This window comes from Ylistrum balloti, unplaced genomic scaffold, assembly GCF_031769215.1.
Source record: "Ylistrum balloti isolate Yb309-2 unplaced genomic scaffold, AGI_CSIRO_Ybal_v1 Utg370056, whole genome shotgun sequence".
Lineage (NCBI taxonomy): Eukaryota > Metazoa > Mollusca > Bivalvia > Pectinida > Pectinidae > Ylistrum > Ylistrum balloti.
The window spans coordinates 796,432-940,610 of NW_026782106.1; the positions used below are offsets into that span (position 1 = coordinate 796,432).

Sequence of the window (144,179 nt, forward strand, 5' to 3'; positions counted from 1 at the left end):
CATATCACCTCTCCCAGTGTGACTAATAAAGGTCACGTCCCTCCTCTCTGTACCGTGACTACCTCAAATCACCTCTCCCAGTGTGGCTACTAAAGGTAACGTCCCTCCTCTATGTATCGTGACTACCTCATATCACCTCTCCCATTGTGACAAATAAAAGTCACGTCCCCCTCTATGTACCGTGACTACCTCAAATCACCTCTCCCAGTGTGACTAATAAATGTCACGTCCCTCCTCTATGTATTGTGACTACCTCATATCACCTCTCCCAGTGTGACTAATAAAAGTCACGTCCCTCCTCTCTGTACCGTGACTACCTCAAATCACCTCTCCCAGTGTGACTAATAAATGTCACGTCCCTCCTCTATGTATCTTGACTACCTTATATCAGCTCTCCCACTGTGCCTATACTTACATTGTCCCATCACGTATACGGTACTCACAAAAGGCAGTTCCTTGTAATACTGCACATGTCTGAACACCATGTACAACTAATACTCAAATTATGAAAGGTGTATCCTTTAGCTTTATTCATGACCAACGGGAACATGAAAAATGTTTGACCAAATATTGAATTCTTGCCAACTGTGTAAATAACTAGCTGAAGAATCAAGATGGAAAACTTTTAAGAGTATTAAAGAACATGAAATTAATGGTATTTGATGGCAACACGATCATGTAGATATTTTATTGACGTACAACGTATGACACAAACTGTTAAATTCCTGAAGTAATCCGATAATTTAATAACTTCTACAGTATATATCTGAAAAAAAGACTTAAACCACAAAGCTACACCTCTGATTACGGAAAAGACCACTTAAACTGATTTACGGGTATAGTTCGTTAAAGTGATACTATTAAAACTTACTGGTATTTAATATTCTGACATAATTTTAATTGGGATATACAATTAAGACACTTTATACTATCAACAAAACGTGTCGGTTTAATGATACAGAATGTCACACATTTAAAACGGATATAAAGGAAAAGATCATTTTCTTTTTCATCCCCTGATTGAAGTTAGTCTCCGCTTAAACTGCCTTTCAGAGGTATTTGAACTCGCGAAAATATTATTATATTATCAAAAAATCACACACAACTGTAGTATTTGCTGTCTTATTTCTTAAATTCTTTAATTGGTTGCTTTATGTTGGTATATGGTGGAGCAGATGTTGCTATAACGACGTAGATATAGATTATGATATTTGGTGGCGTGCTACCCCGAAATGAAAGTGATGATGATTTGTTATGAGTAATCTCCCTTGTAACTTTCTAACCATGCGGTACGTATACAACTCGGCTGTTGCAATTAACCGTTGAAAACATTATAAACGTCATATTCTTTGAGCTGAAATCGAGCACAACTTTGATACAGGAAATTTCTTTTCCCCTCCGTGTCACTAACTTGGCGTGACACGTTTTCTTTTTTCTTCTGGCTGCGTAGTTTAATGGAGCACATGGTCTCCGCAATCCGCCATGATGTGTTGTTTACGTTTTCAGTATCAGAATCTAGCGCAATTACTAGCAAAACACAAGCCACCAAATTCTCTGTGAAACACAACACATTTATTTTTCACAATTTTCTAACAGTTTCATCTTAGTTGTCTTTTTTCAGTAAGTAATTCTGTCTTTGTCCTAAATCGACACGCTCTGCATCATCAGCAACATAATTAGTTTTATATGGGGTTTTTATCTCTTAAGTTTGAAGGTAATTAACTAGGTTGAAAGTGCTGAAATAGATTTAGAAGGTACAATTGGACATATCAGACACTCTCCTCTCAAAAATTCTACCTACTTTTACTTGTTTTCATGGGGTGTAACATTCTTGTACCAGCTAGGGTCATACGAGGACAAGTGTCAGTAGGTACAAAGATAGAAAAAAAGAAAGAAAATTTAGATCTCGAGTGTTGTATGGTTGACAGTAACTTTGGTCTCTTTTATGGCCGCTTGGTTGAGTGTAGACTTACCATTACACACTAATTCACTTCTAGTGCATGGGGAAAACACTTCTAGTTCACAAGAAAAAGACTACAGGTAAACTAGAATGCACTAGGGTCCACACAGGTAATATAAAAAAAATCCCTGATATGTAATGGGTAGAACCTTTGACCTCCCAAGTGAGGATTGTCCACTTCTGCATGCTGAAGATCCCCTTGTGACTTTCCATAAAAAGAGTAGGCATGATAATGCTGCTGCAGTGATAGACTGTACAATCATTTTTAAGACATTACACGGACTTCAAATATTACCCTACTGCAAACCAAAACTAGATAGGCCCTGGACTCTTCCTTTCAGCTTCTGGACACATTTTAATTGCTAGAGTTAGGATAAGGCACTATTAGGCCCTGGAGCTGTCTTCTAAAGCTAGTGTAGTCAAACGATCACCGCAACAGATGGTTCCATCCAACTGAGGGGGATGCAGGTCACCCCCTCAAATTGCCAGAACACTTGTTAGTGAGACGATACCCGGACACAGGAGGGGTTGCAGAGACAAAACACCTGTCCACCAACCTGTGGCCTCCTGGTATTTCAGCCCCGAGAAAATCCAACCCAAGGCTGCCTGTGGTTTTACCATTACAGCTTTAGAGAGATACATTTATTGTGCCTTATGTTGCAGTACCACCAGTTTGGTACCATATCATTACATAAAATGTAGTAAAGCAATCTGGTTATTTCTGGTGATTTATTAAGAGATATAGAATGATAATGTTTGATATGGAATCTTGTTTGCATTTAATGCTACTGGATGAGTTCCTCTGATTAAATAAAAGAAAAAAAAGATGGGATGATAGCTGATAAAAGTTCACGATAGATAACGTTTAGTTTAAAACATGTTTGAAGTTTTCTTTTCTTTAAATCAGCTTTTAAAAAGTTTCTTTAGTATGCTAGATTTTATGACATAAGACTACATGCATGAAATATACATGATTTAATCTTAATGTTTTTCTCTTATTTCATCTTGTCATGTATCAGAATTCATTCATACAATATATTACTATATGTATAGTCACTTCCTAGGTTAAATGTTTTGATATGGCCTTGCAGAGTGACAGGAACAACAGATCGTGTGAGAGGCTCCCTCTGCCTCAGCGATGGAAGTAAATTTGATGGAGAGTTATTTGGGGAGCCGTGTGACATTGCAGGAGAAGTCGGTAAGTAAATTTTGATGCAGAATTATTCGGGAGCTTTGTGACATGGCAGGAGAAGTCGGTAAGTGAAATTTGATGCAGAATTATTCGGGAGCTTTGTGACATGGCAGGAGAAGTCGGTAAGTGAAATTTGATGCAGAATTATTCGGGAGCTTTGTGACATTGCAAGAGAAGTCGGTAAGTGAAATTTGATGCAGAATTATTCGGGAGCTTTGTGACATTGCAAGAGAAGTCGGTAAGTGAAATTTGATGCAGAATTATTCGGGAGCTTTGTGACATTGCAAGAGAAGTCGGTAAGTGAAATTTGATGCAGAATTATTCGGGAGCTTTGTGACATTGCAGGAGAAGTCGGTAAATAAAATTTGATGGGGAATTATTCGGAGAGCCGTGTGACATTGCAGGAGAAGTCGGTAAATAAAATTTGATGGGGAATTATTCGGAGAGCCGTGTGACATGGAAGGAGAAGTCGGTAAATAAAATTTTATGGAGGATTATTCGGGTAGCCTTGTGACATTGCAGGAGAAGTCGGTAAATAAAATTTGACGGAGAATTATTTGAGGAGCCTGAAGCATGAATGCCATATGGTAATAAGAAATATGAATAAAACTGAAATTTCAGAAAAAGCAAAAAAAATCTTCCATATGAGCACAGATGGATGAAGAAGTCAGATTATATAGTCCTTGAAAATTCAATACAAAAGAATTAAACGACCTGTCAAGTAGGAATTTCCTATCAGATCTAAATTAAAGCTGACACATTCATTACAATAAGTAGCATGCTTCCCAAAGTTGAAACTCTGGTAGAAAGAATGTTTCATAATTAAATCAATTTTTTTCAACTGATAAAAATAAGACGATACCTGTTGAGCTCATAGTCATATTCATTTTTGTGCAAAGTCTAAATATTGAATCAATATTTCAGTATTTCAGACTGGGATGGTTGGATACCCAGAATCTCTCACAGACCCCTCATACAGGAAGCAGATACTTATCTTAACATACCCACTGATTGGGAACTATGGTGTACCATCAGATGAAGAGGATGAGTTTGGACTCCGAAAGTGGTTTGAGTCTGCCAGGATCCATGTTGCAGCTCTGATAGTGGCTGATCTTTCCCAGGATTACAGCCATTGGGGAGCTACTAAATCCCTGTCTGACTGGCTTAGAGAGTACAAAGTACCTGCCTTATATGGTAATTTTTTTATCACTTTGTATAAATCCTTCACTAACAATACAAATGTACATGTACATTATCTGGATTAAAGAACAAACTGATGAAATGGAAATTGAAATAATGACTATCTTAAATATCTTATCTTTGGTAACTTATGATGAAGGATTTTGTTTCTTGGTTAATCAAGTTGAAAGCTAGTTTTAGAGGAGAGCTTGTTACTGGGTTGATCATGGCTGTAGGCTAGCGTAAGGTGAAAGAGCTTGTTGCCGGGTTGATCATGGCTGTACGCTAGCTTAAGGTGATAGAGCTTGTTACTGGGTTGATCATGGCTGTAGGCTAGCGTAAGGTGATAGAGCTTGTTACTGGGTTGATCATGGCTGTAGGCTAGCGTAAGGTGATAGAGCTTGTTACTGGGTTGATCATGGCTGTAGGCTAGTGTAAGGTGATAGAGCTTGTTGCCGGGTTGATCATGACTGTAGGCTAGCGTAAGGTGATAGAGCTTGTTACTGGGTTGATCATGGCTGTAGGCTAGCGTAAGGTGATAGAGCTTGTTACTGGGTTGATCATGGCTGTAGGCTAGCGTAAGGTGATAGAGCTTGTTACTGGGTTGATCATGGCTGTAGGTTAGTGTAAGGTGATAGAGCTTGTTGCCGGGTTGATCATGACTGTAGGCTAGCTTAAGGTGATAGAGCTTGTTACTGGGTTGATCATGGCTGTAGGCTAGCGTAAAGTGATAGAGCTTGTTACTGGGTTGATCATGGCTGTAGGCTAGCGTAAGGTGATAGAGCTTGTTACCGGGTTGATCATGGCTGTAGGCTAGCGGAAAGTGATAGAGCTTGTTACTGGGTTGATCATGGCTGTAGGCTAGCATAAGGTGATAGAGCTTGTTACCGGGTTGATCATGGCTGTAGGCTAGTGTAAGGTGAAAGAGCTTGTTGCCGGGTTGATCATGGCTGTAGGCTAGTGTAAGGTGAAAGACCTTGTTGCCGGGTTGATCTTGTATGAAAATCAGGCATTAGGGAAGGAATGGATTACTTGATTTGTGTGGAAAAGTATAATCATGACAGGAAAGTGTTTATAAATGACACTGAATGTTGTATTTATTGGCTTGGATAAGGGAAACTTGATCTGGTTTTTTCTTGCAGGGTTAGACACCAGGGAGCTCACAAAAAAAATCCGGGAAAATGGATCTATGTTGGGCAAGGTTAGTTAAACTTGACACTGCACATCATAATCTAGGTCTTTTTTGTATTCATCAATTCACAAGACCTGGTTATAATCCTGTTCACTTACTGTAAATTACTCAAGTGTTATGAATGCATGATTTTACAAATGCTGATCTAAAAACAATTTTAAATTTGCAAGTAATGTGCTGTTAGAGACATGGACTATGCATGGCTCCAATATCATTCATCAATAGCTTCATATTGGTCACCATTTTGTTTATAAGAATCATGTTACTATACCTGAAAATGTCTGCACATGTAACATGTATCTAGCTGTTTGGTTTGTGATTTTGTTTTGTGGAGTTCATTGTGGAATTAACATGGATACCATTAATTATTTCTGAGCCAAAACATTGTGAGGGATTGGAATTAGCGATTGACTTACCTCGCATTTTAAAGTGAAAATAAATCCAGTCTGATTTATAGTATTTGCAGTTTTAGTGGAAACGCTACACATCTTTATCAGTGTATTGCCATAAGCCTATGAGTTTGATTGAGAGGTAATGTTTTACAGTGTTACAATAAGCCTGTGATTTTGATTCAGAGGTTGTGTATTACAATAAGCATTTGAGTTTGATTCAGAGGTTGTGTGTTACAATAAGTCTGTGAGTTTGATTCAGAGGTTATATGTTACAGTAAGCCTGTGAGTTTGATTCAGAGGTTATGTGTTACAGTAAGCCTGTGAGTTTGATTCAGAGGTTGTGTGTTACAGTAAGCCTGTGATTTTGATTCAGAGGTTATGTGTTACAGTAAGCCTGTGAGTTTGATTCAGAGGTTGTGTGTTGCAATAAGCCTGTGAGTTTGATTCGAGGTTGTGTGTTACAATAAGTCTGTGAGTTTGATTCAGAGGTTGTATGTTACAATAAGCCTGTGAGTTTGATTCAGAGGTTATGTGTTACAGTAAGCCTGTGAGTTTGATTCAGAGGTTGTGTGTTGCAATAAGCCTGTGAGTTTGATTCGAGGTTATATGTTACAGTAAGCCTGTGAGTTTGATTCAGAGGTTGTGTGTTACAATATGCCTGTGAGTTTGATTCAGAGGTTGTGTGTTACAATATGCCTGTGAGTTTGATTCAGAGGTTATATGTTACAATAAGTCTGTGAGTTTGATTCAGAGGTTGTGTGTTACAATATGCCTGTGAGTTTGATTCAGAGGTTGTGTGTTACAATAAGCCTGTGAGTTTGATTCAGAGGTTATGTGTTACAGTAAGCCTGTGAGTTTGATTCAGAGGTTGTGTGTTACAGTAAGCCTGTGAGTTTGATTCAGAGGTTGTGTGTTACAGTAAGCCTGTGAGTTTGATTCAGAGGTTGTGTGTTACAGTAAGCCTGTGATTTTGATTCAGAGGTTGTGTGTTACAGTAAGCCTGTGAGTTTGATTCAGAGGTTGTGTGTTACAGTAAGCCTGTGAGTTTGATTCAGAGGTTATGTGTTACAGTAAGCCTGTGAGTTTGATTCAGAGGTTGTGTGTTGCAATAAGCCTGTGAGTTTGATTCGAGGTTATATGTTACAGTAAGCCTGTGAGTTTGATTCAGAGGTTGTCTGTTACAATAAGCCTGTGAGTTTGATTCAGAGGTTGTATGTTACAATAAGCCTGTGAGTTTGATTCAGAGGTTGTGTGTTACAGTAAGCCTGTGAGTTTGATTCAGAGGTTGTGTGTTACGGTAAGCCTGTGAGTTTGATTCAGAGGTTGTGTGTTACAGTAAGCCTGTGAGTTTGATTCAGAGGTTATGTGTTACGGTAAGCCTGTGAGTTTGATTCAGAGGTTGTGTGTTGCAATAAGCCTGTGAGTTTGATTCGAGGTTATATGTTACAGTAAGCCTGTGAGTTTGATTCAGAGGTTGTCTGTTACAATAAGCCTGTGAGTTTGATTCAGAGGTTGTGTGTTACAGTAAGCCTGTGAGTTTGATTCAGAGGTTGTGTGTTACAGTAAGCCTGTGAGTTTGATTCAGAGGTTATGTGTTACAGTAAGCCTGTGAGTTTGATTCAGAGGTTGTGTGTTGCAATAAGCCTGTGAGTTTGATTCGAGGTTATATGTTACAGTAAGCCTGTGAGTTTGATTCAGAGGTTGTATGTTACAATAAGCCTGTGAGTTTGATTCAGAGGTTATGTGTTACAGTAAGCCTGTGAGTTTGATTCAGAGGTTGTGTGTTGCAATAAGCCTGTGAGTTTGATTCGAGGTTATATGTTACAGTAAGCCTGTGAGTTTGATTCAGAGGTTGTGTGTTACAATATGCCTGTGAGTTTGATTCAGAGGTTGTGTGTTACAATATGCCTGTGAGTTTGATTCAGAGGTTATATGTTACAATAAGTCTGTGAGTTTGATTCAGAGGTTGTGTGTTACAATATGCCTGTGAGTTTGATTCAGAGGTTGTGTGTTACAATAAGCCTGTGAGTTTGATTCAGAGGTTATGTGTTACAGTAAGCCTGTGAGTTTGATTCAGAGGTTGTGTGTTACAGTAAGCCTGTGAGTTTGATTCAGAGGTTGTGTGTTACAGTAAGCCTGTGAGTTTGATTCAGAGGTTGTGTGTTACAGTAAGCCTGTGATTTTGATTCAGAGGTTGTGTGTTACAGTAAGCCTGTGAGTTTGATTCAGAGGTTGTGTGTTACAGTAAGCCTGTGAGTTTGATTCAGAGGTTATGTGTTACAGTAAGCCTGTGAGTTTGATTCAGAGGTTGTGTGTTGCAATAAGCCTGTGAGTTTGATTCGAGGTTATATGTTACAGTAAGCCTGTGAGTTTGATTCAGAGGTTGTCTGTTACAATAAGCCTGTGAGTTTGATTCAGAGGTTATGTGTTACAATAAGCCTGTGAGTTTGATTCAGAGGTTGTATGTTACAATAAGCCTGTGAGTTTGATTCAGAGGTTGTGTGTTACAGTAAGCCTGTGAGTTTGATTCAGAGGTTGTGTGTTACAATAAGTCTGTGAGTTTGATTCAGAGGTTGTGTGTTGCAATAAGCCTGTGAGTTTGATTCAGAGGTTATGTGTTACAGTAAGCCTGTGAGTTTGATTCAGAGGTTGTGTGTTACAGTAAGCCTGTGAGTTTGATTCAGAGGTTGTGTGTTACAGTAAGCCTGTGAGTTTGATTCAGAGGTTGTGTGTTGCAATAAGCCTGTGAGTTTGATTCGAGGTTATATGTTACAATAAGCCTGTGAGTTTGATTCAGAGGTTGTATGTTACAATAAGCCTGTGAGTTTGATTCAGAGGTTGTGTGTTACAGTAAGCCTGTGAGTTTGATTCAGAGGTTGTGTGTTACAATAAGTCTGTGAGTTTGATTCAGAGGTTGTGTGTTGCAATAAACCTGTGAGTTTGATTCAGAGGTTATGTGTTACAATAAGTCTGTGAGTTTGATTCAGAGGTCAGAGGTTATGTGTTGGCACTCTGTTCTTATTACAATAGGTTTCTTATATATATTTTCCGATTTCTTGCCATAGTTTAAAAATTGATCAAGTCGTTTTGTAGAAGTTGAAAGTATTGAATCCCCTACAGAACTTTTGCATAGTCCCATGATGTGACTATCAGATGTCAAAGATTTATTCTTCAGTTCATAATTAAGACAAACTCTTAATTTTCTTGAAAGTAGTCAATGTTTATTCCTCTCAACTTTAGATTAAATTACAAAAATACAAAAAGTGGTTAAAAATATTTAAAAAAAAACAACAAAAATATTTAGTTTTTTGAGCATGTACATACTTAATGTTAAAATATGAAAACAATGAGCATTCCTGAAACGGGAGGTAATTTTATCACAGCTACTGGTAATGTGCTGAAAATTCAGAAAAAAATGAAATTTATCCATAAATGACACCAATTAATTAAAAAATTACAAAGATGATAAAATTTGAGATTTTAGGAATGACTTGGAGATCTCTAAAATTCACAGATCAAGCGTAATTTCTGATGTAAAGTTGTTCATTTATAGGTGACTTATAGTGGTGTGAAATTTTACTACAATTGGTTTCTGAAAACTGATTATCAATTATGATTGATTCTTTGGCTGGGCAAGTCTATACTTTCTAAAGATGTGAATGTAATACAGAATGATTTGAATATTCTCCAGCACTAGAATGAAAAACTTCTACCATTATGTATGTTCAAAGCTCAGCACCAAGATCTTTCCTGGGTTTTTAATGACAAACTACGATACACACAATTAAACAAAAAGATCAATACAGATCTGTGTTAGGAATACAATTAAAGGTCAATTTTCACTCGTATAAAATCACTGTAGAAAAAAGTCCATACGTAAAAATAGATTTTTTTATCTATAGCTGAAAATATTATTGATTAATTAATATCAAAAGCATTTCCAACTAATCAGTTATTTCATGTAGGCAGTACACTACTTGTGAAATACCATTGGTAGCCTTTGGAGTATTTTATCAATGTTATTCAGTAAGTAGAAAATAGGAATATAGTAACAGATATGAAGTTTCTGTAAAGTCATGGTTTCAATTTATTTTCAATTGTAAAAACAAGCAAGTTAACACATGAAACTGACTTTAATGAGTAATGTGTATTGAATCATTGATTATGAAACTGGAATAATTTTCTACCAATAACAACTACCTTGTTACTGTTATTACTTGATATGAATTAGGTTATGACCACAGGGATAATACAATGTAACCACTTGTGGAACTGAACATTTCCTGTTTTCTATCAAAGATCTCAGCATATCAGTGTTTTGGTTATCTACCTCCAAAACCTTGTTTTAGAAACGAGATTCATCATTTTTGGTATAGATTATTGAAGATGTTTATCTTCAACACAAACAACAATAAAAAACTAGTTAATTTTCAAAATGATCATTTTCCCTTATCAAGAAAGGAGTGCTAATGACTTGAGTTCTTATGATAGAGTAAAGCCATTAGCTGTTAAGTTTTCAATCTAATAAACATTTATGCAACAAATCCAATATGTTAGAAACTATATATATACTGTGAAGAATTGGTGAAAGTAAAATATTGTCTTTTAATGGTTACCATTGTCAGAATTTTTACTTATTTAGGATATAAAATATTTTTTATGCCAGGTTGTTCAAGAGGGCACAAATCCAGATTCATTGCCGTTTATGGATCCTAATGATCTCCATCTGGTGGGAGAGGTGTCAGCAAAGGTAGATAACTCCTTTTTAAGTCCAGTATTCAAACTGGTCAGCAGTAAATAACACCTGTTTAGTTTTATTTTGCTCATAGTTCTATTCTGTATTCCTGACACAATTTCTGGAATTAACACTTATTTTGTCTATTGATTTTTCCTTTTGCTGAATAATTATTCAAAATATTTGATAGAAAATAACACAGAAAATTTGTTTTCATATTTTCTGTGATACGGTTTTGATGAGACAATGTAATTGTTTTTTTTGCCATTTCCCAATATAGATACAACCAGTATTTGTGAATTTGATGAGTATAAATAGTTTTGTTTGTTCAGCTTTGTGATAAAAAAATATTCTCTTCATCAAATTTCATAATGAATAACCTTTAATTGACCTTCCTCCAGGCTCCAGTTGTGTATAACAGTTCTGGTGATGTTACGATTTATGCCATTGACTGTGGTATAAAAAACAACCAGATACGTTGTCTTTGTGAAAGAGGTGCAAAGGTCAAGGTTGTGCCGTGGGATTACCCAATAAACAGCAAAGGTAAGAGTAGAAGCCGAGAAATAGTGTCAGCTTTCTCCACTGAATGATTAAACTCTTATTTCAAACTTTGCATCTGTTACATAGTGGGAGTAAGATATACAAGAGCAGTCAACAGGTATTCTATAAATAGGCTGTTTTCATTAGTTAGCATTAGTGTACTTTCATACTTATATGAGCTACATGTAGTCTTAATTTTGTTGGTGTGAGATTTTAAGAAATTTTTGAAGAAATTCAAATGAGAAGAAAATTAAAACAAAAAATAAGTGTATCGATGAGCATTTGTAGGGCAACACAAATCTTGCTATTCTGGTCCAACCAAAGCAAAATGTTAATTCAGCTAAAGTCATCTTGATATAGGTATCATAGCTTCTAGTTTTACAACTCACTGACATTACAAGCTGCCAAAGTGAGTTTGATCGTACAACAGTACAACTAAGTTAACCATTGTTGGCAATCAAACTCGCCCATATTCACTCTTTCATGAAAAAGCTTCATGTAATACATGTACACACAATTTTATGCCAAGTAAAAAAGAACAGATAGGAATATAGTCAAGTTTTACATTGACAGAGACCATAATCATGTTCATCTGTATATTATCAATTGTTAAACACACATGTTAATTAATTGAGATATTTTGGGTTACATACAAATGTATTCCCAAAGAGTATAAGGTAAAAAGAATTCTATAAAGAATGTAAGATGGCCATCCTTCTATTCCATATATAGATACAAATTTGTATTTCATACTTGTACTCTTCTGTGCAGAAGGATTCCATGAGCATAATAGAATAATATTATAAAAGGGATTACTAACGTTTGATTATGTATAAGACACATTTTTTTCAGACTATGACGGCCTATTTATCAGTAATGGACCTGGAGATCCCCAGATGTGTGCCAAGACAATATCAAATTTGCGACAGGTACTTAACGAGGATGAATCCACCTGTAAACCTGTGTTTGGGATATGTCTGGGCCATCAACTCATGTCCCTGGCCATTGGGGCTAAAACCTTCAAAATGAAGTAAGTCTCTGTGTATGTTACAGCATTTCAATTCTAGCTTGTGCTAAAATTATGTCAGTTAAAGTCAGGCTTGTGCTAAATTCTGTCAGTTAAAAACTCTGGCCTGTGCTAAATTCTGTCAGTTAAAGTCTGGCCTACGCTAAATTCTGTCAGATAAAAGTCTGACCTGTGCTAAATTATGTCAGATAAAGTCTGACCTGTGCTAAATCCTGACACTTAAAGTCTAGCTTCTGCTAAATTCAGTCAGTTTAATACTGGCCTATGCTAATCTTGAGTCCCTTGCTTATGAGATTTTCAGGTTAATGTACCATAATGCTGAATCATTTACTGGTGTAGTACATATAAAATATAGACTCTTTTTACCATCCTCTATACTGTTATACTGTCTGTTTCATCTGGTTCGCTTCTGATACAGAAAATCTTACAGACAGAATTGTTCCTTTGAACTTATTGTTGATAATGAAATGTCAAGATAACAGCTGTTTTCTCCAGCAGAACATTAGCCATTAGGATAAATTTGCATACAGCAATGGAACTCAAGTTTTGAAATCTAGATTTTCTTGGGACGATCAATAGGACAATAAACTGATTATATGGTGGGACAAAATCCTGGCTAATTCATCCAGGCATATAACAAGTTATAGTAGACATCTTATGATATCAAATGTTATCATAGACCTTAGGAGATATTCCAGTTCAAAAGGTTAACAAAGGTTAACAAAGCTTAACAAAGGGTACATGTAAAATCAGTTGTCGGCATTTAATCAGTTACTCTGACACTATGGTAATAAATTGTCAACCTGTCTATAAAGATCACTTCTTAGAGATTAGCAGCCTTTCTGTAAGTGTTCAATTACTGTAAATTGTCAAACATTGAGTCCCAAAACCAGGTATTTGTTATAGCCATGTGTCCTTTATAGACAGATATTTGTTATGCAGAGGTGGTCTTTATAGACAGGTATTTGTTATATAGAGGTTGTCTTTATAGACAGGTATTTGTTATATAGAGGTGGTCTTTATAGACAGGTATTTGTTATAACCAGGTTATCTTAAAGGAAATTTTGACAGACTGACTTGTACAACTAGAAAAATAAATTAAAAGCTTTTGTTTATATTCATTTGAAAACAATAAATAGTAGATATTTGGAATAAATAAATAATTTCTGTTCATCATGGATTAAATAAATAGTAGATATTTGTACTAAATACATTATCACAACTGGTCATGGAAACAATAAATAGTAGATATTTGGAATAAATAAATAATTTCTGTTGGTCATGGATTAAATAAATAGTAGATATTTGTACTAAATAAATTATTTCTTTAGGTCATGGATTAAATAAATAGTAGATATTTGTACTAAATAAATTATCACAACTGGTCATGGAAACAATAAATAGTAGATATTTGTACTAGATAAATTCTTTTTTTAGGTCATGCTTGAAATAAATTGTAGATATTGGTACTAGATAAATTATTATAACTGGTCATTGAAAATAAGAAATAGTAGATATTTGTACTAAAAAAATGATTTCTTTAGGTCAAGAATGAAATAAATAGATATTTGTACTAGATAAATTCTGTTTATAGGTCATTGTTAAAATAAGTTGAAGATATTTGTACAAGATGAATTATTTCTTTAGGTCACAGATGAAATAAATAGATATTTGTACTAGAAAAATTATTTCAACTTGTCATAGAAACAATAAATAGTAGATTTTTGTACTAAACAAATTATTTCAACGGGTCATGAAAACAATATGTGTGCAGAATTAAAAAGAAAGTTACTAATAAAAATATTTGAATATATTTCAAAATCAGTTATTTCAACAGGTCATGAAAACAATAAAAAACGGATATGTGTGCAGAATTAAAAAGAAAGTTACTAATAAAAATATTTGAATATATTTCAAAATCAATTATTTCAACAGGTCATTAAAAGCAATAAATAATAGGTATTTGTACAAAAGAAATGAATAGTAGATATACAAAATATATTATTTCAATAAGTCTTTGAAAACAATAAATTAAAGATATATAATTATTGGAAGTACAGATGCCTTATATTAATTACTCTGTCCATCTGTCCGGCCTCACTCAAGTCTACTTTATAGTATATTTATATAAAATAAGTGATTTCATGAGATCATTGAAAACATTTACATGCACTATGTTTATCCTGCAGATAGTTAATGGACAAATACATAACCATTTTATCAGTGTATGGAGGTTGACATATTACACGACAATGACGTAGCCAATGTTTATCATATTATTGATATGGTTGAGTTAAACATTTGGTTTATTATCAGATGTACATCACTCTTATGAAAACTAAATCATTATTTAATTAACACTATGAAATACCTGAGCATATCATCACAGACAGTGCCTGGCTAGAAACATATACTGTATTTATCCTAAAATATGGCCTGATGGGAGTCAGCATACAATATCTGGCCTTGTCTATACTAGACAACAATAGATATAGGTGGACTAATACAGGACATGGCCTTATTGTTGGAAGCCAATCAATGTATGTACATATACAATACAGGGCATGGCCTTATTGTTGGAAGCCAATCAATATATGTACATAGATATACAATACAGGGCATGGCCTTATTGTTGGAAGCAAATCAATGTATGTACATATACAATACAGGGCATGGCATTATTGTTGGAAGCCAATCAATATATGTACATAGATATACAATACAGGGCATGGCCTTATTGTTGGAAGCCAATCAATGTATGTACATATACAATACAGGGCATGGCCTTATTGTTGGAAGCAAATCAATGTATGTACATATACAATACAGGGCATGGCCTTATTGTTGGAAGCAAATCAATGTATGTACATATACAATACAGGGCATGGCCTTATTGTTGGAAGCAAATCAATGTATGTACATATACAATACAGGGCATGGCCTTATTGTTGGAAGCAAATCAATGTATGTACATATACAATACAGGGCATGGCCTTATTGTTGGAAGCAAATCAATGTATGTACATATACAATACAGGGCATGGCCTTATTGTTGGAAGCAAATCAATGTATGTACATATACAATACAGGGCATGGCCTTATTGTTGGAAGCAAATCAATGTATGTACATATACAATACAGGGCATGGCCTTATTGTTGGAAGCAAATCAATGTATGTACATATACAATACAGGGCATGGCCTTATTGTTGGAAGCAAATCAATGTATGTACATATACAATACAGGGCATGGCCTTATTGTTGGAAGCCAATCAATATATGTACATAGATATACAATACAGGGCATGGCCTTATTGTTGGAAGCAAATCAATGTATGTACATATACAATACAGGGCATGGCCTTATTGTTGGAAGCCAATCAATGTATGTACATATACAATACAGGGCATGGCCTTATTGTTGGAAGCCAATCAATATATGTACATAGATATACAATACAGGGCATGGCCTTATTGTTGGAAGCAAATCAATATATGTACATAGATATACAATACAGGGCATGGCCTTATTGTTGGAAGCAAATCAATGTATGTACATATACAATACAGGGCATGGCATTATTGTTGGAAGCCAATCAATATATGTACATAGATATACAATACAGGGCATGGCCTTATTGTTGGAAGCCAATCAATGTATGTACATATACAATACAGGGCATGGCCTTATTGTTGGAAGCAAATCAATATATGTACATAGATATACAATACAGGGCATGGCCTTATTGTTGGAAGCAAATCAATGTATGTACATATACAATACAGGGCATGGCCTTATTGTTGGAAGCAAATCAATGTATGTACATATACAATACAGGGCATGGCCTTATTGTTGGAAGCCAATCAATGTATGTACATATACAATGCAGGGCATGGCCTTATTGTTGGAAGCCAATCAATGTATGTACATATACAATACAGGGCATGGCCTTATTGTTGGAAGCAAATCAATGTATGTACATATACAATACAGGGCATGGCCTTATTGTTGGAAGCAAATCAATGTATGTACATATACAATACAGGGCATGGCCTTATTGTTGGAAGCCAATCAATGTATGTACATATACAATGCAGGGCATGGCCTTATTGTTGGAAGCCAATCAATGTATGTACATATACAATACAGGGCATGGCCTTATTGTTGGAAGCAAATCAATGTATGTACATATACAATACAGGGCATGGCCTTATTGTTGGAAGCAAATCAATGTATGTACATATACAATACAGGGCATGGCCTTATTGTTGGAAGCCAATCAATGTATGTACATATACAATGCAGGGCATGGCCTTATTGTTGGAAGCCAATCAATGTATGTACATATACAATACAGGGCATGGCCTTATTGTTGGAAGCAAATCAATGTATGTACATATACAATACAGGGCATGGCCTTATTGTTGGAAGCCAATCAATGTATGTACATATACAATACAGGGCATGGCCTTATTGTTGGAAGCCAATCAATATATGTACATAGATATACAATACAGGGCATGGCCTTATTGTTGGAAGCAAATCAATATATGTACATAGATATACAATACAGGGCATGGCCTTATTGTTGGAAGCCAATCAATGTATGTACATATACAATACAGGGCATGGCCTTATTGTTGGAAGCAAATCAATATATGTACATAGATATACAATACAGGGCATGGCCTTATTGTTGGAAGCAAATCAATGTATGTACATATACAATACAGGGCATGGCCTTATTGTTGGAAGCAAATCAATGTATGTACATATACAATACAGGGCATGGCCTTATTGTTGGAAGCCAATCAATGTATGTACATATACAATGCAGGGCATGGCCTTATTGTTGGAAGCCAATCAATGTATGTACATATACAATACAGGGCATGGCCTTATTGTTGGAAGCAAATCAATGTATGTACATATACAATACAGGGCATGGCCTTATTGTTGGAAGCAAATCAATGTATGTACATATACAATACAGGGCATGGCCTTATTGTTGGAAGCCAATCAATGTATGTACATATACAATGCAGGGCATGGCCTTATTGTTGGAAGCCAATCAATGTATGTACATATACAATACAGGGCATGGCCTTATTGTTGGAAGCAAATCAATGTATGTACATATACAATACAGGGCATGGCCTTATTGTTGGAAGCAAATCAATGTATGTACATATACAATACAGGGCATGGCCTTATTGTTGGAAGCCAATCAATGTATGTACATATACAATGCAGGGCATGGCCTTATTGTTGGAAGCCAATCAATGTATGTACATATACAATACAGGGCATGGCCTTATTGTTGGAAGCAAATCAATGTATGTACATATACAATACAGGGCATGGCCTTATTGTTGGAAGCCAATCAATGTATGTACATATACAATACAGGGCATGGCCTTATTGTTGGAAGCCAATCAATATATGTACATAGATATACAATACAGGGCATGGCCTTATTGTTGGAAGCAAATCAATATATGTACATAGATATACAATACAGGGCATGGCCTTATTGTTGGAAGCAAATCAATGTATGTACATATACAATACAGGGCATGGCATTATTGTTGGAAGCCAATCAATATATGTACATAGATATACAATACAGGGCATGGCCTTATTGTTGGAAGCAAATCAATATATGTACATAGATATACAATACAGGGCATGGCCTTATTGTTGGAAGCCAATCAATGTATGTACATATACAATACAGGGCATGGCCTTATTGTTGGAAGCCAATCAATGTATGTACATATACAATACAGGGCATGGCCTTATTGTTGGAAGCCAATCAATGTATGTACATATACAATACAGGGCATGGCCTTATTGTTGGAAGCAAATCAATGTATGTACATATACAATACAGGGCATGGCCTTATTGTTGGAAGCAAATCAATGTATGTACATATACAATTAATAAAATCCAGATAATGAAATCAATACAATGCACCAGTCAACTCTACAGGAGCTGCCTATTGGAAATTAAATTCATTGGAGTTGTTTCCCTTTACCTCAGGATAGGAATATCTCTGTTAATTTACCTCAGGATTTCTGTCAGGTTACCTCAGGATGTAGGTGTCTCTGTTGGGTTTTCTCAAGATAGGGGTGTGTCTGTCAGGTAATCTGAGGATGTTGGTGTTTCTGTTGGGTTTTTGCAAGATAGGTGTGTGTCTGGCAGGTTATCTGAGGATGTTGGTGTCTCTGTTGAGTTTTCTCAAGATAGGGGCGTGTCTGTCAGGTTATCTAAGGATGTGGTTGTGTCTTAAATTATCTCAGGATGTTGATGCGCCTGCTTGGTTAATCATCTGTTACATCCATTTGTACAGGGTACACTTCCTCTAGACTTTGTTTGATGTTGTCTCTGCCTTTCTTCAAGTTTACCTGAAATTTATAGATACAAAATAGGATTGATAAAACATTGGAATTAATTTTGATATATTCTAGTGCTTACATAAAGCTGTTAATTACCTACACTTGACTGTACATTTGGGAGTTAATGGGATCTCATAGTACTGGAATTAACATATATCTCTGTATGATTGAGGTATTGTTATCAAAGTGTCTCATGCAGCTACTGTTATTTCAAGTGAATCGGTAAACTATTGGACTGTTATGAATGCCTTTCATGATGTCCATGTCTTAATCTAACTTGAAGCTTTTGCCAAACCTCTTAATCTTGAATCATGGAAAAAGCAATCTTTGGAATACCCAACTATTTATTACATATCAAGTATAACCAGTGTAAAAAATATGTACAGAGCCTGGAAATATCAATTCATCATCAAATATCTCGAGTGGGGGTCAGCTGTCTTATTACAATTACAAAGGATGATTTTATAGTAAAAAAATTAGTTGCAGTTGGGTAATGTAATCACCTTTTGTCTGTCCTTAGTCCATAATCTTATCTCTTGTCCTTATATCATTGTTAATACACTCTTTCTGGAGTAGCATTGGATTAACCATTTTCAAATTTTATATGAAAGTTCTTATTGGTCCCTTGTTGTGTACAGTCTACTTTTTGACAATCAGAAAAATAAGATGGCCAACAGGGAACCATCTTGGTTCATACAGTCATAGTTTGTTATTGTTGTTTTTGGTGAGAAGTGTTTGATGGATTATTCTCAAGTTTCATATGAATGTTTCCCTTGGCCCCTAGTTGTACCCTAGTTTGATTTATCACATTTTCTAAGTTTTATACAATTATGAGAAAAAAAAACAAGAAAGAAGAAAAAAGAAGAGAAAAGAAGAGACTTTTAAAGAACAAATAATGACCTGGGATCTCTTGTCATTTATTTAAGTAATTTGTGAGCTCTGCTTCTCTGCAAACATTTAACATACTGAAATTGATTCTGATGTGTAATACTACTGATTAGAAACAAAACAGCAAGCATATTTACTAATGCATTGTTGCTTACCTTTGTGCACCAGAAATTGCAAGGCAGTACATGGTGAATTTACCTGTGTGCACTGTTGGTGAAGGGCAATACAAAAGGTGAATTTACCTGTGTGCACTGTTGGTGAGGGGCAATACTACATTGTGAATTTACCTGTGTGCACTGTTGGTGAAGAGCAATACCACATTGTGAATTTACCTGTGTGCACTGTTGGTGAGGGGCAATACCACATTGAATTGACCTGTTTACACCATTGGTGAGAGGCAGTACAAGGTTAACATTTACCTGTTTACACCGTTGGTGAGAGGCAATACAACGTGCATATTCCAGTATGTACACTCCACAATCAAAGGTGTTCTTCTGAGTGGGAAATGTCTGATTATCAAAGTAGAAATTAACAATGGTTATGGAAATCTCAAAATTGAGTTTATATGGTACTATAATGCTGACACAGTTTACTTTAAGTCTTTCATCAAAATTGAGAATATATGGTATTATAATGCTGACTCGGTTTACTTAAAGTCTCTCATCAAAATTGAGTATATATGGTATTATAATGCTGACTCGGTTTACTTAAAGTCTCTCATCAAAATTGAGTATATATGGTATTATAATGCTGACTTGGTTTACTTAAAGTCTCTCATCAAAATTGAGTTTATATGGTACTATAATGCTGACTCGGTTTACTTAGTCTCTCGACAAAATCGAGTCTATTTGTTGCTGTCAGGGTTGAAGACACAAGCTGTCAAGGATAACTTTTAATGCTGTCATTGTTGAGTTTAAAACTCCTTATCAAACTTGAACATACATGGCTATAAAAGTGAGTCGTACAAGTTGTTAAGGAAAACTTCAAATGATATCAAACTTGAGTATATAAGGCTGTCATGCGTATTTATCAGGCTGTCAGGTTAACAGTATATAAGGCTATCATGTGTATTTATCAGGCTGTCAGGTCAACAGTATATAAGGCTGTCATGTGTATTTATCAGGCTGTCAGGTCAACAGTATATAAGGCTGTCATGTGTATTTATCAGGCTGTCAGGTCAACAGTATATAAGGCTATCATGTGTATTTATCAGGCTGTCAGGTCAACAGTATATAAGGCTGTCATGTGTATTTATCAGGCTGTCAGGTCAACTGTATATAAGACTGTCATGTGTATTTATCAGGCTGTCAGGTCAACTGTATATAAGGCTATCATGTGTATTTATCAGGCTGTCAGGTCAACTGTATATAAGACTGTCTTGTGTATTTATCAGGCTGTCAGGTCAACTGTATATAAGGCTGTCATGTGTATTTATCAGGCTGTCAGGTTAACAGTATATAAGGCTATCATGTGTATTTATCAGGCTGTCAGGTCAACAGTATATAAGGCTGTCATGTGTATTTATCAGGCTGTCAGGTCAACTGTATATAAGGCTATTATGTGTATTTATCAGGCTGTCAGGTCAACTGTATATAAGGCTGTTATGTGTATTTATCAGGCTGTCAGGTCAACTGTATATAAGGCTGTTATGTGTATTTATCAGGCTGTCAGGTCAACAGTATATAAGGTTATCATGTGTATTTATCAGGCTGTCAGGTCAACTGTATATAAGGCTGTTATGTGTATTTATCAGGCTGTCAGGTCAACTGTATATAAGGCTGTTATGTGTATTTATCAGGCTGTCAGGTCAACTGTATATAAGGCTGTCATGTGTATTTATCAGGCTGTCAGGTCAACTGTGTATAAAGGCTGTTATGTGTATTTATCAGGCTGTCAGGTCTGTATATAACTGTATATAAGGCTGTTATGTGTATTTATCAGGCTGTCAGGTGTATATAACTGTATATAAGGCTGTATGTATATATATGTGTATTTATCAGGCTGTCAGGTCAACTGCATGTGTATTTATCAGGCTGTCAGGTCAACTGTATATAAGGCTGTTATGTGTATTTATCAGGCTGTCAGGTCAACTGTATATAAGGCTGTTATGTGTATTTATCAGGCTGTCAGGTCAACTGTATATAAGGCTGTTATGTGTATTTATCAGGCTGTCAGGTCAACAGTATATAAGGCTGTTATGTGTATTTATCAGGCTGTCAGGTCAAGAGTATATAAGACTGTTATGTGTATTTATCAGGCTGTCAGGTCAACTGTATATAAGGCTGTTATGTGTATTTATCAGGCTGTCAGGTCAACTGTATATAAGGCTGTCATGTGTATTTATCAGGCTGTCAGGTCAACTGTATATAAGGCTATCATGTGTATTTATCAGGCTGTCAGGTCAACTGTATATAAGGCTGTAATGTGTATTTATCAGGCTGTAAGGTCAACTGTATATAAGGCTGTAATGTGTATTTATCAGGCTTAAAGGTCAACTTAATATAATGATGTAATGTGTATTTATCAGGCTGTCAGGTCAACTGTATATAAGACTGTCTTGTGTATTTATCAGGCTGTCAGGTCAACTGTGTATAAGGCTGTTATGTGTATTTATCAGGCTGTCAGGTCAACTGTATATAAGGCTGGTATGTGTATTTATCAGGCTGTCAGGTCAACTGTATATAAGGCTGTTATGTGTATTTATCAGGCTGTCAGGTCAACTGTATATAAGGCTGTTATGTGTATTTATCAGGCTGTCAGGTCAACTGTATATAAGGCTGTTATGTGTATTTATCAGGCTGTCAGGTCAACTGTATATAAGGTTATCATGTGTATTTATCAGGCTGTCAGGTCAACTGTATATAAGGCTGTTATGTGTATTTATAGGCTGTCAGGTCAACAGTATATAGGCTGTTTGGTCAACAACAGTATATAAGGTTATCATGTGTATTTATCAGGCTGTCAGATCAACTGTGTATAAGGCTGTTATGTGTATTTATCAGGCTGTCAGGTCAACTGTATATAAGGCTGTTATGTGTATTTATCAGGCTGTTTGGTCAACAGTATATAAGGCTGTTATGTGTATTTATCAGGCTGTCAGGTCAACTGTGTATAAGGCTGTTATGTGTATTTATCAGGCTGTTAGGTCAAGAGTATATAAGACTGTTATGTGTATTTATCAGGCTGTCAGGTCAACTGTATATAAGGCTGTCTTGTGTATTTATCAGGCTGTAAGGTCAACTGTATATAAGGCTGTAATGTGTATTTATCAGGCTGTCAGGTCAACTGTATATAAGGTTATCATGTGTATTTATCAGGCTGTCAGGTCAACTGTGTATAAGGCTGTTATGTGTATTTATCAGGCTGTCAGGTCAACAGTATATAAGGCTATCATGTGTATTTATCAGGCTGTTGAGTCAACTGTATATAAGGCTGTCATGTGTATTTATCAGGCTGTCAGGTCAACTGTGTATAAGGCTGTTATGTGTATTTATCAGGCTGTCAGGTCAACTGTATATAAGGCTGTCATGTGTATTTATCAGGCTGTCAGGTCAACTGTGTATAAAGGCTGTTATGTGTATTTATCAGGCTGTCAGGTCAACAGTATATAAGACTGTCATGTGTATTTATCAGGCTGTCAGGTCAACTGTGTATAAGGCTGTTATGTGTATTTATCAGGCTGTCAGGTCAACTGTATATAAGGCTGGTATGTGTATTTATCAGGCTGTCAGGTTAACTGTGTATAAAGGCTGTTATGTGTATTTATCAGGCTGTCAGGTTAACTGTGTATAAAGGCTGTTATGTGTATTTATCAGGCTGTCAGGTCAACTGTGTATAAGGCTGTTATGTGTATTTATCAGGCTGTCAGGTCAACAGTATATAAGGCTATCATGTGTATTTATCAGGCTGTCAGGTCAACAGTATATAAGGCTGTTATGTGTATTTATCAGGCTGTCAGGTCAACTGTGTATAAGGCTGTTATGTGTATTTATCAGGCTGTCAGGTCAACAGTATATAAGGCTATCATGTGTATTTATCAGGCTGTCAGGTCAACAGTATATAAGGCTGTTATGTGTATTTATCAGGCTGTCAGGTCAACTGTGTATAAGGCTGTTATGTGTATTTATCAGGCTGTCAGGTCAACAGTATATAAGGTTATCATGTGTATTTATCAGGCTGTCAGGTCAACTGTATATAAGGTTATCATGTGTATTTATCAGGCTGTCAGGTCAACTGTATATAAGGCTATCATGTGTATTTATCAGGCTGTCAGGTCAACAGTATATAAGGCTATCATGTGTATTTATCAGGCTGTCAGGTCAACTGTGTATAAGGCTGTTATGTGTATTTATCAGGCTGTCAGGTCAACTGTATATAAGGCTATCATGTGTATTTATCAGGCTGTCAGGTCAACTGTATATAAGGCTGTAATGTGTATTTATCAGGCTGTCAGGTCAACTGTATATAAGGCTGTCTTGTGTATTTATCAGGCTGTTGAGTCAACTGTATAGAAGGCTGTTGTGTGTATTTATCAGGCTGTTGAGTTAACTGTATATAAGGCTATCAGAGTTACTAAATATGACTGGTTACCTTGCAGTTTTCCAGGTGTTTGTCCCTCTTTAGTTTTAGACCATTCTGCTTCAGGTAGTCACTGGAAAGATATTTTTGTACTGTAGTTATAATGTTTGGTTTTAGTCTGCTTAGAAATTGTACAAAAAGAGGTCTAATAAAATAATTTAAAATCTTTTTTGATGAAAGAAAACAGAATTGCAGACTTTGATGCTGTAACTCTGGTGAGTACTATCCACAATATACTGCTCGGCTTAAGAGAACTCTTTGAAAGAGTAAATGTAAGACTAGTAAGCCAGAGGTCCTGGGTTTGAATCCTAATGGAGGCAATAAAACAAATTATGACCTCTGTTGCATTTGCACTGAAATAAGAATGTTATATAAACCCTATAAGCATTCGAGGAAATCTCAGGATTTTACGATGTCACTGTTAGCTTCAGTGGAAAAGACATTAACATGTACTAGCGGCAAAAAGAAACGCAAGTTTAACTTTGATAATTATTATTTTACATGATTCATTTATGATTAGTACCATTGTGTAGGTTTTTTTATTCCTTCATCATTACTGATAACTGATTTAATGATTTTTGTTATGTTTATGTTTTTTTTTACTCCATGTTGACATGCTTCCTAACCCTCCTGTCCAGCTTGTCCCACAAATGCTCGATTGGGGACAAATCTGAACTGTATGGAGGACAATCCAGAACTGGGACGTTGTTTTGAGCAAGAAAGTCCTGTTACTGCTGTAAGATTGCCATGGATAATCACGAGACATGTTTTCACGCTTTGAGATATCCCTGTCGTTACTATAACAGACCCTCTCTCAAATCTGTCACTTTCTGTTATGCTTGCGGCAGAATATTACTCAATATGATGTTGATAGACACATTGTCATCCATCTGACCTGTAAAGCTTGAAGTGAGACTAGTCAGTGAACAAAACGTGTCTCCAATGAGTGAAACAAAACTGATTAGGTGCATATGCAAGCAGCAACTGCATTTGACCTTGATGTCGCCTCTACGTTAGTGGCGGCACAGCATAGGGACATTGTGTCCTTAAATGAAACTCCTGCAACTGATTCCTAACCGTTCTTGGCCACACTGACCGACGACGAGTGCCGACAACTTGGCGTGCTGTTGCTGTCGCCATCTGAAATTGGTTCAGAGGTGCGAGAGAGGTATGCGTCTATCTAGAAATCGCAAAGTAACATGTGGGTGTCTTCTACTGGGATGGTCACCCAATATCCCTGTGGCTCTACGGAGCCCAACTACATGGGAACTTGTTGTCTCATGTACACCTTATAGCTGGGCTACATGTTGTTGTGAATGTCCCTGCATCATCAGAGCAATGGCATTACCCCTATCGACTTCACTCTGCATTTTGCTCTACCATTGCTTCAAAAAGAAATGTTGTATATTTGATCTGTACTGTTCCAATGTTTGATTTGTAATGATTTACCAGCACATGGTGCAGGAGTACCTTGAAAGCACGCTTTCTTGAAAAACCTGCTGAAAGCATGCAGCGTCGAGCGGGGTCATGGTCGGCTGAATTTTAACTTAAGAATATTTTCACAGTGCACAGAGGTCGCTCAGTGTCAAATTTAATTCAATTTCCTCCACGTGTCTTAAAAAGTTACATAACAAAAAGCAAACTTGCATTTCTTTTTTTCCACAAGTATACATAATGGTTTTATTCAACACAGAAAAAATATAAATATAATTGCAGAGATAACACACTGTTGTAGAGATATCTAACACTATAAATACATTCATTATTTGATTTTATTTGGGATAACCCATCAAAATCTATTTTTAATGCTTTAACACTAAATACTACAGTTCAGTAAAATTATATTGTCCACTGCAATACCATAAGGCTGAAAGAGTGGACATGAAACCTGTTAAAAAAAAAGAAGATTATAAGCCAGTCCTACTGTCCTGTGATAAGCCCACCCCCTGAATATGAATTAGGAGTAAAGTGTTGGTTCTTGGACTTATTTAAATATGGTATGCCAAGACAGTGTTAAATGATAATAAGTCTCTTCATAATATCAAATGATATATAATGAAAGGAAACTCACGATACAGTTTCGACGGTTGTTTCATTGACAATACCTAGAGGATCCAGGTAAGATAGAGTTGCTTTCTTGACATCCACAACCTGTTCCAAATACAAGTATTTGATATATATATTTAGGAAATCAATGGAAAGTTCACATAACTGAATCCTCGTCACCCTTTGATTGGTTGAGTGTCAGACTATTTAGTCCTTGGTGTAACCCTTAGCAGAGTCATTGGAATATTGTTATATTAGTGCCTGCGCAGAGACTCGGGAATTACTGACAAAATATTTTGCATTTTATTTTCACAAACACTTCGGTAACATTTGGGAAACTGATATAATGACTGCTGTTACTTATAGATGTATCTTCTATCATTTCAGCAGATATACTCAACAGTTTTTAGGCTTGATTTAACAAAAACAAAATTTCAGCAGCTTGGTCATCTGAATGTTTCATACCTATAGGATTAGCAGTCTTAGACTAAAAGATACTATGTTTGATGCTTAATTAAAGTGTTTTATTCAAGCTTTATGGAGTGATACACCTAGCTAATCAATAGTACAACATTGACCTGTATCAGTAAAAATTATTATCAGTATTTAGTTATTAGGTTGACCTGAATGGTAAGGATGACCTGTAGCTATTGTGTTTCATCTGTTGTCATCGGTTAGGTCATCTGTTGTCGTATGCCGTCCACCACCTAGAGTAAAATTCCTTGCAAATGATTTATTCTCATTAACCAAAAGGCCCAAGGTTCTTGTATTGGGTCTGTAGCATGCTGGAAGGGCTACAATTGTGTTTAAATGAATGTCCTTGACCCACTTTCAAGGTGACAGGGGCAAATGTGTTAAAGTCTTCAAAAAGCTTTTCTCAATAACTAACAAGCCCAGGATGCTGATATTTTGCCTAAAGCATGCCTGAAATGAAGGCTACAAAGTCTGCTAAAATGAATGACCTTGACCGTATTTCAAGGTCACAGGGGTCAAATGGATAAAGTCTTCAGAGAACTCTTCTCAGTATGTGAAAAGCCCATGGCCCTGATATTGGACATGTAGCCTGCTGGGATAGAATGCTATAAAGTTTGTACAGATGAATAACCTTGACCCATGTTCAAGGTCAAAGTGGTTAAATGTGTTGAAATCTTCAAATGACTTCTGTTCAATAGCCAATAGACCCAGAATGCCGATATTGGTGATGTAGTATGCTAAGATGAAATGCTTCTAACTTTGTCCAAATGAATGACTTTTACCCACTTTCAAGGTCACAGGGCTAACATGTTAAAACTTCAAATGGCTTCTTATTCATAACTAAAATGTCTGTAACATAATTGGAAAAACGGTTACGGAATTCAATTAAATGATTGACTTTGACCCACATTCATAGTAACTAGTGTCAAATGTGTTGAGAACTGAAAATTCTTCTTTCAACAAGCACTAGATCTTGTGTCGTATTTGTGTAGTAGCATGCTTGAAGAATTGGATTTCAAGCTTACATATTTTGACTGTATGAACTAACAAATATTCTGTGTAGTTTGTTGAACTGGTGACCATTGAGCCTCTACTATATGGCCATGTTGTCAGGTGACCGTTAAGACCAATGGGTCTCTTGTATTTGGCAATAAGACCAGCTAGCTATACTTACGATGAGAGACCAGTGTGTCTGTTGGTGTATAGGAATGAAGAGAAACTCCACTTCAGTAGTGTTGATATCCTGTGTCATATTCCTGACTCCTGAACGTTTTATTTCCTCCAGAAAGAACGAGTCAAAACAATGTACAGGGTATTTTTCCTCCAAGATGGTCATGTATGCATTCACAATCTGCAGAGAAATATTCAGTAGCACTGATATTGAGCCTGCAGCAAGCTGGGATAAAGGGCTACCATGTTTGCTCAAATGAATGACGTTTTGGTTCAATAAGTAAAATCAGTTTTGTCAGCCCCACCTAGCTTATCATGTTGACTTCTAATTTAAATTCTATTCTTTTGTATACTTGTCGATACTGAGGCAGCCATCTTGAATTTTTACATTTGCATATTGTTCTTGCTAGTTTTGTGAAAGAACAAAGATGGATCTGTCCCAAATTCCATATAGAGAATTCTTTCTTCGAACTTTGTTACCATACCAAAGTTGTAAGATTAATTATCCTGTCAATACAACACCTGATTACCCTACTAAAAGGATAGAGAAAAAAGACAAGGAAAGACAAGGAAAGAGGAGAAATGATCAACCTCATATTTACTATAACTTACTACACAGTAGTGGGTAACAGAATCTGTTAGGGATATTCTAGTTTTAGTGAAAAAATTCTTTATTTTCAAATTAAAAGAAGATCAAAATGATGAGGGATGAGTAATTGATTATGGACTGTCCCTTCCAACATCAACAATTTTTTTTACAGTCACCGTAATTTTTTTCCAATTTTGTTGATGATAACCAGATTCAAACATACAGAAATTGCAAAGAATGAACACTTCACAACTAAGTGATGTGGTTTTTTTTTTGTGTTTTGTTTGATAGAACATAGGACTTGGCAACCACAAGTGAAAAGTGTGGTTTGGAAGCAGAGATTACATACCATCCTGTGCTGTTGTGTTTTAGGGTGAAATTCTTTACCCCAATTATAGTGAAAGAACTGACAAGTCTTATAGATTGTTGTGGAACTTTATCCTGTATTGATGTGGTGATACCTTGTCGTTTAGCCATGTTCGTGGCTCCAGAGTCCTCATGTCTTCTAGTCGCAGCAGTTGTCGTCGTTTAGCTGTGCTACTCTCACTGTGTTCCAGGTTCTGAAATAAGGCATCAATTTAGTTTTATAGGAGGTTTTGGTTAATACACAGTAAAATTTGTGAAAAGTTTAATTTTGGGGCATATGTTGTTTAAATCTTTATCTTCTTGAAGTGTGATAGAATTTGATGATACTAATCAAGAATATGGGCTGAAATTGGTTTAGCCATTTGTCTTCAGTCATTTTAAAGTTAATACTTGTGCTTTTGTGAATTTGTAAAGTACTATCGACCAAGTCATATACATTGCATAAACATTTAATATTTTAAAAATGGAAAAAATAGAAACTTTCAAGGACAACAGCGCATCAACAGAATTTATTTTAATAAAGAAATTTAAAAGAAAAGAAAGATTGTCTGTTGGAAAACGAAATAAAAAGTTACCTTGGAGATTTGTTTTGACTTCTTCGTCTTTTCATAAAACAGCACGTAGCAGCCTGTCTGTGATACAAAAACAGTTTCCTTCAGTTATTAAGAAAATAAACCCAGTTTGTTTTTAGAGATATGTAACTCATGTAATTAGTTGAACATATAAAGCTTGTGAAAAGAAATGACCTTGACCAGTATCCAAGGACAAAATTGTTAAGCTGCTGAATCATTTTTGGAAGGTCTAGTCAAACAAAAACCGCAACAAAAGAAAAGATAAAAATGTCGCAACATTCCATAAAGAAATTCCAAGAACAGGAAGAGGGTGGGGGAGTCTGCCATGGATGGGCAGATTTGAGTAGGGGTTTTTCCCCTGTAAGGACAAAGGGATAGTGATGTTGGGTAGGTACCGACCCCATATAAGGCGGGGAAGGGAGGGGAGATGGAGGTTGCGTCTCCCATAAAGGCATAGGGTTGAGGGTGGGGATGGAAGAGGGGGGGGGAGGGGTTTGATGTTGAATGGGGTGTGTCCCCTCCAAGGATAGAAGGTCTTAGGTTCGGTGGGGGATGTCACCCTCTGAGGACAGGGATTCGGCTGGGTTGAGGGGTGAGGGATGTCCCCACCTCCAAGGAAAGGGAGTGATGGTGTAAAAAGGGATATAAGAGGAGGTATCCCATTCCAAGGATTGGAAGGGTTGGGTGATGTTTCTGTTTTAAGGACAGGGGTTTGATGTTGAGTGAAGGATGTCCTATTCCAAGGAAAGGAGATGGTTACTGGATGGTTGATGTCCCCTACAAGGAAAGGGGATGGTGTTGGTTGGGGATATCTCCCTCTAAGGACAGTGGAATGGGTTTGGTGGGGTGAGGGGACATAAGAGAGTGAAGTAAAGGATGTCCCTCACTTATGAATAGGGTGGCTGGTAGGTCAGAGTTTCAAGTACCTATATTGAAAGTGTTTTCAAAGATTACAATTAATGTTTTAGATGCATTTGGTAGAACAGTTGTATACATATATTTTTATATTTACCTTGGTCTGTTGTGATTGAAGATAGTCCTGTCCTTCTTCTGTCACAGTTTCACCATCAAAACTGATAATTCCTTTAGGTGTTATAAGGATGGCTGTGTCTACAATGATACAGAATCAATAATTATAGCCTGTAGCTATAATTACTCACGCAGCAATCTCCATTCCTCCCATCATAATATGTCAATGTTACAAACTAAATAACATCCTACTAAAGAGCAACAAAAGTGTCACATTGTCTCAGCTGGTTAGAGTATTGGCCTATGTAACGTCATGTGACCGTTTGTGGTGCTTTGTTTGACGCCCCCTTCCTGTGGTGGTATGTGTTTCTTAGGAAACTTGAGATTGGACTGGTCTGTGTTGACATGGTTGTATTCTTGGGTATGATACTTTACCCTAGGTGTTTTAAATGACTTGTTGAGGCATTCCATATGTTGTTCAGTGATGTAGCCATCAGCTGCTACTACAGCAAGACCCTGCTTCAAAGACCCTGACTGTTTGTGGGGCAATAAACCCAGGGAACAAAGCAACAATTCCCTCTGTATACTGTATCCAGTGGAAATTTCACACTTAAGCTCTGGCTTCTATTCTAGCCTCTTCTGTCATCAGTTTTATCTTATCTTCTGCTTCTCGCATTGTTTTAGCCTCTCGCTCAACTTCTGTCTTGGCTTGTTCAATAAGTATTGCTTTCTTCTGTGTCGCCATCTTCAAAGCGAAATCAGCTTTTCTTTGTACTTGTCTATTCTGTCTCTTCTGCTCTTGATTCTCTCTCTCCTTTGCTTGTTCCTCTCGTACAAATTTCAGCAACTCTGTACCTTTATAGCCAAGTTCCTTTCCCAGGGAAAAAAGTTCCTGGAGTTTTGACATAGTGGTAAGGAATATAATCAAAATCAATATCAGTGCGCTGAAAAATAAAACTGTAACTACATAGACTGAAATGTACTTACCTTGTCTCTTCTTATCATAACACAAGTGTCCCTATATATAACTACAAACTTTGTTTATTTAACAACAATTGCGAAACAAGTTACTTCAACTTATGTAATCACTCTTGTTCCAGGAGTTAAACCCCAGACAGCGAGGTGAAAGTGTCCCTCAAAGTACACGAGACCACTTACCTGTATGTGAGATACTACATCGAAAGTCTCTTTGTGCTTAAAGAAATTACAGTAAAGATCGGTTACGGACAATGGGCGGAAAGTCAAACAATCCTATATAAATTTATCTCATGTATTCTCTTCCAAAAATACTTAACGTCAGACATCCCACTGATGCCACCAATTTGTAAAACGGGACGAGCCTTGGTTCAGCATTCGAGGGAAAAACACAGGAAAACCAGAATAATTACATATATATACAAATTTATTTAATTAAATAAACCTTAATACTGGCCAGTACACACTCGCTCTCACGCTCGCTCTCATTCAATCACTTATTTATACTAGTAATGGTAGACCCTAGAGTGCTTGACCAGTAACAGGGTAAAGCTAAATAGGGCAGAAAACAGCCAACTAAAATAACAAATTACGAGCGATAGAAAGAATACTTATCCCAGTCAGAGTTCTGGGCTCCATTCCATAACATACTATGGCTAAAAAACTGACCAGAACACGAGTTAACTGATACCATATACAATGGCAGTCGTTCTAACCTTCCCGGTCACACACCACCCGTACTCACCCACTCGTTCACACATACGCTCATGTGATCCCTTTCCTAACAAAAATATGCTACTACACACTTGTGTTAGTGACAAGATGAAACTTCAGAAATTTTAAGTTACGAAACACTCCACAAAAAAATCCACAAAAAGAGAAAAACAGAAAAAAAAAATGATTTTATAAAAATGTTCAAATAGCATTAATATAATTTTTGGTATATAAACACTTACAGTGTTCACTATGAACAGAATTCCCATGATGTAGCTGTAAAATATAAAATAGTAGAACAGAATTAGTTTGACTTTGCAAATTTAGCCTTTCAATTTTGACCAAAATCAGAACAAATTCCTTTCATTAGAACGCCTGAACTTTTAAATATGCAATATAAATTACTTGTAACAATTAAAATTAATGCAGAAATATTGCGTCATTAACTCGCATACTGCATTTGACAATCTGTTGTGGGCATTCCCAGCTAAAAATAGTTTTGTCCATAGAATAATTTTATAGAAATGGGTACAGCCATTCCAATATTTTTCAGAATTCTTAAATGTTTCATGCATGATAGAAATTGCGAAATATTAATTTTTTAGCCCATGTTGTCATACAAATTGAGCTGGCTAAATCACTTTTTTAACCATATTGGGTTTTGGTGGGATAAGTTTGTTATTGCTACTTCTCAAAAATTCTCAACTTTTAATGGTTTGTTCCCCTTGGTCCCTATTTGGTCCTAAGTGATAGTCAGCATGACCCTGTTTTCATGATCCAGTCTTCAAGATGGCTGCCATGGCATCCATCTTGTTATTGCAGTGTTTTAGATTGTACATTTTCTTACAAGCATATCTAGTACACTTTTTCATAGAAAATGATCAAATTTGCATGGTCAGTGGGTACATGCTAAGAAGTCAGGGTTTATTGTTGAAAACTAAGTTGTTTTGACATTTGACCCTGTTAACAGAAAAAGCTTCTTCTCCTTATTTGTGGTATGTATCTCCTATCCTATTTTGTGTGGAATCACCAAACCAGCTTAACGTCAGCCCTATAATTATAATGTATCGCCTGTCATTGATTATAGCCTAATATCCAATGTTTGACGCGTGAATATGTTATGAACAACACTACTAAAAGTGTTATCTGATAAATGTTGAATGAAAATAGTTGTGTTATTCGCTTGAGTTTACTATCGACAACGTGTGTTTGTTTTTGACTGCAAGGTGGGGGTCAATTCCTTTGCATTTCTGCACAATGAGTTTTTTCTTTTCCAATTGTAATTACCCCCTTTGGGGCCCCACTAGTTTAGCACCCGTGATTGACATAGATAATTCTCGCACAACAAGCCTAAACAAAACGAATTACTAAGATTGATTGTTAAAAATTATATATTATAACACTATAGAATGATTTACTGTAAATAAGAATAAGCAGAAAGGCGAATAACCAAGTGTCATACATAAGACATGTGCGTTTGTTTACGTCGTAATCCATTTTTTCTTTGAGGCGGAAGTAAATGACTTTGTCACGTGACAAGCCATGTGACCCCCTCGGCTTTCTTCATAATCAACTGAGCATAAACATGTCTATAAACAATAGTCAAGATAAACAATGTTTTGACGCCAAAGATATGTACAAAAACATCAAATTTGACGTTATAGGCACATATATTGCTTTATTATGGATATATTCAATTATTCATAAGCTGAATTCTCCATTTCCCGATGTTGAAATCTAAGGTAATAGCCGCTTTAAGCTTATTTCCTGTCCTGCTTCATATTTGGTTACCAAACTGCCTTCTTAGGAACATTATGCAGTATGACATTGTGAATTGTAATGTTACCCAATGGTTCAACATGTGTAACTGTTTTACTACAGAATGCTTTCTTCAGGTGCTGAATTTGACCTACATCTGATCCTTGACCTCATGGTTCAAAATCTGTTTAAGAATTGCACATTCTATATCTTGAAATATATTTGTGCTATATGATAATACTTGAATAACTGACACAACATTGGGTCATTCTACAGAATTGCTGTACCATTATTTCATTTGCTGTATATGTAAAAGTTCATGGTAGATTGTAATAAAGTTTGAGATCTAGTTTCCTGGGTGAGGGATAACAATGACGATGTTATTATATTGCACACACTGTCTATATCTTGAATAATGTTCGTTCTATATAGGTAACTCTTGATTTATTGGTGCTGCATGGGTCATTCTAAAGAATTACGGCACAATTACTGCATTAGTGCTGGTTTCATTTGTAACATGACCAAGTTAATATTAAGAATGGTGGTATATGAAATCAGGATTTGCATAAGATATCGCTGTATATGATATGGTCTTTAGGTCAATAAAAGTTCTAGATATCAAAATACATTGCAGAATGATTATGTTTATTGAAAAACCAGATTTAGTTGTATGTACCTGCATAGATCTGAGATTGTAATCACAGTTGATGTCTGTCTCTGAATTCAGGCTGATTTTTCTACAACATACAAAATAATCTAATGTTTTCAAACGGACAAGTATGTCAAGTATAATAATAAAAACAAGGGAACAATGATTAGTCAGGGACACATCAATGATCTGGTGATTAGACAGGGACACATCAATGATCAGGTGATTAGTCAGGGACACATCAATGATCTGGTGATTAGACAGGGACACATCAATGTTCTGGTGATTAGACAGGGACACATCAATGATCTGGTGATTAGTCAGGGACACATCAATGATCAGGTGATTAGTCAGGGACACATCAATGTTCAGGTGATTAGTCAGGGACACATCAATGATCAGGTGATTAGTCAGGGACACATCAATGATCTGGTGATTAATCAAGGGACACATCTGTGATAGGGTGATTAGTCAGGGACACATCAATGATCAGGTGATTAGTCAGGGACACATCAATGATCTGGTGATTAGTCAGGGACACATCAATGATCTGGTGATTAGTCAGGGACACATCAGTGATCAGGTGATTAGTCAGGGACACATCAATGATCTGGTGATTAGTCAGGGACACATCAATGATCTGGTGATTAGTCAGGGACACATCAATGATCTGGTGATTAGTCAGGGACACATCAATGATCAGGTGATTAGTCAGGGACACATCAATGATCAGGTGATTAGTCAGGGACACATCAATGTTCAGGTGATTAGACAGGGACACATCAATGATCAGGTGATTAGTCAGGGACACATCAATGATCTGGTGATTAGTCAGGGACACATCAATGATCAGGTGATTAGACAGGGACACATCAATGATCAGGTGATTAGTCAGGGACACATCAGTGATCAGGTGATTAGTCAGGGACACATCAATGATCAGGTGATTAGTCAGGGACACATCAATGATCTGGTGATTAGTCAGGGACACATCAGTGATCAGGTGATTAGTCAGGGACACATCAATGATCTGGTGATTAGTCAAGGACACATCAATGATCTGGTGATAAGTCAGGGACACATCAATGATCTGGTGATTAGTCAAGGACACATCAGTGATCGGTGATTAGTCAGGGACACATCAATGATCTGGTGATTAGTCAGGGACACATCAATGATCAGGTGATTAGTCAGGGACACATCAATGATCAGGTGATTAGTCAGGGACACATCAATGATCTGGTGATTAGTCAGGGACACATCAATGATCTGGTGATTAGTCAGGATCAGTGATCTGGTGATTAGTCAGGGACACATCAATGATCAGGTGATTAGTCAGGGACACATCAATGATCTGGTGATTAGTCAGGGACACATCAATGATCTGGTGATTAGTCAGGGACACATCAATGATCGGGTGATTAGTCAGGGACACATCAATGATCAGGTGATTAGTCAATGATCTGGTGATTAGTCAGGGACACATCAATGATCTGGTGATTAGTCAGGGACACATCAATGATCAGGTGATTAGTCAGGGACACATCAATGATCTGGTGATTAGTCAGGGACACATCAGTGATCAGGTGATTAGTCAGGGACACATCAATGATCAGGTGATTAGTCAGGGACACATCAATGTTCAGGTGATTAGTCAGGGACACATCAATGATCTGGTGATTAGTCAGGGACACATCAATGATCAGGTGATTAGACAGGGACACATCAATGATCAGGTGATTAGACAGGGACACATCAATGATCAGGTGATTAATCAAGGGACATATCAATGATCAGGTGATTAATCAAGGGACACATCAATGATCTGGTGATTAGTCAGGGACACATCAATGATCAGGTGATTAATCAAGGGACACATCTGTGATAGGGTGATTAGTCAGGGACACATCAATGATCAGGTGATTAGTCAGGGACACATCTGTGATAGGGTGATTAGTCAGGGACACATCAATGATCATTTCAATGATCGGGTGATTAGTCAGGGACACATCAATGATGATAGTGATTAGGTGATTCAGGGACACATCAATGATCAGGTGATTAGTCAGGGACACATCTGTGATAGGGTGATTAGTCAGGGACACATCAATGATCAGGTGATTAGTCAGGGACACATCAATGATCAGGTGATTAGTCAGGGACACATCAATGATCAGGTGATTAGTCAGGGACACATCAATGATCTGGTGATTAGTCAGGGACACATCAGGTGAAGTGATCTGTGATAGGGTGATTAGATCAGGTGATTAGGGACACATCAATGATCAGGTGATTAGTCAGGGACACATCAATGATCTGGTGATTAGACAGGGACACATCAGGTGATTAGACAGGGACACATCAATGATCAGGTGATTAGACAGGGACACATCAGTGATCAGGTGATTAGTCAGGGACACATCAATGATCAGGTGATTAGACAGGGACACATCAATGATCAGGTGATTAATCAAGGGACACATCTGTGATAGGGTGATTAGTCAGGGACACATCAATGATCGGGTAATCAGTTGAAGACTCACTGATGAGTTTACACACAAGATATCATTACTTTTCTATGACGACAGAGACTTGCTGTTTCTGAGGAGATTCTGTGAATCGCTTTAGGATAATGACCATCGCATCTGAACTATCTACAACTGTTCTGTTCTGGAAGTGATCTGTGAATTCTTCACATTTTGTACAGCATCTGAAATAGATATTTTAAACAATGATAATACCTTATTTGGTTTCATGTTTAATGAACAAGAATTTCCCCTCGCGACAAATGTCATTGAGGAAGTATGGGGATGTTTCATTATTTAATTTTCATACACAACATAAAAATTATCCTTGTGAGCACTTCAAGGGATTTTATAAAACTTCAATATAAAGAAACTAGATACTCCAGATAAGTTTGAATTTATGGGTTGAAGGGTCAAGGTTAAATGTTAATCCTCATTAGCACTTTAGCAACTTGGAATTTCAATCTAGCATCAAACACTCATTTCCCCCTAAAAAGTAGATGTGTATTCAACCTTTAAATGGAGATGTGTATATCAAGTGCTGCCTCCGTCGTCGAATTTTAAGTTTTTTTTATGATTTCATTCCAAAGATATATATTTATGTTTCATCATGTTGTAAGCTTAAGGCTTCATTTTTCTTGTCATGGGCAAAATTATGATCCTTACACGACTCTTTGCTGGTTAATAATAATTGGCTTAAGTTACTTATTATTGGTAACAAATTGAGCAACATGCTCATCTTACATACGGCCGAGAAGATGATATACAATATTTACAAATAAAATTACAAAATACTGATGACAAGCAAGTAAAATACGGCGACCCGAACAGGGAGATATCATTCCACATAAAATTTCTTTGTAGACTTCTTAAAAACTAAAAGAAAAGAAGAATATCTCGCATAAAGAAAGAAAAAAAAAAAGGAAAAAAAAGAAGAAAAAAAGAAAAGAATAAAAAAGAATATCTCGCATTGTTTGGTAACAGATTGCATGTTAGAGCTCCCTGGTAACTAAGAGTTTCTAAAAAATTTCTTTTTTGAGATGGCAAGTAAAAAACATTTGAAGAGGAAGATGAAATCTATTATGAAAAAAAATTAGTATTGAATGAAATACAAGTACTATTAAGATACTACTGACTGTTGTCTACTAGGTAAAAATGTTGTTGGATTGAAGTGGGCGTCAATACACTTCTGAACTGTTGGTGCTGTCAGGTGTATCATCAATGTCGATATCCTCTCCTGCACTGTAGAATTAGTCTGAGAAATCAAAACACAGAAAGGAACAACATTTATTTCATATCTTTTCAGGATGTATGACGAAGGTGGTAATCATGTCACACTGACCTCTAGTCTCAGTATTGGCTATGATCTGACATTTACAGTGAAGTAAAATGCAATTATATTTCCTTTTTGCTAGGTCAAAGAGTTAAGGAAGAGATATCGCTACAAGCATATTTATCAAGTCAAATTTGGTCAAAGTTAAATGCAGTGAAAGCTTGGACAAGCTTGATATAGTTAAAAACACTATTAACAGATTGTAATATTTTAAAATATTCTTCTTCTTGTTTTTTATATAACAAAAGGGATGTAGCAATTTTTGAATTGTAAATGATGTTAACTTACAGTTCCACAGAGCTGACACTGAAGTGCCTTCTTCATTAAAATTGGTTTGAATAGGTTAGCCTGTTGCATTCTCTGCAGGAATTGATGTAGAAATGTTACAGTATTGTTCTCTTCTCTGAACTTCAATTTGGCATACTCTGGTGATCTGATAAAATCACTCTGAAAGGGACAGAATAGAACGTTACGTCAATGTGACTTTTCAGCAGAAAGTTTTTATTATTTAGTGATAAAAGGGTTGAAAAAATCTTAAAGACAAGGTATTAGCAAAAATTGTGTTCAGTTTTGAAATAAAATGATCAAATTCTGGAAAAAACATTCAGTTATAAAATGCAAGGATTAAATTTTCGGGAAAAACATTAGCGATATGCATCTTTCAAGAAGCCCAGGATGCTGACACATTACCAGCTCTATGTATCATATATAGTAAGAGGTTAGGCTGATGACGGGAGAATACAGGTAATACATATATAGTAAGAGGTTAGGCTGATAACGGGAGAATACAGGTAATACATATATAGTAAGAGGTTAGGCTGATAACAGAATACAGGTAATACATATATAGTAAGAGGTTAGGCTGATGACGGGAGAATACAGGTAATACATATATAGTAAGAGGTTAGGCTGATGACGGGAGAATACAGGTAATACATATATAGTAAGAGGTTAGGCTGATAACAGAATACAGGTAATACATATATAGTAAGAGGTTAGGCTGATGACGGGAGAATACAGGTAATACATATATAGTAAGAGGTTAGGCTGATAACAGAATACAGGTAATACATATATAGTAAGAGGTTAGGCTGATGACGGGAGAATACAGGTAATACATATATAGTAAGAGGTTAGGCTGATGACGGGAGAATACAGGTAATACATATATAGTAAGAGGTTAGGCTGATGACGGGAGAATACAGGTAATACATATATAGTAAGAGGTTAGGCTGATGACGGGAGAATACAGGTAATACATATATAGTAAGAGGTTAGGCTGATAACAGAATACAGGTAATACATATATAGTAAGAGGTTAGGCTGATGACGGGAGAATACAGGTAATACATATATAGTAAGAGGTTAGGCTGATAACAGAATACAGGTAATACATATATAGTAAGAGGTTAGGCTGATGACGGGAGAATACAGGTAATACATATATAGTAAGAGGTTAGGCTGATGACGGGAGAATACAGGTAATACATATATAGTAAGAGGTTAGGCTGATAACAGAATACAGGTAATACATATATAGTAAGAGGTTAGGCTGATGACGGGAGAATACAGGTAATACATATATAGTAAGAGGTTAGGCTGATAACAGAATACAGGTAATACATATATAGTAAGAGGTTAGGCTGATGACGGGAGAATACAAGTAATACATATATAGTAAGAGGTTAGGCTGATAACAGAATACAGGTAATACATATATAGTAAGAGGTTAGGCTGATAACAGAATACAGGTAATACATATATAGTAAGAGGTTAGGCTGATGACGGGAGAATACAGGTAATACATATATAGTAAGAGGTTAGGCTGATGACGGGAGAATACAGGTAATACATATATAGTAAGAGGTTAGGCTGATAACAGAATACAGGTAATACATATATAGTAAGAGGTTAGGCTGATGACGGGAGAATACAAGTAATACATATATAGTAAGAGGTTAGGCTGATAACAGAATACAGGTAATACATATATAGTAAGAGGTTAGGCTGATAACAGAATACAGGTAATACATATATAGTAAGAGGTTAGGCTGATGACGGGAGAATACAGGTAATACATATATAGTAAGAGGTTAGGCTGATAACAGAATACAGGTAATACATATATAGTAAGAGGTTAGGCTGATAACAGAATACAGGTAATACATATATAGTAAGAGGTTAGGCTGATGACGGGAGAATACAGGTAATACATATATAGTAAGAGGTTAGGCTGATGACGGGAGAATACAGATAATACATATATAGTAAGAGGTTAGGCTGATAACAGAATACAGGTAATACATATATAGTAAGAGGTTAGGCTGATACAGAATACAGGTTATACATATATAGTAAGAGGTTAGGCTGATGACGGGAGAATACAGGTAATACATATATAGTAAGAGGTTAGGCTGATGACGGGAGAATACAGGTAATACATATATAGTAAGAGGTTAGGCTGATAACAGAATACAGGTAATACATATATAGTAAGAGGTTAGGCTGATGACGGGAGAATACAAGTAATACATATATAGTAAGAGGTTAGGCTGATAACAGAATACAGGTAATACATATATAGTAAGAGGTTAGGCTGATGACGGGAGAATACAGGTAATACATATATAGTAAGAGGTTAGGCTGATAACAGAATACAGGTAATACATATATAGTAAGAGGTTAGGCTGATAACAGAATACAGGTAATACATATATAGTAAGAGGTTAGGCTGATGACGGGAGGGTAATACATATATAGTAAGAGGTTAGGCTGATGACGGGAGAATACAGATAATACATATATAGTAAGAGGTTAGGCTGATGACGGGAGAATACAGGTAATACATATATAATAAGAGGTTAGGCTGATGACGGGAGAATACAGATAATACATATATAGTAAGAGGTTAGGCTGATAACGGGAGATTACAGGTAATACATATATAGTAAGAGGTAAGGCTGATAACGGGAGAATACAGGTAATACATATTAAGTAAGAGGTTAGGCTGATAATGGGAGAATATAGGTAATACTTGTATATGGACAGCAAGGATTTGGGATGGGGGGGGGAACTGACTCATTGGAATTTAGATTTACTGATAGGTTATGTGGATGAAAGTTAGGGTAAGTAGATTTTGATACTCGCTATTTAATCTCCTGTAGGTACAATTAGTGTAGTAGAATTTTATACTCACTATTAAAGCTCCTGGGTTTAAGACTGAAGGGAAAGTAGACAGAACCAGCTTGTTTAGAAACTGGTCTAGAATACCATCACCACTCTCTGTAATGAAATGCTGCCTCAATTAAATATCACATACCCATTAACGAACACTTAAATTATAACTGCATTACTTAAATGTTGGTATAGCAATCTCTGTATATTAATTAATTTTCTGTGTAATTAAATTGATACAAAGAATGTAATTATTGTTGTAAGACTATTATATACACATTGTAACATCACGTTGACTTTAATGTTTGAAGAACTTCACATATTGAAATCAGTAAGAATGAACATACCGTAAATACTCTATTAAGATGTGAATAGAAGTGATTAAATTTTTAGGAACTGATGTTAGGCTGCTTAATATTACATATTGCTATAGGCTACCAACATACACTGCTACCTGCATAGTTACAATAATTTTGTGTGTTGTAGGATAACGCCAATTGCTAAAACATGAATTGTTCAAATAACACATACCTTGTTTGGAAGTTGGCAGCCATCCTCTTATTGCCTGTAGTAGAGGCCTCATCCAGCTGTTGTTATTACATTCTACCTCATGGCTGGTCATATCTTCTGTGTTTACACCTTGCATTAACGATGTATAAGATCTCTTTTGGCCTTGTTTTGGCTTTAATTTCTTTTCAATGTTTGTTTCTGAGAGTTTGGGCCCTGGCATTTTACTTGGTGAGGTATAGAACTTGCTTGTTTTCTGTTTCGACTGTTGCCTCCATTGTTCTCGTTGGATATCTATGCCGTCCTGAGTCAGTGCAGCTGATTCCACCAAGGATAGATCCTGGGTTTGTGTTATCTTAGATTCCATACTGTTTTGGAATTCTCGTGAACGGCCCCGAATGCTCTTGTGAAGCAATCTAATGACTGGCCCAGGCCGTTGCGATTGTTTTTTATTCAAAATATTCTGTTTTACAATACGGAACCAGTTTTCTACGAAACAATTTGTGTCCCTTGTGATAGGATTTCCATTGTCGTCCCTTTCATTTCTCAGCAGCATCCCACTCCATAAAGGATAGAGGTGTAGGTAAGATTCTATTATTGCCAGTGCTTCCTTGTTAAAGTATTTGTTCCTTGTTTGGCAAGTGTGTTCTGAATTGGTTTGTGCATTTTTTTTCACGTTTTCAAAGAACTTGTTGAAGGGAGACAATGCTTTGATTGTTGATGTGGAATTTTCATGGTGATGGTCATGATTGACTTCTTGCGGACATGTATGTACTGAGTTTGGGATTTCAGTTTTCTGGTCAATAATTTGCTGTTCAATTTTGGCAATGGCTTCCTTCACTGGTGTTGTTTCATATTCAGTATCAAGAATAGTGCACAAAGAGACATAAATGGATTTGGCTTGTCGCAACTCAAAAGAATTCTGTAGCAGAGCAAAGGCAAATGTACAAAAATCAGCAAGTCCTTTGTCTGAGGTTGCATGACCTAGTCTGTCATGCACACGTTTGACCAAATGAGCAGAACACAAATGGACCTTGGTAAATTTGGAAACTGCTTTTGATTTTGTAGCTATTTCCCATGCACGTGAGAGGTAGGCATGGATGTTTTCTTGGTTACAAACCACTAGGATTGAGTTGATGAGTGGCCAAGAAAAATCTACCTCTATCCTGGTTGGCTGGACACTATGCCATGAAGTGCTTATGGTCATCAGATCCTGTTTCAACTTCCCTAGAAAGAGCGATATGATAGTTGTTGTATGCTCATTGGTGAACATTTCTGCAATTGGCATGGGTGGTTCCTTGGGCTTGTTGTTTTTCAAAACAGCAGCATAGTAATAAACCGGTTTTTCAGAACCTTGCTGCTTTTTCACCAAGGACCCTGTGGCATCTAAATGAAGAACACCTCTCGCCAGCTTCTTCTGCTTGATGTAGAGCCGAAGTTGTGTCTCCGTAAAGCATATGGTGATGAAAGGCTGATAAGACAGAAGTTGAATGTAGCCCAGCACACTGTTACTGTCCTGGTCACATTCTCGCAGAATCTGACTGGTCAGCACAACCTCTTTCCACTCATCTTCGTGAAGGTAATCCTCCTTCTTCATTTCATATTTTATTTGTCTCAACACATGTTTTGTGGAAGGTATTGTGTGATTTCCACCATCAAACTGAGACTGGCTGAGTTTTTCAAGCAACTCGTAGTGGAGATTAGATGGGGCAGTGGTCTTGAGCTTCTGTTTGTATTGCTGTCGTCTTTCTCCACGGAGTTGTCTCCTTTTGATTTGAAAGCGTGGATGCTTGATCTCACCATGTTTCTTGACCTTGATAGTCACTCCATTCTTGGAAACTTTTACTGGCTTTTCAGATATCTCAAATGTATACCATGTGCATGTCTCAAACTTACACTTGGCTTTGCCATGAAAATACCTGGCATTGATTTTCCGGCTGTCGGGTCTCTTAATACGGTTGTAGTAAAATTGAAGTACACAGGGTATTTCACCATCTGCCATCTTCTCAGAGAAAAGATCTGTCCAGGAAGAACATAGTTTTCTATTTGGGTCTTTTTTCTTTGGTTTAATAGTTTTCCATTCGGCTTTAGTTAGCGATATGGTGAAAGATGCTGGAATTTCATTTTTTGACTTGGTAGGTTCCATGATTTCCTCTGAACTTTCATCATCATGTAAGTTAAGTCGTGGGCGTTTTGTCATTGTTTGATACAACTGCACACTTGATGATTCTACTAAATCATTGTTAGAATGCTCTTCTAGTACAGACTGGTCATCAAAATCTTCTGTGATATTTAGATCAAAGGATATTTGATCATTTGGTTGATCATCTAAATCTTTGGTAGATTGTGGTAAGCTGTCCCGCTGTAATGACATAAAGCTGTTTTCAGTAGAAGCAATGCTGTCTTGGTCACAATCCTTCTGGCATTTACCAGATTCATCAACTGGTGTTGGCTGAGAAAAATTGTCAGTTTCCTCAACATCATCTTGGTGATCACCCTGCACCAGACAAAGCTGTGATGATTTTATATTTTCCATGTCACCAGGATAGTTGCTTGCACTATCTGTTGGGTCACTCATTTTTGAGTTCTCTGACATGTGTTGGTCGGCTTTACCACTTTCAAGACATGCTCCAGACATTGTGGATAAAATAGAATACTTGTTTTTTACTGCAGTAGTTAATGCCATATGTTCGTTGGCTGATCTGTCATCAAAGTCTAGTGGATTGGTGTTTTGAGACAATTGTTGCTGTTCTTCTGTAGGACATGTTTGTCTGCTAGAAACATATTTGTAATCCCCTCCTTTGTTCACCTGAATAGTTTTTGCAGGCCTTTTTACTTTTTTCTTCAGAATACATTTATTTGAATTCAGCCTCTTTGCTTCTGTCTTTACCTTATTCTCCAAAACAAAATCATTTGAATTGAATCTCTTAGGTTGAGTCACTTGTCTTTTTGACCTTTTTGACCTTTTTATAGAAAACATAGTGTGTGCAGCTGTAACCAACCTTGTGTTTTTTCACTGCAGTATTACCCACATTGTTGACAACAGAGTACCCCTAGTTGTGTCTTTTCACTGCGGTATTATGCACAGACAATGAAGTACCCCTAGTTGTGTCTTTTGACTGCGGTACTATGCACAGACAATAAAGTACCCCTAGTTGTGTCTTTTGACTGCAGTATTATCCACGCTGTTGACAACAAAGTACCCCTAGTTGTGTCTTTTGACTGCGGTATTATCCACGCTGTTGACAATAAAGTACCCCTAGTTGTGTCTTTTGACTGCGGTATTATCCACGTTGTTGACAATAAAGTACCCCTAGTTGTGTCTTTTGATTGCTGTATTATCCACGCTGATGACAACAAAGTACCCCTAGTTGTGTCTTTTGACTGCGGTATTATCCACGCTGATGACAACAAAGTACCCCTAGTTGTGTCTTTTGACTGCGGTATTATGCACAGACAACAAAGTACCCTTAGTTGTGTCTTTTGACTGCGGTATTATCCACGCTGTTGACAATAAAGTACCCCTAGTTGTGTCTTTTGACTGCGGTATTATCCACGCTGATGACAACAAAGTACCCCTAGTTGTGTCTTTTGACTGCGGTATTATGCACAGACAACAAAGTACCCTTAGTTGTGTCTTTTGACTGCGGTATTATCCACGCTGTTGACAATAAAGTACCCCTAGTTGTGTCTTATGACTGTGGTATTATCCACGCTGATGACAACAAAGTACCCCTAGTTGTGTCTTTTGACTGCGGTATTATGCACAGACAACAAAGTACCCTTAGTTGTGTCTTTTGACTGCAGTATTATCCACGTTGTTGACAACAAAGTACCCCTAGTTGTGTCTTTTGACTGCGGTATTATCCATGCTGTTGACAACAAAGTACCCCTAGTTGTGTCTTTTCACTGCGGTATTATCCACGCTGTTGACAACAAAGTACCCCTAGTTGTGTCTTTTGACTGCGGTATTGTCCACGTTGTTGACAACAAAGTACCCCTAGTTGTGTCTTTTGACTGCGGTATTATCCACGTTGTTGACAACAAAGTACCCCTAGTTGTGTCTTTTGACTGCGGTATTATCCACGTTGTTGACAACAAAGTACCCCTAATTGTGTCTTTTGACTGCGGTATTATGCACAGACAACAAAGTACATCTAGTTGTGTCTTTTGACTGCGGTATTATGCACAGACAACAAAGTACCCCTTGTTGTGTCTTTTGACTGCAGTATTATCCACGTTGTTGACAACAAAGTACCCCTAGTTGTGTCTTTTCACTGCAGTATTATCCACCTTGTTGACAACAAAGTACCCCTAGTTGTGTCTTTTGACTGTGGTATTATCCACGCTGTTGACAACAAAGTACCCCTAGTTGTGTCTTTTGACTGCGGTATTGTCCACGTTGTTGACAACAAAGTACCCCTAGTTGTGTCTTTTGACTGCGGTATTATCCATGTTGTTACGATTCTAATACTGACCTTGATTTAACCTCATTGTCTAAACCAACAGATTTCTTCCCTCCATTCTTCAAAATGCATCTATTTTTGTTGATAATTTTCTGGAAAAAAAAAAAAAGATTATTTCATTTGTTGATAAGTTCTGATTCTTACTAGAAAGAATAAAATGGAGGAATGTCTCGCCAACAAACATCATTGTTCTGACAATGCTTGGTCTTTTAGAGGTAGGGTCTTCTTATCAAAGCTGGTGGCTATTGTACTAAACAGTATACAAGGTGTTGGTTGCATGCCATTCAGGGCAATAGGGATAAAGAGTATTGTCTAAGGACACAAACACAACACTAAAGGTGGTTTCAATTTCTAAGGTTCACGAGTGGGCTTACTATGAGACAATGAAAGAGCTTTTGTGGGTAAATGTGGCCCCTCAAAAGAAAAAGAAAAAATGGGTTGGGTTATTGTTGGTAAATATGATTAGAAATACCCCTAGTGGATAGAAACAGCTCTGTGTACTGCAGAGAAATAAAACACAAATACTGTCTAATGTGCCTAGTTTTGGAAAATGTTTATATATCATATGTACTTCTTTATTTTGTAGGTATGGAAACAGGGGCCATAACCAGCCTTGTAAATATGATCATCAGAGAGCCATTCGTTGTTTTATTACCACACAGAACCATGGGTTTGCAGTAGATGAATCAACTTTAGCTCCAGGCTGGTCTTCTCTCTTCACCAATGCCAATGATAAAACTAATGAAGGCATCGTACACAACACCAAGCCTTTCTTCAGGTAAATTCTTAAGGAGGAAAACAAATAAGTTTTCCGTGTAAATATGATTTTAATGGTTAGCAGGTGTGGCACAAGACATGGTCAGTAATGATAATGATAATATACTATATTATCTGGGTTTTAAGCCACAGCTTTTTTCCTCGTGAACTGGATGTGCAGCTTATATAATGGTGCAACTTATATGTGGACAAAACATTAATTTGGTTACCTCATCTACCCAGTAATAAGCCCATGCTGGGAAATAAGCCCATCCCATTTCTGTTTCAGATGTACAGAACTGCAAACGAATTTTCATTTCAGTAATAATTACCATAACTTTAGTATGCAAAATATGGTACCTACACCCATCTTTGTATCCCAAAAACAAAAGATTCAAAAATACCGCCCTCCCTACGACCATGAGCCTTCACGTCATGAACATAGAGTTATTTCCCTTCCTCTTATCTTTATGGCTACCGGAGCGGGCGGACGTGCTATATTCAGCTGAGTGCCTTCCTTTTCTTTCTAGCTTAAGTCTAGCTTATAGCCGAGTATTTATATATCGGCTTATTGCTTTAAACCCATCGTTAACTATAACAGTCTTTTGCAGACGTTTATTTAGTTAATATATCCTGCTTTTAGGCCTTTATCGGCCGGTTTTTGTTCGGCCTTTGTTCGGCCATTTGCTATACTCCACGCAGTGAGCGCGTATCCACGTGTTTTGCGCTGTTCGGTTTTTTTCGTGAAGTTTTTTCGCTTTTTATTGGTCGTATTATTTATTCGACTGTATATTTTGCTTAGCTTTTTTACATTTCGTTACCTTTTGCTTTCGTTCGTATTTGTTTGTTGGAGTTGTGTTTTTTCACTCCATTTATTTTTGTTACGTTTATTTGTATTAATAACTGTTGTTATTTGATTATTTATTTCGTAACAATTATGGATTCAGGGCTGCGTCGTGGTTCGGCACATGGGTGTTCTCACTTCTACGGAGAGCAGGACCCCCATGATGCCTGTCCCTTATGCCGGCCTTGCAGCGAGGCCTCGCCGTGCGAACTTTGTTTGCACGCCGGGTCCGCTGTAAAGGTTCCCCTACCCAGTCGGCGAACTTCTCGCCGGAAGAGGGATTCGTCCTCATCTTCCGGTAAGAGAGGTAAGCCATCCAGGTTTTCTACCCCCGGCCCTGAGCCGAGGGGTGAGGTTGTCACTGCTGGGGGTGTTCTCACACTGAGCTCCGCCCTCGAGCAGGGGGTGGCTCCCCCTGTCCAGGCGCGTCCTGGTATAGGGGGGGGAGCAACCCGACCCTGACTCGGCGAAGTCTAGGGTCAAATCGGCCGGTAGCTCTCGACAGCCGGCGGTGCTACCGTCGGAAAGGGACTTCCAGTCACAGGTCTCTGAGTCTTTCAGGGACCTCGGCACGCCAGGTGGCGTCGTTGGTGGGGGCCGCCCTGACGCCGGACCGGTACCCTCGGGTATGGGGTCAGGGGTCACTGATTTTTTGTCAGGGTTGTCAGTGGCTACGGGGATTAGTGACACTGAGTTCACTAATCCTAGTGTCAGTGCGGGGCCTGGGTTCCTACACTCACAGGTCTCTGGATCTGGGGCTTTTCGCTCTAGTCCAGATTTTCCGGTGCAGGGTTTCCCAGGGGGTTTCCCCCAGGGATCTGGGGCCCCAGGTCAGGCTTCCGGTTTCTGGTCGCCTTTTCCCCCGGGCTCGGGGTGTAGGGGTGCCTGCGGGCACTCAATCCCGGGCCGCCCAGGCCAACCTGCGGATGGTCATGGGTACCAACAGTTACCCAGCGGTTACGGGCTCGGCCCGTACATGGCTGGGTTTCCACCTGGTGGGAGTGGAGGTTCATCCTGGTCCTTTGGACAGGGTGTCCAGCCCCAGGCTCAGGCAGGCCAATTTGGCCAGTTCTGGGGTCACTCCCAGCCCGCGGGACTGTTCCCATTCCCTCAGGGGTTTGGGTTCAACCCCATGGGTCTTCCTTCATGGAACCCTTGGGGTATGGTCTCTCCCTCTAGGAGACGTTTTAGCAGTGCTGAATCCCCCTAACGCTCTGCTACTTCGGGGGCCGTTTCGGCCGGTCCTAAAAAGGTTTGCCGGACCTTTAGGACTTCCGCCTCCCGCGCGGACTCGTCGGTCTCCTGTCCTCAGGGGTTGGCTTCTAAGCCTACAGCTTCGGCTGTTAGACGTTCTACGTCTAAACGCCGTATAGAGGAGTCCCCCTCTCCGGAGAGGTCTCCTCTGGCGGCCCCTGTTCCTCCCAGGGCGACTTAGCGAGGAGGAGATGGACGCTGAGTGCGTGGGCTTGGCAGAGGATGACGATGTTATCCATCTGTCTCCTGGGTGCTCGGCGATTGATCAGTCCGAGTCATCGGCAGATGACCCTTCCGACCAGGAGGGTTCCCAGGAGGTAGGGGGCTCCGAGATTGCTGAAACCGAGGCTCAGCATGTTCTTTCGGGGATGCGGGCCCTACGGGCTGACATTTCTCGGATTCTCGGAGCGGAGGTATGCCCACCCCCTTCTGCATCGTCGGTGCCCGAGTCCACCACCCTTCTAGGTTCTTTGGTGGCTCCTCGGGCTTCCGTTCGTACTGATCGGACTCTGCCAGAAGGCACCATTGTGTCTTCGGCTCTGGCCACCTCCCGGGCACGGGTTTTGGAGAAGAATTCTTCATCTACCCGCACCCCCAGGTTTGCCGGTTTGCAGCTCGGTGTTGGCGATTTGTCAGAGGCTTCTACCGCTGACTACGCTACACATGACGGGCAACTGGCCCCTCAACCAGCAAAGCTGGAGTCGAGGGAGTTGGCTGCCTGGCCCGGCAAATCGGTGGACCAGGTGGTGCTCGATGCTAGAGAGCACCACAGGATGGAGAGGATGTTGCGCCTTTCCATCCAAGTTCTGCCTTACATAGACTTCCTGACTGTGAGTCTATACAAGGTATCCGACTTGCCTGAGGGTCGGGTACCAGAGACGGAACAGGCCGACATTCAGGACAGGCTTACAGCTGCCCTGAACGCGGCGTTGAGGGCATCGGCGGCCTTACAGGTCTCCCTGCTCGCCAATGTCGTTTTGGCTAGGCGATTTTCTATCTTAAAAAATCGCCCAGTCGAAGAACCTTATCTTTCCCGTCTATTGACTGCCCCCTTCACTGGCTCTACCCTGTTCGGGGGAGCTCTTCCTTCTGTCCAGAAGGATATGAAGGAGGACTCCGTCGCCTCAGCACTCTTGGTGAAGAGGTTTCGTTCCGAGAAGGCCAGCACCTCGCAGGGGTCAGCGCGTCTGCCCAACCCAAATTGCAGCCACACTTCAATAAGGGGAAAGGTAAGAAGGGTAAGAAACCTCCTGGGGGCAAGAAGAAGGGCTCCTGACTCTTTCTTCTCCTTGACCGAGACAGAACAGGGGTCTGGCGGGGTGGACGGCGGTCCTCCCGTTCAGGTCTCTTGTCCTTCTCCCGCAGGCTCAGGCTCCGGATGGGCGGACGAAACTCTGTTTTGGCAGGGACTCGATCTGCCCCAGCCGGAGCTTCCTTTGGGCGGGCATCTCTCCGCTTTCCTGTCCCAGTGGCAGGAAATTACGGAGGACGCGTGGACGTTGTCAGTGGTCAAGGAGGGTCTAGGTATTCCCCTTCTTCAGGATCCGCCTCTTACCGCCCAGCCGATCTTCTTTCCTCCTCCGGGGGATTTGGAGAAGGCTCGGGCGATCCAGGAGGAAGTAAGGACCTTGCTTGCCAAGGGCGCGGTAGAGGAGATTCCTATGTCGGAAATCACTCCCGGCTTCTACTCCCGAATGTTTCTCGTTCGGAAGAAGTCCTGAGAGTGGCGCCCGATCATAGATCTCAGTGCCTTCAACAGGCAAGTAGGTTCTCCTCACTTCAAGATGGAGACCCCACGGGGCATCATGGCCTCCGTGAGGGACGGGATGTGGGCAACTTCAGTAGATCTGAAGGACGCCTATTTCCATATCCCCATCAAGAAGTCGGCACGGAAGTTCCTCCGTTTCACGTGCAACGGCAAGGTCTTCCAATTCCGGGCCATGCCCTTCGGGCTGACGACAGCTCCCTTGGTGTTCACCAAGCTGCTGCAGGTAGTCGTGGGATTCCTTCACTCTCGCGGAATAGACGTCCACATCTATTTCGACGACTCCCTCATGCTTCACAGGGTGAGGGAATCGTTAGTGAAGGATACCAGGCTGGTCCTGAAAGTCTTACTCAGAGTCGGCTTCATTCCTTCCAGAGAGAAGTCAGAGGTTTCCCCATCTCAGGACTTTGTCTTCCTGGGGAATCGTTTCGATACGTTCTGGGCATAGCCCTACCACCGGTGGAGAAGTTCGAGAAGGCCAGGGCTCTAGCTCTGTCCTTCATCGAACGGTCGCAGGTCCAGGTACGTTGGTTCCTCAGTTTTCTGGGGTATCTCAACGCCCTGGCAGATGTGGTCCCCCTAGGGAGACTTCACATCAGACCTCTACAGATGTTCCTCCTGTCCAACTGGGTTCCGTCATCCAGGAAGTGGGAGGCCTGGATAACTCTCACTCAGTCGGTCAGGGAGTTCGCTTGCTGGTGGACCATTCGGGAGAATGTTCTCCGCGGGGTTCCTCTGACCAAGCCTGTCCCCTCTATGACCCTGTTCACGGATGCTTCCATGACAGGATGGGGAGCTTACCTCGACGGCCATTGTCGCTCGGGGGAGTGGTCTGGGGATCAGCTCTCGGAGCACATCAACGTGCTCGAGATGAGGGCAGTTCTTTTGGCACTGCAATCCTTTCGGGGATTCCTGCAGTCCAAGGCGATTTGTGTGGCTACCGACAACTCTACAGTTGTCGCGTATCTGGAGAGACAAGGGGGCACCAGGTCTCACGTCCTGTGTGCCCTCTCCATCCGCATCCTTCTTCTCTGTCAGGAGATGCAATTGTCCATTACGGTCAAGCATCTTCCGGGCAGGTTGAATGTGTTGGTTGATACCCTCTCCAGGCGCCAGATCCCGTCTGTTTTTGCCTATCAAACAGGGACAGCGAGACATCTCCTCCCAGTCGGTGTCAGGAAGGAGATAGGTTCTTCCTCATCTCTTTCTGCCCTAATCAGAGGCTTCGCTTTGGATAGACCCAGAGTTCGGCAGCTAGGGGGGCTCCAGATCCCGTCTGTTTTTGCCTATCAAACAGGGACAGCGAGACATCTCCTCCTGGTGGGTATGCCAGGTCATTAAGTATGCTTATGAGCATTCTGATGACCAGGCTCGGGCGAGGGTGAGAGTGTGGGCTCATGAGGTAAGGGCCCTCGCTGCATCCTGGGCCCTTCTTAATGGGTCCTCCTTTCAGGAGGTCATGTCTGCTGCCTTCTGGCGGGGCAGGGATACATTTACAGATTTTTATCTGAGATCCCTGGCTTCCCACTCAGAAGGTTTGTATTCTTTGGGACCTCTGGTGGTTGCACAGTCTGTGGCTGTGCCCCCCCCGTTAGCCCCGGGGCTCGTCTTTTCCGTTCGGCGGCACGTGGGTTACCTGCTCGGTCACGGGGAGGTTGCCCCTCCTTATTCTATGCACTCTGTCCCCCCTCCCTACCATGTTTAGTGTGCTAGATGGGCTGCCTGGCTGCTAGTCACCACTACGGTAAGACGAATTCGCATACTAAAGTTATGGTAATTATTACTGAAATGAAATTGAGGTTTTTTAATGTAAAACCAATTTTCATGAGGTAATACTTACCATAACTTTATGGAGTCCCACCCTATCCTCCCCTCTTCCTATCTGCCTGACTGCCCCTCTACGGGTGCTACATAAAGGCTAAGAGGAAGGGAAATAACTCTATGTTCATGACGTGAAGGCTCATGGTCGTAGGGAGGGCGGGATTTTTGAATCTTTTGTTTTTGGTATACAAAGATGGGTGTAGGTACCATATTTTGCATACTAAAGTTATGGTAAGTATTACCTCATGAAAATTGGTTTTACATTAAAAAAACCTCAAATTTAGTTTACACTAATATTTCCACTCCTGTCCCCTTAGTCAAAGACTATTATAGATTTTGGGTACTTGAGCCTATTGCTTATGTGTTTCTCTCTAAGCTGGTTAAAGATCAAGGCCAGAAATGCAATATTGTCCTGATCACACTAAAATGATAAATCATAAACCAGTGAAGAATAGATAAGGATTTAAAGTTCAATGCCCTCACCAGTTCTTCATTTAAAAGAAGGCCGACTGTGATTTAATTGACAAAAAGGGTATTTTTGTCAGATGGAAAAGTATTCGTCTGATTTGTCTGAAATTGATCACCAGAGTTTAATGTATATTAACTATAAGTATGAATTAGGAGCAGAAAAAAAAGAAAGAACACATACAATAGTGCATTGTTACTTAAGCTAAAAATTAATTTAAAGCAAAAAATTTCTTACGCCAAAAGTTAAATCAAAGCAAAAAATTAAGTTCAACTCTTGTTTAACAAACTGATAAACACATTTGTCGTTATTTTTTTGCAGTACACAGTTTCATCCTGAACACATGGGAGGGCCACGGGATCTTGATATCCTCTTCTCAGTATTCCTTGACCAAGTACGCAACCACAAACAAAAGAACTTAAGGTAAGGAACTAATTCTTGTTCGCTTGCCCAGTCGCAATTTTTGCGATACTGTGGTATCAGTCTGCCATCCATCTGATATCTGCATGTCAACAAAGTCTTCAAACTACATCTTTTTTGCCACCAAATGGAATTCAAATTAATTTGACTGGGAACTTATTAAGGTGATAAGGATTCAAATTTAAATAACAAATAATGGGCTAAGGGACAGGTCAAGAAGGGGGAAATTTGGTTATATTGCTGTAAATGAGATTCAAAATTTTGTAAATGGAGAAGCTGATCTGAAAAACAAAATGGCTAACAGATGTACTGGGTGGATTATTCTTAAGTATCCAAGCAGTCTTCTCTTGGTTCCTATTTGTGCTGTTTTATTTTGGGTCTGATTAGAAACAAAATGGCAGACATATGACCATCTTGGATTCAGCACTTAAAGATTCTTAATTCATTATTACTATTTCTTAAGCAGAATTTTGAAATTTCATAAATTTGATTAAAAAATACAGAGGAAAGAATGGAAAAGTTGTGACCAAACAGTGATAGTCACCCAAGATCCTTCTGGGTTTCGAGAATAGGTGCTAAGACTTAAGGTAGACTTTGATGTATTGACTGTAAAGACTTTTATTAATTGATTCTGTTTGGTATGCAAGTACGATATTGTTACATCACCTGGCAATATTTACATTTTGACTTCACTCCGCCTCAATGAAACTAGTAATGTCACTTCGTTGCATTTCCCAATGAAAGAAGTGGGTCGCGTGCTTTTTTTTTGAGCGGCGAATCACTTTCTGTCAGCGTAGGAATACATTGTTTACTCTTGCGATCTATTTTTAAACCGTCTACACGTTTTTAGGTCACGTAGGTACGAGACAATACCTGTGTGTGATAACATCATTAAAAATATTTTTCTGATTGTTTGTGTTGCTTTTATACTTTTTAACATCATATAATCTGTATATCCTCAATATTGAACAAAGATTTAATACAGTTGCAGCTGCTGTATCTATAATCAGTTGTCTGCTCAATCATGGGTGATCACAGCGACAGCTCAGATATTTCTTCCGATATAGAGCCAACCGAGTTAAGAGAATTTGGTGTCCAGTTACCAGAGATTTTACTCAGCCCTGGTAATTCCGACAGTCATGAGTCTGTGCAAGATGATAATGCCGATGAAGAGTTGTTGGGGGCCCTTGTGGCCGCCGACATCTCCTCTGTCTCTGACCCAGTTATTGTTGCAGAAGTCAACAAATTACTGAAAACCCCTGCATATGAAAATCTGTCAAGACCCGAGATGCCAGCTACTCAAATCATGTCACCACCCATCACTCAGTCAAATCTAGGCCTAAATCATTCTGTTACTAAGCGATTTAAGACAGTAACAGATGATCAGATTAGGCACTTTGTAGTTATCTACCAAAAGCTATTTAATGAGCTGCTTTATTATATCAGTCAAAATATTGTATAAACACATAGCAAGTTTATCTGTGAAAGATAGGCAAAGGAAGCAGAAAATTGTACTTATCTTTTTAGCTGTTTGATTTTTAGGTCACCATAGCTTAGACAAAGTCTCATGGTAACCTATTGTGATCACCTTCATCCAGCATAGTGCATTCGTAAACAATTTAACATTTTTTGACTTCTCAAAAACTCTTGATCTGATTTCAGTGAAATTTTGCAGAAACCTTCCCTGGTCTGAGATGAACCAAAAATGTGAATAATACATTCCCCACCCCACAGGGGCTAAGGTGCGGGGCCAAAAGGGGTCAAATTGACTCGGATTTCAAAAATCTTCTTCTCAACTTTCCGATATGGTAGAATCAAATATTCTTCATGAATGGAAACATCTTAAGATGCTTTACCAAAATTGTGAATTTCATGGCCCCAAAGTCTCACATTTCCCAGTGAGGAGGATGTAAAGTTTATCATAGTTTATATAGGAAAAAAATTTTGAGCGTAATTTGTTTAATTTCCATTGGAAGTATTTCAGACTTGGTTAAAACTATGAGTGAAGGATGACAGCTTAATGGTTTGTCTTTATTGATCCTTGCTGACCCCAGAGGCTGAAAGGCGGGGCCAAAAGGGGTCAAATTGACTTCTGATTCAAAAATCTTCTTCTCAACACCCAGATATGGAGGAGTCAAATACACTGCATGCTTTAATGAAATTTTGAATTTCATTGCTCCAGGATTTCACATTTCCCCGTAGAGAGGGGGAAAAGTTTTACTATATTTTATATAGGAAAAATAGATTTTTGAGCATAATTTGTTTATATCCATTAGAAATATTTCAAACTTATAAAAAACAATTTTAGCTACCACAATGATAATTGTCATTACTTGAAATGCTGTTTTATATTGAGAACAAAATCAAAGAGGAAAAAAAATGTATACTGTTTATGAAATACTTTTACTATTATTGCTTTCAGCAGATATTTTATAATAGATACATGAATTACTTACCATATAATGTACCAGTAATGTGTGGACACAGGATTTGTGTATTCTGATAGTCACTTGGAGCAGTCATGGATAGGTTTTTCAATACGTATTTAATGATCAATCTACATACCACTGCCTGCACTCTTCTTTTCAGCAGATATTTTATAATAGATACAAGAATTACTTACCGTATAATGTACCAGTAATGTGTGGACACAGGATTTGTGTATTCCGATTGTCACTTGGAGCAGTCATGGATAGGTTTTTCAATACGTATTTAATGATCAATCTACATACCTCTGCCTGCACTGTTCTTTTGTCATATTGTCAAGCTTTATGCTTAATCAGTCATGCATTTAAAATTGACATGTATGATGTTTACGATAATTATTGGTTACAACATACTTATATAACAGTTCTTTAGTGTGTGGTTTTGTACTCTGTGCTATTGTTTTTGAATTATTTGTAGTAGTTATTCTATTTGTGTTATTAACATAATAACAGCTGGAATACTTTCTGTGTGTGAAGGTAATTTGTTGAATTGTTGAAATGTTTTTCTTACCAGGAATAGATAGGGTGCTTTTGTAGTGTGATTTACAATGTTGATTTATTTTTTCCAAGTAATGATAAGCGGTGGTTGAGGTCACCAAATCTTTTATTAGCTCACCTGGTGTCAACAGCTTCTTCTCAATAATAAATGGACCAAATGTTTTGATATTTAGCTGGTATATTCCTAGAATGAAGCCTGGCAAAGTTTGCGAAAAGAAATTATCATGACTTTAATGAAGGTCACAGAGGTCAAATTAGTTGAAAACATTAAAACAGCTTATACTCATGAACAAACAGGCCTAGAGGCAAGATATTTGACTGGTATGTATATACCAGGTGAGCAATGCGGCCCATTTTTTTTTTTTTTTTTCGTTATGTCATCTGACCCAAAGGGTCCGGATGATCCATAGCCATCATATTTGGTCTGTCATCATCTGTCCATTCAAATTACTTCTCAAAAACCAAAAGTCCCAGGGTTTTGATATTGGGTCTGTAGCTTGATGGTAAAAAGGGCTACCAAGTTTGTTGATATGAGTAACTTGACCTGCTTTCAAGGTTATAGAGGTCAAGTATGTCAAAATCTTTTAATGACTTCTTCTCAAAGACCAAAAGGCCCAGGATGCTTATTTTTACTTTCAAGGTCATAGGGACCAAATATGTTGAAATGTATAAATGACTTCTTATTAATCAAAAGAACCAGGTTACTGATATTTGGCCTGTAGCATGCTAGGATGGAGAGCTACCAACTTTGTTAATATGAATGACATTGACACACTTAAATTTAATTAAAAAATACAGAGAAAAGAATAGAAAAGTTGTAACCAAACAGTGATAGTCACCCAAGATCCTTCTGGGTTTCGAGAATAGGTGCTAAGACTTAAGGTAGACTTTGATGTATTGACTGTAAAGACTTTTATTAATTGATTCTGTTTGGTATGCAAGTACGATATTGTTACATCACCTGGCAATATTTACATTTTGACTTCACTCCGCCTCAATGAAACTAGTAATGTCACTTCGTTGCATTTCCCAATGAAAGAAGTGGGTCGCGTGCTTTTTTTTTGAGCGGCGAATCACTTTCTGTCAGCGTAGGAATACATTGTTTACTCTTGCGATCTATTTTTAAACCGTCTACACGTTTTTAGGTCACGTAGGTACGAGACAATACCTGTGTGTGATAACATCATTAAAAATATTTTTCTGATTGTTTGTGTTGCTTTTATACTTTTTAACATCATATAATCTGTATATCCTCAATATTGAACAAAGATTTAATACAGTTGCAGCTGCTGTATCTATAATCAGTTGTCTGCTCAATCATGGGTGATCACAGCGACAGCTCAGATATTTCTTCCGATATAGAGCCAACCGAGTTAAGAGAATTTGGTGTCCAGTTACCAGAGATTTTACTCAGCCCTGGTAATTCCGACAGTCATGAGTCTGTGCAAGATGATAATGCCGATGAAGAGTTGTTGGGGGCCCTTGTGGCCGCCGACATCTCCTCTGTCTCTGACCCAGTTATTGTTGCAGAAGTCAACAAATTACTGAAAACCCCTGCATATGAAAATCTGTCAAGACCCGAGATGCCAGCTACTCAAATCATGTCACCACCCATCACTCAGTCAAATCTAGGCCTAAATCATTCTGTTACTAAGCGATTTAAGACAGTAACAGATGATCAGATTAGGCACTTTGTAGTTATCTACCAAAAGCTATTTAATGAGCTGCTTTATTATATCAGTCAAAATATTGTATAAACACATAGCAAGTTTATCTGTGAAAGATAGGCAAAGGAAGCAGAAAATTGTACTTATCTTTTTAGCTGTTTGATTTTTAGGTCACCATAGCTTAGACAAAGTCTCATGGTAACCTATTGTGATCACCTTCATCCAGCATAGTGCATTCGTAAACAATTTAACATTTTTTGACTTCTCAAAAACTCTTGATCTGATTTCAGTGAAATTTTGCAGAAACCTTCCCTGGTCTGAGATGAACCAAAAATGTGAATAATACATTCCCCACCCCACAGGGGCTAAGGTGCGGGGCCAAAAGGGGTCAAATTGACTCGGATTTCAAAAATCTTCTTCTCAACTTTCCGATATGGTAGAATCAAATATTCTTCATGAATGGAAACATCTTAAGATGCTTTACCAAAATTGTGAATTTCATGGCCCCAAAGTCTCACATTTCCCAGTGAGGAGGATGTAAAGTTTATCATAGTTTATATAGGAAAAAAATTTTGAGCGTAATTTGTTTAATTTCCATTGGAAGTATTTCAGACTTGGTTAAAACTATGAGTGAAGGATGACAGCTTAATGGTTTGTCTTTATTGATCCTTGCTGACCCCAGAGGCTGAAAGGCAGGGCCAAAAGGGGTCAAATTGACTTCTGATTCAAAAATCTTCTTCTCAACCCCAGATATGGAGGAGTCAAATACACTGCATGCGTTAATGAAATTTTGAATTTCATTGCTCCAGGATTTCACATTTCCCCGTAGAGAGGGGGAAAAGTTTTACTATATTTTATATAGGAAAAATAGATTTTTGAGCATAATTTGTTTATATCCATTAGAAATATTTCAAACTTATAAAATTGAGGTTTTTTAATGTAAAACCAATTTTCATGATGTAATACTTACCATAACTTTAGTATGCAAATACAGTACCTACACACATCTTTGTATCCCAACAACAAAAGATTCAAAAGAAAAACAATCCCGCCCTCCCTACGATCCATGAGCCATCACGGCAGGAACGCAGAGTGATCTCCCTTCCTCTAATAACCTTTATGGCGTAAACCCCACAGAGGGGCAGCCAGGCAGATAAGGAAGAGGGGAGGATAGGGTGGGACTCCATAAAGTTATGGTAAGTATTACATCATGAAAATTGGTTTTACATTAAAAAACCTCAATTTCATTTCAGTAATAATTACCATAACTTTAGTATGCGAATTCGTCTTACCGTAGTGGTGACTAGAAGCCAGGCAGCCCCTTCAGCACAACCAAAGTAGTAGGGAGGGAGAACAGAGTGCTAAAGTGAAGGAAGGGACCTCTCTGTGAAAGAGCAGGTGTACCCACATGCCGCCGTACGGAAAGACATGGCCCGGGGCTAACGAGGAGGCCCAGCCACTGACTATGCCACCACCAAAGGTCCCAATGAATACAGGCCTTCTGAGTGGGAAGCTAGGGATCACAGATAAAAAATCTGTTAAGGTATCCCTGCCCTGCCAGAATACTGCAGACATGACCTCCTGAAAGGAGGACTCATTGAGAGAAGGGCCCAGGATGAAGCAAGGGCCCTGACCTCGTGAGACCGCGCTTTCGCTCTCGCCCGAGCCAGATCATCAAAATGCTCGTAAGCATACTAAATCACCTGGCAAACCCACCTGGAAACCGACTGGGAGGAGATATCTCGTTGCCCCTGTTTAATGGGCAAAACAGACGGGATCGAGAGCCCCGCCCCCCCTGGTTTTATCAAGATAAAACCTAAGAGCCCGACAAGGACAAAGCAACCTATCTCGCTCCTCCGAGCTAGTCACAGCCAGGATCCTGATGGGATCGTGCGAGAACCCCGGAACCTGATTCTTCGCTAAAAACAACTCTATTCATAGCAAAGCCTCTGATTAGGGCAGAAAGAGAGGAGGACTAACCGATCTCCTTCCTGCCATAACAAGCAAGAACTCTGGCAATAGCTGTACGATAGCCAGCAATAGTGCCAGGTGGCAGATAGCGGTACCTAAACAGAGAGATTAGGAATTCCGCAATCAAATGCAGAGGCTTCGAATGAATAAGCTTCCTTGCCGACACACCAATCACAGAAGATCATCCAACGTGACTGGTAGACGGCAGAAGAGGAAGCCCTGATTGATTGCTCAATGCAATCTGACACCTCTTGAGAAAAGCCTGCCTTGGCGTGGCTTCCAGAGATAGCCTCAGCGCGTGAAGGTGGAGGATCTCTGGTCAAGAGTGTGTCGTTCTGGGCCAAGGCTGGCGAAGGAGATTCGGTCTGGTGGGGAGAGCCAAGGGCTCCTCCACCAGAAACGACAAGAGCTCCTGAAACCAAGCTTGCCTCGGCCACAGAGGGGCTCTCAGAAGTAAGGAGCAGTGATGCTCCCAGAACTTCTGTAGAACCCTGCCCACCAGGTTGAAGGGAGGGAATGCATATGCATACGTCCCTTCCTATTCCAGAGAAAGGGCGTCCACAGCCCACGCCTTACGGTCTGGGACCGGGGAGACGAAGGTTAGCAGCTGGTTGTTCAGGGAAGTGGCAAACAGGTCTATAATAGGTCTGTCCCACGCCTGACAATTCCCCTTGAAAATCAAGGGACACAGCTGCCATTCCGTCAACACCGGCTGGTGGCGCCTGGAGAGTGGCCACCAACACACTCAGCCTGCCAGAAAGATGCTTGACCGCTATGGTCAACTGCATGTCCTGGCAGAGAAGATGGATGTGGATGGAGAGGGCACACAGGACATGAGACCTGGTGGCCCCTGTCTCTCCAGATACGCGACAACTGTTGTCGGTAGCCACACTTTGGACTGCAGGATACCCCTAAAGGACTGCAGAGCCAAATGAACAGTCTCATCTCGAGTACACTGATGTGCTCCGAGAGTTGTTCGCCAGACCACTCCCCCAAGCGGCATTGGCCATCGAGGTAAGCTCACATTCCTGTCATGAACGCGTCCATGAACAGAATCATAGAGGGGATAGGCTTGGTCAGAGGTACCCCATGGAAAACGTTCTCCTGAATGGTCCACCAGCAAGAGAACTCCCTGACCGACTGGGTAAGCGGGATCCAGGCCTCCTGGATGACGGAACCCAGTCAGACAGGAGGAACATCTGGAGAGGTCCGATGTGAATCCTCCCTAGGGGGACCACATATGCCAAGGAGTTGAGATACCCCAGAAAACTGAGGAACCAATGTACCTGGACAAGCGACCAAGTGATGAAAGTCAGAGCCAGAGCCCTGACCTTCTCAAACTTCTCCAGAGGTGGAAGGGCTAAGCCCCGAACCATGTCAAAATGGTTCCCCAGGAAGAAGAAGTCCTAATATGAAGGAACCTCTGACTTCTCTCTGGAAGGAATGAAGCCGACTCTGAGCAAGAGTTTCAGGACCAGACGAGTGTCCTTCACTAACGATTCCCACACCAAAAGAGGCATGAGGGAGTCGTCGAAATAGATGTGGACGTCTATTCTGCAGGAGTGAAGGAAACACCAGCAGCAACTTGGTGAACACCAAAGGAGCTGTCGTTGCCCCAAGGGCATCTCTGCCTTGGCAGCATGGTCCCTACTTCCTCCTGGAGCACCCGTGCCCTTTCTGAATCCCCGGGAGGAGGAAAGAAACAAAAACGGCCAGGAGGCGAGGGACGAATCCTGAAGAAGGGGAATACCTAGACCCTCCCTGACCACCGACAAAAGCCCAAGCGTCCTCTGTAATATCCTGCCACTAGGAAAGGAAAGCAGAGAGACGTCCGCCCACAGGGAGTTCCGGATGGGGCAGATCGAGCCCCTGCCAGACCAGAGAATCGTCTGCCCACCCGGAGCCTGAGCCTGCAGGAGAAGGACATGAGCCCGGGAAAGGAGAACCACCGTCCACCCGGCCATACCCTTCGCCTTTCGCGGCCAAGAAGCAGAAATAGTCAGGAACCCTTCTTCTTGCCCCCAGGAGGTTTCTTACCCTTCCTACCCTTCCCCTTGTTGCCGTTGAAGTGAGGTTGGGACTTGGGCTGTGCAGAAAACTGAGCAGCCGAAGACTTCGCCTTCTTCTTAGGAGGCACTGACCCCTGCGAGGCACTGGCCTTCTCAGCCTGAAACCTCTTCACCAGAAGTGCTGAGGCGACCGAGTCCTCCTTCATATCCTTCTGAACCCAAGGAAGAGCTCCCCTGAACAGGGTAGAGCCCTAGAAGGGGGCATTCAACAAGCGGAAACGGTAGGGTTACTGGACTGGGCGGAATTTCAGAACTGAAAACTGCCTAGCCAACACGGCATTGACGAGCAGAGAACCTGCAAGGCTGCCGTGTCCTGTATGTCGGCTGTTCTGTCTCGGATAACCGACACTCAGGCAAATCGGATACCCTGTATAGACAAACTGTCAGGAAGTCTATGTATGACAGAACTTGGATGGAGAGGTGCAACATTCTCTCCATCCTGTGGTGCTCTTTGGGATCGAGCACCACCTGGTCCACTGATTTGCCGGGCCAGGCAGCCAGCTGTCTCAACTCCAGCTGTGCTGGTTGAGAGGCCAGCTGCCCATCATGTGTGGCATAGTCGGAAGCTGAAGCCTCCGACAATTCACCAACACTGAGCTGCAGACCGACAAACCCGGGAGCACGGGTAGAGAAGGAGTCCTTCTCTAAAACCGGAGCCCGGGCCGTGGCCAGAACCGAAGACATGATATTGCCTTCTGGCAGAGACCGATCTGAGCGAACGGAAGCCCGAGGAGCCACCAGGGAACCCAGAAGGATGGTGGATTCAGGCGCCGACGATGCTGAGGTGGTGGGCAAACCTCCGCCCTGAGAATCCGGGAGATGTTGGCCCGGAGGACCCGCATCCCAGAAAGCACATGCTGAGCCTCAGCTTCAGCAGTCTCAGGGCCATCTTCCCCTTGTGAACCCTCTTGGCCCAGGATAAAGATGAATGACATCGTCTTCCTCTGCCGAGCCCGCACCCTCGATGTCCATCTCCTCCTCAATAGAGACCGAAGTCCCCTTGGGAGGAACAGGGGCCGTCAGAGGAGCCATCTCCGCAGAGGGGAACTCCTCTTTATGGCATTTGGACGCAGCGCGACCAACAGCTGTAGCTGTAGGCTTGGGTCGGAGACCCGAAGCCGACCCCTGGGAACAGGAGACCGACGGGTCCACGCTGGAGGCGGAAGTCCTTAAGGTCTGGCAAACCTTTATAGGACCGGCCAACAAGGCCCCCGAAGTAGCAGAACATTGGGGGGATTCCGCACTGCTATAACATCTCCTAGAGGAGAGACCAACCCCTATGGGTTCCACGAGTGAAGACCCATGGGGTAAAAACCCAAACCCCTGAGGGAATGGGAACGGTCCAGCGGGCCGGGAGTGACCCCAGAACTGGCCAAGATGGCCTGCCTGAGTCTGGGGCTGGACATCCTGTCCAAAGGACCAGGATGAACCGCCACTCCCACCAGGTGGAAACCCAGACATGTACGGGCTAAGCCCGTAACTGCTGAGTAACTGTTGGTACCCAAAACCATCCGCAGGTTGGCCTGGGCGACCCAGGAATAAGTGCCCGCAGGCACCCCTACTCCCTGAGCCCGGGGGAAAGGGAGACCGGAAACCGGACTCCTGGCCTGAAGCCCCAAACCCTTGGAGGAAAACCCCCTGGGAAACCCTGCACTGGGAAATCTGGATTGGGACGGAAGTCCCAGAGCCAGAAGCCTGTGAGGGTGGGAAAACAGACCCCGCGCTGACACCAGGATTAGTGAACTCAAGTGTCACTAATCCCCGTAGCCACAGACAATCCTGACAAAAAGTCTGTGGCCCCTGAACCTATACCCGAAGGCACAGTTCCGGAGTCAAAGCGGCCCCCACCAACGACGCCACCTGGCGTGCCGAGGTCCCTGAAGGAATCGGAGACCTCGACCGGAAGTCCCTTTCCGACGGTAACACCGCCGCCTATCGAGAGCTACCGGCCAATTCGACCCTTGACTGCGCCGAGTCAGGGTCGGGCTGCCCCCCCTACTCCAGGACGCACCTGGACAGGGGGAGCCACCCCCTGCTGAAGGGCGGAGCTCGGTGGAACGAGAGCACCCCCAGCAGGAACGCTCTGGTTCAGAACTTCAGGAGGGAGGTCTTAAAAAGCTTACTTCCCTTACCGGAAGAAGAGGACGAATCCCTCTTCCGGCGGAAAGTTAGCTGGAAAGGCATGGGAGCCTAAGCAGCAGACTCCATGTGCAAACAAAGTTCACATAGTGAGGTCTGGCTGTAATGTCGGCAAATGGGACAGGTATCATGGGGTTCCCATTATCTATAGAAATAGGAACATCCATGCGCTGACCCCCGACGTAAACCCGGCACCTTTATCCAGCATCGAAACAATAAAAAATTGTAACAATGAAAACAAGGATAAAAAGTTTTCTAACAATCAAAAATCTACGAACGAGATCATAAAACCTACCATACGCAGCAAGATTGTACTGCAAAAAAAGAAAACGGTCGTACAAAACGGCCGACAAAGCAGCAAGAAAACAATTTCAACTTCACGAAAATCCGAGTGACGAGACAAGTAATCACTCACTCGAACACGCGGAGGAAAAACACGGCCGGAAACGAAGTTCTCGAACAATCAAAAAACTACGAACGAGAGCACAAAGCCTACCGTACGCAGCAAGATTGCACTGCATAAATAAAACGGCCGTACAACACGGCCGACAAAGCAGCAAGAAAACAAATTCCAACTTCACGCAAATCCGAGCAACGAGACAAGTAGTCACGCACTCGAATACGTGGAGGAAAAAACGGCCGGAAATACGGTCAAAATAAACAAATGACAATACTTAATTTCACAATATAAGTTGGGAGATGGGTTTATAGACTACTAATAGAGTAACAATATACTCAAACGACAATGGCAGTACGAAGAGAAGGAGTAAGAAAAGCACTTAGCTCAGACACCTCCGCACTCGTCGGCAGCCATAAAGGTAAGAGGAAGGGAGATCACTCTGCATTCCTGCCGTGATGGCTCGTGGATCGTAGGGAGGGCGGGATTGTTTTTCTTTTGAATCTTTTGTTGTTGGGATACAAAGATGGGTGTAGGTACTGTATTTGCATACTAAAGTTATGGTAATTATTACTGAAATGAAAAACAATTTTAGCTACCACAATGATAATTGTCATTACTTGAAATGCTGTTTTATATTGAGAACAAAATCAAAGAGGAAAAAAAATGTATACTGTTTATGAAATACTTTTACTATTATTGCTTTCAGCAGATATTTTATAATAGATACATGAATTACTTACCATATAATGTACCAGTAATGTGTGGACACAGGATTTGTGTATTCTGATAGTCACTTGGAGCAGTCATGGATAGGTTTTTCAATACGTATTTAATGATCAATCTACATACCACTGCCTGCACTGTTCTTTTCAGCAGATATTTTATAATAGATACAAGAATTACTTACCGTATAATGTACCAGTAATGTGTGGACACAGGATTTGTGTATTCCGATTGTCACTTGGAGCAGTCATGGATAGGTTTTTCAATACGTATTTAATGATCAATCTACATACCTCTGCCTGCACTGTTCTTTTGTCATATTGTCAAGCTTTATGCTTAATCAGTCATGCATTTAAAATTGACATGTATGATGTTTACGATAATTATTGGTTACAACATACTTATATAACAGTTCTTTAGTGTGTGGTTTTGTACTCTGTGCTATTGTTTTTGAATTATTTGTAGTAGTTATTCTATTTGTGTTATTAACATAATAACAGCTGGAATACTTCCTGTGTGTGAAGGTAATTTGTTGAATTGTTGAAATGTTTTTCTTACCAGGAATAGATAGGTTGCTTTTGTAGTGTGATTTACAATGTTGATTTATTTTTTCCAAGTAATGATAAGCGGTGGTTGAGGTCACCAAATCTTTTATTAGCTCACCTGGTGTCAACAGCTTCTTCTCAATAATAAATGGACCAAATGTTTTGATATTTAGCTGGTATATTCCTAGAATGAAGCCTGGCAAAGTTTGCGAAAAGAAATTATCATGACTTTAATGAAGGTCACAGAGGTCAAATTAGTTGAAAACATTAAAACAGCTTATACTCATGAACAAACAGGCCTAGAGGCAAGATATTTGACTGGTATGTATATACCAGGTGAGCAATGCGGCCCATTTTTTTTTTTTTTTTCGTTATGTCATCTGACCCAAAGGGTCCGGATGATCCATAGCCATCATATTTGGTCTGTCATCATCTGTCCATTCAAATTACTTCTCAAAAACCAAAAGTCCCAGGGTTTTGATATTGGGTCTGTAGCTTGATGGTAAAAAGGGCTACCAAGTTTGTTGATATGAGTAACTTGACCTGCTTTCAAGGTTATAGAGGTCAAGTATGTCAAAATCTTTTAATGACTTCTTCTCAAAGACCAAAAGGCCCAGGATGCTGATAATGGGCCTGTAGCATGATGGGATGAAGGGCTACCAAGTCTATTAATATGACTGACCTTGACTTACTTTCAAGGTCATAGGGACCAAATATGTTGAAATGTATAAATGACTTCTTATTAATCAAAAGAACCAGGTTACTGATATTTGGCCTGTAGCATGCTAGGATGGAGAGCTACCAACTTTGTTAATATGAATGACATTGACCCACTTTCTAGGTCACAGGTATCAAATCTGTTGAAATATTTAAATAGCTTCTTCTCAAGAACCAAAAGGCCCAGGGTGTGGATATTTAACCAACTTTCAAGGTCACTGGGCCAAAATGTGTTGAAATGCTTAAGCAAATTCTTTTCGGTAACTGAAAGGCCAAGGGTCTTGATATTGGGCCTGTAGCTTGCTTTTCCAACAAGCAATACATCCAGAGTAATGGCAATTGTCGTGCATTCATAAAGTATATGATTTTTAAGTTTGCAAAAAATGTCCTGATGAACCAACAATGTCTTCTATGTAAGCTGTAAAGTAGTTGAGCAATTTATTATAGGCCTGTTTGGCCTCTTTCATATATAGGTCTTTATAGTCAGATGATGGTTAAGGCCTAAGGGCCTCTTGTTTAAAATGTAATGTAGTTTTCATAGAAAAATTGCAGTTTTTAATCTAACATTATACTGGAAATTATTATTAGAATTATAAGTATAGGATGACAGTTTTAATGATATGCATGCATTGACACTGGCTTACTATATTCAGCGTCACAATTTCTTTTTCATGACACTTAAAAGCTACCATTTAACCTTTATTGCTTATCTCCGGTGACTGTCAAGTATAACTTATTTAATATCCAATGGTCAAATGATTCAGATTTCAAAAACCTTCTTCTCAACAGCCAGATGTTGTAGAATCAAATGTTCTTCACTAATGGAAGTGTCTTAAGGTGCTTTACCAAAATAGGTATCGCATTTCTCCCTGGGGAGGAGGTTAAGTTTACTCTAATTTTTGTAGAAAAATGCAGTTTTAAGCATAAGGTTGTCATTTCCCATGAATATAATTTTGTAAGTATTATTGCTATAGTATTACTTACAGTTTTGATGTTATGCATAAATTAACATTGGCTTACTGTAATCAATGTCACAATTTCTGTTTCATGACACTTGAAAGCTACATAGTACTCTTTAAACTTTATATTCAATATTGCTTATCTCAGGTGACCGTCAAGGCTACCAGGCCTCTTGTTGAAATGAACGTAAGTGAAAATGCTCCTTTTATCTGACTGATGTTAAGTGCGAAATAGACTTCTTTTATATTCCCTGGAAATTCTCGGGGGAGCATATGGTTGCCACCTTGTCAGTCATTTCATGTCCAGAGCCATAACATAGCATGTATTTAAACTCAGTGAATGAAACTTGGTATATACATTGGTCATAATAAGACAATGTGTAGTGTACTCAAGTCAGGACCGCAACCCATTAATTACAGAGTTATTGCCCTTTGTGAGAACTTGCATGTTCAAAGCACAACTTTGCTTTCATTTAAGATAGGATAATGAAACACAGTTAATACATTGGTTATACTGAGTGTGTTTGCAGTGTATCAGATTTAGGGCCAACAAACCTTTAATTACAGAGTTATTGCCCTTCATTGAAATTTGGCATCTGGAGCATAACTTTGCTTCATTTAAGTAAGGATAATGGTGTATATATTGATAAACTAAGTTGATGTGTCAGTACCAGATTCAGTGCCTTAAACCTCTTTTATTACAGATTTTTTGCCCTTTTTTCATTTTGTGTCCAATAAAGTTGTTTTCAGGGAGCATTTATCATTTTCACTGATTCTCCCTTTTTTGTGAGGTAGATGGATCTTTCTTACAGTACATATGTAGGTTCCCCTTTGTCTGTAGTTGTGCCCTTTCGACTTGTGAACAGATCAGATAAACAAAATGGCTAACAAACAGCCATCTTAATTTTGACAATCAAAGTTTGTCTTTGCTGTTACTCAAGAAATACTGGATGGATCTTTCTCAGATTTCATATCAGATTCCCCTTGTTCTCTCTTTGTACTCTTTTCATTATCAGATGGCTGATAGATGGTCATCTTGGATTTTGACAATCAAAGTTTTATATGTATGTTTCTTGAGAAGTAGTGGATGGATCTTTCTCAAATTTCATATGTAGCTTCTCCTTGGTTCACAGTTTTGCCCTTTTGATTTTTTAACTGATCAGGTGAGCAAATTGGCTGGCAGGCGACTATCTTGGATTTGACAATTAAAGATTATAATTGCTATTTTTAAGAGGAATTTTCAATTTCATTTAATCAAGAATAAAATGGAGGTAAGAAAAGAAGGGATCCAATTTTTAAAGAACAAATGAGGACTAAATACTGGTGTTCCCATAGGTCTTTTTCAGATGTCTTGTTGCTGTTGTGATGTAAAATGGAAAATTTGTGTCAAGTTTTCAATTCATCTGGTCCAAAAGACTGGTGATCTAATGCCATGGTGCAGCGCCTGGCATCTGTCTGTTTGTTGTCTCTCAGCTTTTTACTAGAAATCACTACAAATCATCAATTACTGAACAAATGTTTCATAAATTTGGTGAGAAGCATCCATGGGTACCAAGTTTGTATAAATTGTGGTTCTCAGCCGCTAAGAGCCTGAGGGACAGGGCCGAAAAAGGGAATTAGAACAAATTCTTAGAAATCCTACAGTGAAATGAATGGATATTGTCCAATTTTGATCTTAAGCATTCTTGGGTGAAGGGAAATCAATGTTGTATAAACTTTTACATCTTGGCCCCCTGGGGTAGGAGTGGCAGTGCCCAATTGGGGAGATGTATGTTAGGATGTTAGCCAAGATTGAAATTTTTATTGCCACATTACATGTCTTTCTTAAGTGACACTGTAAAAAAGTATGACGTCATAAAGCAACAACATCATGTGAACTTAAAGTCAATTACAGCTTGTCTAGGTCATATTACATTAGGATAACAACAGTTTGAATATTTAAGGGTCTTTATGCTGATGTCAGGGTAGTAATGTTACAAAATACGTTATTATACTAGTATTGGAAGTTGATGTCACAGTGAAAAAGAAGGTGTAAAAATTTGTATTATATATCATTGTGCTGTCCATTTTTTTCCTGAATCTTGCTTTATCATTAGTGAGTCACTTTTCTTGACATTTTTAAAATGTTTACTGTTTTACCATTGTAGTCCCTCAGTGTCTGAACGCTTGTACATGACTCTGCAGACGCCAGTCACTGTGCCTCCCCCACTGACCATGAGGCCAAAAAAGGTTCTTATTCTGGGGTCAGGAGGACTGTCTATTGGACAGGCAGGAGAATTTGACTACTCGGGATCACAGGTAAGTTCGCTATTTCTATAAGAAATTTAGAACTGTTGGTTGGATATTTAGAGGAATTAGAATTCCAAGGATCACGGATAAACTTACTGTTTGTACAGGAAATTCAGAACTGATATTTAGAGGAATTAGAATTCCAAGGATCACGGATAAGCTTACTGTTTGTACAGGAAATTTAGAACTGTTGGTTGGATATTAAAAGAACTTTGTTTAGAATTAGAAGAATTTGACTACTGTGGATCACAGCTAGCGTTATAGTTTGTATAGGAAATTTAAGACTGTTGGAAACCTTATAAAGGTAGTTATTTTTTAGGAGTTCTGTGTATAGTTTACCTGGTCTGATCAGTCAGTAAATCTACAAATGTACATCACATGTTTTTATTTTCTAGGCATTAAAAGCACTTCGTGAGGAGAGAATCCAAACTGTACTGATCAACCCAAACATTGCTACAGTGCAGACATCTAAAGGAATGGCTGACAAAACTTATTTCCTGCCAATCACACCTCACTATGTTACCCAGGTACAATAAATGACTTGCAAAACTCCCTTCCTATGATTCATCACTATGTCATACATGATGTCATAGGGATGAAGTAGCGACCCATTGGTCTCTAGCCAGACACTCTACCATTCGACTTAAAGGAATTACCCCCAAGCTGTAGCTAGTAATGCAACCTATACTCACACCTTCTGCACAGGTACAGGAAGTTGCCAACAAAACTTCCTTCCCATCATGCATCACTATGTCACACAGGAAATGGATGATAAAGCTTCCTTTTCTTCATCCATCATTATGTCGCATGGTTAGAGCATCAACTTTCTTTTAAATAGCATCTTTGGAAGAAATGAAAGGCATATAGTCATAAAATTTGGCTGGTAGCTTTCTGAAATGGATATTTACGTTAAAAAAAACTTATATTAACCAACTTTCAAGCTCCCTTTTTTTGGGGGGGTTGGGGGTGGGGGGGATCAAATATGTAAAATTTTCAGATGATTTCTCAAATAAAAGTGCCTAGAATTTAATATTTGTCAGTATGTTTCTGGGATGAAGCCTAGCAAATTTAAGGAAAAGAAATTACCTGAACCTGTATTTAAGGTCACAGGGGTAAGCTTTGTGAAAACCTGCAAAAAACCTCTGATTATATAACCAAAAGGCCTGGAATCTACATTTGGCTGGTTGGTTCATGGAATGTTTTGAAATGATGATATATTTGTGAAAAGCATTGAATACCAGGTGGGTGATGCAGGCCTATTAGACCTTTTGTTAGTGCATCAGGCCTGATTGTGATATTCTGATTGATTGAAACATGTAGAATCATAATATTTAGTTTGTGATTTCCTGAGATAAAGCCACACATAGTTTGTTAAAAGAAATGACCTATACCATATTTTCAGACCGCAGCACTCAAATGACTTCTTCTGATTGATGGAAAGACCTAGAATCATGATATATGTCTAATGGATTCTAGGTGTTAAGCCAGGCATAGTTTGTTGCAAAAATTGACCATGACCCAAGAAAATAGGGATCAAATATTTGTTTAAATGTTTGGAGATTTCATCTGATTAACCATAAGACCCAGAACGATGATGTGTTATATATAGGTTCCTACGGCATGGTGGTCAATTCATGAAAACACCCAGTTGGTTTATCTGCCCATGAATTGTATCAAATGAAGGTTTTACAACATATTCCATTAGCTGTAGACAGCTATTAAATCTGGTTGTGTCAACATGCTAGTTCTAATATTTGTTTAATGAGTTTATCTTGAGAGTTGTCTGGAATTAAATTTAGGTGAGCCATACATCCTTGTTAGGTGTCTTGTAATTAACTTGCAATGCTGTACACTTATCAGGTAATTAGAAACGAGCGACCAGATGGCATTCTGCTGACGTTTGGAGGTCAAACAGGACTAAATTGTGGTGTTCAGCTAACCAAACTGGGCACACTGGAAAAATTTGGGGTCAAAGTTCTTGGCACCCAAGTTGAGTCAATCTTGTGGACTGAAGATCGTAAAGTTTTTGCTGACAAGATGGCAGAGATTGATGAATATGTAGCTCCTAGTGAGGCAGCTTACAACACAGAACAGGTTAGTGACTCAAAAACATTTTAAGTTTCATGTTCCTGTTTTAACTTCCTCCATTCAGAACAGATGTGTGATATCCATGTTTTTTTACATGTACAAGATTTCCTGGTTAAGGGTTAAGATGAGGAATTCCCATCAACGGAGTGTGTTGCAACAATAATCTGATTTTAAATAAAGAATTTCATAATGTTAGGTCAACACTAATGAGCATTTAGAAAGCAATATTACATATATAGAAGTTCCAAAGGTTGATAGAAAAATAATCATTCACCATATCACAGGTGAAATAAGGTATCAACCTTTGGCCAAAGATGATTGAGTTGCAAACGCTCTGCATGCCTTGTGTTTGCCAAGTGAATATTTTTCTTCCTTAGCTGAGATTTAATGAAATATTTGCAGTTGTAAACAAATGAATACTAGTCACTTTTTTGAAATTCTAATATGATTTGTAGGTGGTACAAGCAGCTGAGCGCCTTGGATATCCAGTGCTAATTCGAGCAGCATTTGCATTGGGTGGTCTTGGTTCAGGATTTGCTGAAAACAGGGATGAACTTCTAACACTCGCTAACTCTGCATTTGCTCACACGAGTCAAGTTCTGATTGATAAATCACTGAAAGGCTGGAAGGAAGTTGAATATGAGGTGGTTCGGGATGCTTACGACAACTGTATCACGGTAAAGTACACAAAAAATTATCAGCAAGCTCAACTTAATATATCTTGACCAGCCAATTTATTTATCTGTTTGTCGTTTGTGTTTTAACAAGCTGATGTATCTATTTTGACTAATTGAATTAAGATTACAACAATAAAATTCAAATAAGAAATGATCTGAAAGTTTCATCAATAAAGTTATTAATATTTCTAGGATGTATCATACTATGATATATTGAAAAGCAAACAGAAGGTCAATTAGTTAGGTTTCTTTTACTACAATATTCTTCAGCTAATTATTTGCTACCTCTTCCTTTGTTTTTGTTGTATAGGTGTGCAATATGGAGAACGTAGATCCACTTGGAATCCATACTGGTGAATCAATAGTGGTAGCACCAAGTCAGACACTCACCAATACTGATTACAACATGCTTCGGTCTACTGCAATCAAGGTTATCCGTCACCTGCAGGTTGTAGGAGAATGCAACATTCAGTATGCCCTAAACCCAGAATCTCATCAGGTACATCATTAGTTACAATCTCAAGAACATATTTTATTGTAAAGTGATTTTTGTAGAAGGCACCTGTTCTGTCCCAGCTCAATGTTGCCATCATAGACATGAAATGTTCATTGATGTGTTACTCACACTAAAGCTTCTTCTACAAACACCAATCATCTTCCCTAACAAAAATTTATTTGACCTGGATTTGAAATTCAACATAGAGATGATCTTTCTTGGAATTTGATATCCTAGAGACATCTAGATTTCTGTAGGATAACTCTTGAAAGAATGCTTCAATTTCTTTAAATTTGCAGCAAATACTTTTTTAGTTCATCTGAGCTGAGGGCTCAGTTAGATATTCCTATAAGGCTCAATCAATCGTATGCTGTCCTTCTTCAGTAAACTTTCCTTGGTAGATTTTCAGATTTTTTGAAAATTTATGGGATTGATCAACTTCTATCATTTTATAGTATAAATGAAATTCAAGATGACTACCTTTATCGCTATCTTTAGAATCTACTGTAATTATCCGCATATGTACCTTTCCTCACCAATAAACCCCCTTCTTAATTATTATAGAGTCAGCCACTTTAAATTAGTGAACTAAAAGTTGTTCACAAATAAGCTTTCCCTATTCTTTTATACTTAACTTTTACACTATTTTGAACTAATAACTCAAATACCTTTAGAATGAAGTTGATAAAACTTTGAAGAAACTTTGATTTGATGTTCATCAGAAGCACAATATGGCTACCAGAACAATTTTTTTCATATACTTGGATTTTTTCTCTTTCATTGTACTTGTATCATAGGCTATCTCCGCTGTTTATGTTATCTTATAATTTTTATTTATATCCTTATTATATTCTTTATCATAACCCTGTCCCTCCCCATCCTCATATACTTTTACCCAACACTCAGTTATATCAAATCAACTCCTTCAGACATACCTTTCCTGATTATCATAACTTGTTGTATAACTTTGATATTAGATATAAAGCAATAGAAAGACTGGTTTTTACATTGATAAGATTTATAACCAATTTGACATGGAACATTTGATGACCATATAAAATATACCTGCAGTGTAATTGATCATATGTGAAATTTAAAATGTCAAGTGACCTTCAATGACATTAGATTTAGGGGTTTATGTTCTTGCACTTTGAGCTACAGCCCAAGGCTGGTACCAGGGTTATAGTGTGAGGGTTTTAAAGAGATATTAAAAGATATAAACAGTAGGTAGGGTTAAGAAAGGGTTGATTGACCATAAGTATCTGCATTACTCAACCTGATACACATGGAAATAGTTTGTAAAGTTGATTAAAGGAAATATCTACATATTATGTGTCTTGCTTTACATGTAGAGCAATAATTGCCCAGTATGTTGGTCAGATGTCCGGTTAGGCTTACAAGAATCTTGTGAAATAATTTTCACTTTCATTTTGTTTTGTCTTGTATGGATTGCAGTACATCTGCCCATGGAGCTTGAACATGGGACATGTCTGACTTTCTGAAATGCTGATGCTTTTAGATTATTATAAACTAAATATTTACCCAAGTTGAAATAGAAAGTTTGGTTAAAAACATGTTTAATAATTACTTCATAGAAAGCTTATCTTTTTATTCACACAGTATTACATTATTGAGGTAAATGCCCGTCTGTCTAGGAGCTCTGCCCTGGCCAGTAAAGCCACCGGCTATCCTTTAGCCTACATAGCAGCAAAGCTAGCCTTAGGTATGTCCCTCCCTGATCAACCAAACTCAGTGACAAGTTCAAAGGACTATACCACAACAGCCTGCTTTGAACCCAGTCTTGATTATTGTGTGGTGAAAATTCCTCGCTGGGATCTCAAGAAGTTCTCACGTGTGTCAACAAAGGTAAAGAGTTTTCATTTTGAAGTTAAAACATCTTTCTTGAAGATAATGTCTGAAATTTGTTATGGAAACAATAATAGTATAAAGTTTTTAATTAATTAGAAATTATTGATAATTTAAACATTACTCTTTCCTTCTGTGTTTGACCAGAAAGTATTCCACCATATTAGTTTTGTTAGAAAGAAAATTATTGTTGCAAATATCGGATTAGATTGTCTCCAATTTGACACGAACCCTATTTCATTTTTAACATACATTATAGTATTGTTTTTCATATCAATTGATAATGTTATAACACTCAACTAAAGTCATATCTCCAAGGTCCTGGAACATCGTAACTGGAATTTTGGTTGTTTGCCTATGCAGATTTGTACTAGTAATTATGTTCGCAATTAATAGTGTGGTTTTTGACTGGAAACCTCAACAAATTTCAAATTCACTTTTCAACAGGACAACATCTTGACAATTGAATACCAAACTCTGATACAGTATTTTTAATGTGTTGTGTCTCATCTCCATTCTATTTGGTAGATCGGAAGCTCTATGAAGAGTGTTGGGGAGGTAATGGCTGTCGGACGCAAATTTGAGGAGGCCATACAGAAAGCCCTTCGCATGATGGATGACACAAAGGAAGGCTTTGATCCCTACCTGAAGGCTGTATCTGAAAGCGTGAGTTCTTATGTTGGGATAATTTGAACCTGCCTCTTCTTGAAATCTTCAAGAATGTAGATGATGCTTGTAGCTAATTCTTATCAGTGCTAAATGCATAGATAAACATTTCTTTTGTTGAAGTTGAGTCTACTAAAAAGAAAGGTTACAGTCTAAATGATACTTAAAGATATTTCTAATTTCTTGCTAACTTACCGACGGCTTTCCATGGCTACTGTCTATCCTTATCACAGAAGAGGCCGACAGCACTGTACTTACATTTATTTTGTAGTAATACACACAGTTATGTGACAATGTGTTTTACTTTTGAGAGGCAAGTTACAGTATATTCTGTCTCTAATAGCTATTGTTTAGCACAGCTTGTTTAAAGACTTTAATGGTAGGGTGATCTTACTTCTTAAGAATGACAGATTCAGCCAATCATGATGCATGTTACATGTAGATTAAAATGGCTGTAGAGGAAAGGAGAAACTATTGCTGAAGGATGAGAGGTTTGAACTAAAAAATCTTATCAAAATAAGAGAACTGAAAAAAAAAGTATTAAACTGGAAAATAAAAGCTTACATCAGACAGGTCTAGAAAATACAGGGGTACAATACTTTAAATAGAAATAAAAATGGCACGAAAAATTTGCTTTAAAAAAATTAGAGGTTTAAATAACTAGACTGGTGAATTGATGTAAGAGGTAAAAGGCATGAGTTATTGACACAATGATTTAATCATGATAATGTCGGAGATTGATGTAGGTGATAAAAGACATGTTTGTGTGTTATCAGGGTGACTACCTAAAGGTAAGTTTAAAGCACACGTTTGCTTCTATGTCAAATGTTCTAGAGTGCTAGTGGGTTATGGATTCTCATGTTGTAAGGATGATACCCCCAGATATATCAGTACCTGACAATACACATGATGTTACTTACGGTTTCTTCTATTCAGACAATTGGCCTTTAAGTAGAATAGTTTAATTAATAAAGATTTATTAACCATAGGTCTCTATGTTAACATGGTTGTCTATTCTGATTTCAATTTTATCAAAATACTTCCAACTCAAATGGTCAGACTGTTTTGAAGGGAAAAGTGGTTGTGTGTTCTTAACAGGAATTGAAGTTATTAGGTAAAAAATCTATTAAGAAAAAAAAAAATTGGAAGTCATCTATAATTTTGAACAATTTCTTTTAGAAACAAACATTTCTGTTTTAGTTATTTTAAAGTATTCATAGTGTCATAGGTGTTATTGAAAAAGTAATTTTTTACTAAACGGAATTACAAGTTGAAACTAATTCAGTTGTGATGATATGAAGTGGTACACAATCAGATGCTGAAATGCATGTTGGTTAATTTTCAATAGCCTTTAAGGTCAAATTGATACTCTAAAGGATGAATTCTAGACATTGAAACCTCTATAATCAGGATTAATTGTACTCAGTGGCGATTACGGTATAGTAAATGTAGTTTTACACCTATATAAACATTTTATATGCACAGTTGATATTTTTAGGCAAAATGAACACAATAATTAGCAATTGTAAGTGTATTTTTTTATCCTTACACACATGCCAGCTTCCTTCACTCACACATGGAGATATATTCTTATTACAGAGGAAAGTTTAATCTGCCTGACTCTGCCACATGATATTCTAGTAATATTATACTATCAAATTTTAACCAGTCATACTACAGAACAGATATCCAGGTATCTATATTCAATGATCTATGGTATAGGAAAAGTTTGTGATTGTTTGAAACATTTTGCTGTGTGGTGAAAAATACCCAAGTTCTGTTAGAAACACTCCATTATACCAAAACATAGTTATTTCCCCTTTTTCTCCTCATCCTGAATGCCTTTACCAACCTTTGTGGCGTCTCATTGTTATCCCATAACAAAGTCTGGACTTTCCCGTCCTCAATCTAATAACCTTTCTCATCTTCAGGAGAAAACTTCAAGCTTTTCTTGTGGAAAGCTCAGTTGGATTGAAAAAAAAAGTTATTTTGATTCAAACTCTAGCAATTTCTTTTGATATTTGATTTGTATGGTCAAACTATCAATAAAAATCTAATGATTTTTTAGAAAGAAATTTCTACATCTTAAGAACAGTATATATCATACATATTGTAAAATATCTCACTTTTCCACAGTCCCATTCTGGTAAATAGATTTATGAATAGTTTTAAAGCAAAGGGAGAAAAATTTTAATATTCTCGCATACTTCTGTCAGAAGTCTAAATTTAGATTTTATACTAAAGTATACCATGCACTTAATATAGCAACATACATTATGTACTTGTTTCGCAACATCTACAATTCCATGGCCTGTGATTGATTTAACAGTTATGCTTTGGTTTAATGAGAAAGATATATTCCAACTGTAATTTTTATAAGGAATGTATAAATTCAGAACTATTTATGTTGAGGTAGTGTTTGATGATGGATGGTTTCTTTGCAAATATAATTATTATAAGAATGTTTAGAATGAGAATTAATGCTCTTGAAAGCTAGAAATGGAAAATATCTCTTTGAAATGGTTCAATGATATCTAGAACACTTGATAAGGGAGATTAAAATTCTTGGAAGGGAAATAACTCTACACAAAGAAAAGAGGAACTATGTTAATAGACATAACTTAATAGGGAAGATAACTCTTTACATTGTGACTTTATATGTGAAAACCAGACAGGGAAAAAGAACATACTTTAAGTACATTTAAATGAAGTAAGGACACAATTAATATATGCTTGTACTTTGATGATTTGCTAGGAACTACAAAACCCTACTGATCAGAGAATTTTTGTGCTGGCTGCTGCACTGAAACAAAATTACACCATTGATACACTGTATGAGCTGACGAAGATTGACAAATGGTTCCTCAACAAGTTCAAGAACATCACAGACTACTACACAGACCTAGAGGCCTACAGAGGAAGGGTAAGACAGGGACCTCGGAGTGAATAGCATCACAGAGATCGTTTATCATTATAGTCTTTTGTAACAACTGTTGTAGGAAATCCTATCAGGATGGTCGTAATGATGATTGGTAGACAGTATAATGATAGATTATTGAATATGATGAAAATATTGTAAGATACATGTGAAAATGAAGAGTACCATATTTTTTGTGTTAAAAACTGCACTGATGTGTAAGCTGCACAGCCAGTTTTTATCATTTTTTTCATTTTGATCCACATATTAGCTGCATCGGAATATAAGCTGCACCTTTTCTTACGATATTGTAACCATTATGTTGACCAAAGTTTGTTGATAAAACAGAAAATGAAAGGCAATTTATCAAGATTGTTAGTGAAACATTTTAGTATAAGTTTGCAAATGAATTATACAAAGATAATCATTTATTTCATTGATGTGTTTCAAAAACGTAAAATAGCCATTATCAGATTTGTTTTCCTTGGGAGCCTTCAAAGATTGTCAACACAGGGGCCTGACATTACGTATGGTTTACTTAACAATATTTCCAACAGTGTCTGTGCTGTTAAATATTAGCGAAAGTCCTTGCATGCTGACAAAATTCTAATAGTCCCATATTATTTCTTACACTAAGCCATTCTTATTGTAAACAAGCATGGTGATCGTTCTAGAATTTGACCCAATGACCTATCGATCCCAGCATGCAACAGGCTATTGTAAACTTCCGCTATGGCTTCCGAAGCAACCACAAAAGTTCTGAAGATATTATTGTGATTCATATTAAAAGGTATAATAAATTAAATCCATGAAAATGTTGTTTTAATTTTAATCTTAAAATCGTCCTGTCTACAGTTGTAAATGACCGGTTTGGACAATCTGTTTCAGTCACAAACATGTGATGGACAGGTACTTGTAAAAACTTGGTATGGACGTCTCATAATGGTATATTTGGTCTTAATCACTAATTTTTATTCTCTCAGGAAGCAAGGCATGTCACAGCAATCAAAATTATCAGGGTGTGAGGTCATGCAGGTCAATAGTGCATGTGATATTCCTCGACCAAATGGTCGTTCCGAAATACATAACAGTCGGGAACCAATGTCCAGAATTACACTTTAATTTTTTCTTCTCTCCCTTCAGTCTACCACATCGTCATTCGCTGAGGAAAAAAAGCTGCGGCTTATAATTCGGAATATGAGAAAAAACAGTTTCTGTTTCCAAATGTAACAATTTGTTTAAAATAACAAAATTTCATCACATGCATTTATCTTTAAGGCCAATGAAATTCCCCGAACATCGATGATGGTGGCCAAACAACTGGGCTTTTGTGATGAACAGATAGCTACTGCAGTTGAGAGGTTGGTTGAAAAGACCATTATTTTTACATTCTGTATCTCTGACACTAATGTTTACTCTCATTTTTTCATAACTCACTTAAATATATTGCTGTGCTTATGAAATAAAGAAAAATATTAGTACTTTTCTACCATTTTGAAACAAAAATATCAATATTGTTGAATGTGTAGGATTGGTCCATTTTCACTCCTCTTGTTAATCTGATATCAAAATTTCATTCCTCAGTACAAGCTTGGTGGTCCGGAAATTGAGAACAGAGATGAAGATCACACCTTTTGTAAAACAGATTGACACAGTGGCAGCAGAATGGCCAGCCCAGACTAACTACTTGTACCTAACGTACAATGCTGCATCCCATGACCTCAAATTCCCCGGGGGCTATGTTATGGTGATTGGTTCTGGTGTCTATCGCATTGGCAGCAGTGTGGAGTTTGACTGGTGTGCAGTCAACTGTATCCAAGAACTAAGGGAGGTAACTAAATTACAACTTCTTTGATTGTATCTCAATAATCAACTTCATATTAAAAAATCAATTATCTTTTTCATTAGCCCAACATCTTGATGATGGTGGGTTATTCAAATTCCGTACATCAGTAGTCTGTGTGTACAAGATATCTCTTGAGCACCTGAACACATCATAAAACCAAGGTCTACACTTGATTAGGATTTGGTGATCATTGGAAAAGGTCAAAGATCAAAAGTCACATTTGACCACTTCAGAAATAAAAAGATTTGTATGAGATATCCCTTGAACCCCTGAAAGGATTTGGTTCATATTCACAACACAGCATCACAACACAATTGTCTACCATTGGTGAGAGTTTTGTAGTCATTGGTCAAAGTTAAGGTCCCACATCGACCTTGATGGCCTTGGAAATAAAAAGATTGAAGGTTATATAACCCCTAATTTTAGTTCATATTTACACCCTGAAATCAACACCAAGGATAGATTTTGGTAGTCATTGGTAAAGTTAAAAGGTCAAAGGCCACCCTTGACCACTTTCGAAATAAAAGCCTTGTGTACAAGATATCTCATGAACCTTGGAATAGATTTGGTGAAATAAAAGATGAATTACAGGATAACAGTATACTGCCTGATCCAGGATATAAATATGTGTGCCACTGCTCACTTCGTTTTTTATTATCATCACCTGTTGGAAAAAAAATGATCAGATGTGTTCGCAGAAATATCTATTATTGATAGCAAATGTTTGATATTGATTTTTTCAGCTAGTAAAGATTTTTGTCCACTGTCTGGTTAAGTTTAACCAGGTATTTGTTGGGTATCATTTACACATACAAAGATTACTGATAATGTATAGAAGCAGTGTAAAGCAAACTAGTTTATTCCAGATACAAATGTAATGAAATGATCAATGTTCATTATGTCAGTTCTCAATACAGTCCTTAAAACTAGCACTGTATACATTATTGTTTTGATGTTGTCTCAGTGTTTTAAATGTTCTGAAGCATTCTTTTGTGAATGGGAATCAATTTTATGAAAGCAGAGAGTAGGACGGCCAGGGCCCAATAGGGGAGATATAACAAATTCTTTAAAATATCTCTTCTTCTGTACCTGAATACAGTTCCAACTTCTTTTGACATATGCTCTGGTAAAGGGGAATCATTTTGTATAAACAATGGATCTCAGACTCCTCAGGCATGAGGGATAGGGCCAAGTAGGTGATTCTGATGTATGAATGCCCGGATTCTGTCCAAATTTTGGTCTGAAACATGCTTTGGTGAAGAGGATCAATTTTGTATGAACATTGGGTTTCAGGCATCAGGCGAAGGAGGGGCAGGGGCCCAGTAGCAGAGATAGAGCAATTTCACAAATTATATAGGTTCTCCTTAGTGCCTAAATATACATTGCCAATTTGCCAAGAGGCAACCATCTCTTATTTAACAGTTAAAGGTTATAATTGGTATTTATTGAAAAAAAGACATTCAAATTCCATATGAGCAAAAATAGAAAAAGATTTAGAGAAAAGAAGGGAAATGAACCAACTTTTGAAAAATAAATAAAGATCATACAATTCTTGGAGCTAAAATTCCTTTGGACCTTTTTTTTTTTATTGTTCTTGATAATTCTTAAATTAACAATTATAACTTAACTCTGACAGCAGTTAAATCAGGACTACTTGTTCAGACTGTAAGAAATATCCCAAACATACACAGAAGCCATATTTATTTTACATGTGTATGATATAATTTAGGATTACCATCTGTTAAATTACTTGTCTTTCTAGCATGAAACAGTAATTAGCCACTGGGCTGATGGCCCTAAGTTGATGTATAGGAAAGTTTTTGTGAATTCTGTAGTGAATCAATGTATTAATACACTGCCTTTATCATATCAGTAGAAACTCACACATATTTAATGTTACAGATGGGCCACAAGACTATCATGGTCAACTACAACCCAGAGACTGTCAGTACTGACTACGATATGTGTGACCGCCTCTACTTTGACGAGATCTCTTTTGAGGTAAAAAATACTGCACGAATGTAACTTTGCAGAATTTTGTGTTTGAGAAGTATAACCAAGTATTGGTGTTGTCATTTAAGTTTTTGGCTATTGATTCATCATTTTCAGTCATATCAGGATTTATTCAAACATTTGGTGTTTTACTTACTTCAATTTCCATTTCAATAACATTACACCAGTGACAACTATAAGATATGTCTTTCATCCTTCTTTATGAAGGATCTAATTCTTATGTGAGTTAGACTAACCACCTGTAGACATGTGATCAAATATCTAAATTAGACTAACCACCTGTAGACATGTGATCAAATATCTAAATTAGACTAACCACCTGTAGACATGTGATCAAATGTCTGACTTAGACTAACCACCTGTAGACATGTGATCAAATGTCTGACTTAGACTAACCACCTGTAGACATGTGATCAAATGTCTGACTTAGACTAACCACCTGTAGACATGTGATCAAATGTCTGACATACACTAACCACCTGTAGACATGTGATCAAATGTCTGACTTAGACTAACCACCTGTAGACATGTGATCAAATGTCTGACTTAGACTGACCACCTGTAGACATGTGATCAAATGTCCATGGGGGGACTAACCACCTGTAGACAATCAAATGTCTGACTGGCACTTAACCACCTGTAGACATGTGATCAAATAAGTTATCTAACCACCTGTAGACTGTTAGTTAGACATGTGATCAAATGTCTGACTTACACTAACCACCTGTAGACATGTGATCAAATGTTTTAACTAACCACCTGCCTGACATGTGATCAAATTAGCCTAGACTGACCACCTGTTGACCACCTGTAGACATGTGATCAAATGTCTGACTTAGACTAACCACCTGTAGACATGTGATCAAATGTCTGACTTAGACTAACCACCTGTAGACATGTGATCAAATGTCTGACTTAGACCAAGTACCTGTAGACATGTGATCATCATTGTTTCAGACTGTGATGGATATCTACACTATGGAAGAACCAGATGGCATCATCCTGTCCATGGGGGGACAACTCCCAAACAACATTGCTATGGCACTTCACCGACAACAAGTAAGTTATCTCCCTTGACTGTTAGTTAATGATTGTATCTTCACTTTATTATCTTCTTGCAAGTTTTAATCTCATTTGCCTGAAGGACAAGTTAGCCTTTGCCATAGTTCGGAATTCAGAATCTGTTGTCCTTTTGGTGTCATATTCTCAATAGCTAAGAAACCTCTTACCAGCAGTAAGACCTTTGATAAGGTGCTTTTCCAAGTTGTTGAAATAAGTAACCTTGACCCACTTTTAAGGTGAAAAGTGAGTCAGAACCTTGCCTCTGATCATATAGTCACCATAAATTTACAATAACGTGCTTGGATAAAAAGGTGTTTAATTTGATATCAAATGAAATATGCATTGGAGTGATTAACCATTTATATGTAGATTCCCTTCAGTCACTAGTTAGGGGAATAGGTTATTCCCCTTGGTCACTAGTAGGGGGAAGGGGTTATTCCCTTCAGTCACTAGTTAGGGGAATAGGTTATTCCCCTTGGTCACTAGTAGGGGAAAGGGGCTATTCCCCTTGGTCACTAGTAGGGAGAAGGGGCTATTCCCCTTGGTCACTAGTAGGGAGAAGGGGCTATTCCCCTTGGTCACTAGTAGGGAGAAGGGGCTATTCCCCTTGGTCACTAGTAGGGAGAAGGGGCTATTCCCCTTGGTCACTTGTTTAGGGAGAGGATTATTTGATTTCAAAGTATGGTAATTATCAATATCTTTTAATCTCAAGTGGTGGAAGCAATGCTCCAGTTATACCTATTAGTGGTTTTGTCTCCAATCAGAATTCAAATTAGATTGTCAATAATTGAATAACATGTCATTATCGTTGTAGGCACGAATACTTGGTACATCTCCTGAAAGTATAGACAATGCAGAGAATCGATTCAAGTTCTCCAGAATGCTTGACAACATGGGAATTAGCCAGCCACAATGGAAAGAACTCACCAACATGGAGGTTTGTTAAGAACCATTTAAAAGAATATACAGACCTTTTAAAGCTCTTAGGGCTAGTCCCAATGGTATCAAAGATTTTAATGTTCAGATGTATAAACCCATGCCTGCAAATATGCCCACCCAGTTTTGGTCTTGCTATACAGTAAAATTACCAATGTTTTGTTTCATTATGTGAATTCTCCAGCTTCTATAGACAAAAACAGATCATCTTTTGGAGTCATCACAAGGTCATCACAAGGTCATCATTAGATCATCAGTTATTAATATAGTTGTAATTTAGGCATCATGTTTTTACAATTGTGGTGGCAGACATCTCATTTTTTATCAGTGACATTTTGGTCTTACTCTATGGAAATGTTTCATCTTGCATTACATATGGTTTATGGCTTTGTTTAATCAACTGATGATAAAAAACATCATCTGCAATACCAGCATTCTTCTTTTGCTGTAGATAAAATACAAAGTTGTTTCCATATATCTATTTAATATGTTGTCAGTGTTGTGTTTGGTTAACCATGTAACATTTTACGAGTGCTCTCAGTATATTGCCACAGGCTGTTTAATTTGAGTGAATAAAAGAAATGAGTTTAAGTGAAACAATTCTCCCTTGTCAAATCAGTAATGAGTTTAACACTGTGACAGATGACAGTGTTCCAATATTTGTTTGATTCTTCAGAATGCTAAGCTGTTCTGTGAGGAAGTTGGTTACCCATGTCTGGTGCGTCCATCTTACGTGTTGAGTGGGGCAGCTATGAATGTGGCACATTCTCACCATGATCTGGAGACTTTCCTTACTCAAGCCAGCGCACTCTCCAAGGACAACCCCGTCGTCATCTCAAAGTTCATCCTGGAAGCCAAGGTCAGACATATATTTCTTAATTTGTATTTAATACTTTGACTACTTCACTATCCAAGCGATCTAAGGTTATATATATTCTGTATGTGGTAATGTATTATAAAGTAAAAAAGATGTGATTTTACAACCAATAACCAGACAGAACCTGAAATGAAATTTAAAAGTGAATTAGCTAAGAGTCGAGTGAAGGCCCCCATGAAGTTCATCAGCCGACTTACATGGGAGAAGAGACAGTTGGTTTCGATGCTTATCATTTTTTTTCAACACCCCTTGTTTTTATTTCTAGGAAATTGATGTAGATGCGGTGGCATGTGATGGTGAAGTGATTTGTATGGCAGTATCAGAGCATGTTGAAAATGCTGGAGTTCATTCAGGGGACGCAACTCTAGTTACTCCACCACAGGATCTCAATGAAGAAACACTGGCCAAGATCAAACTGATCTGCTGCGCTATTGGTCAAGCCTTAGAAGTCACTGGGCCATTTAATCTCCAGCTCATAGCCAAGGTAGGCACATATCAAGGTGAAGCTAAGGTCGGCAAAGGTGATGGTCATTCAATATGATTATACATGTAATTCTAGAATTGTGACTTCTCAGAACAGAGGCTGACAAAAGTGGTCATCATTTATAGTATTTATTTTTCTCTTCCAATCTAGGACAACCAACTGAAGGTCATTGAGTGCAATGTCAGAGTATCAAGGTCATTTCCATTTGTGTCCAAAGCTTTAGATCATGACTTTATTGCCACAGCAACCAGAGTGATTAAGGGTGAGAAGTTAGAACCAATCAGTGTCCTGTATGGAGTTGGGAAAGTGGCAGTCAAGGTAAGCCTACTCAGATCTTTTCTTCAGTATTGTTAGATAATAAGTGTCGATATTTATCTAGATAAATTGTGTCAAATGAATAGGAACATTTGTGAATATATAGATTATGTAAAGGTCCTCAAAATCTTCTCTCATAGGATTAATACAGTGTAATTAACCTACCACTGATATATTTTATCATAGATTATGTGTACATTTGTAGGTCTTCTCGAACATCTTGTAGGATAAATATAGTATATTTCAATGATAAAGGTATGATAAATCTTGTGTTGTTGGCTTCTTTCAGGTACCAATGTTCTCCTTCTCAAGGCTGCATGGTGCCGACGTTCTGCTGGGTGTTGAAATGGCAAGTACTGGAGAGGTAGCATGCTTTGGCGAGAACCGCTACGAAGCCTATCTCAAAGCACAGATTTCAACAGGGTTCAAAATTCCACGCAAAAACATCCTTCTTTCCATAGGAAGCTTCAAGGTAATGCATGAGACCAAGGTTAATTTTTGAATTAAGTTGAAGAGACCTTCATATCTGTAAATAGAGGGGAAAAGATTATAGTTAAAGCTTTTCGATACTTGTGCATATTTTTTTTCAATCTATTAAGTGATAATTCTATTTCAAAAATTGAATAAAGATGATTTGTTTTAGATAAAAAAGAATCATACTATGATAATGATTTTACTTTAAGAGTCTGTTTCTTCTGATTTTTTAGTCTAAGACAGAGCTTCTGCCAACTGTGAAGACCCTGCTGAAGATGGGGTACAATCTGTATGCCAGTATGGGCACTGCTGACTTTTATAACACACATGGACTACAGGTAAACTTACTGTTGATATAACACACACAGTCTACAGGTAAACATACTGTTCATATAACACACACCATCTACAGGTAAACATACTGTTCATATAACACACACAGTCTACAGGTAAACATACTGTTCATATAACACACACAGTCTACAGGTAAACATACTGTTCATATAACACACACCATCTACAGGTAAACATACTGTTCATATAACACACACCATCTACAGGTAAACATACTGTTCATATAACACACACAGTCTACAGGTAAACATACTTCTCATATAACACACACCATCTACAGGTAAACATACTGTTCATATAACACACACCATCTACAGGTAAACATACTGTTCATATAACACACACCATCTACAGGTAAACATTCTGTTCATATAACACACACCATGTACAGGTAAACATACTTCTCATATAACACACACAGTCTACAGGTAAACATACTGTTCATATAACACACACCATCTACAGGTAAACATACTGTTCATATAACACACACCATCTACAGGTAAACATACTGTTCATATAACACACACAGTCTACAGGTAAACATACTGTTCATATAACACACACCATCTACAGGTAAACATACTGTTCATATAACACACACCATCTACAGGTAAACATACTGTTCATATAACACACACCATCTACAGGTAAACATACTGTTCATATAACACACACAGTCTACAGGTAAACATTCTGTTCATATAACACATACAGTCTACAGGTAAACATACTGTTCATATAACACACACCATCTACAGGTAAACATACTGTTCATATAACACACACCATCTACAGGTAAACATACTGTTCATATAACACACAGTCTACAGGTAAACATACTTCTCATATAACACACACCATGTACAGGTAAACATACTGTTCATATAACGCACATGGTCTACAGGTAAACATACTGTTCAATAACACACACAGTCTACAGGTAAACATACTGTTCATATAACACACACAGTCTACAGGTAAACATACTGTTCATATAACACACACAGTCTACAGGTAAACATACTGTTCATATAACACACACCATCTACAGGTAAACATACTGTTCATATAACACACACCATGTACAGATAAACATACTGTTCATATAACACACACGGTCTACAGGTAAGCATACTGTTCATATAACACACACAGTCTACAGGTAAACATCCTGTTCATATAACACACACAGTCTACAGGTAAACATTCTGTTCATATAACACACACGGTCTACAGGTAAACATACTGTTCATATAACACACACCATGTACAGGTAAACATACTGTTCAATAACACACACAGTCTACAGGTAAACATGCTGTTCATATAACACACACCATGTACAGGTAAACATACTGTTCAATAACACACACAGTCTACAGGTAAACATACTGTTCATATAACACACACAGTCTACAGGTAAACATTCTGTTCATATAACACATACAGTCTACAGGTAAACATACTGTTCATATAACACACACCATCTACAGGTAAACATACTGTTCATATAACACACACAGTCTACAGGTAAACATACTGTTCATATAACACATACAGTCTACAGGTAAACATACTGTTCATATAACACACACCATCTACAGGTAAACATACTGTTCATATAACACACACCATCTACAGGTAAACATACTGTTCATATAACACACACCATCTACAGGTAAACATACTGTTCATATAACACACACAGTTTACAGGTAAACATACTTCTCATATAACACACACCATGTACAGGTAAACATACTGTTCATATAAAGCACATGGTCTACAGGTAAACATACTGTTCAATAACACACACAGTCTACAGGTAAACATACTGTTCATATAACACACACCATCTACAGGTAAACATACTGTTCATATAACACACACAGTTTACAGGTAAACATACTTCTCATATAACACACACCATGTACAGGTAAACATACTGTTCATATAAAGCACATGGTCTACAGGTAAACATCCTGTTCATATAACACACACAGTCTACAGGTAAATATTCTGTTCATATAACACACACAGTCTACAGGTAAACATACTGTTCATATAACACACACAGTCTACAGGTAAATATTCTGTTCATATAACACACACCATCTACAGGTAAACATACTGTTCATATAACACACACCATCTACAGGTAAACATACTGTTCATATAACACACACCATCTACAGGTAAATATTCTGTTCATATAACACACACAGTCTACAGGTAAACATTCTGTTCATATAACACACACCATCTACAGGTAAACATACTGTTCATATAACACACACAGTCTACAGGTAAACATTCTGTTCATATAACACACACACATTCTACAGGTGAACAAACTGTTAAAGTCTTCTCAAGTATTCACATCAACATTACAAAATGAGTTATTCATTAGTTCCTCAAATTATTAGATTGGTACTCATGGATCTAGTTCCATAAATATTACAGGAAAAATAGTATTAGAAATGCTTTGAAATAATTTTTTGGTGAAATTCATGAAATTCACAAATTTTTATGATAAGAATAATGAGGAATCCATCAGAAACATTTAAGTGAACTTGAAAGTCTGTATAACACTTTCAATACACAATATGCTATATTACATAGGTTTGTCTTCAGGTAAAGTTTGATGTATGTATGGTTTGAGAAAATTTATATCTTTATTACATTCTTTTCTTAATAAAGGAAAAAGACATTCTAAGGAATTTTAGATAAACATTTTTCCAAATGTAGCTTGGATCATTTTTTTTCCTCAAGCAGAATACATTTTCTTGATTTGATATGTTTTGGGATTAAGTAATAAATATTCATTTAAGAGATTTAAGTATAACTGCAAGACAGAATTCTCATCCATAAGGTCTTACGTAGGACAAAAGATTCTAATGGGTAATAACTCAAAGTAAAATTTGACCTGCTACTGATTTCTGGCTTTGTAGATAAAACCAGTTGACTGGCCGTACGAGGATACTGGAGAGGTGAAGAGTGGAGGTGAACAGCGTACTATCGCTGACTACCTAGCTGATAACATGTTTGACCTTGTCATCAACTTGCCACTGAGAAACGCTGGGTCCTACAGGGCTTCTTCCTTTGTTACCCAAGGCTACAGAACCCGACGAATGGCTGTCGACTACTCCGTACCGCTCATCACAGACGTCAAGTGTACCAAGCTTATTGTTGAGGTACATCTTTAAAAAAACTAAAAAATAAAGTCATTTATTTAATTACAAAAATACTTTTGTTTTAATCATAGAATAAAATGACAATTCTGTTGTCCGTATGTTTTATATTGCAAAAATGTGACTTCTTCTTGTGATTTTGATGACAAAATTAGAACATTTAACTTTAACAAATTGCTATATTGAATAAGTTTACATACTTGTTTAAAAGGGATCAATTTCAGAAAAATGTTAGGGAATTTTTTTGAGTCAAGATAAAGATGTTGACAGTAGATGTGTAACCATTTCTGATGACAGGCTCTAAGAAGGATCCAGGGATCTCCACCAGTCAAGACACACATAGACTGCATTGCTTCACACAGGTCAATCCGACTGCCAGGTAAGAGATAAGGTCAAAATATAGGAGTTGTATCTGCTGACTGTCATAAATTTGAAATTTGAATAATGTGTTAAGGTCAAATTATTCCATAACAATGGTTGGTCCCAATATCGCTTTATGATATCTTGTAATAAAATATGGCCTTGTATCCTAGGCTGTCTTGTCTGTTGTTTCAGGGCTTGTGTCCTAGGTTGACTTGTCTGTTGTTTCAGGGTTTGTATCCTAGGTTGTCTTGTCTGTTGTTTCAGGGCTTGTGTCCTAGGTTGACTTGTCTGTTGTTTCAGGGCTTGTATCCTAGGTTGACTTGTCAGTTGTTTCAGGGCTTGTGTCCTAGGTTGACTTGTCAGTTGTTTCAGGGCTTGTGTCCTAGGTTGACTTGTCTGTTGTTTCAGGGCTTGTATCCTAGGTTGACTTGTCAGTTGTTTCAGGGCTTGTGTCCTAGGTTGACTTGTCAGTTGTTTCAGGGCTTGTGTCCTAGGTTGACTTGTCTGTTGTTTCAGGGCTTGTGTCCTAGGTTGACTTGTCAGTTGTTTCAGGGTTTTGTGTCTAAGGTTGACTTGTCTGTTGTTTCAGTGCTTGTGTCCTAGGTTGACTTGTCCGTTGTTTCAGGGCTTGGGTTGAATGTCTTTTTTGAGTTGTCTGTTGTTTCAGTGCTAATGTTTGGTTGACTTGTCGTGACCATTGAGGGCTAATGTCTTGTTGACTTGTCTGTTGTCATTCAAGAACATGTTGTCATGACTTTTGTTTTAAGTTTTGCGGGAAATCCTTTGATGGGTTTGTTAGGTAATCATTTTAAGAGGTTTGTTGGTGTGTTGTATTATTTACCTGTCCTGTAATCATTGCAGGATTTGTTGATGTACATGTTCATGTGAGGGAGCCTGGAGCCACACACAAAGAAGATTGGTCCTCTGCTACTGCTGCAGCTCTAGCTGGAGGAGTCACCATGATATTGGCCATGCCCAACACCAATCCTCCAACAGTAGACGAAGCAGCATTTAACATCACACAGAAGGTTTATTATCTGATAGTCTGTGTGATTTCTGTGTGTTAGACCAGTAATAATTGTTAGTGTTTCAATCTCTGGTCAGTTCCTGGATATATCTACAACTAGGTGTCAGTAATAATCATCATAATTCTAATGGTCAGTATTATATAAAAAATCTCATACGTGAATCTAAGCCAAGGTCTACGTGTTGATTCATACCAAGCTAGCTTAGTTCAATTACAGATTTATTAAATATGTCATAATATGATCTTAACTAAAAAAAATCTTTTTAAATATCTACCTGAAAAAAGACCATGTTTTCTGAATTATGAGTTCTAATGAAATGGTTTGATAGGAGTCAAAATACATGCCTTTTATGAGTCACCACCTTGTCCATCCATCCGTCCGTCCGTCCGTCCGTCCTAATTTTGTCCGGAGCATTACACTAAAGCTATAAGAAGTATAAACATGAAACTGTATAGGTACATAGATGTTGTCAAGGAGAAGTGCATAATCATCACTCTTTTTTGCATGGGTTATTGCCCTTTGTTATTTTTCATACTTAAATTTTGTCTGAAGCATTACACTAAAACTATAATAGGTATCAACATGAAACATCCTAGGTAGATAGATCTTAACATGTAGGAGGGCAGTGTACTAGAATCATAAGTCTCTTAAAGGTGAACAGATACAAATGGTACGTCATTTTGTACCATTGCTGTACAAGGCTACTCTACATGTATTCATACGTAAAACAGAAGAGTACAAATTTCATATCAAATGAGATTTTGTTGTATTGGTCTGATTTTGTTATTACATTAGTAAATAATGTTGGTCAGTAGTTAAGTTTCACATTTAAACCTAAACATGCTGTTATAGGACATTTTAAATGCCAATCACTTGTGAGATATTATTTAGTACTGAGCCTGGCCAAGGCTAAATGACCCTAATGTAATGTGTGCCTACCTTTCCAAACCACTATCATGACGTCATCAGGCAGATTGGCACTTTCTGACACTAAACCTTTCAAAACACCAACCTCATAAGCTTTCCTCTCAGCATCCTCCTCATCATCTTATTTAAGCCTTGCTATGTCATATCCACTTTTATAAATGTGGTTTGAATTCCAAAGCAGGACTCCTGATAGGTTCATGTGACTCACTTGAGGCATGGCCAGATCATGCAGATCACTTCATTCACACAAGGGTCACTTCACTTTCCTTTATCAGTACAAGCAATGAACAGTATAGACAATCAGATCTAAATGAAGTCACTCACTCACAGATTGCATAGTGGTATAACTTTGAAGACCATAGATACAGAGCCAACTTTCACAAGACATTATATTGAAGCTTCATCCTGCGTTAAAAAAAGATGTGAAACTGTGTTTACAGCTTGCAAAGGCAGGAGCACGCTGTGACTATGGTGTTTTTGTTGGAGCTAGCAGCAGTAACTATCAGACCCTGCCACAGATTGGCTCACGAGCAGCAGCGCTGAAGATGTACCTGAACGAAACCTTTACAACACTTCAGCTGGATGATCTTTCCATCTGGATGAAGGTAGGGCATTGTGTTGAGAAGATGACTTTTACATTTAGAGACGGAGGAGTACATCTCCTGGTATTCTGACATCAGTAGTTTCTCAAGAGATTGACAGGGAAGTAAGAAGTTTACAAAGGGGATGCCTCACTGTAGATATTCAAAGTTACTGGTATACTGACTTTGATTTAAAAGATTCTGGTGTGTTTTAGACTTTATAATGGGTGTTTCTTTGTGACAGCACTTTGAGCACTATAATGTGTATTTCTTTGTGACAGCACTTTGAGCACTATAATGTGTATTTCTTTGTGACAGCACTTTGAGCACTATAATGTGTATTTCTTTGTGACAGCACTTTGAGTACTAAAATGGGTATTTCTTTGTGACAGCACTTTGAACACTATAATGTGTATTTCTTTGTGACAGCACTTTGAGTACTAAAATGGGTATTTCTTTGTAGCACTTTGAGTACTAAAATGGGTATTTCTTTGTGACAGCACTTTGAGCACTATAATGTGTATTTCTTTGTGACAGCACTTTGAGTACTAAAATGTGTATTTCTTTGTGACAGCACTTTGAGTACTAAAATGTGTATTTCTTTGTGACAGCACTTTGAGTACTAAAATGGGTATTTCTTTGTAACAGCACTTTGAGCATTGGCCGAAGAACCTGACTTTGTGTACTCATGCTGAGAGAACACACACAGCAGCCGTTATCCTTCTGTCAGAATTGTATAAACGCCCGGTACATATCTGTCACGTCGCACGCAAGGAGGAGGTATGTATTTCCAGTGTTGTGAAAAGTTTGAAAAATTCAACTAAATAAAAGTCGCTCAAAATGTTTCAGATCCAACACCATAAATGATTAACATCAAAAAGATGGCCTTAAGGTCTTTAGATTGTAGAATCATTTTGTACAGATTAGCATGGTATAGTGAAGAGAGATTCAAACATTTTTGTTTTGCATTTTTTGATTCTGAGATTTACCAGGTTAATACTTTTCAAACAGATGTTTTTGTTTTCAAATTCTAAAGAAAAATAGATAGCACTGTTTCTTGCCTGCCTGATCAGAATATTACCTATATGGTGGTCTTCATTGTTAATAGATCTTGGTGATTCGTGCAGCCAAAGAGAAGGGTTTAGCTGTGACTTGCGAGGTTGCTCCTCACCATCTTTTCCTGACTGAAGATGACCTTGACCGCATAGGTCATCTCCGGGGTCGGGTCAAACCTGAGGTCAGTTCTAAAGAAGATCAGCAGGCTCTATGGGACAACATGGATATAATTGACTGTTTTGCTACTGACCATGGTAAGACATTTTTGCTAAGGCCTCACATTATTATGCCTCCTCCACTTCAAGGGTGGGGGTCTGTAGTGTTAGCCATGTTGATCCATTCACTTGAGTCCCCTCATGATATCGTAACATTAAGTTCTACACATTGTCATATTAATGTGGTCATCAGTCATGGCTAAAGGGTCAAAGGTTGCATGGAAACTGGGGCATCCATGTCTTAGGCATGTTCTAACTGTAAATAAAGTTTGTATTATCTAATGGTGGGGTGGGTGGATGAGGGACTAAAGATTTACTCTCTATCCATCTGTCTTCATTTCTTAAAGGATTATCGTCAAACTTCACACACTTATAGAGCATTATAATATCTTGACGGGGGAGACATTATTGTGGGGACTGGTAGGAAACATGTTTTGTTTTAACAATACTTGATATGCTTGTTACTGATCAGTTATGAGTAATATATTACAACATCTATTTGTTATTATCTAATTTGATATGCTGTTGAAATTCACTTAGATTTTTTATGAAATGTAAACAAGCATCTTTACTCTCAGCACCACATGCAGTGGAGGAGAAAAACTCTGAGAAGCCACCTCCAGGCTACCCAGGTCTGGAAACGATGCTGCCACTCCTTCTGACTGCTGTCAATGATGGCCGACTGTCCCTTGATGTATGTAGCCACACCCATTTTATAAGCCATACTATGGCTATTTTTTTCATGTTATATTACATTTGATTAGCCTGTAACATATACTCAACATTACATTGATGTTCATAAAATTCTGACCTAGATTACACAAATCTGTTTATTTATGCAGACAAACAATTTTCTCTTATTTTTAAAACGTTTAGATGACAAATTGGGACAGACATTTAGTTTGATACAGCTTTGTCGAGGTTAGTTAGTAAAGAAATATGGTCATAAGATAAGGTGTGATTACTAAGACATATGGGTCTCTAATTTTCCTTAGAGCCTTGACTACACTTTTCTTTGTTCTGATATATGTATAATAAATGAAGTGATATTAAGTTTTTGCAGTCTTATTTGGTCAGTTTGTGTCAAATGGTAATTTCCTGTTCTCAGTCTAAATATGATCATATAAAGTAATGTGTTAAGTTGTTATCATTTATTAAAAGTATAACAATGTGTTTAGGAAGGAGTGCTACACAAGTTACTGTAAATCACTGAGATTAAAAGTATAACAATGTGTTTAGGAAGGAGTGCTACAAAAGTTCTGTAAATCACTGAGATTAAAAGTATAACAATGTGTTTAGGAAGGAGTGCTACACAAGTTACTGTAAATCAGTAGATTAAAAGTATAACAATGTGTTTAGGAAGGAGTGCTACACAAGTTATTGTAAATCACTGAGATTAAAAGTATAACAATGTGTTTAGGAAGGAGTGCTACACAAGTTACTGTAAATCAGTAGATTAAAAGTATAACAATGTGTTTAGGAAGGAGTGCTACACAAGTTACTGTAAATCACTGAGATTAAAAGTATAACAATGTGTTTAGGAAGGAGTGCTACACAAGTTATTGTAAATCAGTAGATTAAAAGTATAACAATGTTTAGGAATGAGTGCTACACAAGTTATTGTAAATCACTGAGATTAAAAGTATAACAATGTGTTTAGGAAGGAGTGCTACACAAGTTACTGTAAATCACTGAGATTAAAAGTATAACAATGTGTTTAGGAAGGAGTGCTACACAAGTTATTGTAAATCACTGAGATTAAAAGTATAACAATGTGTTTAGGAAGGAGTGCTACACAAGTTATTGTAAATCAGTAGATTAAAAGTATAACAATGTGTTTAGGAAGGAGTGCTACACAAGTTATTGTAAATCACTGAGATTAAAAGTATAACAATGTGTTTAGGAAGGAGTGCTACACAAGTTACTGTAAATCACTGAGATTAAAAGTATAACAATGTTTAGGAAGGAGTGCTACACAAGTTATTGTAAATCAGTAGATTAAAAGTATAACAATGTTTAGGAAGGAGTGCTACACAAGTTATTGTAAATCACTGAGATTAAAAGTATAACAATGTGTTTAGGAAGGAGTGCTACACAAGTGTAAATCACTGAGATTAAAAGTATAACAATGTGTTTAGGAAGGAGTGCTACACAAGTTATCAGTAGATTAAAAGTATAACAATGTAAATCACTCAGAGATTAAAAGTTAAAAGTATAACAATGTGTTTAGGAAGGAGTGCTACACAAGTTACTGTAAATCAGTAGATTAAAAGTATAACAAGGTGTTTAGGAAGGAGTTCTACACAAGTTACTGTAAATCACTGAGATTAAAAGTATAACAATGTGTTTAGGAAGGAGTGCTACACAAGTTATTGTAAATCAGTAGATTAAAAGTATAACAATGTGTTTAGGAAGGAGTGCTACACAAGTTACTGTAAATCACTGAGATTAAAAGTATAACAATGTGTTTAGGAAGGAGTGCTACACAAGTTACTGTAAATCACTGAGATTAAAAGTATAACAATGTGTTTAGGAAGGAGTGCTACACAAGTTATTGTAAATCAGTAGATTAAAAGTATAACAATGTGTTTAGGAAGGAGTGCTACACAAGTTATTGTAAATCAGTAGATTAAAAGTATAACAATGTTTAGGAAGGAGTGCTACACAAGTTACTGTAAACCACTGAGATTAAAAGTATAACAATGTTTAAAAGTATAACAATGTTTAGGAAGGAGTGCTACACAAGTTACTGTAAATCAGTAGATTAAAAGTATAACAATGTGTTTAGGAAGGAGTGCTACACAAGTTACTGTAAATCACTGAGATTAAAAGTATAACAATGTGTTTAGGAAGGCTACACAAGTTATTGTAAATCAGTAGATTAAAAGTGCTGTAAATACACAAGCTACACAAGTTATTGTAAATCAGTAGATTAAAAGTATAACAATGTGTTTAGGAAGGAGTGCTACACAAGTTACTGTAAATCACTGAGATTAAAAGTATAACAATGTTTAGGAAGGAGTGCTACACAAGTTACTGTAAATCACTGAGATTAAAAGTATAACAATGTGTTTAGGAAGGAGTGCTACACAAGTTACTGTAAATCACTGTTTAGGAAGGAGTGCTACACAAGTTATTGTAAATCACTGAGATTAAAAGTATAACAATGTGTTTAGGAAGGAGTGCTACACAAGTTATTGTAAATCACTGAGATTAAAAGTATAACAATGTGTTTAGGAAGGAGTGCTACAAAAGTTCGGTAAAACACAGAGATTAAAAGTATAACAATGTGTTTAAATACACAAGTTACTGTAAATCACTGAGATTAAAAGTATAACAATGTGTTTAGGAAGGAGTGCTACACAAGTTACTGTAAATCACTGAGATTAAAAGTATAACAATGTGTTTAGGAAGGAGTGCTACACAAGTTACTGTAAATCAGTAGATTAAAAGTATAACAATGAGATTACAAAGTTATAACAATTAAAAGTATAACAATGTTTAGGAAGGAGTGCTACACAAGTGTAAATCAGTGATTAAAAGTATAACAATGTGTTTAGGAAGATTAAAAGTATAACAATGTGTTTAGGAAGGAGTGCTACAAAAGTTCTGTAAATCACTGAGATTAAAAGTATAACAATGTGTTTAGGAAGGAGTGCTACACAAGTTATTGTAAATCAGTAGATTAAAAGTATAACAATGTGTTTAGGAAGGAGTGCTACACAAGTTATTGTAAATCAGTAGATTAAAAGTATAACAATGTTTAGGAAGGAGTGCTACACAAGTTATTGTAAATCACTGAGATTAAAAGTATAACAATGTGTTTAGGAAGGAGTGCTACACAAGTTATTGTAAATCAGTAGATTAAAAGTATAACAATGTGTTTAGGAAGGAGTGCTACACAAGTTACTGTAAATCACTGAGATTAAAAGTATAACAATGTGTTTAGGAAGGAGTGCTACACAAGTTATTGTAAATCAGTAGATTAAAAGTATAACAATGTGTTTAGGAAGGAGTGCTACACAAGTTATTGTAAATCAGTAGATTAAAAGTATAACAATGTGTTTAGGAAGGAGTGCTACACAAGTTACAAGTTACTGTAAATCACTGAGATTAAAAGTATAACAATAGGAAGGAGTGCTACACAAGTTACTGTAAATCAGTGAGATTAAAAGTTAAAAGTATAACAATGTGTAAAAGTATAACAAGGTTTAAGGAGTGCTACACAAGTTATTGTAAAGTATAACAATGTGTTTCAAGTTATTGTAAATCAAGTTATTGTAAGGATCAGTAGATTAAAAGTATAACAATGTGTTTAAAAGTACAAGTTATTGTAAATCAGATTAAAAGTATAACAATGTGTTTAGGAAGGAGTGCTACACAAGTTACTGTAAATCACTGAGATTAAAAGTATAACAATGTGTTTAGGAAGGAGTTCTACACAAGTTACTGTAAATCACTGAGATTAAAAGTATAACAATGTGTTTAGGAAGGAGTGCTACACAAGTTATAGTAAAACAAAACATAAGAACTAAAAAAAATGTGTTTAGGAAGGAGTTCTACACAAGTTATTGTAAATCAGTAGATTAAAAGTATAACAATGTGTTTAGGAAGGAGTGCTACACAAGTTATAACAATGTAAATCACAAGTTATTGTAAATCAGTAGATTAAAAGTATAACAATGTGTTTAGGAAGGAGTGCTACACAAGTTATTGTAAATCACTACACAAGATTAAAAGTATAACAATGTGTTTAGGAAGGAGTGCTACACAAGTTATTGTAAATCAGTAGATTAAAAGTATAACAATGTGTTTAGGAAGGAGTGCTACACATGTAAATCAGAGATTAAAAGTATAACAATGTGTTTAGGAAGGAGTGCTACACAAGTTATTGTAAATCAGTAGATTAAAAGTATAACAATGTGTTTAGGAAGGAGTTCTACACAAGTTATTGTAAATCAGTAGATTAAAAGTATAACAATGTGTTTAGGAAGGAGTGCTACACAAGTTACTGTAAATCACTGTAGATTAAAAGTATAACAATGTGTTTAGGAAGGAGTGTGTTTTACACAAGTTATTGTAAATCAGTAGATTAAAAGTAAATACACAAGTTATTGTAAATCAGTAGATTAAAAGTATAACAATGTGTTTAGGAAGGAGTGCTACACAAGTTATTGTAAATCACTAGATTAAAAGATTAAAAGTATAACAATGTGTTTAGGAAGGAGTGCTACACAAGTTATTGTAAATCAGTAGATTAAAAGTATAACAATGTTTAGGAAGGAGTGCTACACAAGTTATTGTAAATCAGTAGATTAAAAGTATAACAATGTGTTTAGGAAGGAGTGCTACACAAGTTATTGTAAATCAGTAGATTAAAAGTATAACAATGTGTTTAGGAAGGAGTGCTACACAAGTTACTCTAAATCAGTAGATTAAAAGTATAACAATGTTTAGGAAGGAGTGCTACACAAGTGTAAATTGAGATTAAAAGTATAACAATGTGTTTAGGAAGGAGTGCTACACAAGTATTGTAAATCAGTAGATTAAAAGTATAACAATGTGTTTAGGAAGGAGTGCTACACAAGTTACTGTAAATCAGTAGATTAAAAGTATAACAATGTAGGAAGATGCTACACAAGTTATTGTAAAAGTATAACAATGTGTTTAGGAAGGAGTGCTACACAAGTTATTGTAAATCACTGAGATTAAAAGTATAACAATGTGTTTAGGATCAGAGATTAAAAGTATAACAATGTGTTTAGGAAGGAGTGCTACAAAAGTTATTGTAAATCACTGAGATTAAAAGTATAACAATGTGTTTAGGAAGGAGTGCTACACAAGTTATTGTAAATCAGTAGATTAAAAGTATAACAATGTGTTTAGGAAGGAGTGCTACACAAGTTACTGTAAATCACTGAGATTAAAAGTATAACAATGTGTTTAGGAAGGAGTGCTACACAAGTTACTGTAAATCCCTTAGATTATGCAAACACTTTATTTCGTGAACTCACCTTTGCTGACATATTTATGAATACATTATTTGGAGAATGTTGATATAGAAATAACTGAGTTTGTGAATGATGAGCTACTAGAGACATAGATTCTTGAAAAGTCCTGTAAAGGCAACTGATAGCAACACTAAAATATTAGGGATTTACATTTTTATCTGTTGTGGCACACATACTTGTCCTCTGACCTATACCTGTACATTTGAAAGACAGCATTTTGTAAAGTTCTAGAGTCAGCAATATGAAGATGTTGTTTACGGATAGAGTTCAACAGATGTCTGAATTTGAAAGGAACATTTGTCTAGCAGATTTGTTTGTGATAATATGATATACATAAATTCAACAGAAGTGTAGATGAAAGTGTAAGCAAGTGAAAGACAGAATAACAAGGACTTCATCGTGAGATATTTGAATTTGTGATTGGCTCCCCTGGTATATTAACGTGAAAATAAATACAGCACTGAATATAAGTGATTTACAATAAGTAAATCAGTGATAAGTAAAACATGACTACTGAATGGAATTGACTTGATATGACACGATATTTAGGATGATATGATATGTGTAATCCTACAGGAACTGATCGCGAGGCTGTACACTAACCCCAAACGTATCTTCAACCTGCCTGACCAGCCAGACACTTACATAGAAGTGGACATGGATTCACGCTGGACGATACCCTCAGCCATGCCGTTTACTAAATCTAAATGGACACCATTTGAGGGTATGGAGGTTAGCGGACGAGTGAAACGCGTGGTTCTACGTGGAGAGGTGGCCTACATTGATGGAGAGGTAAGGAGAGATGGAAGGCACACAAGTTACTTCGTTCTAAGTTTATGTTTGAAGGGAAATGTAGAGCTTGTACGAAATAAAAAGGTTGTATGTTTAATCACTTTAAATGAACGATCAAGGCTGTGTTAAATTTTAAGCTCAGTATCATCAGACTGTGGACCATCCATACGTCCTTAAAAATTCTTGTTTTTGCTTTTTCTGGAGGACTCTGGATTGGTAATTCTCAAATTCCATATGTAGGTTCCTCTGGGTCCCTAGTTGTTTGTAGTCAATTTGGGAACTGATTGGCAAATCAACGTGGCTGACAGATGGCCGTCTTAGCTTTAGACAGTCATAGTTTATTGTCACTATTTCTGGAGAAGCACTGGATATATAATTTTCAAATCTCATAAGTGTCTTTCCCTTGGTTCGTTATTGTTCATAGTCCATTTTGGGAATTAGAAAAAAAAAAACATGGCTAACAGATGGCCATCTTGTTTTTTTTATTGTCATAGATTCTTGACATTGTTTCTCATGAAGTTCTGGATGCATCTCTTTTAAAATCTCCTATGTAGCTTCCTGGTGGTCCCTAGTTTTGCCCTTTTGATTTTAGAACTGGTCAGAAAAACAAATTTGCTAACAAACTGGCATCTTGGATTTTTATTGTGAATGATTATCTAAGTTATTTCTTTAGACGAATTACACGGATCTTTCTCAGATTTCATATGAAGGTCCCCCTCGGCTCCTAGTTGCTGTTTTGAATTTGAGGTTGATTAGAAAAATCAAAATAAAATTAAGGAAAAAGATCCAACTTTTAAAGATGAATCAAAGATCAAACAATGGTAGGTTCAAAGATGCCGCAATGATCTCATTTTAAGTTGAAAGTTTTTGTTAACTAACAGTGTACTTCAAAAATTGAGTTTTAAAAGGGCAAACAAATATTTAATTGAATTAATAGGAATGTGATGAGATGCAGAATTTGCATTACTTCTGTATGAAGTGATTTAGCATTGAAGTGGTAAAATGGTATAACACAATGTGTTTCAAATTTCTGGAAATAACACAAAAGTCAGCAATGGCATGTTATTACAAATTTTTAGCCTACCATCCTCAATTTTTGACAATGAAGTTTGTCACAGCTTTTTATTTAGAAGTACTCTGAAATTTCCTATCTAGGTTTTCCTTGGTCCCTAGTTTTGCCCATTTGATTTTGGAACTGATCAGAAAAACAAAACAGCCAAGAGGCAGCTATCTTGGATATTTGCCTTGTAAAGTTTCTTATCACTATTTCTCTAGAAAGACTAAACGGATCTCTCTCAAATTTCATATGTAGGTTCCCCTTGGTCCCTACTTTCGCCTGTTTGATTTTGAGTCTGATCAGAGAAGCAAAATGGCTTCCAGGGGACCATCTTGAGTTTGGGATTGTTATTGCTATCACTGCAAAAGAAGCAAAGGAATGTTCATATTTCTTATCATTAAGACAGCAACAGAGAAGAAAAGAGAAAAGAAACACAAGACCATCCCCCTCATTAGATCTGTGCTGATTAACATTAAACAGATCTGTCTCTGTTGACAATTTTGGTTCAACATCTTAGAGAATTTCAAATGAGAGAATGCCCAGAACCAGAGTCAGGTGATTGTTTGGGTTCAAATAAGAAAAGGGAGTTGTGATCATAAGTATGTGTTGAAAGATCATTAATTGGCACCAATTAAATCAAACTATGAGATATGAATGTGTTAAGAGGAATTTGAATATAACATGATGATACCAATTTTTAGTAGAAAATTCCTAATAAAAAAGGGGCCTAAGGATGAGAGGATGTATTTTATTATATTCTACAGAACTTGTTACAAATCAGTGTATTGTTTAAATAGGTACTGGCTCAGCCTGGTCTAGGTATTGATGTCCGCAGCCAGACGCTAGTTTCAAGGTCCTCTGGTGATCAGTTGTCCGTCCATATCCCCCAGATGGGAGTGTGTGCCACCTCTCAGCCATCATCAGAACCATCCAGTCCCCGTAAGGCTGTACTATCCAATTCTGACCGTTTCTCAGATCGTGTCAGAGGTCGAGTGTCAGATATATACTCTCCATATGGTGGTAAGTCAGTTGTTACATAAACCACAAATATTACCATAACTCCCATAATAATATTGTTGTGTAGGCCACCATTTACAGTTGATATTTGAAAAAGAAGCTCGTATAAAGTGTGGCATTATTGTATATCAAACATCTTAATCATCTCAAACATCTCAAACATTTAAAGGTCTCGGCAGCTGTGATTGCAAATACACTGACATTATGAGTGTCATGATGAGTGCATTCCAGAGTATGGTTCAAGCCGCTTTCCCATGTATTCAGGATTCTAGACACTCTGATATAGGGATGATATATGTTGGGAAAGTGTTTTCCCCTTCAAAGACACGTTGGTTTTTTCTTTGCATTTACTGTCAACATTTAAAACAACATCTGTTTCCATTGTGTGTTCATAAAGAAAACTCTACAGAGCCTACGTTTATTGTTGATCATGTAAAACCCAATAAAATCAAAGTTCATCTTTTCATTTCCACTTTATGTCAAAAGCAGTTCTAGATAATTGTACAGCTGAAGGTCCATATATTTTGGACATTGTGTGTGAAGATCAGTGTGATTTCTGTTTCTTTTCTATCTCCTTCTAATGCTGGGGTCAAACTCTGTATTAGGGTTAGACACTAACAGGGGTCTTCTTCCTGACGAGTCCTTGTCATAGTTTTCGAGGAAAAACAAAGATGTGTATATCTTACATTCTTTCTGTTAGGCATTATTTTTTTACTTGTATTAATCATAAATCTCAGTTTTAGTGGAATCATACCTTTGTTATCTTTGTTTGTTTACTCGTACTTGTCAGCACATTATTTGTAATTTACAGCAAATGAAATATCTGAGGTTGACTCAGGTATGAAAGAGCCACGACCGGAAAGGCAGAGTAAGTCTACTGTATAGTTCTCGGTTTATCACTTATATTTGGCAAGTTTAGAAACTAAGGAACACTATTATGGAAAAAGCTTGTTATGCTCTGTAAGATATTCATTGTAGATATACAGAGGGAAAAGTAACCATCATCCTTACATGAGCACCTGGAGAAATGATGATATGTAGCACAGCAGATCTCCTTAATATTTGTTCCATAATTTATGGAAGGGATAAGAGAAATTATACCATTTCAAAGTCATATGTGGATAACATGTTGATTACAGCACAAACCTTGCTGCAGTTTCAAAGGAAAAATGAGTTAGTTAAGATGTCAAACATGTTCTTCTACAAAACTGTGAGGCCTAGAGTCATGATGTTTTTTTTCTTGTATCTTACACAAGATAGAAAGTTATCAAATTTGGTCAAGAAAATCATTGCAAAGTTATACAGGAATCATTAATAAGTAACTGAAGCACAGAGTGAATGAATATCACAAAAATATCTTTACAATCAAATGGATATTAACAACACACATTGATGTTTGGCCTGATGGTGTGTTCACGATATTTTGTGGTCTGATAAAGTCCTTGCCAAATAGAAGTGATTCACAGTGCTATAGACTGTACTGTAAGATGTGTGTGCTAGATCTACATATCTGTTCTGTATTTGTACATCAATTTATATCTATAGATGTAATCTTGCTTTTTATATCTGTTATTTATTTGTACATCTTATATTTATCTCTATATGAAATCTTCTGGTGACCTATTCTCATACCCTTCATGGGGCGGTGTGCGTCCATAAACAATTTCACACTTTCAACTTCTTCTTAAAAACCACTGATCCAATTTCAATGATTTTTTTTTTTTTGAAACCTGCCCTTGCCTAAGATGAATCATAATTGTGAATTATACAGTCCCAACTACCCAGGGATCTGAGGGGCAGGGCCAAAAGGGGTCAAATTGACTCAGATTTCAAAAACCTTCTTCTCAAGATGTAATAGAATCAATATTTTTCATGAATGGAAGCATCTGAAGGTGCTTTCTCAAAACTGTGAATTTCATGGCCTCGGGGTCTTACATATCCCCATGGGAAGGGGGTAAAATTTACCATAGTTTATGTAGGAAAACTAGATTTTTAGCATAATTTGTTTAATTTCCATTGGAAATATTTAAAACTTGGTTAGAATTATGAATGAAGGGTGACGACCGGATGGTATGTCCATTTTGATTCTGAGTGACCCCCAAGGGCTAATGGATGGGCCCGAAAGGTGCCAAATTGACTTAAATTTCAAAAATCTTCTTCTCAAGACCCAGATATGGTATAATCAAACACTCTTCATGAATGGAAGCATCTTAAGGTGATTCAATTACCAAATTGAGTCTCACATTTCGTCCTGGGAAAATAATATTTTTTTTAGACTTTACTGTAATTTTCATAGAAAAATTGTATTTTTGAGCACAACATTGGTTATTTCCCACTGGAAATAACTGTGTAAGAAATATCAGTATAGGATGGCAGTTTTGATGGAATGCATATATTGACACTATCTATATTTAGTGTCATAATTTCTGTTTCATGACACTTTATTAACTACGCTTTAATCTTTATAATCAATATTACTTATCTCAGGTGACTGTCAAGGCCACCAGGCCCTTTGTTATATCTGGTCTTTATTAGAATATCTTCTATTTATCTCTATATGTAATCTTTCTTGTTTATCTGCTATTCTTTTTAGTCTCTACCTATAGTAATATTATTACTGGTGTTTACTTTATGGTGTTTTAATTCAGTCCATTGTTATTTTCTTGTTACTTTGATGTTATGTTTATTTGTACATAAATATAAGCATGCCTTCTAGCTTTTACACTATAGGGAATTTGATGTTACGTTTATTTATACATAAATATAAGCATGCCTTCTAGCTTTTACACTATAGGGAATTTGATGTTACGTTTATTTATACATAAATATAAGCATGCCTTCTAGCTTTACACTATAGGGAATTGTCCTATTAATGCTCAATCTGTCCAGTGGCAGACACAAGTTCATACCATGCTGGCAAATAGTTTTTCAAATTTGTTACATTTGTAATGTTAACTGTTGCTAAGTAACATTCACTATTGTAAGTTATTATAAAAACTACATATTGATAACAATGGCATAGAATTGAAACTCTCAATATCCATATTTATCCAGCAATAACCACATGCCTGGTGATAAGTCCATCCATATAGTGCTGTTTAATAAATATTGAATTCAAATACTATTTCTTCATCCCAGCCTACTGCTGACTTTAAGAAACAATGTATTGGTTACCCAGGGCTTGTTGCAGGATAAATATGGTACTAGATAAACTACCTTATAGTGGTGCATTGTGGGTAATATTATGCATGAAGTCCTTTTGGTTAGAGTTTTGATATCAATTTCTTCTTCTTTCGTGTCACATGACCAGTTTACAGTGATGGGAAAATTCTTATTTCAATCTACTCTTTGTCACTCAAAGTTTAATACCAGAAACATATTATAAAACAGCTGTATAAAGCTGTCTTTCCAGCTTTCAATGTATACTTAGGTCTTACTGATCTTATCTGGCAGAATCAGCATTTAATAATAAAAAGAAAATTTCCTCGAGAGCTGGAGGTATGGAAATGTTTCATGAATTTGTAATGGTTGATAATGGCTATTTAATAGGGCGATATTAACAAAAAATAGGCATCTAACAGACTTGGCCTCTACAAAGCATGCTTTTCATAGATTGATATGTGAATGGCCTAATACACACCTTTAAAGGTTTAAATTGATGTGATACAATGAAATGTTACATAATATGACTTTTAACAGATGATAATGAACACAAACAGACAATACTTTTAAACTTTGAGGTTAAACTTTATAAAATAATATTTTAACTGATTATAATGAATCTTACACAAACATATTGAAATTAACAAAACATGTTTTTAAAGCTTAAAATGGATTGATACTATATTTTACAGACTAATTTTGATAGGTTGTATAGATTCACATTTACAATAATAGCTTGTGTCATTGAGAAAATTAACGGAAGGGAAGGAAGACACATGGTATTTGTATAACCCAGGTAAATACTAGCCGCAAACTTCACTTCAGCTCGTTGGTTGAGCATCAGACTAGTACGCCAGAGGTCATGGGTTGGAATCCTAGCGGACACTGTTACTAATTACTAGTTTTTCTGGTTCTAATAATTTCATTTTGATGTTGTTTTATTACAGTCCTGACTGATGCTGTTTGAAAAAGTTTTGAACCATTTAAGATATCTACATCAAATTTAAACATATGCATCATCAACAGAAATAACGTTTGTGACTTTGATTGGCTGAATTACTGAATCTGCTGACATAACATTTTAAAACAATTATCTCAACTTGTCTTGGTATGTTTCCATAATTTTTAAAACTATAACATATTAAATGTCAGTGTTTGATCATTGAAGTGAAATATGATTTTGGTGTCAGTTTCTGTAACTCTAAACCTTGCAAGATACCATATTTATCCAACAAAATAGGGTGTAATTCAGTAGAACTGAAACTGTTTAAGTGATGTGTGATTGCCTTGTAATTAACTTGCTTGGCTCCTACTTATGAGTCAGTGGCTACCGGTAATACCCTCTGAGTTCTGTAACTTTTGGTGATTGTGAATTTATTTTTGGTTTATAGGGCTTGATAGCTTCCGTGACAGAGAATTTGGAGGTGGTGATTTCAGTAAAAAAGATGTTGGCCTGCTGTCTCCAAATCAGGGGATGATGTTGCCTCCTGCCTCACAGAACCTGCTCAATCCCCTGGGGCTACTGCATTCCACCCCGGGGCTCACTGGCCACCACATTCTCACTGTCAATAATTTTAATAGGGACCAGGTAATATCTGGCAGTCAGAACTACTAGTGTACAGAGAAACACATGTTGGAAAAAGAAAGCAAAAGAAAGTTAACATTGGCCCAGAAATATTTTGAGATATTGAGATAGACCAGGAAGGGACAAACTAAAAGATTTAAACATTGGTCTGTCTGTTCTTTCTGAGGTGTTTCAAAAGGACGGGTGTCTTCTTCATTTACTAGACCCACAATGTAAATCTAGGTCAAATATTTCAGTGTCATTTGGTTAAAATGATAATGACAGTAGAGACATATCTAAGTGATGAGATTCCTTGCAGTGAAATATTCTTTTTAAAAAAACCCACATGCAAAATAAGATACAGAAAATCATGAAATAGTTTTGGTGAAATAATGAAAATTTGTTATCTCTGTGTTTGTTCTGATATGTGTTGAGAATCTCCAGTGTTACCTGCAGTAGTGTTAATCGAGACCTTTTCACTCGAACATTCTATATTTTCTGTGTCAGCTTCACCACCTGTTTAACTTGGCCCATCAGCTGAGGATATCAGTACAGAGAGACAGAAACCTGGATTATGTACTAAAGGTAAGACGCCACCAATAACATACAATTAATGACTTCTCATGAAGGGAACAAGAAGATTTGTCTCCCCTTAATCAATATCATTGATACTCTAAAGACAGAACACCTATGTTCATTTAAGGATTGTACTAGGGCTGTATATTATAAAACATAGGAAAATGATTAGGATTGACAGCAGATAAAGATTAGAATTACATCACAGTGTTATCAGCCACTTGTATCATATTACTGTAAAGTCATGTATTTTTTGAGGGTTTTAAATTCTAGTGAATTGGTTAGTACATTTTACTTTCTTAAAAGCTGAGATAATTTTGGAAATCCAGGAGATATTATAGTAAGTACAAAACTTCAGATAAGCCAGTTAAGCCACTGGTGAGAAATAGATTTGTTGAGTACAATGAGATTGGATTGCAGTACTTTGTATTATAAGATTTAGGATAATGCTGAAAAACACCACATCCTGTAAATTAGAAAGCAGAAATGAGAACCAGCCCGGGTCTTTGTAGAAACATTTATGCTGTCACATTGTTAAACATACAACAGGTATACAACTGTTGTCTAACTTTGATGTTGACTTGATTTAGGGCAAGGTGATGGCGTCCATGTTTTATGAGGCAAGTACAAGAACAAGCTGTTCCTTTACTGTGGCGATGCAGCGACTCGGTGGAACTGTTGTTCACCTTGACCAAACCTCCTCTTCAAGTAAAAAAGGCGAGACACTGGAAGGTAGGTACCTTTGCTCAGTACACACAACACTGGAAGTAATTTTGTGGTTGTATTTCATGCATCCAACATTGAAAAATATCTATGTGTTTCTTGTTTATTAAAGAAAAACCCTTCAAAAACTTGCTGATATCAGTTCTTCATTAAATTAAATATGATCTTCCTTTTTGTAAATAAGCATTCTCCTCAATCTCTTTATGGAGAGAAAAAAAGGAAATCTAATAAAAATTCAGTTTTTAGAAATTAAAGATGTTTTCTGTAAATCAGGTAAAGTTTCTGTTTGATAGGTATACCAGGGTAAATATTTTAATAAGTTTACAATGCTTTACAGATACTGTGGTAATGATGGCTGGATACACGGATGTTTTGGTTATAAGGCACCCCCAACCAGGTGCTGTTGATGTGAGTAGCTGATTCTATTTCAAAATTTACAATTCATTTTATTTATTTGATTACTATCTCTTGTTGTGAAGACAGACAAATCCTTGTGGAAAGTAAGATCAAAGTTTCCTCCCTTGATGTGGTATGATAATAATTACATGTTTTGATAGTAAATGTTACCATGACCATGGCTGTCTCGCCTGGAAGAAGATATAATTCTTTAAACATATAAAATATATAGAACATTGATTGTCCTTGATGAAAAGTCTTGATGTTACTGTGTTTTGTGTTTCATCTTAGAATGTGACCTGTTGTTGCTCAATCTTCATTAAATGTTTTTGTCTCTGAGACAGGAAGCAGCGAAAAAAGCTCGCAAACCTGTGATTAACGCTGGTGATGGAGTTGGGGAGCACCCAACTCAAGCTCTCCTCGATGTTTTCACAATTAGGGAGGAAATCGGAACAGTAAATGGACTTGTGGTAAGTAGGATGTATATTAGGGGGAAACATTCTCAGTGTAGGGAGCGATATCAGGGAGGGAATTGGAACAGTCAGTGGGCTAGTAATAAGCAGGAGAGATATCAGGGAAGGAATTGGAACAGTCAGTGGGTTAGTGGTAAGCAAGAAGGATATCAGGGAGGGAATTGGAACAGTCGGTGGGCTAGTAATAAGCAGGAAAGATATCAGGGAGGGAATTGGAACAGTCAGTGGGTTAGTGGTAAGCAGGAAAGATATCAGGGAGGGAATTGGAACAGTCAGTGGGTTAGTAGTAAGCAAGAAGAATAATAGGGAGGGAACTGGAACAGTCAGTGGGTTAGTAATAAGCAGGAAAGATATCAGGGAGGGAATTGGAACAGTCAGTGGGTTAGTAGTAAGCAGGAAGGATATCAGGGAGGGAATTGGAACAGTCAGTGGGTTAGTAATAAGCAGGAAAGATATCAGGGAGGGAATTGGAACAGTCAGTGGGTTAATGGTAAGCAAGAAGGATAATAGGGAGGGAACTGGAACAGTCAGTGGGTTAGTGGTAAGCAGGAAAGATATTAGGGAGGGAATTGGAACAGTCAGTGGATTAGTAGTAAGCAGGAAGGATATCAGGGAGGGAATTGGGGTTAGTAATAAGCAGAAAAGATATCAGGAAGGGAATTGGAACAGTCAGTGGGTTAGTCAGGAAGGATATCAGGGAGGGAACTGGAACAGTCAATGGATAGTGGTAACCAGGAAAGATAACAGGGAGGGAATTGGAACAGTCAGTGGGTTAGTAGTAAGCAGGAAGGATATCAGGGAGGGAATTGGAACAGTCAGTGGATTAGTAATAAGCAGGAAAGATAACAGGGAGGGAATTGGAACAGTCAGTGGATTAGTAATAAGCAGGAAGGATATCAGGGAGGGAATTGGAACAGTCAGTGGGTTAGTAATAAGCAGGAAGAATAATAGGGAGGGAACTGGAACAGTCAGTGGATTAGTAATAAGCAGGAAAGATAACAGGGAGGGAATTGGAACAGTCAGTGGGTTAGTAATAAGCAGGAAAGATATCAGGGAGGGAATTGGAACAGTCAGTGGGTTAGTAGTAAGCAGGAAGGATATCAGGGAGGGAATTGGATCAGTCAGTGGATTAGTAATAAGCAGGAAAGATATCAGGGAGGGAATTGGAACAGTCAGTGGGTTAATGGTAAGCAAGAAGGATAATAGGGAGGGAACTGGAACAGTCAGTGGGTTAGTGGTAAGCAGGAAAGATATTAGGGAGGGAATTGGAACAGTCAATGGGTTAGTAATAAGCAGAAAAGATATCAGGAAGGGAATTGGAACAGTCAGTGGGTTAGTAGTAATCAGGAAGGATATCAGGGAGGGAACTGGAACAGTCAGTGGATAGTGGTAACCAGGAAAGATAACAGGGAGGGAATTGGAACAGTCAGTGGGTTAGTGGTAAGCAGGAAGGATATCAGGGAGGGAATTGGAACAGTCAGTGGGTTAGTAGTAAGCAGGAAGGATATCAGGGAGGGAACTGGAACAGTCAATGGATAGTGGTAACCAGGAAAGATAACAGGGAGGGAATTGGAACAGTCAGTGGATTAGTAATAAGCAGGAAGGATATCAGGGAGGGAATTGGAACAGTCTGTGGGTTAGTGGTAAGCAGGAAAGATATCAGGGAGGGAATTGGAACAGTCAGTGGATTAGTAATGAGCAGGAAGGATATCTGGGAGGGAATTGGAACAATCAGTGGGTTAGTAATAAGCAGGAAAGATATCAGGGAGGGAATTGGAACAGTCAGTGGGTTAGTAGTAAGCAGGAAGGATATCAGGGAGGGAATTGGAACAGTCAGTGGGTTAGTAATAAGCAGGAAGGATATCAGGGAGGGAATTGGAACAGTCAGTGGGTTAGTAGTAAGCAGAAAGGATATCAGGGAGGGAATTGGAACAGTCAGTGGGTTAGTAGTAAGCAGGAATGATATCAGGGAGGGAATTGGAACAGTCAGTGGGTTAGTAGTAAGCAGGAAGGATATCAGGGAGGGAATTGGAACAGTCAGTGGGTTAATGGTAAACAGGGAGGGAATGGGAGTAGTCATTGAGCTAGTGGTAAGAAGAAAGGATGTTGGGGAGGGAATTGGAACAGTTAGTGGGCTAGTGGTAGGTAGATAGAAGAACAGGGATGAGATTAAAACATTTAAATTATGGTTGTACAGTATTATGAAAGGCAGAAGTCTACAGCATACTCATCTTTCATTACAGATAACCATGGTTGGAGACTTAAAGAATGGTCGCACCGTCCACTCTCTGGCTAAGTTGTTGACGTTGTATCGAGTCACACTGCGCTACGTGTCTCCTGATGGACTGCAAATGCCAGACACCATCAAAGAGATAGTGGCATCAAAGGGAATCGCACAGGTATTATTACTGATAAAATTCTTCATTCCTAGTTATAGAATCAGATTTAGTTATATCAACTTCAAAGATGTTCTCCAAGATACCTGTAAAATTAGAAACAATCTCACTCACAGTTATAATATTCATTTAACATTTTGTTTCAAAAGAGTGAGTATTGAAAGTACAACCTCGCTGATAGTTTTGAAATTTATTTTTATATTTTTGTGTCAATAGAGTGAGAATTGAAATCTCTCTGATAGTTGTAAAAGTTATTCTATATTGTTTGTCAACAGAGAGGGTATTGAAACATTGAGAATAACCTCACATATAGTTTTTTATCTTACCTGATGAAAAATCGCCAAAGGGGAGACTATAGTACAAGTGTTACCTTTATGGCAGCAATGGCATTGCTGTCATCAAACATTTCTCAGAAATTTTACATTTGGACATGTTGATCAAAAAGTCGAATTTTAACCAACATAAATTTTAGTGTATTTGGTATTGTTTTTTAACATAAATTTAAAAAATGGGACAGAAAAGACCTATGATTATGGATGATTTTGTGTCCACAGAGTGAGTACAGGAACCTTGAAGATGCTCTCCCTGATACAGATGTACTGTATATGACCCGTATCCAGAAGGAGCGCTTTGTGTCTGAGGAGGAATACATGAAAGTAAGCTAGTCAGGTTTTCATTTTACATGTGTTTCATATGTTGTATTGTTTTTGATATTTTAAAGGTTATAAGAGATACTAGATATTGTAAACTTCAGTTGTCACAAATATCTGTTATACTATACTGATTTACATTTATGGTATAAACTTCTATTCTATTGGTGCAATTGTCCAGGATACTTTATGAAAATGCTTGAGTTAAGTTTGGTTATAGGTTTGACCGTTTCAATAATGTTGTTACAATACAATAATATCAGATCAATGTTTGTCTTAAAGGCATGTTATACATGATGTTTAAAGCTGTGATGTGATCGGTGTAGATCAATACGTGTCTTCATAGCATGTGATACATGATGTTTAAAGCTGTGATGTGATCGATGTAGATAATAATAGCATGTTATACATGATGTTTAAAGCTGCGATGTGAACGGTGTAGATCAATACATGTCTTCATAGCATGTGATACATGATGTTTAAAGCTGTGATGTGATCGGTGTAGAACGATACATGTCTTCATAGCATGTGATACATGATGTTTAAAGCTGTGATGTGATCGATGTAGATAATAATAGCATGTTATACATGATGTTTAAAGCTGTGATGTGATCGGTGTAGATCTTTACATGTCTTCATAGCATGCGATGTGTGATGTTTAAAGCTGTGATGTGAACGGTGAAGATGATATCAGCACCTGATACGTGATGTTTAAAGCTGTGATTTGATTGGTGAAGATATAAGCACCTGATACGTGATGTTTAAACTGTGATTTGATTGGTGTAGATGATATCAACATCCTGATACGTGATGTTTAAAGCTGTGATTTGATTGGTGTAGATAATAATAGCACATGATACGTGATGTTTAAAGCTGTGATTTGATTGGTGTAGATGATAATAGCATGTGATACTTGATGTTTAAAGCTGTGATTTGATTGGTGTAGATGATATTAGCACGTGATACGTGATGTTTAAAGCTGTGATTTGATTGGTACAGGTTGCAGATAAGATTGTGGTGAGTCCCAAGATAATGACAAAAGCCAAGAAGAGGATGGTAGTGATGCACCCACTACCCAGGGTGAATGAGATAGAGTAAGTTTACATCTGTGTCATATTGACATTATTTATATACAAACATAGATTTCCTAACACATGTATATAGGGGAAAGTATACACACAAAGATTTCCTAACACATGTATATAGGGGAAAGTATACACACATAGATTTCCTAACACATGTATGTAGGGGAAAGTATACACACATAGATTTCCTAACAGATGTATATAGGGGAAAGTATACACACATAGATTTCCTAACACATGTATATAGGGGAAAGTATACACACATAGATTTCCTAACACATGTATATAGGGGAAAAGTCATGAGTTTGAATCCTGTTATCTTTGTGTTATCTATGAATCGATTTTGCAAACTCAAAAAGGTTTCTTTGTAATTACTACAGATAATTGATTTTTTTTAACAGTGAAGATCTACCTATATTAGTCTTGTCAGAGATTTGTCAGTGTGTCTCTCTTCCAGCCAAAACAAATCCCTTGCTAAGATTGATTTCTTGACAGAGATGATATTAATTATGCCAACGATATGAATTTGTCAGTGAGTCACCCTTCCAGGTGAATAGATCTCCATTCTGTCACCTCATTTTGAAAGGGTGTTATTAGGTTGAGTCTAAATTGTATGCATTTAAAAAACACACACACATATCTTCCAAATATGCAGGAAACATATCACTTAGAAATATGAAGGTCGAGTTTGAAAGTTAGTAAAATCTACACATATTTAATAGGATTGCTTCCATCTGATTGGTCAATGTTAATTTTTTCCAAGTTTTGAAAAATGGACCTCTTCCCAGGCAAACATTGAACATTAGTTCCTTTTAAATTATTTTGACAGTTTGTGTATTTGAATTAGAAAAAAAACCAATTATTGCTAAAGAATTTGCATTCTTTTTTTTGCAGTCCTCTCTTTGACACTGATCCACGTGCAGCTTATTTCCGACAGGCAGAGAATGGCATGTACATCCGTATGGCACTGCTGGCATTGGTACTTGGAAAATGTTGAAAACGGGGTCGGATGAAGACTGAATTTGAAAATAATCACGCAAAAACATTATAAATTGTACAATGTGATTTTAGCATAAGAACAACTGAATTTGTTACAAGGAGTGTTTATACTAAAATACATGGAATAACATTGTTAACGACAGGTAAAATGTATTGACAAATGTAGAGAACAAAATATATGTATATAAAAAGAAACACCTGATCAAACATTTAACTAGTTGATAAAGAAATGGTGATAACTTCTCAAATGTTGTCTGTAGTATGAAGATTGACAATTATGTAAATTATCTGGTGAGAGATAATGTAATCCAGATTGGAATTCTGATGTGGACATAAATAGCCGGTGATAAATTGATTTACAAAAATATTGATGGTTAGAGAAAACTTGTAAGGATTTATGTACTGTTGACTAAAACTTGTCCAAAGCCTGGAGAGTACTGATTAGGATAAATAAATAAAGTTTTAATTTGTAGTTCAATTGGTACAGATTTTAAATCCCATAAATATATTTTATAATTATTGTAAGAAGAAATACCTGGCAGAAAAGTGCGATATTGTATTATATAGAGGTTTTTTTTTTTTTTTTCAAATTTTATAAGACCATCCATTTTTTCCAAAATAATTTTTGTTGTAGCAGCTGTAGTGCTTTGTGATATCCAGTTCAAATGGAAAATGCTTTATTGAGGAAGAAAAATCTAATGCTTTGTTAGAGACTTGATTATCAAATCATGTTAATGAATATTATTAATGATATTTACAAAACTGTATTAGAATAACATTGTACTGGTGAAGGTTGATGAGAAAATATTGGTACATTATATATATATTTAGATATATTAAAATAAATTGTATATGTGTTTATCAAAGGTTTGGCACTATGTCGTGTTACACACGAGTGACAAGTGATTTGTGTTATACGGGTATCCCACATACTACCATGTTCTGTTTTCTGTAGAACTATTAGAAGAAAACAGAAAGGAAGTTATGTCTGAAAACTTCATGAAATAATTTGAATATGATCTTTTAGATGCTTTGCTGTTTTGAATCAGATACGTTTTGCTTCAGTATCACTTGACTGAGGTATGTAGTATATAATAATACACTGTATTAGTTTCTAAATGATTTACACCTATTTTTAAGCTGCTTCATGATATTTCTCATATCTGTCAACAGTAGACTTACATTGCATTTAAACTTTTTATCAGATAGTTAATCATTTCTTTAATATTTCTTTTCAGTTTTGAGAAATGATATACTCTATGTTCATTTTCATTTATAGAAAATCCAAGGTGACATTGTTTTGGAACAGCTGAGAATTTATGGTTGAAATTATTGTGAAATAGATAGCATTTGATAGATATGTCCTTCTCCAGGTAAAAATGATATCCTATATGTTGTATTTCACCTGCTAACTAATGAGTGCTGTTGTTGTATTATTGTACTATTAAGTAATGTAACTAAATAACTGTTGTTGTATTACAAGGTTTGTAACTAACAAGTACTGTTGTTGTAGTACAAAGTTTGTAACTAACAAGTACTGTTGTTGTAGTACAAAGTTTGTAACTAACAAGTACTGTTGTTGTAGTACAAAGTTTGTAACTAACAAGTACTGTTGTTGTAGTACAAAGTTTGTAACTAACAAGTACTGTTGTTGTATTACAAGGTTTGTAACTAACAAGTACTGTTGTTGTAGTACAAGGTAATGTAACTAACTAACTGTTGTTGTATTACAAGGTTTGTAACTAATAAGTACTGTTGTTGTAGTACAAGGTAATGTAACTAACTAACTGTTGTTGTATTACAAAGTTTGTAACTAACAAGTACTGTTGTTGTAGTACAAAGTTTGTAACTAACAAGTACTGCTGTTGCTGTATCATAAAGTAATGTAATTAACGAGTGTTAATGTTGTATTACAAGGTAATGTAACTAAATAACTAGTGGTGTTGTTGTATTACCAGGTAATGTAACTAACGAGTACTGTTGTTGTATTACAAGGTTTGTAACTAATAAACGAGTGCCGTTGTTGTATATACAAGATAATGTAACTGCTATAGTTGAATTTTTTTTCCAATTACCAAACAAAATCTCATAACTTTCATTATATCCTTGCAATGGACCTTATACATTGTGCAGGTAATATTATACAAATTTTTATTTGCCTTTTTTTTGTCAAACATTTATAAACAAACTGAAGAAACTTTATTACTGTCAATTTATGAACATTTTCTTCAGGTTGGTTGTTGTAGTATAATAGAAGTTCTTATCACCCAACCATTAGAAGATTTGAGTGTGATGTTTTGATGATTTCAAGGTCACCTTCAGCAGACAGATTTGCGTTAGCATTTTCTAAAATGGGAACAACAAACCTGCATTTACCAAAATGGGTACAATAACCCTGCATTTACCAAAATGAGAACAACAAACCTGCATTTACCAAAATGGGTACAATAACCCTGCATTACTAAAATGAGAACAACAAACCTGCATTTACCAAAATGGGAACAACAAACCTGCATTTACCAAAATGGGTACAATAACCCTGCATTACTAAAATGAGAACAACAAACCTGCATTTACCAAAATGGGAACAACAAACCTGCATTTACCAAAATGGGAACAACAAACCTGCATTTACCAAAATGGGAACAACAAACCTGCATTTACCAAAATGGGTACAAACCTGCATTTACCAAAATGGGAACAACAAACCTGCATTTACCAAAATGGGAACAACAAACCTGCATTTACCAAAATGGGAACAACAAACCTGCATTTACCAAAATGGGTACAATAACCCTGCATTTACCAAAATGAGAACAACAAACCTGCATTTACCAACAAAACCTGCATTTACTAAAATGGGTACAATAACCCTGCATTTACCAAAATGAAAACAACAAACCTGCATTTACCAAAATGGGTACAATAACCCTGCATTTACTAAAATGGGTACAATAACCCTGCATTTACTAAAATGGGTACAATAACCCTGCATTTACCAAAATGAAAACAACAAACCTGCATTTACCAAAATGGGTACAATAACCCTGCATTTACCAAAATGAAAACAACAAACCTGCATTTACTAAAATGGGTACAATAACCCTGCATTTACCAAAATGGGAACAACAAACCTGCATTTACCAAAATGGGTACAATAACCCTGCATTTACCAAAATGAAAACAACAAACCTGCATTTACTAAAATGGGTACAATAACCCTGCATTTACCAAAATGGGTACAATAACCCTGCATTTACTAAAATGGGTACAATAACCCTGCATTTACCAAAATGAGAACAACAAACTTGCATTTACTAAAATGGGTACAATAACCCTGCATTTACCAAAATGAGAACAACAAACCTGCATTTACTAAAATGGGTACAATAACCCTGCATTTACCAAAATGGGTACAACAAACCTGCATTTACTAAAATGGGTACAATAACCCTGCATTTACCAAAATGGGTACAATAACCCTGCATTTACCAAAATGGGAACAACAAACCTGCATTTACCAAAAACAACAACCCTGCATTTACCAAAATGAGAACAACAAACTTGCATTTACTAAAATGGGTACAATAACCCTGCATTTACCAAAATGGGTACAATAACCCTGCATTTACCAAAATGAGAACAACAAACCTGCATTTACTAAAATGGGTACAATAACCCTGCATTTACCAAAATGGGTACAATAACCCTGCATTACTAAAATGGGTACAATAACCCTGCATTTACCAAAATGAGAACAACAAACTTGCATTTACTAAAATGGGTACAATAACCCTGCATTTAGGTACAATAACCCTGCATTTACTAAAATGGGTACAATAACCCTGCATTTACCAAAATGAGAACAACAAACCTGCATTTACCAAAATGGGTACAATAACCCTGCATTTACCAAAATGAGAACAACAAACCTGCATTTACCAAAATGGGTACAATAACCCTGCATTTACCAAAATGAGAACAACAAACCTGCATTTACTAAAATGGGTACAATAACCCTGCATTTACCAAAATGGGTACAATAACCCTGCATTTACCAAAATGGGAACAACAAACCTGCATTTACCAAAATGGGTACAATAACCCTGCATTTACCAAAATGGGAACAACAAACCTGCATTTACCAAAATGGTACAACAAACCTGCATTTACAACAATAACCCTGCATTTACCAAAATGGGTACAACAAACCTGCATTTACCAAAATGGGTACAACAAACCTGCATTTACCAAAATGGTACAACAAACCTGCATTTACCAAAAACAAACCTGCATTTACCAAAATGGGTACAACAAACCTGCATTTACCAAAATGGGTACAACAAACCTGCATTTACCAAAATGGGTACAACAAACCTGCATTTACCAAAATGTACAACAAACCTGCATTTACCAAAATGGGTACAACAAACCTGCATTTACCAAAATGGGTACAACAAACCTGCATTTACCAAAATGGGTACAACAAACCTGCATTTACCAAAATGGGTACAACAAACCTGCATTTACCAAAATGGGTACAACAAACCTGCATTTACCAAAATGGGTACAACAAACCTGCATTTACCAAAATGTACAACAAACCTGCATTTACCAAAACCTGCATTTACCAAAATGGGTACAACAAACCTGCATTTACCAAAATGGGTACAACAAACCTGCATTTACCAAAATGGGTACAACAAACCTGCATTTACCAAAATGGGTACAACAAACCTGCATTTACCAAAATGGGTACAACAAACCTGCATTTACCAAAATGGGTACAACAAACCTGCATTTACCAAAATGGGTACAACAAACCTGCATTTACCAAAATGGGTACAATAACCCTGCATTTACCAAAATGAGAACAACAAACCTGCATTTACCAAAATGAGAACAACAAACCTGCATTTACCAAAATGGGTACAACAAACCTGCATTTACCAAAATGGGTACAACAAACCTGCATTTACCAAAATGGGTACAATAACCCTGCATTTACTAAAATGGGTACAATAACCCTGCATTTACCAAAATGGGTACAACAAACCTGCATTTACCAAAATGGGTACAATAACCCTGCATTTACCAAAATGAGAACAATAACCCTGCATTTACTAAAATGGGAACAACAAACCTGCATTTACCAAAATGGGTACAACAAACCTGCATTTACCAAAATGGGTACAATAACCCTGCATTTACCAAAATGAGAACAATAACCCTGCATTTACTAAAATGAGAACAACAAACCTGCATTTACTAACAAACATGTGATTGATAATAGAAAATACTTTTTGTAATGACAATAAAGCCATACGGGGTAAATCATCTCTAAACATCCATCAAATTCATTATAACAAGAAGGCTGTGATACATACTGAAGTAGAGTGGACCAAATATAACCAAAAGCTGAAGAAGAACAAACACTATATGTTACACAGGACTTGCATTGTTTTTAACTGGAGGTAAAAAATAATTTCCTCCATTGGAAAAAAGAATGCTTTCTGCTGATAATTCTATAATATCTAGATGGATCAGATTGTGTATCAGTTAATGGTCCAGATTGTGTATAAGTTTCTACACATCAGATAGTACTGACATGTACATATATACATCAGTATTTCACTTATCGGTATTGGTCAGAAAATTTCAAAAAGTATTGCATCACACATGATCATGGTATGAAAGGTTTGTTTTTACATGAAGCTTCAGTTAAAAAATCCACTTTTTCGCCATCATGGTTCGTCCGTTGTCGTCTGCTGTGCATAAACTTTTGACATTTCAATTTTCTTCTGAAGTTCAATCAGTGGGATTGAGCTCACACTTGCATGAAATGATCCTGAGATGGTCCTGACCAAGTGTTGTTATTTTTCGGGTATGTTTGAAATCCAAGATCACCGCCATCTCAACTTCTCAAGTTTTACCATTGGGATTGCGCTCCAACTTTACTGTAAAAAGTAGGTAACACTTGTTACAGTCGCCTACTTCTCACCAAAACTACCATCTGCATCATCAAAAACAACTTCTTAGATTTCATTCAAAGTAGAAAAAATAACCCATCTCCCTGCTGAAAGTTTTTGTAGTCAGGTGACTGTTAAGGACTATGGTCCTTTCGTTTAGACATATTTTTCTGTTTTTTGTTCTTCTATAGAAAATGATTTTTATAAGTGTACACTGATTTATACAACATATCCAATTTTTGTATTGACCTGTTTGTTTTTCAGATCTTTTTTTTTTTTGTTTTTCAGATCTTATTACTATTTGTAAACGTTAACTATATAGAATATGCTTATAATACTCCGCCTATACCACTATATGAGTCTCATACATTTCAGTGCCATTTACCACAATAAATTTCTCTAAGCATATATATCTGTTTTGTATTTCTTCTTTACAGTCATCTTACTGTGTCTTAATGTATATTTAATTGTTGTCTCATTTATATATCTATCATCTCAAATTAATATGTATTGATGTAACTTCAAAGCTATCCTGTTTCTTACACAGACATATCTACTTTTCATGAAGTTTTGATGAACTTGCTAAAAATGGTGTTTAGAGATTCTTGTTTGAACTCTCTCTTTAGATAAGGATGGTGTTTAGAGATTCTTGTTTGAACCCTCCCTTTAGATAAGGATGGTGTTTAGAGATTCTTGTTTGAACTCTCTCTTTCGATAAGGATGGTGTTTAGAGATTCTTGTTTGAACTCTCTCTTTTGATAAGGATGGTGTTTAGAGATTCTTGTTTGAACTCTCTCTTTAGATAAGGATGGTGTTTAGAGATTCTTGTTTGAACCCTCCCTTTAGATAAGGATGGTGTTTAGAGATTCTTGTTTGAACTCTCTCTTTCGATAAGGATGGTGTTTAGAGATTCTTGTTTGAACTCTCCCTTTAGATAAGGATGGTGTTTAGAGATTCTTGTTTGAACCCTCCCTTTAGATAAGGATGGTGTTTAGAGATTCTTGTTTGAACCCTCCCTTTAGATAAGGATGGAGTTAAGAGATTACTGTTTGAACTCTCCCTTTAGATAAGGACGGTGTTTAGATATTCTTGTTTGAACCCTCCCTTTAGATAAGGATGGTGTTAAGAGATTTCTGTTTGAACTCTCCCTTTAGATAAGAATGGTGTTTATAGTCTCCCTTTAGATAAGGATGGTGTTTAGATATTCTTGTTTGAACTCTCCCTTTAGATAAGGATGGTGTTTAGAGATTCTTGTTTGAACCCTCCCTTTAGATAAGGATGGTGTTAAGAGATTACTGTTTGAACTCTCCCTTTAGATAAGAATGGTGTTTAGAGATTCTTGTTTGAACTCTCCCTTTAGATAAGGATGGTGTTTAGAGATTCTTGTTTGAACCCTTCCTTTAGATAAGGATGGTGTTAAGAGATTACTGTTTGAACTCTCTCTTTAGATAAGGATGGTGTTTAGATATCATAGTTTGAAGTCTCCCTTTAGATAAGGATGGTGTTTAGATATTCTTGTTTGAACTCTCCCTTTAGATAAGGATGGTGTTTAGAGATTCTTGTTTGAACCCTCCCTTTAGATAAGGATGGTGTTTAGAGATTCTTGTTTGAACTCTCCCTTTAGATAAGGATGGTGTTTAGATATTCTTGTTTGAACCCTCCCTTTAGATAAGGATGGTGTTAAGAGATTTCTGTTTGAACTCTCCCTTTAGATAAGAATGGTGTTTAGAGATTCTTGTTTGAACTCTCCCTTTAGATAAGGATGGTGTTTAGAGATTCTTGTTTGAACCCTCCCTTTAGATAAGGATGGTGTTAAGAGATTACTGTTTGAACTCTCTCTTTAGATAAGGATGGTGTTTAGAGATTCTTGTTTGAACTCTCCCTTTAGATAAGGATGGTGTTTAGATATTCTTGTTTGAACTCTCCCTTTAGATAAGGATGGTGTTTAGAGATTCTTGTTTGAACCCTCCCTTTAGATAAGGATGGTGTTAAGAGATTTCTGTTTGAACTCTCCCTTTAGATAAGAATGGTGTTTAGAGATTCTTGTTTGAACTCTCCCTTTAGATAAGGATGGTGTTTAGAGATTCTTGTTTGAACCCTTCCTTTAGATAAGGATGGTGTTAAGAGATTACTGTTTGAACTCTCTCTTTAGATAAGGATGGTGTTTAGATATCATAGTTTGAAGTCTCCCTTTAGATAAGGATGGTGTTTAGATATTCTTGTTTGAACTCTCCCTTTAGATAAGGATGGTGTTTAGAGATTCTTGTTTGAACCCTCCCTTTAGATAAGGATGGTGTTTAGAGATTCTTGTTTGAACTCTCCCTTTAGATAAGGATGGTGTTTAGAGATTCTTGTTTGAACCCTCCCTTTAGATAAGGATGGTGTTTAGAGATTCTTGTTTGAACTCTCCCTTTAGATAAGGATGGTGTTTAGAGATTCTTGTTTGAACTCTCCCTTTAGATAAGGATGGTGTTTAGAGATTCTTGTTTGAACCCTCCCTTTAGATAAGGATGGTGTTTAGATGCTATTGTTAAGACTGCCATGTTCCACTACCTTGTGCATTGGTTCCAGTTGGTTCTAATGACAACCCAATTTTAGGTCACCTGGGACAAAGTCTCCGAAGATGTATTGCAATCACTTTTTGTCCAGCATTGTGTGTCTTCTATCCTAAACAATGGACATTTTCAACTTCTTTATAACCAAAAAGCCCAGGATACTGATAATGGGCCTGTAACATAATGGGATGAAGGGCTACCAAGTTTGTTTTTACCCACTTTCAAGTCACACGAGTCAAATATATAAAAAAAACAACTTCTCAGTAAGGGAAAGATCAAGGATAAGTTTATTGGTCCCTTAGTATACGGGGTGAAAGGATTGTTAAACATCACCTTTACCCACTTTTTATAAATATGGGGTCTCGGTCACTTAGGGCAGGCGGGAAGAGGCTCAATACGGGAAATGTGTTATATTTTTGAAGCAGTTGAGATCTGGCTACTCCATAACCATATATAGCATTGCTAGGCACAAGAGATAAACACAATCAAACCATTGCTGGACTTTAAGATCCTGGTTAGCAATACAGGCCGTATGGGCCTCTTTTTTTGTCGTACAGGCCACTTATGTGAGCCTGCCATACCCCCACCCCCCTATTCAGAGCCTTCAGTTTTGACTAGCTCCTGTGATGGCCCATGTTCGTACCTCTCTTTAAATCGAAACAACTCTGTATTGCATGTAAATGAAGCACGCTGAAGAATTGCTTGAACTAAAACGTAAATCCCTCGGGACTCTTTAAGGACTTAAATTAGTCTGGAATTTTAAAAGGGTTTTCAAAATAGCTTGAAACAAACATTGAATTCTGTAATTTTCACAATTCCGTATCTCAAAATTGGATAAAATGAATGTCATGTTCGTGGGTATCTTGTGTGTCCTTTGTACAGTATTAGAGATCGCTGATTGTAGACACTGTTGGTTGATGTTTAGTCCCAGAGTTTTGTTAATATTGATTTCGATAATTTTTTATTTCTGTCTGTCGCCTCCAAAATTTCAATTTTTCTTGTCTTCATACGTTCTTTTCTGTACAGCCCAGTAAAGTTCACAGCCATAACCCTGATTTGATAGTAGCAGACATTTAGTAAGAAGCTTTGACGACAGGCATGTTGGATGTATTTTTGTATCATAGTAAGCTTCGGTATGGTTTCCTTCGTTGTCGAACGAACATAGTTATCTTCATACAGGAAATGTAATAATGTTTGTAACAAGTATCTGCCACAACACAATACCCTATATATCTTACAAAACACGAAACATGATTCTGATACCAGGATAAAGGAATACAGATTCAATTTGTTTATATTTTGAACTTATAGCTTATTTTTTTTTCACTAATGGTATACCGATTACATTTAATCCCCCCGACAACATGCCCTCATTGCATTCATTCTCTGGCATGAGTTTCCACAGAATACAGAAGTATCTTGAATTTCACAGTCCATTTAATAAGTTGCTTCACGATCTCTTTCTTAACCACAGTTATAAGGAGAGGTAGGACAACAATACAACATAATAGGAACAGGTTTCAGGACATCTACATTCAGCTGTTGAAACGTTTGTACAGTTTTAATTGAAAAGTCATGAAGCAACGGCCAAGGAGTGAGACATAATATAGTTATTTCTGGTAATATGGCGGGATGTTAGATTCGACAAGTTTGATTGCAAAAGTTACTCATTTTCTCGACTTTCACGAATTACCAAGTTGTTTGAGTACTGGCGCTATTCATCTGTAAGCCTTTGTATTGTGATGTATGTTAAATACTGTGTTGAAATACAACAAAATAAGGCAAAGCTGTCCATTTCTAGTTCAGTCTTTTTATTTTCTATAATAGCCCCCGTCTTAAAATTCTTTTTATTAACACGCATATAACAATTAGATACAGAAACAACAGAGAAGACATCTGGATTGTACATGAGGCGACGTGAGAGGTACCACATGGGGAGTAGGAAACATATACTGTATTGGGACATCTCTTATGTTTGTGGTTTCCTGTAGTCTTTCCGTTTCTATGGTGTTTCTTTCGTACCCTATGTAATCACTTTGTGTTTGTGTGTTCAAACATACAGTATCTGGAGGTCTCTTTAACCTTATAGTTGCTTAAATGCCAAATTGTCAACTTACTACAATTTAGTATGAGATTTACAACAAAGATTATACTTTTGTCAATAGACACATAACTGGGAACCATTAAATTGGTCTTTGTCTCAAGAACACATGCACTGCTGAATAATACCAACCAATCAAATCCCCGACAAATGTGAATCAACCAATCAAAACTCCGACAAATGTGAATCAACCAATCAAAACTCCGACAAATGTGAATCAACCAATCAAAACTCCGACAAATGTGAATCAACAAATCAAATATTACGTTTCATGGCGAATCCATCAACCAAATCTAGGCAATTGCGAACACGAACAATTAAACTCTTACACTCATAAATCAACAAAACAAGTCACATACAAGCGCAAGTCAACCAATCAAAATACTGCCTCATTTAAATCAACCAATCAAAACCACTGCCTCATTTGAATTAACATATAAAATACTGGCGTCATTGAATTCACCAATCATTCACCACGAACACTTTCAAATATACCACTGCAACTGTAATATCCGCTAACACTATCATTGATTAACTGATGCAAATGCGACTCTTGTGAATTTCGTTTTTTCCGATCTGCCACTTATCACTGTATGTCTTTCAACGATTGAAAACTTTCTATAGCAAATATCCAATCGAATATCTTGCCACGCGTGCAGACACACGCGTAATATTAAATACGAATGTTCATCACGACTGTCGATATCTTCTCAGGATCCTGTCTCTTGTGAAGTCACTAATGAAGAAACAAGTTCGCAGTCTATAGTTAATGATCGAACCTCCAGGACATTCTTCTACGCAAAATTCCTCTAACCGGAAATGACGACACAAAATACACTGATTTTGTTGTGATCCTATACATGTCAGGCATTGTGAATGGCATGGTCTGCATATCTGAAACATACGAAAATTCCGTCATAGAAGAATCTAAAAACCAACTTAATATAACGTACACCAACCAAAGCTACATTGATAATGAATTGTAAAAAATGATAACATTTTACACCGGAAGTATCTGTTTGTGAATTATAACGGAACCCAGGACCCACCGGATATAGCTATCGGTATTTGTCATCTCTTCATGGTAGCTATAGTCTGAAAGTTGCGTTTTGAGAGAAGACCATCATGAATTCAAATATAAAATGAACACTCACGGCTCTGGTCCTTAAGTCACGTTGTGGGTCTGAATCTGCTAAGCTCATATACTCATTTTGCTGACATCCGCCATGTCGAGGAATACACTCTAAACCGGAAGTTGTTGTAGAATGTTGGGCAAGAAAACAGGAGTTACACCCACCATCACCAAGTCGATTACTGGGACCTGTGCAGCTGAAATAAATACAGCAATGCTCTGTTCTACTGGTGTCTGATTAACCAAATTATAACTGCTCTGTTCTAGTGGTGTCAGACTAACCAAATTATAACTGCTCTGTATTGCATTTCGACAACAAACACTTATATCAAAGGCTTGGAAAACGTTTTGTCGTGGTTCTAACATTTAAACAAGTGTCTTAATTTGATTCGATATTAAACGGCATTCATTCGAGAACCTCGCTGTACTTTTTCGGTCAATTCCAAACACTATTTTTTCATATTTTCCCCATTTTCAGTAGCGATAAATATATAGATATTTGACGAAATGACGCATTTATTTAATACATACTTCACTGCGTATGTTGGCATAGATTCATTTTACACGTTTATTTTCTTTGTGTCAGGTAATATCTGATCGGTTATACTTTGACATTTATATCGCTGTCTTGTTCTATTGTCATACTTGTTATCAGTATCGTCAGTTTAAATTTCCTTTTTTCACAGACAGATGGGGCAGCTTAGTGAAGCTTTCTTTATTGTCCTGGACATAATGTATCTAGTTTTAGATCCGTTATGTGTGTGTCATTTACACAAACTTGTTTATATTGTGGACGCTGAAGGAAGTGTTAATTATTTAATTCAAATTGAAAATTCCTCACTGACTGAAGAACACTATTGAGTTTATTCAACAATCGTTATTAATATATTGTCTCCTTATATATACTAACGGAGAAAAGAAACGCAAGTTTTTGTCCGGTGGTAAATATTTCAAATGTTTTATAGATGATCATATCATTGTAAAGATGTTTATATTAATTCCACATTACTGATTAGATTTGATAAGTACTGTTGTCTTAACACAGACGGCGTTGGCATGGATAGCTTTTAAACGTGGATACCCTACGCCATTTCCTGATCAAAATCAATAGCGGGTGTGCCCACCTCGAGCTGCAGTCGCTGCTCTAACTCTCCTTACCATTGACCCCATCAAATTGTTTATGGTCCTTTGCGGGATGTTATTCCATTCCTGAAGAAGGGCCTGCGTGAGCTGAGCGACGTTGTTTTGGACGTTGACGCCCTTCCTGAGCCTCCTGTTCAGCTCGTCCCACAAATGCTGGATCGGGGACAGATCTGGACTGTAAGGGGGCCAGTCGAGCATTGGGACATTGTTTTGGTTGAAGAAGTTACGACACACCCTAGCAACGTGCGGCCTCGCATTATCCTGCTGCAACGTAAGGTTTCGCGCTTGGATTAATGGAAGGACATGAGGAATGAGGACCTGATCCCGATATCTGACGGCTGTAAGATTGCCTTGGATGATCACGAGAGGTGTTTTCACGCCATGAGAAATCCCCGCCCAAACCATAACAGACCCTCCCCCGAAGCTGTCGTTTTCTTTAACGCATGCGTCAAAATATCGCTCACCGCGACGTCGATAGCAACGTTTTCGTCCATCTGACCTGTACAACGTGAACCGAGACTCGCCCGTGAATAACACACCTCTCCAGCGGGCCAAGCGAAACCGATTTGGTGCATGTGCACGCAGCCATTGCATTCGACGTTGACGTCGCCTGGATGTAAGTTGCGGACCAACGTAGGGACGTCGTGGCCTTAAATTGAACTCCCGCAACCGATTCCCAACTGTTCTTGGACACACACGGCGACCACGAGTGCCTACAATATGACTTGCCGTCTCCATCGCTGTCTGAAATCGGTTACGTAGGTGTGAGAGACGTATGCCCTGATCTTGACGTGGCGTCGTAACGCGTGGACGTCCGCTCCTGGGACGGTCAGCATATCTTCCCGTGGCCCCGAGACGCCCAACTAATCGAGCTATCGTTGACTCATGGACTCCAAATTGCTGAGTGACGAGACGTTGCGATTGGCCCTGTATAATTCGGGCAATAGTCCTACCCCTATCAACTTCGGACATTCGCGGCATGCTGCTTCTTAATCGCCTTGGAATGAAATGTTGTGCACTGGATGTGTGCTGTTCAAAACTTGGATTTGGTACAGTTTTCAAGTTGATAGCACGTGGTAGTGCTACGGACGCACGCTTTGTTGGAAAATCTGTTCAAATCGTGTAGTGTCGCCCGTGGTCACGGTTGACCGAATTTAAACCGACATTTCACAACATTTGGTCTACTGATAAAAAAGTTATATTACCAAAACTGAACTTGCGTTTATCAATCACATTATCTACAGGGAACATCTATGACAACGTATTCCTGAACAGAATTCACTTTGCTATCTTTGATTAGAAATTGAATCTACTTTTCAGATCATGTGCATCGATGATCAGTGCGTGGTGAAGCTGGTACCCTAAGTATCCAAAATCCAGAAAAAAAAAGAAAAAAAACACAATCTAATGTAACTTTCTGATCACTGTAGCCGAATGATAAGAACTGTTAATGTTTGCAATTTGAAACAGGAACATAATCAAAGAACTGAGGAAAAAGGAAAATACACTTAAAAGTCCAGGAACTGATGAGACAGGAAAATACACTTAAAAGTCCGGGAACTGGGGAGACAGGGAAATACACTTAAAAGTCCGGGAACTGGGGAGAGAGGAAAATACACTTAAAAGTCCAGGAACTGGGGAGGCAGGGAAATACACTTAAACGTCCAGGAACTGGAGAGAGAGGGAAATACACTTAAAAGTCCAGGAACTGGGGAGAGAGGAAAATACACTTAAAAGTCCAGGAACTGGGGAGAGAGGAAAATACACTTAAAAGTCCAGGAACTGGGGAGAGAGGGAAATACACTTAAAAGTCCAGGAACTGGGGAGAGAGGAAAATACACTTAAAAGTCCAGGAACTGGAGAGAGAGGAAAATACACTTAAACGTCCAGGAACTGGGGAGAGAGGAAAATACACTTAAAAGTCCAGGAACTGGGGAGAGAGGGAAATACACTTAAACGTCCAGGAACTGGAGAGAGAGGGAAATACACTTAAAAGTCCAGGAACTGGGGAGACAAGAAAATACACTTAAACGTCCAGGAACTGGAGAGAGAGGGAAATACACTTAAAAGTCCAGGAACTGGGGAGAGAGGGAAATACACTTAACAGGGAAATACACTTAAAAGTCCAGGAACTGGGGAGACAGGGAAATACACTTAAACGTCCAGGAACTGGGGAGACAGGGAGAGAGGAAAATACACTTAAACGTCCAGGAACTGGGGAGAGAGGGAAATACACTTAAAAGTCCAGGAACTGGGGAGAGAGGGAAATACACTTAAACGTCCAGGAACTGGAGAGAGAGGAAAATACACTTAAAAGTCCAGGAACTGGGGAGAGAACGTCCAGGAACTGGAGAGGGAGAGAGGGAAATACACTTAAAAGTCCAGGAACTGGAGAGAGAGGGAAATACACAGGAACTGGGGAGAGAGGGAAATTAAACGTCCAGGAACTGGGGAGACTGGAGAGAGAGGGAAATACACTTAAAAGTCCAGGAACTGGGGAGACAGGGAAATACACTTAAAAGTCCAGGAACTGGGGAGACAGGGAAATACACTTAAACGTCCAGGAACTGGGGAGAGAGGGAAATACACTTAAAAGTCCAGGAACTGGAGAGAGAGGGAAATACACTTAAACGTCCAGGAACTGGGGAGAGAGGGAAATACACTTAAAAGTCCAGGAACTGGGGAGACAGGGAAATACACTTAAACGTCCAGGAACTGGGGAGACAGGAAAATACACTTAAACGTCCAGGAACTGGGGAGAGAGGGAAATACACTTAAACGTCCAGGAACTGGGGAGACAGGGAAATACACTTAAAAGTCCAGGAACTGGGGAGAGAGGAAAATATACTTAAAAGTCCAGGAACTGGGGAGACAGGGAAATACACTTAAAAGTCCAGGAACTGGGGAGACAGGGAAATACACTTAAACGTCCAGGAACTGGGGAGAGAGGGAAATACACTTAAAAGTCCGGGAACTGGGGAGACAGGAAAATAAAATTAAAGACAAAAAGAAAATAGACAATGACAATAAAATGGTAAGAAAAAGATTTGTACAAGAGAAACACAAAAACAAACTAAAGGACAACCGTTTGAACGGGACAGACAATAAGATAACTACGCATGAAACGAGGCGACATTGGGACTTATATACATGTACATGAATAAAGATTTTTTTCGAGTTTACGTGAAGGTAAATTATACATACTGCATAGATGTACGGGTGGGTTTTTTTGTTTTTGTTTCGGTATGAATGAGGATTGTACAAAACACACAAGTAAATGGCTTCTTTCAATACAAATTTAGAGATAGATACGGTAAAGGGAAATAAACTGCATCATACAGCTGTTTCGTCCTTTTAGGACTCGTCAGTGACGTTACATCATACAGCTGTATCGTTCTTCTACGACTCGCCAGTGATTCTGCATCTTACAGCTGTTTCGTCCATTTAGGACTCGTCAGTGACGTTACATCATTAAGCTGTATCGTTCTTCTACGGCTCGCCAGTGATGCTACATCATACAGCTGTATCGTTCTTCTACGACTCGCCAGTGATGCTACATCATACAGCTGTATCGTTCTTCTACGACTCGCCAGTGATGCTACATCATACAGCTGAATCGTTCTTCTACGACTCGCTAGTGATGCTACATCATACAGCTGTATCGTTCTTCTACGACTCGCCAGTAATGCTACATCATACAGCTGTTTCGTCCTTGCAGGACTAGTCAGTGATGCTAAGGGCCTAAACATTTAACACATGAAGCAACAGGAGAAAACCAAAGTTAATCTAAAAACTCAAATTCTAGATGAAGAGATGCACTTGCCTCGAAATTCCATTAATTGTGTAAAGATCTTACCCTTCTCGGCCGCAGTGAGAGAAACACAGTAAACAGCGCCCGTCCGTGTACGTATACCGTCCAACAGGGCAGGACTGGAGAATGGGGGTACAGAGAGCTCTGTAAAAACGAATAAGATTTCAGCTCGAACTAAAGCTATACACTTTAGTTTATCATTTAAGTTGATGATGACCCACATCGTTTTGTTTTGATACTGTGTATGGCTTGTCTTCATATGTCAATACTGTGCTACAGTGTGTCTTTAGTGTTGTTACTGAGCTTCAGTTTGTCCTCGTGTGTTGTTACTGAGCTTCAGTTTGTCATCATGTGTTGATACTGTGCTATAGTTTGTCCTCGTGTGTTGATACTGTGTTATAGTTTGTCTTCGTGTGTTGATACTGTGCTATAGTTTGACCTCGTGTGTTGATACTGTGCTATAGTTTGTCCTCGTGTGTTGATACTGTGCTATAGTTTGTCCTCGTGTGTTAATACTGTGGTATAGTTTGTCCTCGTGTGTTGATACTGTTCTATAGTTTGGCCTCGTGTGTTGATACTGTACTATAGTTTGTCCTCGTGTGTTGATACTGTGTTATAGTTTGTCTTCGTGTGTTGATACTGTGCTATAGTTTGTCCTCGTGTGTTGATGATGTGTTATAGTTTGTCCTCGTGTGTTGATACTGTGCTACAGTGTGTCTTTAGTGTTGTTACTGAGCTTCAGTTTGTCCTCGTGTGTTGTTACTGAGCTTCAGTTTGTCATCATGTGTTGATACTGTGCTATAGTTTGTCCTCATGTGTTGATTCTGTGCTATAGTTTGTCCTCGTGTGTTATTACTGTGCTATAGTTTGTCCTCGTGTGTTGATACTGTGCTATAGTTTGTCCTCGTGTGTTGATACTGTGCTATAGTTTGTCCTCGTGTGTTGATACTGTGCTATAGTTTGTCCTCGTGTGTTAATACTGTGTTATAGTTTGTCCTCGTGTGTTAATACTGTGGTATAGTTTGTCCTCGTGTGTTGATACTGTTCTATAGTTTGGCCTCGTGTGTTGATACTGTACTATAGTTTGTCCTCGTGTGTTGATACTGTGTTATAGTTGTCTTCGTGTGTTGATACTGTGCTATAGTTTGTCCTCGTGTGTTGATGATGTGTTATAGTTTGTCCTCGTGTGTTGATACTGTGCTACAGTGTGTCTTTAGTGTTGTTACTGAGCTTCAGTTTGTCCTCGTGTGTTGTTACTGAGCTTCAGTTTGTCATCATGTGTTGATACTGTGCTATAGTTTGTCCTCGTGTGTTGATTCTGTGCTATAGTTTGTCCTCGTGTGTTGATACTGTGCTATAGTTTGTCTTCGTGTGTTGATACTGTGCTATAGTTTGTCCTCGTGTGTTGATACTGTGCTATAGTTTGTCCTCGTGTGTTAATACTGTGTTATAGTTTGTCCTCGTGTGTTGATACTGTGCTATAGTTTGTCCTCGTGTGTTGATACTGTGCTATAGTTTGTCTTCGTGTGTTGATAATGTGTTATAGTTTGTCCTCGTGTGTTGATACTGTGCTATAGTTTGTCCTCGTGTGTTGATAATGTGTTATATTTTGTCCTCGTGTGTTGATAATTTGTTATAGTTTGTCCTCGTGTATTGATAATGTGTTATAGTTTGTCCTCATGTATTGATACTGTGCTATAGTTTGTCCTCGTGTGTTGATAATGTGTTATATTTTGTCCTCGTTTGTTGATAATGTGTTATAGTTTGTCCTCGTGTGTTGATAATGTGTTATAGTTTGTCCTCGTATATTGATAATGTGTTATAGTTTGTCCTCATGTATTGATACTGTGCTATAGTTTGTCCTCGTGTATTGATAATGTGTTATAGTATGACCTCTTGTGTTGATACCGGCTAGAGTTTGACATCGTGATAATACCATGTTATAGTTTACCCCAGTATGTTGAAACTGAACGAAGCAATTTAATCAATCAAGAGAAATTTTATATCCAATTGATTTTATAGCGAAAACAGTTTTAAAACTGCACAGGCTAAACATCCAGAGGATCAACAGACATTATATGAAATTTGTAGATAACAAAGAGACAATTCTCCACCTATTGCATTAACAAATTTCCACTGTCAAAATTCAGGACGACTATCAGATGGACAATTTTTTATTCAATCAGTTACTAAACTGTTCAGAAGCAACTCGGGGTCAAGAAGATCATCTATATGAAAATTGTTAAAGATTCATCAGGACTTACAACTGTCAAAATCCAAGATGTCAGTCTGTCGGCCATTTTGCTTTCCCAACTAGTCCCGAAATCATATGCTACAAATACCCATAAAAGGAAAACGTACACATCGTATCGGAGATATCGCTACCACGTGTTTCTCCATAAATGCCTTTTACTATATCGATACTTCACTTAAACATGATTGAAATGTTATATCATTCTAATAATCCACACTGCCTGGATTTTTATTTATATCCATTAACAGCACAAATGGTTACGACAATTAAATCGAGCGAAAATTTTTATTAAAATGCATTGGGTATCATCTACATTGGTAGATAATAAACGTGGTTTCGGACCTGATAAACATAATACTATATAAAAAGGAGAAAAAAGATATTGACGTAGGAAGTGAAAAGTAAAAACTGTTTAGATATTTGAAAACAACCAAAATGGTGGAAATTGTCATCATTGAGAGACTTCACTAATTCAAGCTACAATATTTAAAAGATAGCAATTTCAAACAGCATTTATTTTACATATCTGTGTACAACACATAAAAATTTTAAAATGCTAAAAATGTCAAAAGAGCGGTAATGGTGAGTAGCAAAACATTTTCTTATAATTACAATAACCTTATCATAGATATAAAACGTTGGAACAGATATAAATGTGTAACAGTGATGGAATGGGCGTGACATATCAAACAATTACCTAATGTGTGTGTGAAATATGAAATAAAAATTAAAGGTGTATTTAACATATCAAATACACAATGTGTGTGTAACACATCAAATACACAATGTGTGTAACATATCAAATACACAATGTGTGTGTAACATATCAAATACACAATATGTGTGTAACATATCAAATACACAATGTGTGTGTAACACATCAAATACACAATGTGTGTGTAACATATCAAATACACAATGTGTGTGTAACATATTAAATATACAATGTGTGTGTAACATTCAAATACACAATGTGTGTGTAACACATCAAATACACAATGTGTGTAACATATCAAATACACAATGTGTGTGTAACATATCAAATACACAATGTGTGTGTAACATATCAAATACACAATGTGTGTGTAACACATCAAATACACAATGTGTGTGTAACATATCAAATACACAATGTGTGTGTAACATATTAAATATACAATGTGTGTGTAACATATCAAATACACAATGTGTGTGTAACACATCAAATACACAATGTGTGTAACATATCAAATACACAATGTGTGTGTAACATATCAAATACACAATGTGTGTGTAACATATCAAATACACAATGTGTGTGTAACATATCAAATACACAATGTGTGTGTAACACATCAAATACACAATGTGTGTGTAACATATCAAATACACAATGTGTGTGTAACATATCAAATACACAATGTGTGTGTAACATATCAAATACACAATGTGTGTGTAACACATCAAATACACAATGTGTGTAACATATCAAATACACAATGTGTGTGTAACATATCAAATACACAATGTGTGTGTAACATATCACATACACAATGTTTGTAACACATCACATACACAATGTGTGTGTAACATATCAAATACACAATGTGTGTGTAACATATCAAATATGGAATGTGTGTGTAACATATCAAATACGGAATGTGTGTGTAACATATCAAATACGGAATGTGTGTGTAACATATCAAATACACAATGTGTGTAACATATCAAATATGGAATGTGTGTGTAACATATCAAATACGGAATGTGTGTAACATATCAAATACACAATGTGTGTGTAACATATGAAATACACAATGTGTGTGTAACATATGAAATACACAATGTGTGTGTAGCATATGAAATACACGATGTGTGTGTAACATATCAAATACGGAATGTGTGTGTAACATATGAAATACACAATGTGTGTGTAACATATCAAATATGGAATGTGTGTGTAACATATCAAATACGGAATGTGTGTGTAACATATCAAATACGGAATGTGTGTGTAACACATCAAATACACAATGTGTGTAACATATCAAATATGGAATGTGTGCGTAACATATCAAATACGGAATGTGTGTGTAACATATCAAATACACAATGTGTGTGTAACATATCAAATACGGAATGTGTGTGTAACATATCAAATACACAATGTGTGTAACATATCAAATACGGAATGTGTGTGTAACATATCAAATATACAATGTGTGTGTAACATATCAAATACGCAATGTGTGTGTAACATATCAAATATACAATGTGTGTGTAACATATCAAATACACAATGTGTGTAATATATCAAATACACAATGTGTGTGTAACATATCAAATATACAATGTGTGTGTAACATATCAAATACGGAATGTGTGTGTAACATATCAAATACACAATGTGTGTGTAACATATTAAATATACAATGTGTGTGTAACATATCAAATACACAATGTGTGTGTAACATATTAAATATACAATGTGTGTGTAAGATATCAAATACGGAATGTGTGTAATATATCAAATACACAACATGTGTGTAACATATCAAATACGGAATGTGTGTGTAACATATCAAATACACAATATGTGTGTAACATATCAAATACACAACGTGTGTGTAACATATCAAATACACAATGTGTGTGTAACATATTAAATATACAATGTGTGTGTAAGATATCAAATACGGAATGGGTGTGTAACATATCAAATACACAATATGTGTGTAATATATCAAATACACAATATGTGTGTAACATATCAAATACGGAATGTGTGTGTAACATATCAAATACGGAATGTGTGTGTAACGTTTCAAATACACAATGTGTGTGTAACATATCAAATACACAATGTGTGTGTAACACATCAAATACACAATGTGTGTGTAACATATCAAATACACAATGTGTGTGTAACATATTAAATATACAATGTGTGTGTAACATATCAAATACACAATGTGTGTGTAACACATCAAATACACGATGTGTGTGTAACATATCAAATACACAATGTGTGTGTAACATATCAAATACACAATGTGTGTGTAACATATCAAATACACAATGTGTGTGTAACATATCAAATACACAATGTGTGTGTAACACATCAAATACACAATGTGTGTAACATATCAAATACACAATGTGTGTGTAACATATCAAATACACAATGTGTGTGTAACATATCAAATACACAATGTGTGTGTAACACATCAAATACACAATGTGTGTAACATATCAAATACACAATGTGTGTAACATATCAAATACACAATGTGTGTGTAACATATCAAATACACAATGTGTGTGTAACATATCACATACACAATGTTTGTAACATATCACATACACAATGTGTGTGTAACATATCAAATACACAATGTGTGTGTAACATATCAAATATGGAATGTGTGTGTAACATATCAAATACGGAATGTGTGTGTAACATATCAAATACGGAATGTGTGTGTAACATATCAAATACACAATGTGTGTAACATATCAAATATGGAATGTGTGTGTAACATATCAAATACGGAATGTGTGTAACATATCAAATACACAATGTGTGTGTAACATATGAAATACACAATGTGTGTGTAACATATGAAATACACAATGTGTGTGTAACATATGAAATACACGATGTGTGTGTAACATATCAAATACGGAATGTGTGTGTAACATATGAAATACACAATGTGTGTAACATATCAAATACGCAATGTGTGTAACATATCAAATACACAATGTGTGTGTAACATATTAAATATACAATGTGTGTGTAAGATATCAAATACGAAATGGGTGTGTAACATATCAAATACACAATATGTGTGTAATATATCAAATACACAATATGTGTGTAACATATCAAATACGGAATGTGTGTGTAACATATCAAATACGGAATGTGTGTGTAACGTTTCAAATACACAATGTGTGTAACATATTGATTAAATACGAAAATAGTGTTTAGAATATTAGATAAATATAAAATTTGTAAATATGCGAAATGTGTGTAATAATAAATACGAAAAAACAGAATGACATCTTGAAATGTATTTTTACCGTACGTTATGAAATCCGTATAATCGTCTTTACTTTTAGAAATATATTTCTGTTGAAATGAAAACATTAAGTTAATTTCCTGATTATTTATTTTCATGGGCTTATCAAAACGATATGTCAGAGCTCCGATTGTCTTCTATCTACAGCTCATTTTCTATGTCACGTAATAATTATATGCAGTCATTCTATCCTTACATAATGACATTTTGTCAGAAGCTGGCGAACTCATATATTTAAGGATAGATAAAATATGTATGCGTTCTTGTCTGTACAATGCAAAAATACACAAACATGACTACCTCAGAAAACATTGGGGTTAATTATAGAATAATAATCATGTTACCTTGCTATTAGTAAAATCCAGATTAGAGCCCAAACCAATAACGATTCCATAGTGCAGGCTCCATACAGTACAGGGTTCATATTTAGATATCGCCGTAAAACTGTTTAACAGTTCTGATTCCGGCTCAGCTGTAAGGATCGCGTTATCTATAACTGTTCAACGTGATTCCGATGTGTTTAAACGAGAATCAATTCCTTCCGCTATTACGAAAAGTTGTAGGAAACAATCAAAGCGGACTTTTATATCAATACCTATGTGAAAGGTGTACACACTTTGGAACTAATCATATCGTTCGTGGATAGATAAGCACACGCGATAAATGTGATAATATGATGAACGTCAGCTAAAAGAATTTTCTGTAATTCTGTATATGATGAATTTATTGTCAAACATTCCATTCCAACAGAGATGCGTATCATACCCTCGGATAAAAAGCTATATACATCTTAGAAGATAGCAGAGGATTCCGAATGGTATCGGAACTTCGTCGGATCAGTCCGGAAAACGTGTTAAGTGCTTACTATATACATTCGGATTAGCGAGTTACTTCATCAATTTGTGTGTGGAATGAATTGTTCAATAATTTAGTAGAATTGTGTACAGTTAATTGATTAATGATCTGGTAAGGTCAATACCAACAGGTGGTCTATTTATAAGTCTACAGATATAATAACTATGTATTATACAGGAGACCACACTATCTAATACCAAACAATACACATTTATTTGCGACGCATAAAACACTACGTTTCGTTTCACAAAGAACCACTCAATCTACGAAGATTATACATTTGTTTTGAAGATTCTGAAAGCAATCAGACATACAATTGAATAGCACGTTTCAATACAAATCTAGAATTAGATACAGCAGGGCCAGGTAATGAATTTAACTGCATCATACAGCTGTTTCTTCCTTTTAGGACTCGTCAGTGACACTAAAGGACTGTAATCGAGGAGGCGATTGGAAATCCAAAATTTATCAAAATTTCAAAATCTGAATGGAGAGGTGCACTTAGCCCCATAATTAAAAAACATTTCGTAAATCTTAATATATCTGATGAATACAAGAGAATGTCAGATGACACTACACAACGGTCTAATATCATACAATATAATCTACTATATGTACTACAAATGAAACACGTGTAACCTAAGTACAAAATGTGTTACTTAATTTATAAAACAGACATTTATACATAAACCACGTGACTTACATTACACGTGAAACACTAATTACAAAAAATGTGTTACTTTATTTATAAAACAGACATTTGTACATAAACCACGTGACTTATATTACACGTGTAACACTAATTACAAAAAATGTGTTACTTTATTTATAAAACAGACATTTGTACATAAACCACGTGATTAGTATTACACGTGTAATATTAATTACAAAATGTGTTACTTATATATCTATGAAATAGATCTTATACATAACAACACGTGACATTAAACAAAACTTTTAAATAAATATTTCAGTACCAATGTTATAGATAACCCTGAATCAAACTGCACTATACAGCTGTTTCCTCATTTTAGGACTGCTCACAAACGTAACTGAAGTGCCAAAACTTAGAAGGGACGCCGAGAATATTAAAATCAACAAGAACAAAATTGTAAACGTTGTTCGAAAACAAAAGCATATCACATTTTGTCTAAAACATAACACATTGAGTTTTAAATGTTCTACTTTAAATGCAAAATTCACATTTAAACAAAAAGTGAATTACAGAATAGGCGACCTTATACACACGAAAGATTGTAGAAAGACACGCAAGTGAATAACACCGATACAAAAGAGTTTGAGCTACATCATACAGCTGTTTCATCCTTCTAGGACTCGTCAGTAATGCTACATCATACAGCTGTTTCGTCCTTTTAGGACTCGTCATTGATGTTACATCATACAGCTGTTTCATCCTTCTAGGACTCGTCAGTGATGTTACATCATACAGCTGTATCTTCCTTCTAAGACTCGTTAGTAATGCTACATCATACAGCTGTTTCGTCCTTCTAAGACTTGTTAGTAATGCCAAGGACCTAAAATACTGAAACCTAGGAGGCGATCGAGGAAAACCTAAACTGATCGAATGAAATGCAAAAAATTTAGACGGGGTGGGACTAGCCCCAAAATAAATTGCGTGATTTTCGTATATCTGATAGTTCGTGTATAATTAGCATGATTTTTAAATTACGTCAAATACTTACTGTGTATGTTCTGATCCGTGCTATTGTTTGAATGAATCAGCACGTGACGTGCAGGCAAATTTCGTGGACTAAAGGTCCATCAGCAGTATCTAGACTGTACAATATCAAGCATGGTGCGAAAGACACACAGGTGAACAGCACCTTAACATTAGATAGAGTAGAACCAAATGATAAACTAGAAATATTCTTTAGGAATCGTCAGCGATGCTATATAGCTAAATTTTCAAACCTGAGAGGCGATTGAGCAAAACCAAAATCGATTAAAAGAAATATCGAAATCCAGATTGGGAAACACATTATACATTACGTTATATATGTAAATCGTGTATCGACAAAATCTTTTATGATTGTCCGTGTCATACTGTACAGGTGGTATTCACGGTAATTCAAGAAAGAACTAAATCATACACACAGCAAACACTTCAAAGTGGTTCAAGATCGTGTAGCGGGACAACCGCAAAATGTTTGCTCCGCGAAAATAAAAAATCTGGCAGTATCATATATTACTCCCTACGTATCAAGTCTTTATTATTTAAAGCGAACGCTTAACATTACAACATAAAGGTATGGTCATTACACAAAAGTATGTACTAAGGGTCAGTAAAACACTATATTATTGTTAAGTGACCAGTGTTACTGATTTCATTTATTACGATGTGAATTTACACGGACGGAGTGATGGTGTCGTCTGATTTCATACCTAGCGAGTCTGACCGACCTTATCAGAAACATATAGCTGTTTAAAAGTGCAGAAGTTGATAAAAATGATCTATTTCGTCATGGAATTTTGATATTCTGCTTTGAATTTCATTCGAATGATAAGTCTACAAGGAATATCCATGCCTAGTTTTCGTTTTCATTTGAGGAATTCCATTACATGTACCATACACCATAAAAATTAAATTCCTGGCGAATAGTTTTTTTCGTTACCAAACCCACATCATGATTCACATCTCTAGTGTTGCACAGAATATTCTAGCGGTATTGATTTATATATTATTGTGAAATATCTCATATTTAGGTCATTAAAAAAATGCAACATATACATTTGATGAAATATTTTAAAATTCTGATTGTTATAATATAGATATTGAAGTTGATAAAAATGTTACGCAATGAATCATCCCCCTTAAATTGATTGTTACGCAATGAATTATCCCCATTAAATTGATTGTTACGCAATGAATTATCCCCATTAAATTGATTGTTACGCAATTAATTATCCCCATTAAAATTAAGATGTTGTGATTTAAAGAAATTTAAATAAATGATAAAATTCTGATTGTTATAATATAGATATTGAATTATCCCCATTATATTGATTGTTGATAAAAATGTTACGCATTGATTGAATGAATTATCCCCATTAAATTGATTGTTGTTACATTAAATTGATTGTTACGCAATGAATTATCCCCATTAAATTGATTGTTACGCAATGAATTATCCCCATTAAATTAATTGTTGCGCAATGAATTATCCCCATTAAATTGATTGTTGCGCAATGAATTATCCCCATTAAATTGATTGTTACGCAATGAATTATCCCCATTACATTGATTGTTACGTAATGAATTATCCCCATTAAATTGATTGTTACGCAATGAATTATCCCCATTAAATTGATTGTTACGCAATGAATTATCCCCATTAAATTGATTGTTGCGCAATGAATTATCCCCATTAAATTGATTGTTGCGCAATGAATTATCCCCATTAAATTGATTGTTACGCAATGAATTATCCCCATTAAATTGATTGTTACGCAATGAATTATCCCCATTAAATTGATTGTTACGCAATGAATTATCCCCATTAAATTGATTGTTACGCAATGAATTATCCCCATTAAATTGATTGTTACGCAATAAATTATCCCCATTAAATTGACGTGACTGATATTGATTTACAACACAATGTTACTCGTCATATTCCAAATGTCCTCCTCTACCCTCCTCCTTCGATAAGTAAACTCTGATAAGATCACCATGTCGATTTTAGATGTAGAATGTTTACAGACTAACTAAGAACTAACTATATGGAAAGTGATAAAATAGCAATTAGGACAAGTACAAAGTACTTTCTGAGGAATATATTGTAAATATTATCCAGGTCAGTAGTTCCAGAAGCGGACAGTCTCCTGATTAACCTTAGGAGCACAAGCCAAAAATATCACGTAAAATCCACGTTATTAGTAATTGAACCAAAAACAAAAACCAATTAAATGATAAATATGAAAAATATGAACAGAGGACAGATTTGAAATAAAAACCATTCAGAAAAGTAGATTTTACAACCAGTTATTCCTTCTGCTTCATAAACGCCACCTGGCGTGTAAACTTCGATCGGAGTGATGTCATGTTTTCAAAAAGTTGACAAAAGATACATTAGAAATAAAATACAGCCCAGTCAAATAAGCAAAGTGCATCATACAGCTATTTCGTGTTTCTAGGACTCGCCATTGAGGATCAAAATCTAGATCGGGAGGTGCACTTGCCAAATAATTCAACAAATTTAGTAAGTTTCATAAACCTGATAATTACCGAAGGTCAAGTACATTTGTTTACTAGTATTCTGAACCTTGTCACAACGCGAGTAAACAAAAACGTGGCATGCAGGTTGTGTCAGGTTGTGGCAAACCTCGGGGACGAAAAGCTATCTTTTCTATTTCGAGGACTGCTCTAAAGGAAACTAGACAGCACATTAATCAAGGTGTATCATACATGTGTTTGATTGAAAACTGGGTTTATAATGATAAGAAACACCATTAAACGATATAGCGTCATAAACATATAACTTCATGTCACACAAAGAAATATTATTGTCCAGGTTATAATATAGACCATTAAACCTCTCTATAGTTTTCAGGAACCGGCAAATACATGAGTTGTAACTTTTTTTTTCAGTTGTCATCTTCTGCTGCAGAGAAAATGGTGTCGGACCAAGCCGTAGAATATCACACCTTTTGTCTTTCGCAATTAAGATTTGGGAAGCAGGCATGTTATATATAAAAACCGAAACGGCAATTAAGATCATCATACTTTTTGTAAAATTTAGCGAAAAGCTGTTCCTGATGATTGTGTTAGATCATGGTAAAG

The 144,179-nt window shown here is 37.2% G+C and overlaps 1 protein-coding gene across 1 annotated transcript; it reads left to right on the forward strand.

Annotated features, from left to right (window-relative positions):
• Positions 1–1,284: 1,284 nt before the first annotated feature.
• Positions 1,285–116,701, forward strand: LOC132549363 (CAD protein-like). The gene is made up of 46 exons (XM_060213293.1): positions 1,285–1,289; positions 3,052–3,158; positions 4,077–4,346; positions 5,474–5,532; positions 10,582–10,665; positions 11,052–11,193; positions 12,043–12,220; positions 46,956–47,147; positions 53,597–53,698; positions 70,017–70,167; positions 70,554–70,685; positions 72,019–72,252; positions 72,702–72,923; positions 73,234–73,422; positions 75,040–75,285; positions 75,814–75,951; positions 78,707–78,874; positions 80,147–80,229; positions 80,453–80,699; positions 82,617–82,715; positions 83,685–83,786; positions 84,604–84,726; positions 85,402–85,584; positions 85,868–86,086; positions 86,237–86,404; positions 86,691–86,873; positions 87,109–87,213; positions 90,184–90,426; positions 90,721–90,802; positions 91,648–91,814; positions 93,182–93,346; positions 93,971–94,102; positions 94,431–94,632; positions 95,172–95,287; positions 101,181–101,396; positions 103,251–103,473; positions 104,282–104,338; positions 108,024–108,220; positions 108,704–108,781; positions 109,363–109,504; positions 109,833–109,903; positions 110,236–110,361; positions 112,608–112,763; positions 113,315–113,416; positions 114,410–114,504; positions 115,390–116,701. The coding sequence occupies exons 1-46, from the start codon at positions 1,285–1,287 to the stop codon at positions 115,490–115,492; spliced, it is 6,804 nt and encodes a 2,267-aa protein (XP_060069276.1). The 3' UTR covers positions 115,493–116,701.
• Positions 116,702–144,179: the final 27,478 nt, after the last annotated feature.

Coding starts and splice junctions, on each gene's coding strand:
- LOC132549363 (XM_060213293.1), top strand. Junction 87,214..90,183: donor ATAACACACATGGACTACAG/GTAAACTTACTG, acceptor CTGGCTTTGTAG/ATAAAACCAGTTGACTGGCC. Junction 113,417..114,409: donor CTGAGGAGGAATACATGAAA/GTAAGCTAGTCA, acceptor TGATTGGTACAG/GTTGCAGATAAGATTGTGGT.